The following is a 131,933-nucleotide window of genomic DNA, read 5'->3' as shown; positions in this document are numbered from 1 at the left end:
TTCAATTAAATATATTGTTACTTATTCCCACCATTATTTCTAAATATACAGAACGGCAAGCAAAAAGCCATAGAAAAATAAATATTACTATCACTTGTATATTTGAAAACGATCTCTTTATATAGAGATCGAAAAATCAGTAAATTAAACCTATAAATAAATATTATGTGGCTTATTCCATACAGTCTCCTAAAAATACAGAATGACACAAACAAAAACTATAAAAAACAAGTAATTTTTCAGAAAGCTTACTGATGCCACCAGGCTGTCGCGGAAGTTACGCTAAAACGTCTTTTGACGTGACCCGTCCTTAAAGAGTTACACAATGAATTTTTTTTAAAACAAATTTTAAGACAGTTTCCCCACCACCCGAGAGGTATGTCTTGTGGCGCGTCACTTTTTAAATGGGTGTTCGCCAAGAGCCATACTGTCCCATTAAATAAAATAAACAAAACACTTAAACAGTATAAAACAAAACAAAATAAAATCCTATAAAATAAAATAAAATTCTATAAAAACAAAATAAAAATAATTTTGGATGTAACAAAACATTGTACTATTCTATTTAAACACAAACACTATACACACTTACTATGTTCTTCTCGTTTTTTTTTTGTTTTTGGTTTTTTATGCTGATGCTTACTAAACTATTAGAAAATATTATTCGCTGTCTAAATCTGAAGATGCAGTGCTGCTATCGCTGTCATTATCTTCACCTGGTGTAATTATAATTGGCTCTAGTAAAACTTTGACATGAGTGTCAAGTTCCCACATACGATATTCTTCTTTAATTATGTGGCCTATACATTTAGCCCATTTCTCTGGAGTTACATGGAGGACTGCTTGAATAAAAAGTTCCTTAACTTCGTTTAACTTGAGCGTTTTGTTATTGCGTGCTACTTTTCTTTCACTTGCGCCCAGATAAGTTCAATGGGATTAAGTTCGCAATTATAAGGTGGTAGACGTAGAACTTTGACACCATAATCTTTTGCAGTTTCATCCACAACATATTTAAGATATTCACTTTTCCTTAACCGTACAATGTCAAGTAGTTGAATTTTGAGCATTGATTCTTCGTATGCAATCCCCTTTTCTGTAAGCCATTCTTGAATTCTCCCTTTCCGCCATGCCGTCGTCGGTAATTGTTCTAGTCTGCGGCTATGATATGGCGCATTGTCCATAACAACCACAGACCCAGATTCCAATTTTGGTAAGATTCTCTTAAACTAGCGCTCAAATACTTCGGAAGTCATTTGTTTATGATAATCACCTGTTTTTTTTTGACTTAAATTGAAGCAAACCATTATCAAAGAACCCTGTATCACTTCCTATATGGGTGATAATTAAACGCCGTCCCTTTCCTGATGGAGCTTTTAATCCTGTAGACCAGCCTTCTATAAATGCTTCGCGTTTACTTTTGACATTTAAATGTTGCCAAACTTTTCCAACTGTATGACCTTCGTTAATCCAGGTTTCATCCAAATAATATATTTTGCATCCAGTGCTGCGAATTTTTCGTATTTCTTCTAAATATTTTCTTCTCCACAGAATAATTTCATTTTTTTGTAATAGCATACTTTTTCTGTTGCGTTTTACATATCGAAAGTTCATTTCGCGCATGGTTCTGATTAAGACCCTATGAGATATCTTGGGTAAAGAGTCATCGTTTTTGAGCTCTTGAGAAATTTTTTTCAGTGTTGGAATTTCACTTAGAAAATAAAATGAATGAATTTTTCGACGTATAATATTCCTTGTCTCGTCATCGAAAACAATGCTTTTCCTACCTCTAGTTTCACCTTTTTCTTGCTTTTTATTTTCCGATGTATTTTTAAGTACACGATAAATACAGCTAACGGATACTTTTGTTAAACTGCTACAAATGTCGATCGCTTGGCTAACATTTAATTCCATTTTTCTGCCGACAATTCCTTCATAAACGTTTCGTATCATTACCTTCCCTCGGACGTTAACATTTTCCGTCTCTTTTGCGGCTTTTCATTTTTGGAATCAACATCAGAATTTTGCTGTCTTCTCTTGGAACAACTCGGTTTTTCGTCCATTGTATTTCAATAATCTGTGTATATACTATATATACAATAATTTCAATAATTCTGTATAAGAATATAACTAAAAATTTACTATAAAACGACAAAATATAACACTCTTATTATCAATAACACGTTTTATCAATACTACAATACATTATTGTTAAAACAGTATTGACAACAATAAGTTTACCAACTTATCACATAAAATATACTCACAAAATACATTACCCATAGAAACGCCCATGTAAAAGAACCATTCCTCCGGCGAAAAAATAATAAAAACTAGTTTTTATGGCATGTCTGCGTCCGAATTGTAAACGGAATTTCCTCGCTAATTCCAACATTGCCAAACGATTGAAAAATAATGTTTTAAAATATCGATTTTTATTTTATAAATTTAAATATGTAACGAAACGGAACATATAAATAAAATTTATTTCATTACAATTTTGTGCTTAATTTTTACTATTGAAAAAATCATGTTTTTTTTTTGTATTTTTATGACGGTAATAATCGCTGCGTGGAAGAATACAGGTTTTGTATGACCATAATTACTACTTGTGAACAAGATTTGGCTACACTGTACGACAACTCCTGGGCCCTGATTCTATTTCATTTCGATGTCGAAATTTAAAAGCGACTACGCCATGACAGTCGCAATTGCTAGCGATTCTCATTCATTTCGATTGTAGTTAAAACTAGGGATATTTACTTTATCATTTTGACACTGCTGAAAATTTGGGTTGGCCCTGTTGTTTATTGGCTGCACTACGCTTGTTGAATGTTTGTTTTGTTTACGTTACGTGAACATCTTTTTTTCTTGTTTGAGTTGTTAAATCATAAATATTGGCCATTCTCAATTATATTTTGAATTGAAAGAAAAGATGGCAAGAAAAAAAAAGGCGATGTGGGAGATCCTTAAGTTATAACCACTAAGATTTGACTTAGTGGTTATATTCTAATATACTTATTTTTAAATTTACTGCAGCTTAGTAATACTAACCCTAAACATTTTGGGTATCCTAGAGGCATAAACACCTTCTTCCAAATGTGGTTCTAATACCCTTATTAAATAATTTGCAGCTTGTTTATTAAGCCGGAATTGCTGCCTAAATTGAGCATCACTTAGTGAAAAAGAATTTTGAGTATCCCGTAACATTCTTCTTATCCTCCGTTATGAGCGTCGGATATCTAACCTCTCTAATTCCTCCAAAACTAGCAAATCTCCGTAAAACACAGCCATATTGATACTTTTTGCCTCAGTTTTTCTTGCAAGGATCAAAACACCGCCTACCTAAACTGAACCTAAGTTCACTTCTCCCAGTCCAGTCAGTCATGTCAGATTAATTTCGACTCGAAATGAAATTTCAACCACTTTCTTGAAGTTGAAATTAATTTCGATAAGTCGAAAATTAGTGACGTCGTTTGGTTAGTTCAGCTGAAATCCACAAGGTTCGCAAAGTCGCATTTCGACGTCGCCATATTAATTTCGACATGTTTTGAGTCGAAATCTCAATTAGAATCAGGGCCCTGGTCAGTTTTTCTATAGAGAAGCACAAATAAATATACTACTTTATATATTCTGTAATTTCTTATGAGGAAACGCAAATTGCAATCGAGAAAACAGGCAGTTTTCGAGGGCCGCTGTGTACATTTAAATTTGAGGATATTCCGCGTTTAAACTATGATATCACTCTTCTGAATTGAATTTCTACTATAGATACTTTTCAACGAATAGTCATAGAAGACAGTTTACTGCCTCTACTCTACAGCCTTACTGTTTCAGTTATTTCTATAGTGTTGTCCAAGAAATAAAACTATATTAACCATACATAATATGTTTTCGATCTTTTTATAAAAATTCTCAAGGGAGTTTACTTTCGTTAGTTTAATTTCTTTGACCATCGCTGCATTTTTGTTTGCCACGCCTTCCTTATGAACAAATAAAAGTCTTCCACAAAGAAAACTACTACATTTTCGAATTTCTTAAGCGGGTTATGCGAATGGATTCGTCAATCTCGCAATTTCAGGCGCTCGATTGTCTGGCTGTGCAGCTATTGACTCAATCTCAACAATTTTCTCACGGTTAAAAAAATAAATAATCGTCATGAAAAGTAATACCTGCGGAATCTCTAAATTATTGATGCGAATGTAGGTTGGGCTGGCCCGGCCGATAGCAGTAACAAGCAGGTGGAAAGTGAAAATGCAGCAACGGATTTAGTAGAATTTGTAGCTATTTAGAGTTAATCTTTTTTAAGTTTATATTTAAAGGATGTCTCAAAATGTCTTCAACACGAATAAAAAAACGGATTTTTTTATATTAAAATTGCAGTATAAATCCAAGACAAAGAAAACAAGATAAAAAACCAACGGTCTTAACCGTTTCAGTGAAACATGTATCCCGAGGCGGTATAACCAGAGTTTTAAAGCCTCGATTCTTTTTAAATTACATTTTTTATTGTTCAAGTCTCAGCTCCATATAATAATATTGAAAATATATAACAGCGAATGGTACGTAGTTTGATCTCCAAATTTAGATTTTTGCACGTTAGGAGTGGCTTCATTCGTATAAATTCTGATCTGGCAATCTCTGTTTGCCTGTTTATTTCTGCAGTATGAGCAGAGCACTCTTTTGCTGCTTATTTTTTAGGGATAGTTATAAATGCTGACTTTAGCCACTCTTGTGGTATTATTCCCGTATCGTACACCGTGTTGAATAAATCTGCCAATACTTCCAAGTTATCCCCTTCCACTAGTTTTAACAGTTCTACTGGTATTTCATCTAATCCAGCCGCCTTATTGTCTTTAGAGTTTTTGATAGCATATTTGATTTCATCTATTGTGATCTTCTGTCTATCTAAAGGATTTAATTCTTGTATTTTCTGCATTTCACCTCTTTCATCTTGGAAAAGTTCTCTAACGTACTCCTCCCATCGTCTTAATTTCTCTGGTAAGTCTATTAGTAGTACTCCTTTTTTGTCTTTTATGCGTCCTTGCTGTCTATTTCGACCCATTCCAGTCACTTCTCTTATTTTTTGTGCATAATTCTCATATCATATTTTGTTTCTAGTTCTTCTATCTCTTTACATTGTTTCATCAAATAGATTTCCTTAGCTGTTTTGATTTTTTCCTTAATTATTCGTTGTATTTCTTTATACTTCTGTAGATCTTTTTCTTTATATTTCCTTATTTCTTCCATCTGTAATAGTATTTCTTCTGTCATCCACTGTTTTTTAGCCTCTGATCTATGTTGTATCAAACTTTCTTGAGCTGGTTTCAGTAATGTTTTTTTTATATTATACCACTTTTTATTTACATCCATAATTTGTTTGTTGTCAGTTAGTGTTTCTTGCATATTAACATTCACATTTTGTTTTAATTCGTTTTTTATTTCTCCGTTTTTTTAGCATTTTTACATTAATTTTTGGTTGTTGTTTTCTGAGTTCAATTCTTTTTAATTTTATTTTCACGTCATCAACTAACGCATTGTGGTCGGAGTTAACATCTGCTTCAGGATAAGTTTTAACTGAGGTTATAGAGTTTTTATATCTACTATTTACGAGTATAAAGTCCATCTGGTTTCTGACAATGTGGTTTTCTGTATGTGAAGGAGACGTCCACGTATATAGTCTTCTCTTAGGAAGCTGAAACCAAGTATTGGCAATTACCATATTCTTTTCTTAGCAGAATTCTATGAGCCTTTCTCCTTTCTCGTTTCTGGTTCCTAATCTGAATTGTCCAACTACATTTTCAACTGTATCTACTCCAATTTTTGCATTAAAGTCTCCTAAAATGTAAGTAATATCTCTAGATTCTGTTAACTTGATTGTATTGTGCAATTCTGAATAAAACTTTCCGATCAGTTTTTGGTATCGTAATGTAATACTTAACTAATAAAATATTAGCGTTATAAAGGTTACAAAATCTGCTAGTTTATACCTCTAGGTAAAAATTTTTATTTTGACGGTAAATTTTAGAAATTACTTTTGTTGTAAAATTGAAATCGTGAATAAGTGTCTTTGTAAGTGAATAGATCGGTGCAAAAAAGAGGCAATTACTGTTTTAATAGGAATAAGCCACAACTAAAGTTTAAAATAAGTTTATTGACGTTTCAATTTCCACTTCGGAAATCGTTTTCAATATACAAACATTAATACATTAAACAAATTTTGTTTTTTTTTAATTCGTGAAAAATTCTTTTAATAATTTAATTTTATCCGACTCATTTATATTGACAATTAATACTATAAAAAGTCTCAATTGGAGAAAATAAGCACATATATACTTGTCGCACACTTATATTATAGCATTTCTAAATCCTTTGGATATGTATTGAAATCCCCTCGTATTTGTTAAATATCAAAGAATAATCTTAGTGTATTTCATTTCCCATTCGTACGTTTAAAACACCGAATTCTTCCAATTCATCTTAGCGGTGCCGAGTAAAATAAACCATTTTTAGAGTTGTTTATAATTGCTGGGTATTATTTTCTTTGATCGAAACCGCTAAATATTCTGCGTTTCAAATAAATATTCCAGTTTATATGTTTTGTTTATGCTAAGTTAAACGAATGAATTTAAAAGATTATTAGATCACTCTCGCTAAAGCAGCTGTCGGCTGGAGTCGCTTATAGTGTTAGTCAAAAATGTTTCTTCTAATTTGTATTGTTTCCTGTTTTGTTCCTTGTCATGAAAATGTAGTATGCAGTATCAGTTAAATGTTTGCTATTGAGCAATTTTATAACAGTTTTTAAAGATGGCCTCTTGTTGCCATTGTGCTGGGCCTGTTCCAGTCTTTGAAGGAGACGAGTTTTCATATCTTCTTATCCCTAGTCGTCATCCTCCAGTATAATTCCAGTTCCCGACCCTAGACATGCTGTGTGAAATTTAGTGAACTTTAAGGTAACTTTTTGTGTTAAATTTTACCGTAAAAGTAAAGATAGACTTTTTTTTAAATAATAATTGCTTTCATTATTTAAAAGATAATTTTTTATTTGCCACAGTTTATAGCCCAGTAACATTTGTAAGTTTTGTTGCAATTCCCACTTGTAAATGAATAAAACACATATAAGTTTTTCTTTGTTATTTTTATATTTACTTTTGTGACTGTCTTTATGTATTATCTGTATTTTTGAAACTGTTTGTAGTGAGACACAATAAATGTTTAATTTTTTGTAAACCATTTTGTTTGTTTATCTTGACTAACTCTGTAACCCTTTTTTTAGTTTTATTTGAAAAGATATATTTTTTATGTTTAATAATTATTTCAATAGTTACAACTAGCTGTTGTAATTGTTATGATTAGGTACCTCGAAGTGGCGTCCTTTTTAAATAACTAGAGGTGTTTCCCGTTTGCTTTCTGTGTTTCGTTTTGTTTGTCCCAAGAGATTCATTTAGTACCCCTTTGTTCCATTTTTTGTAGTTGCCCCAATCCAAACCCCTTGTCATTTACTTATCCACGACCCCAGTTCTCCTAACAAACCCTAAATGCCATTCGCACAAGTTTCGATTATGTTGCTTGCCCTATCTCCGCCCCAATAATTTCTGTCCCCAATTTTCAACCCCATAATCTTACCCTATTATAACGAAAAGATTACTTTATCGTTACTGAGAGATTTAAAATAACTTAATTCTGCCTGTAAATTATGCAACCAACTATACATCAATTGGTCAAACTGCTTACCTGCCGTTTCCGCTTAGCTTGGAACTGACGGAAGCCAACGATTTTAAAAGTGCAAAGAGAGACTTTATGTCCAACCTTTGAACGAGGCAGAGGATTAATCCTTCAGCGACCAACGCCACGTGGTTTTCAAGATAGCAGGAAAAATTTTAAGTTTATTCCGAGGCCAATTTTAATTTATAGAAGGCGTGTTGTTTTTATGGGTATTAGAAGCTTTTGGAAAAATTAGTTTAATTTGTGGAATATTGTTGCGTTGGGTGAGTTTCATTATAATTAAAGTAAATTATTTTTTTAATACCATTGTAAGTTTCATATCAATATAATTTATTCAATAATTTTACCCTAATTATATCAATCGAATCACCTTCAGAATTCTTTCTATTAGAAATTCTCCTAAGTACACTTTCTCATTTTAATATCCATTCAATTCGGTAATGTAAGGAGATCCTTCATTACTATTTGCATATAATATATTCGTCAAGATAAGTTAAATTTTATTTCTTCATTGAAATATTCATAGTACAATCCCAATATTCTTTTTATAAATACATAATTTTCGATTAATTTTCCAAGGTCACAAAAAGTGTACGAAACCTTTCGCTAATTATCATCATTCGGGCTAGTTTTTCTTGTCCTAACCGCCTTTTTGTTTATCAAATCAGAATAAAGCTAATGAGAGCTTTCATTGATTTTATTTTTAGTCGCTGGAGGATAAAAGGAATATAAAAGTCAATACAATTAAGATTATTTTGGATTTGGGGTAATGGATTTCAGTTTAGTTTAGTTGGAGTTTTTTTTGGTTTTTCCCAGATATTGGAGTAGCTGTTCAGTTTGGTGCTAGAAAAGTGGGCTTACAGCTTTCACCCGGACGAGTCCCAGCGGCGTAAGGCGTACGAAAGAAGAACCTTCTCGGTTTGAGAGTAGTCAGGTTCTTTTTTATTGATTTCGTACTATTTTAAAAGTAAGTTACCTAAATTTTGTTTAAACTTTTAGTGAGTGAACGAACCAAAACTTAATAATAATTTTAGTCAATTTTCTTAATTCGTACCTATTTGCGTATCATTATCTATATAACATTCAATTTTTTCTTAACATCATTTGCTTATTTTTGTCATTAAATATTTTATATATATATATATATATATATATATATATATATATATATATATATATATATATATATATATATGTATTGGATATAACAGGGTAGGGGTGGATTTTAATACAATTTTTGTAAGCTCATTTATGCACAAAGGTCCATTTTGTATTCTTACAGCCCTACTGGTATCGTCACTGATTCATCTTGGATCTGTTCCTTTCTGAACAGACCAATTTAAATACATCTACAGGTTATCTGCTTGGAATCAACTTAGAAATTGTCAAACTGATACATTGTGTTAAATATAGAGAGGGGTTATAGTTGTTTGGATATATAAATATGTTGGTTGTCAGTAAATTTTGTTTTAATTAATGAATAAAACTTCATAATAAAAGTTCATATTTTTCTAGTACATAAGGGAATGTAAATATATTGTATAAAAAAAAGGGGTCAATAGGATTTTATATTATAAGGGTGTTTAAGTTAGAATATATATAACATTGTTAAGGGAATTTTCATGTAGGGTATTTAAGTTAAATTGTACATTACGGGGTTTACAGTGTTTCTATTTTATTATTATTAAATTGGGTTATAAGTAATAATCTGTTTTATTAAACCACCTTCTTTTATATATAAGGTTATATCTAGTTACAGAAAACATAGTTAGCAGCAGCAATAAAGTCACTGGATGAAGTGTTTGTTAGACTAAGAGTCCAGTAAACATCTTCCCTGGCGCCCTAATCGTTCTTTTTCCCTACATTCCTGTTGTCAGTATATATTCTTAATTCGTTTTATTTATTCTTATATTTTCTTAGTTAATCCATATTTACTATTCGTTACTGTTTTCTCAGGGCATGCAAATAGGCCTAACCCTACCTTTAGTATCAACCGGCCAGTCTCATGCATACCCAGCTAGCTGAACTGCATTCAGTTTCAACTTCTACTTTCAACTTAGTTTTGAAATTTATATTCGCTATTACTCTACAGATCCTATCACATCGGGGACCTTGTTCTAAGTGATCTGGTTAATATTTGTTATAGTAGCGCCCAAAGTGGAGCAACATAAATTTTTGTTACACTATGGTAGGCAAAATAATTTCGTTATAATATAATACAGACATTTTAATTCTTAGTGTTTTATTTTGATGTCAGTATAGTTAACTGATATTATGTTACGCTTTGTGCATAATTTCTGGTTGATATAAGGATCTCAATAAGCTTTTGATGGATCTCCATAAAAACACATTTTTGTAATACACTTAAAAAATAATGTTTTCCTTTACCTGTCTAAAGTGTTGTATTTTCTACGTTTCGTTTATATGACTTTCTATTATTAAATTTGTTATAAAACTTAATAAACATTTACATAAGGCAATTTCGTTATTTCGTTAGTTGTGACCGTGCGATAAGAAAGTCGAAAGCTCTTTTTTATTCGCCAGTACCACCTCGATGCGGACCTGGAACCGGAGGTGAAATTCACGGCTATCACAGCTGTTTGGATTTTCATTCAGTGAACCACCAGCGATCCGTGGACCAGACTAGTACTACCGCAGTCTTTAGTAGTACTAATAATCGGTGGTATAGTACCGGCGAACCACAAATTTTAAACCGCGTGACATTCGTCAATCAGTGATTGATATTTTCGTTTCGAGTGACCTTTTAGTGTTGTTTAACATTTTGTAGTACCTTGATCTGTCTTCAACTTCGAGATGAAGTTGATAGGGGTAAGTAATTGACGTTTATATTTTTATTTCTAAATTTAAAGATGTTTATTATTTATTTCTATGAAAAACAAAGAAAAGCTGATCGGTTTGTGTGTCATTCGAAATTGTTTGCAGAGAAAATCAGTGAAAGCTTGTCAGAGAGACGAAAGAACACAACAAACGTAACCATTTTCATCAGAATTAAGATTTAATTAAAGTATATACCTAATGAAAATAGAACTTTTAATTTAAACTGTTATTGAAAAACATTTTTACTGAAAAATGAAAACTGAACATAAACCATTAATAATTCTGAAGTACAAACAATTTTCATTTTTTTACTAATAAAAGTGTGGTCAGTTGTATGTAGATCAGGTTGGATAGTTTGTTAGCTTAACCCTGCGGTGGTAGCACCTCTTTTGAATACAAATTTGATAGCGCCGGGTTCACCAGACCCGATATATAAATATAATGTAAATATATATTTTTAAATATTTTCTTTGCCTTTAATAATTAACTATCGTCTTATAAATACGTATATGTGAATATAATATTGAATAACGTATTATTTTAATATTTTTTGACATTTCTTTACAACCCTACATTTTGATACAAGAAAAAACGTTATTAATAAAGAAAATTTTATTTTTTCCATAGCTAATGTTAAAGTGTTGCTATAACAACTGTTTTGAGTAGATAAAGTACCTATCACTTTAACCGCAAGGGTAGATAAAGTGACACTTTAACACAGTGGCGCACCCAGGGGGGGGTGTTTTGGGGGTTAAACCCCCCCCCAGGACCCTATTCCGACACTGTTACTCACACATTTTAAGGACTCAAAATGGACGTAACATCATAAAAAAATTTCGGTGACCAACCAAAACCCCCTCCAGAGGTCAATTCTGGGTGCGCTGCTGCTTTAACAGCAAGAGTAGATAAAATGTTTTAACTTTTTTTTATTCAATAAAATTTACAAATTCAAACACATTAAGGATTAAAAACAACTGAAATTTTACAATTAACATTATTAGAAATATCTATTTTTGGAGAATCATAATTTGTACTCGTTTGCTTAAACACTTGATTCGAGGTACTGGATTGATTTTCTGGTCCGCCAAGTATACACTTGGATACAGCAATCTTATTGCTTATTGACTCTTCAATGTAATATTCTGCAACAGATGACGATTTCCATCCACCTAAACGTTTAACTTTTACTAGATCAGCTCCAGAATTTGCGAACATAGTAGCTGAAGAACGACGGAAACAATGTCCCGTGTACATTTCTGAATTTGCAAGTTTCAAAAAATCTGCAATCTTCTTGGGGATATTATATATAGTGTTAATTACCACCGGTTGAGTAGTGCACTTTTGCTGTCGGTAATTAACAAAAAACTTAGTGTGAGGTACGTTTTTGGGGCGCAAGGCAATATACTTTCTCACAATTTCCAAGAAACTCAGTCCACTTTTCTTGTCAGTAATACAAAACGACCTTTCCTGCTTGGTTTTAGTATTAGATAATGAAACGATTATCATCGATTTTCTGTCGTCCACGTTAAACACTTTTAACTTGTACAATTCATCGGACCTAGTCGCTCTATGCACACCAAAAATAGCAATAACCTTCATCAACAAATAGACGTCATCAGGAGCTTCTGTCAGAAATTTAATAATGTCATCTGACTCCAGGATTTTTGACTTTTTAGCTTTGTATCCTCCACTCAGGTTTTTTAGTAAGGTGGTTAACTTGCTGAATTTAGAAATGTTACAATTTTCATTCACCAACAACGTACGCTTCAGAGTAATGACGATGGCATCGCTTTCTTTGAGTTTTCAGAAAAATACGCCAGAAGTATTTTTTCACTCACGCCATTGATATTCTTAATGCTTTTCCACTTTTTAAAAGACTGATATTCTTTCTCATACATCATCCTAGATTTTTGTGGCAACAATAAACTTTCTGCTTCCAACGCTGCGTTCTCTACATCTGATGGCAGGTTTTCCTTTTCTTGTGTCATTTCTTTTCCGTCCATTTCGTATTTATTTACTTTGTACACAAAACGCAACAATATTCTCCGCAAAAACCAAAACGTAACATTTGTTTGACATTTGTTGACAGAGTAATTCATATCCCTATTATAGCAACGGAGCAACACAATTGCGATTTTTGTGCTAAAAACTACAATTTTCTTTGAAATTCTATTTTTCACTCGAACTTGAAGTCTTGCTATAGAAAAAAATGTTGTATTGCACACGACGATAAAATCGCATTATCTTCTCGACTGACGTCGCAACGCTAAAAAACGCTCTCGAAGATAAAGTACAATTTTATCGTCTTGTACAATAAACACCTATTAACCACTAATAAAACATGAGATATTTATTTTAAAGAAACTTAAAAAGTAATGCTGAAACAAACTAAAAATGAAAAATTAAACGATTAATTTGAATATTCATCACAATAAATATTGACATGTTTGAGTCATAACAATGCATGGCACTTTTTACAATAGTATTTTGACTTATTGTCATTTTTACACCTAACGCTTCTTTTCTTTGAACCATTAGGCATATCTCGCAAATTTTCTCGAATTCTGGTATTTGCAACTTCTTGACGTCTATATCTTACTTACGGTGGTCCATTTTGAGCTGATGATCTTTTTCTTAAGTGCTCGTCAAATAATGACAGCAATAGTTTTTAAAAAGTGTCGTGGTTTCATACTAGTATCAGTTATAATGTATACAATTTGTACAATATAATTTGTGCATTTACACCTGCTATGTTCATAGTTGAATAAAATATTACCATGGGCTACCTATTCGTATTACGTGCCACATTGTACAATAAACAAAGTTGGTCCAGTGTATCAACTCCTTCTTTTGTCTTATTATAAAATGTGACAATTTCTGGTTTATATTGATTTCTGAAACCTTCATCAATTATGTCGTTGACGATGATGTAGACTAGAGAGTAACAAAACCTTTTTCTTTTGTTTTGGGGTATAAGACGCAAGGGTAATATCTTTTTAAAAGACAAACATATTTGATAGAAGAGGTCTAGACTTTATATTCTTAAACCCCAAAGGAATACGACGTCTATTTTTCCTGATTGTGCCTACATTAGTTAATGTATGTGTGTTCAAAAGATCATTTATAAGTGGTAACGTTGTAAACCAGTTGTCACAAGTAATATTTCGCGACATTCCGGAAATTGGTGTTATCAGACGCTCCACAATACTTTTTGAATTATTTTTTACTCTAAATGGTCCACTTGACTGCTCACCGACGTAAACCTATAGGTTTTTAGCGTAACACATCTCGAGTCTACTAGCGCAAAACATCCCAAGGCCGTATTTATTAAGCTTTTTTGGTAAATATTGGCGGAAACTACTCAAATATCAACTGCACAGTGGTCTTTGCAATTCTTAACAAATTCATCAAAAAAATTATTAAAGGAGCAAGTTTATCTAGGGCTTTTCGTATTCCTCGTGTTTCCCAACATCAAAACGTAACATAAGCAGCAAAAAATGAAACTTTCCTAGGGACCTTGTCAACCAGATCATTTCTTCTCCACACCCTTTTCTATCCCACAGTTCTTCAAGATTTAGTCTACTACCTTTTAAAGATCCTGCCAAACATAAAAGGCCCAATAAAGCCTTTATTTCAGTTTTATCTGTGGGTCGTGCCGATCTTTCTCGAGTGTATGTAACATCTTCAATAAATTTGTTTGTAAAGTCAACTATTGTATCTAGCATACCGCCGGAAATAAATAAACTGTAGCATTCTGCAAGAGTTTTTGCCTGTTTCGCCACTCCTCTAACTCCAGGTAAATAAGTAATTATATCCTTTCTACATGTTTTTTCTCTGTTCGAAGCCAAACTTTCTTTTCACCACACTGTCCCATCTTTAGCGGTAAAACACACAGGTATTCGTGTTTTTCGGTTTACAACTTTTATCATCAGAATTGGAAGAAGCATCGTGTTGGATATTCGATGTTTGGTAGTCAGTCTCCGAACAATCTCCTCTGAATCAATCTCTATTTCACTGTCAGATGGTACTTCCTCCAATAGACGAAGTCTAACTTGCTGGGCCTCGAAATCCATTATCTGTAACTAATTATTGTCATAAGTGATAAAATACAATGTAAAGAAATTATTCAAGTATTTAGCATAATATTTAATCAAGTTGTAATAGTAAATAAACACATAAAAGTTAAAATACTCACCAAAAAATGACTAACTGATTTGGTAGCGCTGGGTCTCCTGAACCCGACGTATCCACTTTACAAAAAAGAAAAGATCGTAGTACTCTGTTCTGAACGTCTGAGTTGTACTGCCGGAGAAGACAGAAACATAGCTGGATGGTTTTGTTCACAGGTTCGGGATTCACAGACCCGGCGCTACCACCGAAGTTTTAAAGATGCATATGGCTCTTGGGATTTTTCCTCTGTTTTACATTAGGTTCTATATGTGAGATCAGGCTGAATAGACCACGTCCTGTGATATATCAACCTAAATGAGTCGTTTTTCCAACCACCATGTTGGAAGTATCTAAACACTTTTATAGCATAAGATCTGCAACTCAATTCCCCGTGCCGGTCTGAAACCGTGAGTTTGAGTTTTTCGATTCTCCGCGCAGGATACACTGGAAGAGGAAGGTCTCATCCCCGATGCAACGCGTCCCAATGTATAATAGGAAACATCCTATGGATGTGTAGCAACGGCGTGAATAAAATATAACCAAATAAATATCCGCGGAACAAATAAGAACATGCATAGGGGTTGCAGCTATATAATTATCATGTGTAACATTATCATGCCCAGGGCATGCATGGTATAAAGGGAAAAATTGCCTAAGCGATGTCCCAGAGAGCTGAAGAACTCTGGAGGATTATAGCCTTCTCACAGTATGGGCGAACTGCGATGATTGGGAGCATTTTGTCCCAACTAGTGGGAATAAAATAGACACGGAGACAAAAATAGATCGTCCAGAAAAGGACTCAGAAATGGATGACTCTTCTGATAGGTAAGGGGTATACTAAGCCAAAAGACTGTAACACCATCGGTCTAGAAAAGACGGTTCTCACAGAAATCAGTAATTCAAATCCGGCAGTGTTTGTTGATCATTTTTTCTAGGTGTCGTAATGAATTTCTTTTTTGATATTTCTTATTTGTTAGGTTAATTGATATTTTATTTGTTAGTATAGGAAAAAATATATTTAAATATGAAGGAGGCATAGACTATTTAAATATTTATAAATTATCTAAACATACTTATATTTTCTTTTGGTCTTTTTCCCTCTGAAAAGGGGTTTAGGACTGATGAATATTTTTTACTGATGAAAATATTAATAGAAGAGGTTAAGGCATATCGTATAGGATTTTTTATAGCATTCGTTGATTTCGAAAATCTATTCGACTGTGGAAAACACACTAAACCGTAATAAATGGGTTACAAAATTGTCAGGTTTATTATAGATTTTGGAGAACTGAATACAAATAGAATAAAAATATATGAGAAACGGAACTAGTTAAATTAAGTACTTTAATTTATTTAAAATTAGTATTTAAAAATTAATGGACAGATAATGGACAGATAATGAAAGTAAATTAAGTGGCTCAGAGGCAAAGGTGACTAAGCCACAAAGTCGAGTTTTTGTGATAAATCATGTCAAAGTCAACTTTAAATAAAAAATACAATTTTTATAATAAAAAAATGTAACACTTTATTTTTTTAAGGATAAGCTAATGTCTTAAAACAACATTTAAGGGAAAATCTCACTCAAGTTTTATTATTCTAATTCTGTGTCCAAAAAGTATAGGCGCATTTGCCGTTCCAAAAAAATATATTCCTAGAGAAACTTGTGTGTTAAGCTGCGTTTAGGCACATTTGCCATACACGTAAATTATACCAAACAAAAATTAAGATAAACAAATCTCCAACTTATTAGCTAAAAACTTATTCTTATTCTAGTGCGTATTTTTAATTTTCGTGTATAATTGCATCTTCTAAGTCCTCATCTTATGCATCGGAACTATCTTTCAATCCAGAATAAAAGCTGTGGAACTCAGGTGGAATAAACTTAAGTGAGTCCATTAAATCCTTTTCCTTTTCTTTTGTTATTGCTCTCCCATTTGGATAGAGAACATCTAGGTTGTGCATTACAGTAGATGATGATGGGCGGCCTTTGGTTTTCTTGCTGAAATCAACCTCATGAAACAAACCAATATTCTGTGCTGTATATTTTACATACATTTTTTTTGGTTTGTTTTTAAGATACCCTATCTGTTGAATTTTAAACCATTTAAATTTTTCGCCAGTTATAGTAACTTCTATTTGTTATCTTATTCTCAAGGGACTTGCTATTAAAAAACTCTAGTGAGTTCATTCTTTTGACTTGGAATTTTGGATTTTTTTTTGACCGATTGAATTATGGAAACCCAATATCGGGATCAAAAATTCGATCATGGTGTTTTCTCTCCTTTTCAATCAACCCAAAATCTTGATCGCCTGTATTAAAACTATGTCCAGATATAAAAAATCTTTGTTCTATAACTTTGAGTGACGATTTATACTTTTGAAGATAATTGCTTATCATTAAAGTCATCTTTATATTCTGATTCTGGCCCCCACAAGCATCGCTATACAAAATCAGATATTCGGTTGGGTCAGATAAGTACGCCTCAACATAGTTTATTAAGCATGAAGCTATCTCTTGATCTCCTAGGGATGCAACATTTTCAGGCCAGACATACATGTGTCCTGTCTCTATGACTTCATCACGGATGCCCAAATTATATGTCCACAGTTGTCTCTTATAATAAATTACACCTGTAGGTACTTAACTCAGAAGTAGGAAGCGTTTTCTGAAAATCAAAGACTAAAACTGATATTTTTTGCTGGGATTCTTTTGCTTTAATTATATTTTGCTTTTTGCTTTCTTTAACTGCTTCTGCTTTTCTTTGGTGTAATTCCAATTCAACTTTTGTATCCTGTTTACGCTGTTCATCACATGATTTTTTTTCAGTATGAAGACTTTCACACTTTTTACAAGTATCTTTATGTGGTGCATGAAAATGCAAATTAAACTTGGTGTTAAAAATTTTGCGAAACATAAACAGCGAGAGGGGCTTTCTTAAGTCTTCTGTGCATTTTATTTCATACTCTCGATACATGATCGACATGTTCAAAGTTGGTGAAAACCTTTTTATGTTATCTCGTCGGGAGTAATGGGATTCGTATGCTGGGAACAGTTCAATGAAGCCACATAATTACTGCTCGTCTTCAATATTGGATTTATTATGGGGTGGATGTTTGCCCTTTGCATCTTGAAGAGGTGTCCCATGTTCTTTTTTTTGTGCTACAGCTAATGCAATTTTTCCATCTGTAATGGAAAAAGTGTCTTTAAAAAAGTTCTTACATACCACTTGGTTACAAACATTTTCATCCGGTAAAGTATATACACGATTTTTAGACCTACGTTAATTTTGATTTTGGGTATGAGTTCTCTTTTTGTCTTCTACTTTTATTTGACCTTGAATAAAAGCATTTTTCATTGACCAGTTAGCGAATAGTAATTTTTAAAGATGCTTTGCTTTCGTTCGTTAGAAATTTTCAAATGGCACTTTATTTTGCACGAACATAATCCATAATGGTCCAACTACGAGTTTTTTAGCAATTTTACGTTTTTCTTCTTCCGTGACATATTCTTCTCCTTTCTCCTTGGCTATCTTCCTTTCATACCTTGCATGATTTTCAAGATTTCTTACTCTCTTTCTGGAATTTTGGTGTTATTTGCTTTCTGGTTCATCATTGTCTTGATTCTTATTTTTCGACAACCCATTTATTGAGTTTTTTCACTTAAATCAACATTATCCTCGTCTAGAACAATAAAAAATATAATACAAATAAGTTTGCGGCAAAACAGCCTAAGCCACATTTGTTTATAAATGGGTATTTAAGGATTATCTTGCTTGTTTTATATTTAAATATTAATAATGCCGCATAATTTTGCCGCAAGCTTCCTATGACATTTTGTTAGTGCGAAAACCAGTTTATAGATGGGGACAATATACCAACAAAAATTAAGTTTAGGCTGATTCTGCACACGATTTTTACAGAAATTATAAGCACACAAAGAAATTTTCGGGGTTAGGCACCTTTGCCTCTGAGCCACTCAATTTTAACCACCGAAAAAAATTTCAAATCATCCATTCAACAAAGTTATCAGATTGAATGCAAGAGAAGAAAAGTAAAACCTCACACGACGTGGAGCGCAGCAACGGTTTTAGATAAAGACGTATGAAAAAAACAGTAGATTATGTTTAAAAATTGTTAAAATAATGTAATATTTTTATATGTTTTTATTTAATTTTTATTTAAATATTTCATCTGTTTTCAATTTTTTATTTGTCTTTTTATTGATCTTTGCAGGTCATTTTTAATATTTACTAATATTCTGTTCTAATATTCTAATACTAGTTTTTCAAAAATCCTATTAAGATTGACCCAATATATTTTCTGTCCATGAAATATTGAACTTTTGCATTTTATACGTTACCACATAATCGCTATATTTTAATCGAGATCAGTGAGTCAATGGAATAATCTAAATTTATAAATTATTAGATTTAAGGTCGCCAAACAGGTGTTATGAGTTCAGTACATACTTTGGCTCAGTATACCCATTTCCTTTAAATAGAAACTTACCCATAGTTACAACATCAATATCTAAGCATCGAACTAACAAAGAAAATAAATAGATGCTACGATTGGCGGGCGGGTATCATTGCGGTGATTGGCAAATTGCAGCGTTCGAGAGGAAGATTCTTGGTGAAAAGAGAAAGTTTTGACAATGAATAGTTTCGGTTATGTAACGAGAATATTTGGTTTTATTTGAAGAACACAAAATGACAATTAGTGTATTTTGTTGAGCGGATAATAAAGAATAATATCAACATTTGTTGTTTGCGTAAATCAAAATATATAAAAAGGCATGGAAAAGATTTCTTAGCATTAAAAAGGACGGAATATATTTAGTGTGGTTGAAAAAATAGTTATAAATTAGAAGGACCAGTTTTTCTATGCGTTAATAGTACAAAATGCTATGATCAAAAAACATGTTTTTCGTTTCTTTTTTTTGTTGGTTTAATATCATAATAGGCATAAAGTGTAAAACCTCCATTGACTTATTATTTAATAAGGAAATTTGGCCATCTGGTGCTAACATTAAATGGTCTATAGAATCTTCATATTCCGAACCAACGCCTTCATCTGAGTAAAATATGAGTCCGAAGGATATCAGAAGCCCCGTTAGCTTGGAAAATCCAATTAGCATTTTAAGCAACAACAAAAGTGAAGTGGAAAACAGAAAAATAGTCACAGACAAGCAGACCATCGAAATCTAAGAATGCTTTTCATTCTCGTATTAACTTCATTAAGAAGGATACTTTGGAACCATCGATAAATTTGTATCCTTTGGCCCCACCAAAAGTTGGATTAACCAATAACTCGAACAGTCGACTGTCGAAAAGTAAAATGAAGTTTTAAATATTATATTTTAATCTCAACTAATTAATAATGTTACCTAAAGTCAAATTTAAATTTTGTGAATCTCATGATCTTTCTAGTTCTTTACACATCAATTTTAATGTTTTTTTACTTAAGTTTTTTATAACAAATTTTTTATATACATGTATTATTATCACATGTTCTTTTGCTGTGCTAAGTTTGTTAATTTGTAAACTGTACCTAGTTTCAATTAATTGTTTATACAACTTTATCTCTGAATGTTCCATTATCGGAAGCTTTTTTACAAATTTAATATCATTGACTGCTACATGTCTTTTTGAGGTAACACACATGTTTTAACTTCTCTTTGGATGTTTGGTTTTTTCACATTGTTCTTTTTAGATGAACTGATGATGCTTCCTAAACAGAAAGGGAAACGTCTTCAATAAATAGATGAAGTAGCCACCTTCTTTGTCTTTTATTTCTCCACTTTGACCGAAAAACCCACCACTCTTCGAGTATACCTTAGTTTATTTTGGATTGACGGTCATACTCCTTTTCTCTCTCTCTCTCTCTCTATATCATCATCATCATGTGCAGCTTTATCAACCGTTTCCAATTACGGTGCAGCCTCCCTTATTTCAATGTTATTTTATGTTCTTATTATTATTCGACGATGTCTTAGTTATACGTTGTTCAAATAATTTGCGCTCATTTGCGCCCATATTTTTCTATCTTGTGCTATTCGAGACCACGTTGTTCCTGTTAATTTTCTAATATCACAATCCCATCTGAGATTTGGGCGCCCCTTTGGTCTCTTAGCGTTCCTGGGGTACCACATAGTTGTTCTAGTGGTCCATCTGTTATCTGTTCTTCTTGCCATATGTCCTGCCCATTGCCATTTCAGGGATTTTATTCTTTGGATTACATCAGTCACCTGGGTTTGCCTCCGTATCCATTCAATTCTTTTACGATCCCTCTTTGTTATCCCTAGCATACATCTTTCCATTGCTCTTTGAGTTACTTGGAGTTTCGACGTTATTTCTCTCTTTAATATCCAAGTTTCACATCCATATGTCAAGACGGGTAATATGCATTGATCAAATACTCTCTTCTTGAGGTATAGTGGCATTTTGGACTTGAAGACTATGGAATTTCGTCCGAATGCTGACCACGCTTGTTTTATTCGTCTGTTGATTTCCGGAAGTAGTGATCCCGATTTATGTATGAGCTGTCCCAGGTATATGTATTCATCTACTACTTCTATTTATACTATATAAATGTGTATATATATATATATATATATATATACACATACATATTAAATATGTATGTGTATATATATATATATATATATACACATACATATTTAATATAAAATTAGTATTTTTTGGGTTTAGGTTCAATAAGTAATATTAAATTTGGAGCAAATATATCGGGCAAACCAGTCAACTGCGCTTCAATCCAGAATTCGTTCTCACAAATATGACAAGACAACATCACTGCGCTCACAAAAATGAAAATGAGAAGGATAAATTTGACTTCGAAAATATCTATATATAGAATATATTCTTTTGGATACATATCCAAATCTTATGTTATATTCTTGAACTACATCTTATTTGTTGCAGAGGTTAAATAATGTATTAAATTGTGATGTATCTTGTTCATTGGTTACTTATATACACACGGAATATCTACAGGTATCCAGTACTTTATCACAACTAAGGATTATTATGTATGACTTATAAAATGCGATTATCTCGAAAACGGTTACTAACAAGTATACCTTTTCTTTGTAAAAATAATATATCTTTAATATCTTTTAACACAAATAGAGCTAACTTAAAGAGCAAAAAAGTTAAGTTCAAATTTATGCCACACATGTGGCGAATGTGGCGCCCTCTATCAGTTACATTAAAGTATGTATAAAATTTTAATTTATCCTACCCAAAAGCATTTAATTGTAAATTTTTCGAGATCCTCTCTGATGTCTTCTTCAGGGCTTCCGAGCTCTTCTCATCATCAGTTTTAACCTCTTGTATAATATACCTTTTATATAACCCCATATAACTTTTGCAAAGAAGGGTAAGACAAGCTTAAATCCAGATTTTCAGCTAAATCCATGCAGTTCAACAGAATTGGGAGGTAAGGTCATATTTCCCGCCTGAGTTACTGGACTATTATAGAAGTATAATAAAAATGTCCTGGATTTACAAAATATTAAATTTAAAAATACCCAGAAAAGTGTAAAGGAAGGGAATCTTATTGAATGAAAAAGATGTTGGTCTAATTCCTTAATAATTGCTTTCGCAAGAAGTATTGGATCTGTCAAAATACAATAAGAATAGGGCTTATTTCAAATATTATTTGAAAAGTATATTGAAAGAGCAGAAGATTGTATTGTAATCTTTTTGTCTAAAAAATTGCGTTTTCTTTGTTAAAATACACAGTTACCGAACAATTATAGTACCTATTCAAAAAATGTTTGTTCACTGACTTCTCTTTACATAGAGAGTGAAACGCTTTCTTTTAAATACAATAATTGACAGAGCTATAATGCATTTCAGCTCGAAATATTCTTCAAAGGAAGTTAACATGTGGCAAATAATGTGTAAAGATGACAAATAAATTCAGTAGGAGTCATAACTTGTTTATTTATGTTCACACAGTTAATTGGAATCTCATTCAAATATTCGTTTAAAAAAAATTAGCGAAACTCTCAACCGCCTCATCAATTCTCTCGATAGTATGCGATCATGACCAACATTCCGTTACCGATGTCCCGAAGATTTCAGAAATCGAATTCCACGGCAGTGTTACTTTCTGCTGCTAATAATTGCATAATACGTCGGCTAAATTCAAGTCCATTTTTGACCAGCTAATAGAGAAAGTGCGTTCGTTTAAATTCTAAACTCATTATTGATGGGTGAATCATTTATACTTAATGCAGAAAGAAATTTAATTATATTCAATGGAAAATGTGGTCTGTCGTTTCTGTGAGCCGGTTTTTGTGTTTTTACCCCTTCAGTATATTTAACCGGAAATTGTATAAATCATATGTTCAAAAAATGAATATGAATATGTCTAAGTTTTATCAAATGTATGTCATTAGAAAAACTATAAAATATAAACCGCCCATTAGAAAACAAAGTACATTTTTTAAGTATGTAAAACAGTTATCAACAACTGTTAATGCTCCATATTAAATTATATAAAATTTAAATAATATCATGAGATCAGATGACAGGAGATTATATCATGATTAGCATGAGCCGCACTACATTGAAAGTAGCTCCCATGTCGTTTCAGCAAGTTTCATGCTTATATTATTTCAGTTTCTTCGTTTCGGCAGCTATATTCATAGACATTGAAATGTTCACCATTCTGGCTTTACAAACTTGCGTGGGTTCTAGCCTTCTCAAGAATTTCTCTCCAGTCGTCCCTATCCATCGCCTTTCTCCATCAAGCACGTTTTCCCATATTTCTCATGTCTTCATCGACGTTATCAGGGAACCTTGTTCTGGGTATTTCTCTTCTTCTCTGACCAATGGGTCTATAAGGAGTGTTTTTATAGCTGGTATCAAGGCCACCTTCTTTATATAGTTCAGCTGGGAGATTATCTATTCCGGGTGATTTGTTTCTGGCTAGTTTTTTAACTACATCTTTAACTTCAACAATCGTTGGTGGTTCCTCTTCTCTCTCGTCTGCTCTCCTTACCTCATCTCTTTCGTCTTACAGGTTTTCTTCTTCTTCCTTCAAATTAAGTGCCTGGTTAAAGTATTTCACTTATCTACTCAATACATCTTTTCTTGTTGTTAATAAGTCTTGAATTATTTTCTGTGGATGTTAACTTTCTTATAGAATGCTCTGAATTCTTTCTCTCTGTTAAGGTTTTCTATATATTTAAGTTCCGTATTTAGATGGTTTCGTTTTTTTCTTTTGTGTATCCTCTTATCGTCTCTTCTCTTTGTCTGGTAATTCTCTACAGTTGTTCTAGGTTGTCGGGTAAGCATCTTTCTGTAGGCTTCATTTTTTTCATTTGTTTCATTCTTGCATTCATCGTCAAACCAATGATTTTTACGGGCACAAATTTCTGTTCCTATTTCCTCTTTTGCTGCTGCTTCAATGTCTTCCTTTATTCTGGTCCAGTTAGAGTCTATATCTGTCTGGCCTTCTTCATTTACATTTTGATTCCTTAGCCTGTTGGTGATATTTTCGACTACCGTTCTTCAATTGTCGCATCTCTCAGCTTTTGCGCATTCTATGTTTTTGTATCCATTTTATTTTCTTGACTGGTATTCTAGCCCTCAATGTTATCACTAGGCAATGATCTAAGTCTATGTTTGCGCCTCTATAACTTCTGCAGTTTATTACGTCTGTTCCATGCCTTGAATCTATTAAGATGTGATCAATCTGACTCGTTGTTCTTCCATCAGAAGAGGTCCAGGTTACCTTGTATATGTTCTCATTTAAATGTTAGTATTGTGTTAAGTGTTACACTCAAGTACTTAGGGTTATGCTTGATATAATTAGTCTGATGTCAATAAAAGTTACGAGTCCTAACAACTATATAATGGGACAAAGTAAAATATATAAAAAATTCACGTGGTTGACTGTTAATTTATTGTTTTATTTAATAGTTACGATAATAATGCTAAATAAGTAATATTTTAAATAATATATAATCACAAAATGTAATTATTATTGATTTATAGGACCCACATAACCTATTAATGTCATAATGATAATCAAAATAATATAAAAATTAGTGACAACTAAATAATGGGACAGTATGAAGAAACTTCTAAAATCCGTACACGATAAGACAATTAAGCTGCGGCAGCAATGCAGCCGGATACTCTAACAAACATCAAATTATATTCTACAATTAATTTCTTTAAATTTAGTATTATTTCTATAAAATGATGCCTGGTATCTCTAAAAATTTCTACAAAACAATCTTTAAAGTGGCGGATGAAATTAATATTCCCAAAACAACAGTGTGGAATATAATTAAGCATTATGAGGAAACATGAAGTAGCTTAGATAAAAAAGGTAAAAGCCCAGCTGGTTCAAAACAAGTTTCTAATAGGACTAGGAGAATATTAGTAAAAAAAGGTCGAAGAAATACTCTAAGCTGAATGGAATCATAAAACTGGATTAAATCAGTCAATAGAATGCTGTCGCAAGGGGAAACATAAATCTGGATTAAAGTGTTATACGGTTGAACTACAGGTAACCAATTAAAAGTGTACTCATAGTTTAATATATTTTAGCATATCTTCTTCTAGGCAAAGGAAAAGCCACTGATAATATCAAAAAAGCAAGCCAGGCTCATTTGAATCTTAAGTGAAGAATCAAAATTTGAGGTATGTGTTGATGCTTACCGCAAACGAGTTATTCGTACTAAGCCTGCGTCTTATTGCAAAGACTGTTTGAAACGGACCTTAAAATTTCCTAAATTAGTGATTTCCAGCATATATTTCCAGGCTATAACTATAAAAAGTAACTGCATCACACATAGCATAAATTTTTACTCCGTATTTGGATGGCTTTGAAGGGATATATTGTTTGAACCTGCAACGTCTCCTAAAAGCCTATAGTTTTTCGTCAATAGTCACACACTGTTGTAGTGAATAGCTATGTTTACAATTATGAACAAAATCGTCGAAGAGTTCACGAATCTGCGGAATGATGTCAACAGCTTTCTTTTTAGGTCTTGTGATGCGGTCATCGAAACGTAGGCATCTCATAAAAAACATGAACCTTTTGAGACTCATAACCAGTCAAAATATTTCCACGCCGTATTTATCTGTATCTCAGACATCCTCCTCCTGCTAGATATAAAAGACCTATGAAGGCCTTGAGTTCTGTCATGTCCGTGTCAGTTGCATAATGTTGTGGTCAAAGCAATCCCTTACTTCAAGATGAATGTACTGGTTTGTGAACTTGACTATTGTTTGTAGCATTTTATCAGAAAATATCTGACTCCAACATTCTATATGTAACTTAGCTAGTCGTGCTTTATGTATTACTCCTGGGAGACGTGTAACCAGATTATGTGGCTCAGTGTGTCGCTTCTTTGCTCGCGGTGTTTTCATCCATCTAGTGGTTTCATCTTTTCCAAAGTAAAATAAATTGTCGTGTAAATCTGGTCCTTTCTCTGTTACACTCTCTTCAGTATCAGAGTCACCAGCTCTTTCATCCATTAGCTGTTAGCTGATCTTCCGCATTTGTGTCCGGTTCATCCTTGAAATCTTCCACTTGATTAGGGGCATCTTCATTTGCGTTCTCTTCTAACATAAATTTTCTATACGAATGAGAAGTAGAGTAAACCGGTCTAGGAAGGTACTATGAAGGTGGGTTCTTCTTACTTTAGGGTTCAATAATAGCATTGAACATTGGCGAGCTTGTATCATTTTGATACACATGCGACCGATGAAGGGTTAATAAACGTCAAAGTAATCGTGAAGATTTTAGTTTTTGAAATGTTAGGAAAAAACAAACTTGAGAAATTTCCGTGTATCAGGCAGTGTAAATTAAAAAGAATAAGATCGATATGAGCGCAAAATAAAAGCGAACTAAAATATGCACAGTTCTCGTCGATGAGTGTATGTGAGTCAATGCAAGGGAAAGTTAACACCATCAGATCCGGATTTGGCTCGATCGGTTCTTAATAGCAGAGTTAGTGACCCGCCAACATCGCTATTACTTTCATTAATACTCGTGAGATTGTTTAAAGACAAATACGTAATAGAAACGGTCAAACAGTTGGGCGACTATTGTTCGATCTGGAGAGGTGATCAATAAATTTACCGGTTAGGATGGACTCTTTTGTCACTGCTAACGATAATGGTTGATTTATTAAAGACATGGTGACAACTGAATTATAATTTAAGTGTGCATAATGAGGTAGAAATAAATAGGAAGGAGAACAGAGATTGAGAGGAATAAAAAATATAGAAAATATAAAGAATTTTAACCTTTAGAGAACTAGTTAACAGTGGGTAAAAAATCAATTAAACGTTCCACGTTTTATCCATTTTTGAACTCTCTTTGTCTATCTTTGTTTCTTCCAATAATCTCAATTTATTACTCTTACTGCCATTCCAATATTTGAGATCTTCTACTTGCTCCATGGTATTCCAATGTGGCCAATAGAGTATCATGTTAATGTCTCAGCATTGGCTCAAATTCTACAACCTTGAAATTTCCATTTAAATTTTAAGAGTTGCTAAATTTTAGAGGTGGATTTCAAAGGGTCTTAGGTCAAAAAAGTAAATTTAAGGAACGAATTTTTCTATGTTAAAGAATGTAATTAAATGTTACTTTGGAATAGAATCAGTCATGTAATTTGCAGATTCAAATTTTTGTTTCAAGACAATTGAAAGGAAGAATTGAACACAAAATCATAGCTTTTAAGAAGTTAAACATTTGGTTTTTTTTGTTTCAAAATGACCTTGTCTTACCTGACTTAAGCACTTTTGGAAAATTCATGTCAGAGACAACTTCATATTATTATTTATTTGTAAGTTTATTGATAATCAGAGCTTGTCTTTAAGATGCCAGCAAAGGTTTAATAATTATCTAAGTACATAATTAAAAATTAATTTTTATTCATCAAAATCAATTATTCTCATTTTTGTCAAAATTTTAAAAGTAAAGTTGGAAAATCTTTTAAATAAAAGGCTCTAGTTCATCATACACTACAGTATTATTATTGTTGGAACCATTTTTCACATTGGTAAGTGCAGTATTATAAAAGTCTTATGAACTTTTAGATAATGAAATAAATTTGAGAAGGTTTTCCACATCTTTTTTCTTCTTTTCACTTACATGATTCACTAATGGCAAGAACTTCACTACTGTACACTTCCAGTAAATTGCATCCTTTTTTTAAACTTTAAAAGTACTAGAATCATCACAGTAGGTATTTTTAGCTTCAATGTCTTTATTACTTTTATTTGAAAATGAAAAAACTCGTTGTTCACGCATTAAAAAGGGAGCTTCTTCAATAAAACTTGTTTTGCATCATTTATGAAATCAAAAAGTTCCCAGTCTTTTCCTAAAACTTTAACTGTAGCTGAAGATGCAAACACTTTGTAGGACTCCTCTGGTTCAACTATTGTTTCTTTTTGCTGAATATTTTTTTCTATACTATATCAGGAGGCATATAGCTAAGTCCCCTGATTGGAAAGCCATGCTGAATATCACTAAACCCTCTGGAAGTCTGCACATAACTAAACATTTTGATTTTTATTTTGTCCATTGCAAGCATCAGAAAACAGTTGAAGTGTCATGATTTCGCTGGAACATTTTTAAACTTGTCTTCCAAAATCTCCAAAAAGTTATACAAAGCTGAAAGTACTTCATTTGAGCCTCGCCCACTCTGGTTTTCACGTTTTCAGTCCATGTGTACACAAAACTATTAGTAGAATCTTGTGTATTTTCCATCAATATAAACGTACCCAAATTTGTCGAGAATAAAATACCTCATTAACTCTTATTTTTTTAAGAGGCTGGTTTTGTTCCATGTCAAAAGATACCTTAACTAGATTAGCTTCTGTTCTTTTAAGCAGTTCATAAAATTTCTTAGCTCGTAACTTGTGCAATCTGTACTTGGTAATAAGGGAAGCTTTTTCTTGACGGTCTTTGCATAAATTTATTTCACTTTTTGTTAGATCACAAAATGAACAAACGTCTGTCTTTGGACTGCCAAAACTTCGATTGAATTTGGTCTGGAAGATTTTGAAGAACTTTGAGTAAGATGCAAGTGACTCCTTATGTTCTTTTTGAGTCTATTTCCAAATACGCCACAATTTTTTAATAGATAACTCAGGGCTAAGGTAACCGCAGACGCTCTTACCCCGACCATAATAACTTTCACAGCACTTTAATGATTTTATGAAATCAATCATTGATTGGACTGTACTTGAATATTTAGGTATTATCCTAGCTCCACCTCGCTTTTCACGAGGACATTCTCCTGACTCTTTTAAAGCTTTAGCTAACCAATTCAATCTTTTTGATGAAAATTGTGTGATGGACAAGGAGAGATGGAATGTGGAATTACACACACTTAAAACACCATTTGTCTGTCGTATGAAGTATTTTGTAACTGTCCGACTCTTGATTGAGAAGGTTTTTGAAAACGAAGTTGTTCTGATCAGCAGCAGTCTTATGTGAGTAGATTTTATCATAAAAGGTACTTACATCATTAAGAGTCAATAGATATGCCCTACAAACATCACCCTTATGAGCACAAACAATGCGAGGATCTGAAAGAGCTTTTTAACTATTTCTTGCGAATTTCTTGAGATTTTTGTCCCATAGGTCTTCATTTTTCTCTTGCTTCATCTTCTTGGCACTATTGATGTCGTTTACAGATACTGAAAAATCACTTGTTATAAAATCTAAACTTAGTTTATACTTATTAAACACGCTTTCGATTACTCACTTGTTTCACCTCAAACAGTCAACATAACCAAAAAGTCTAAAACTCACAGTAAATAGATGCTGACAGCTGGAATCGCGCATAGGCAAACACTCAACAGCTGACTTAAGCCTGTTTGGATAAGAATAAGGCATGACTAAAGCACTTTTGGAAAACATTACTGATTTGTAATTTGTATAGTATACTTGACTTAAGCTGTTACGGCATGAATTGTTTTTTCTAATGTTAGAAATGATGCTTTAGAATCAGATTCAACTAAAACCTCAAAATGTGAAAAAAAAAATGACTTGAGCCCTTTTGGAATCCACCTCTTCAATTACTGTTATAATTTTATGTTACCTAATATGTTGAATTTCTGCAAGATTTGCTTTTGGTCAATATTGATTTTTGCAATATTATCAATATTTATTTTTTAAGTGATCAAATTATTTTGAAAAATTAAATTGCATAAACTAGAGTCTGCGACCAAATAAAGATAGCAAACAAGTAGTGAGTAATATTTTAGAACTAAGAACTATCTTCATAAAGAATAAAATTTTTTAGACATTGAAGATCCAGCTATATTTTTTAATCAGACAAGTACATATTGATATCGGTAATGCGATATTGCCCATAATTAATTAATTAATGAAAGGAAATACTCTAAGGAACATAGAAGCATTTATTTTTGTCTAGGTTAACACCAAGACATTTTTAGCAGATCAAAAATACTGAACCACGTATTAAATATTGGCATATTTAGAATAAACACAGAAAGCAAATCTAAAATTTCACACGAACATTAGGTATTTCTGAAACCCCCTACACACGTCCCGACTAAACCACTCAACTGTCGTGAACGACAACGTTGGGCCTGACGGTACCACAACACGAATCAGTTAACTCCTGGTAGCCATTCAGAGTATTCAGTACATAAAAATGTCTCAAATAATGACAAATGAGAAAATTATGATTGAGGAAATACTGGAATGTAACAAAGCTTTCAGCTGTTTGTGGGATGCTTAGTGTGATTTATATTCAAACCGAGATCGAAGGAATGAAGCATACAATTATCTTCTGGAAATATTCAAAACAGTTTACCCAGTTTACAACTTCACTCCACGAGATCACATTGGCTAAGAATGCCAGTAGAGTATTATATAAGTGCCTATAGGAAACTGCACCTGATGGTATCCCCATACCTTCTCATTTTCTTTTCAATATATATAATAACGGATTTATTACGGCTGTCGCCGCTTCTCCGCCCCCAATTTCCATCTTTTTCTGTCATATGCAGTTGCCTCTTCTAAGTCTCTTGCCGCCATTGCTTCATCAATATCGTTGCGCCAACTTCTCCGTGGTCGTCCTCTCTTTCTTCTTTCAGGAGGGATCCATTCCAATACTCTCCTAGGCCATCTGTACTCTGGCATTCTTTTAACATGTCCGAACCAGATTAATTGTTTTCTTTCTATGTCATCATTGATATTTCTCTCCATTTTCATTTCGTTTCTTATTTGTTCGTTTCTAACTCTCTCCAGTTTCGATCTACCGCAGCTTCGTCTCAGGTAATCCATTTCTGTCGTCAAAAGTTTGTTTCTATTAGCTTTGGTGACGTCCCATACTTCCGAACCGTAAAGTGTAATACTTTGGACTATACTACCGTAAATGTGTTTTTTGGTTTCTCGTCGAATTGTTTTTTGCCAGAGAAGAGAGTTTAAGGCACGGGTCGCTGCTCTGCCCTTGTTTATTCTTTCCCTGATTTCATCTGCGCTATTTCCCTTCTTGTTGAAAATGACCCCCAAATATTTGCAGGATTGCACGCCTTTGATTTTGTCGTCTTCCAAGACTAGGTCACATATTTCATCTGTTCCCACTGTTCTTTTCAATGATTTTAATATTTATTCCAGGAATATTTTAAATAACGCAAATTTCATGAAAATTTGGATTTCGGTTCTACTTACCCTATACTTCACTTTTGGACTTGCGTTTGTTGGTTGCGTTTTATTTTTTAGGGGTGAAAACGACCCCTATTATAAAAAAATCGATTAATTGTAAATTAAAGCGAGCAATTGATTCAAATATTTTTTTAATGAAGTGGAGTATTTTTTGCTTAGCTTTTGCTACTGTTCTCTGTCTCTTTCTATAATAGTTTTCCCAATCTTTTTGTGACATATATTGATTGATGTGATAATGATATTTTTCTTTGTCCTTTTGTATTCTTCGGGGCTTGGGTGTTCATACTTTTTATGTAGAAGAATTTCTTTTCTTTGATACATCTTTTTTTAAATGCTTAATTAACCATGTATGTCCAAAGCGTAGTCACTTTAAGGTTGTTATACATTTATGTGGAGCATTAAAACACTTAAAAAAAATAGTCTGTGAAATAACTGATTGTTAATTGATATAAAAAGTGTATGGTTTGTAAAGCAGTAAATTACTAACTAAGCAAAACAATACATTTAACACTGTAAAATTGATTTGAAAAATTATTAGATACTTAATGTAGAAATATTTAATTTATTTTAAGGATAATATAGTTAATGGTTCTACTGAGAATTCTGCTACTTGAATTTTACACCTTAGGTGGTAAGACGTGTAGCCCAGTTTGGTTATGCAAAAATCATCGATTTCACGGCAATATTTTTCGCAGATATCTGAAGCTTTTAAGACATAGATGGGGCTTACTAGATGACGAATAGATGAAAAAGTACTAGTATTTTTACCTTGCGTTATTTTTAAACAATAGGTTATGGTCACAATTTGATTTTTTGTCTATAAGTTTTTTCCCTTATATTTTACATAAACAATATTTATATCATTTTTTTTTTCAAGAATATCTTTATTTTCCTGTTTTGTAAATTAAAATTGATAAATTATTTACGGAGATATTAAGACTTAACAGTCATCAACATATCGGAACCAATGTAAAATTTCAGGATTTTTCATGATGTAAGTGACCCATAAAGACATCAGCAAGGAGTGGAGATAAGCAACGGCCCATTGCTAGACGATGAGACTGTTTGTAAAATTTATTGTTAAACATAAAGAAATCTTGTGATAGACATATTTGGAGAATATCTAATTTCGGTGAAATGGTATGGGGCTGAATGGAATAACTAAGAGTGATTTTACCAGACCAATTGTTTCCTGTTTGAGCAATGAAGTAAATACGTTTCTGATATCAAAAAAAGCATAGAGATATCTTGATATAGATGAATGAGATTAAGAGTTTAATACTAAGAATTGTGGAGTGAAGTTAAGAATGATTTTTTTTTAATGCTATGTACAAATTGATTAAGATTGGCAGTAAAACTGATTCCTTTGGTATACCTTAGTAGCTATTTCGAGATCCTATTAGTTTGTTATTCTTCTTCTTTAAGTTCCTCTCCTATCGGAGATTGGAAATCATTCTGGCAATTATAATTTTGTTGGTTACTCGCCTAAATAGTTCAACTGAACTGCATCCAAACCATTCACGGAGATTGCGTAGCCACGAGATTTTACGTCTTCCTACGCTCCTACTGCCTTTGATTTTACCCTGCATTATATTCCTTAGTAGTTCGTATTTTTCACCTCTCATGATGTGCTGCAAGTATTCCAATTTCCTGATTTTTATGGAATTTAAAACTTCGCATTGTTTTCCTAGTTGTTCGAGAACTTGTTCGTTTGTTCTGCGATCCATCCATGATATTTTCAAAATACGTCGGTAACACCACATTTCGAATGCTTCCAAGTTTTTAATGTTGCATTGAAGCATTATTATTCGGAGCGATATATTGATATCGCGATTACAAAAAAGTTTTCTCATTCTATTAAAAGTTGACCATGCAATTTCAATGCGGCATCTTATTTCTTTTGTGTTCAATCACAAATTAACCCCTTAATTTGTAATCTCACATTATTTTTAACTTCTTAATCTATTATAGTTTCACCGTGTATAAGTGACATTGTGAAAATGATATCGAGTAATATTTTAATAATTAAAGTCCATTCACCTGTTAATGAATTGTCGAATAATATATTTTTTCTAATTGAACTTCCTATGTATTGCAATGATGGCCTAGATTAAATTGTAATGTAAGCATATAGTTCAAAGTTGGTTAGTATCATATAAGCAATAACCTCTGTGCTGAGGTATGAATTATTTGTGAGATTATAAATTGGGGATTTGAGCTCATGTGAGCACAGTCTACTACAATCATAAGTAGTTACCTAACGAACATCATATTGTGTAATTACCAGTAGCTGTCAATAAATCAACACTTTTACTCCACAACTTCAACCTTTTATTATACCTATCATCGTCGATCGACAAGAAGCGGACAAAGGGGCATTTACAAACCGATTTGAACCTCAAAACTACGTCCGAAACTTTCCATTTGTCTGATCAGTATCTTCTGTGATCCATGCTTCAAGGTATTTGTACAAAGATATTTGTCAATTTCTGTATTATCTAGTACTAGCTTAACTTTGATGTTTTGTGCTTTTGTTAATACCATAAACTTGGTTTTCTTGAAATTTATTTTTAGTCCATAATCGTTGCACTATATATTTAGTTGTTCCGCAAGGTGTTGCAGTTCTTCTAGTGTTCCTGCCAGAAGGACGGTTTCGTCAGCATATCTTATGTTATTAAGTGGCTCACCGTTTATTATAAGGCCCTCACTGACCTCGGCAAGCGCTAATTCTGAGATGGCTTCACTGTATAAATTGTATAACAAGGGTGATAAAATACACCCTTGGCGGACCCCACGGCGAATCTGGATATCCTCGGTCAGTTCATTTTGAACTTTCACTTTTGCTGTTTGATTCCAATAGAGGTTACATATGATTCTAATATCTCTACTGTCTATGTTTTTATTTAATAAAATTTCTTTAAGCCGATTATGCTGCACTCTGTCAAATGCCTTCTCAAAATCAATGAAACATGCATATGCTTCCTGATTTATATCTAAGCATCTCTGGGAAAGAACACTTACTGCAAACAGTGCATCTCGTGTTCCCAGTCCTTTCCTAAATCCCATTTGTGTATTACTTATGCCTTTATCTAATTTCTTATGTATTCTATTGTCAATTACTTTTAAAAACAATTTCAAGGCATGACTCATTAAGGCTATGGTGCAATGTTCATTGCACTCCTTTACATTGGCTTTTTTGGGTAGCAGTATGAATGTTGATTGGAGTCATTCTTTAGGTATTATACCTGTTCTATATATGGTATTGAATAGATAGAAAAGAAGATCAATAGATTCAGTATTCACAATTTTGAGTAATTCGATAGGAACTTCATCAGGCCCGGGAGATTTACCACCTTTAGCTTGTTTCATTGCATATTCAATTTCTTCTCGTCTAATGTCAGGCCCAGTATTATCCTTAAATTTTTCATTGCATTAATTAATGCATTAAGTGCACCACTTTCATCTTTTAGTTGCCTAGTTTGAAGTATTTTTCTTATTCCTGTTAATTCTCTAATTCTTTTATGCATGTTAAAAAGTCATATTTTTTCTCAATTTCTTCTAGTTCTTGGCACTGCTCATGTAACATTCTCTCCTTAGCTTCTTTTATTCTCTTTTTAATTAATCGATCAGTTTCATTATATTTAATTGTATTTTTTGTTTTGAATGATTTTCTTTCATTCATTAATAGTAGTATTTCTTCAGTCATCCAGTCTTTATGTTTTCTTTTCTTTGGTTTTAGGTTTTCATTTGCTGTTTTAATTATTGCTACTTTTATATTTTCCCATTTCTGATCAATGTTATAACTACTTTTATTCAGTTCGTGGGCATTACGTAGATTTTCAGTAAGAGTTTTTACAGTTTGTTCCTTTGTTTGTGGTTCCCTTAATCTCTTAATATCAATTCTACTTTGTGTGGGTTTTTTAACCAGTTTCAATTTTGTTCGTAATGTGACTACTATGGGGTTATGGTCTGAACCGATGTCTGCTCCAGGGTAAATTTTGGCAGACAGTATAAAATTACGAAATCTTTGTCTACTTGTTATTTGTCATTCATGACTTTACTAGGGGTACTCTATGAGTCTTTAATGCAGTGGTTCCCCGTTGCCTTCTGCATTCTTACGCCGTTGACCTACTTTTCGAATTATCCGCCTTTAGGACAAGTTTCCCAACTCTTGGACAAAAGAGTACCCTTTCACTTATTAACTCATCCGCCCGCAGCCGTTGGTCATAAGTGGAGGATTGCTTATACCGGCAATCATTCGGTGAATTACCTGTTGGTCCACGGGAGGTATTTTATTTCCCTCCTACCCACCGGTAAACCGGGACGCGCTCTTTAGAGGTTACAGGTTCCCCCGAGAGTTTGTTATTATGATATCTCAAATAAATTATCCTCTCTGTACAAATACCGATAATTGTATTGAAGAATGCGATTGGCATTCTAAAGAAATTAAACTTTTGTGTTTTAACATTGACAAACAAACTAATTAAGTTATTTGTTAAAAATTTTTCAACAACAGTTTGAATATAAAATAAAGAAATAGGAAAAAATTAGAAATATCAATAACATGTAAGCCCCTATTTGACTTAATATCATCTGGTGGGTCAATAGGCTGTTCCTCTCGCGATGTTATCAAAGAAAATGAAAGCCACTGCTTAGAGATGATGAATGATGGATCAAAAATACGAATTGAAAACAACGAAAATAAAGATGTTTCGTTAGAGAAAATTAGAAAGTTTTGCAATTTTAAATTTATTATTTTTTAAACTAAACAAAAGAAATAAAAACTTAAGAAAAATCAAACATAAACCAAAACAAAGAAGAAAATAAACTGATTTTGAGGAAGCTGATATTTCGTGAATATTTCAGAGCTGAAGTATATTATACTACTAAAGTGTTTTATGCTATTTGCAAATCTTCTGTAGGCGAAATAACATAATTCTCGCAATGCAATCATCGCCCAATTGTAACGGTTGAACAATCAAACGAAAGTAACAATCCGGTGAGGTAACATTGACATTCGTCGTTTTGTATTTTGGAGGATAGACCATTAAATAATTCTAAAAGAAAGCGGCCAGAGGTCAAATATCTTCCTTATCTTCGATCGGTGTAGTATTTTAGATTTTTGTGGGTGCATTTACATAAATACAAACGCCGTAGGTAGTGGCACCATTAACATACATCGCTAGGAATTTAGAATTATGCGTTTCTCAATAATTCTTCCTTGACCCCCTAGACGTCAGCGGCGCACCTTCAATCCTACTATCAATACGCTGGAAATCAAATTATTCCATTTTACAGCGTGGGTTGAGCTTAATTATCAGACTATTTTGAAAGATCTTTTTCTTCAGTGGTTTTTGTTTACAACTACAATCTTCTCTTTAGTACTAGACTATTTTAAATTTAAATTTACAATTTTTAGTTCTCTTCACTGATGGCCTAAGTAGTCCGTATATTATACTTCTACTATACTTCTACTAATAATGACAGAAGATGACCGAACTAATTATAAATTTTTAATATCATCGTGGCGTGCCAGTCACTTGTTTTAAGCTTACTCCGTTTTTAAAAAAGTTTAGAGATTGAATGTTTTATCTTTATTTTAAATTTTTTATGAATAACACGATAACCAAAGACAAAACGCAACATTTTTGTTCTTAGGGTTTAATTTGATTTTATCATATTCGACAAGGACAATTTTGGATCAAGGATCAATTTTGAGACATCCTGTATATGTCTGATGTTGGCTTGGAAACAGGGTAACACTGTCATTAAAAGATCAGAAATGTAGGTTACCCATACTTCATTTATCTTTTGTGTATACAGAAGTTTCTTGTGTCCAGAAACTCGCCTGACAAACGAAGAGCTGAGATTCCTCAGATAATTTTAAGACAATTTAACCCAATTGACCTAGTCTTAAAATGCTGCCTAAGGGAGTTAGAGCTCTTTGAAGATGGCGCCTTATAGATGGTGCGATATTATTTATTCTCCACAATTGAAGCGATTTCATCAATTGCGAATTTCTAGTACCCATCATAGGCGTCTGTTTTGGATCGGTCGACGGTTATTTTAACGCATAACTTTTTTGTCCTTACCTTTTAAGCATTTGTGATACTAGATTATTAAATTTTTAGGTGTTATAGTACTAAAAGGTACTCGTTTTTTCGTCATGAAAGTTAAATTAATATTTTTTGCACTAGTAGCCGTGGACATGTCAACAGAAGAATAACCTACGTTTTTCATTGTCAAAGTTTGGTCAGTTCGCGAAGTTTACCTTTTAGTTTTCTACTTTGTGGCTTTCAAATAATTTCAATACCACAAAAATGGTTTTTACCAATGAGGAATACGCTAATATGCTTTAGTTTATAGCGAAATAAGGTGTAATGCTCGTGCAGCACAACGTAGATACCCTGAAACATTTCACTCAACATTTACAGCTCTTCATCAACGATTACGAGAAAAACGTTGAGTGATTCCAAAAAATAATGAAAAAAGCATGGTCTTATCAAAGCAGTCCAAAGTGTGTATAATGAAACGACTGCAAAAATTAAAACTGGATGAAGGATATCTGAGGGATTTAAGGCACGAAAAGTACCCTTTTCAAAATTTATCTGGAACAAGCACTTAAGCTGTGGAAAAGAAAATGTAATGGCATGGAAATCCCTCTCAATGACGAGACTACACTCTACACCTTATGTTTCGCTAATGACCAAATACTGATTGCTCAGGATCATGACGACTTGAGTTACATGACTCGGAAGCTAATAGAAGAATATAACAAATGGGGTCTCGAAGTCAACATTAAGAAAACTGAAACCATGTGTATTGGAGGGACAAAGCAGTCCATTATATTAGACGATGGGGTAGAAATTAGACACTGTGATGAATACAAGTACCTGGGTATGAAGATAACTCAAGATGGAACACTCGATGCTGCTCTAAAAGACAGAAACATACAGGGTAGAAAAGCCATATCCATGATGAACGACATTCTATGGGACCAAACAATATCTAAAGCGAACAAACAACTCATGTACAACACCATACTTAAAAGTGTAATCACATATGGCAGTGAAGTTTGACCAATGAAACAAAGACCAAAGAAACTGTTAATAGCAACAGAAATGGACTTCTAGAGAAGAGCAGCAGGCAAATCAAGAAGAGATCAGATATCAAATGAAAGAATACGAGAAATTATGGAAGTCAAGCATACAATAGTTGATGACATAAAAACAAAACAGTTAATATGGTACGGCCATGTACAGAGAATGCCAGACGACAAGATTCCGAAACAGATTTTGACGTGGACACCACAAGGGAGAAGAAAAAGAGGAAGGCCGAGAAGAAGCTGGAGAGAGGGAATTGCAAAAGAACTAAAGGAAAGAGAAATCCCTCCAGGCCTATGGTTAAATAAAGAAGAATGGCGGTTAGGAGTCGGAAGGCGTCGGAGAACGCTGTAAACCGATAGTAGTAGTAGTAGTAGTAGTAGAGGAAAATCCAGAAATAAGTGTTCGAAGAATTCGCTAGATGGTCTCAAAATCATAAAAATCAAAATGAAGATACATTTTCTTTTGCGTCAAACCTACATTCACAAGAGATAAAATTTTCAATGTGCATAATGCACAACATTATTCGTACGTTGGTCACGAATTATAATAAATATCTACTTGAAGTCGGCTGAGGGTAAAAATTGCCTACTCCTACCTATTTAAATGGTACTGATTAGTTACATTTCCTGCAAAATGTTTTACCTGATTCGTTAGATGATGTACCTTTAAATACTCTGCAAAACTTATGGCTTCTACATGACAGCTGTCTGGCCGCTTTAGCAGGAATGTACGAGACTTTCTTGATAAAAACTTCGAAGACCACTGGAATGGAAGAAGAGATTCAGTTGCTTGGCCAGCAAGGTCGCCGGATTTTAATCCTTGTGATTATTATATTTAGGGATACATAAAGGAATTTGTGTATTCCGTCCCGATACAAAATCGTGCACAACTCTGACTAAGGATATAAGATTTTTACAACGAATTTAGAAATAACAGTAATTTTTGTAAGGATTCGGCGTTATCTAAGCAAAAGGATAAATTTACGCATAGAGACTAATGGTCATCAACATCGAGCATCTTTTGTAATTATTTACTTTTGATACTTGTTCTATTGTGTTAGTTTCCTCTTTTCCGCTGTCTGGCTATCTTGTTTCACTTTCACTGGTAGACTCAAGATATTTATTTCCAGACTGAACAGTTCCTGACTTATATTGAATATTTTTCTCGGCATGTACATAATTTTATTATTTTTCCTGCCAATTTTCATTAGCTTTTCATATTCGGTTTTTGTTACTTTTGTTTTGGTTCGCGTGTGTATTCCCAGAACCCCCGCCCCCGACCGTTTCAGGTGTGCCATATTTTTTTTAGAAATGCTTTCCGCAAATGCTTTCCGCACCTTTGTACAATGCCTTTCTGTGGATTCCACTTCACCGCTTGCTATGTGATTTACGACCATAAAAGTTTATAACTAAAACATCAATAAACAAATTAATTTATATTAATAAAATTAAGAAAAAAGGAGAAATTAGTGCTCTAAATCACTGTTGAGGATAAAACTGAAAAGGTAGAAATATCTTTAAAATCCCAAATATATTACATTTATGAATATTTGCACAATAAAATGGAACTACCCTAGCTATTTGGCAATAATAAATACGAATTGCTATTTTTGGGAGATGCATATGTTCATCCAGCAGAGACAACCATTGTAATGGTCGCTGTAAATAGCTAGTTTGATAATTTAGATCCTTCGAGCTGCAATAAAAGTATTGCTTATTTGAAATGTCGTTGGAATATCACTGGAAGGTTCGCCGATCAAGAAATTGTATTAAAAATAAAATAAATTTGGTCTACAAAATTTGCCTTTTATTTGTTAGGTCTCGTTAGTTATCGTATAAAACTCGAACATACTTTATAATGATTAACGACATGCTTAGATACGTTATAATCATCAATCGAATACACTTTTCTTGTTGTTTATCACAATGAATACAAAACAATCCATCAAGATGACTCACTGAATCATTTTCTCACAAGATTGTTGAGACGTAGCTGTCGTTATTAAAACACCATAACAAATCCAATAAAAGAATGTCTGCCTACTTTCTCATTATTCATAAAATAGAAACCGTTGAAAAGAATTTCTTCGTTAATAAAGTCGATAAAAGAGATTTTTTTGTTTTTAACCACATTTTGATTAGTGAACATATGTCGAGTAGATATGAAATTGGTTGAGACGTATTACATTTGTTAGAAAGTGTAATAAGGAAAGCGAAATTAAAAGGAATATTATAGAAATGAATGTTTTGCTCATTCCGGGACGGAGGCAAATAAGCAATCAAAAAATTCTAAAATATGCACATACATATGAACTGGTATATAATGACACATTGTTTTATGGGTTTATAGGATATTATCTGAAATGGTTTCTATCTGACGTCTCGTCTGCAACTGAGGCAGATATTATCTAAGGTGATGCGACAGCGCAAGTACACGCTGAATAGTGTTTATGAGAATATTCTCTTCTTATTTGCTTAGCAACTATGATTTTTGCATACTTTAAATAAGTAATGTGTACTTTATATAAAAATTTTAGGGCAGGTTCACATGACAAATGCTTAAGAGCGTAGGCACAAAATTTCGGGCCAATGCTTTTTAAATGCAATAAATATTTTTGAAAAATTTAAACGCAGAATGAAAGACTACATTATTATCGAGGGTCAAAAGTTCCTAAGAATAAACAAAAAGTTTTTTTGAATGAGATATTTGAAATTAAAAGTTATACTAAATTTTCTCTTCTTTTTCTCCCCTGTAACTTTTTAAAATAAACATTATAGAAGTTTCAGGGACTTTCGGCCTTCAGTAATAATGTATTCTTTCATTCTAAGTTTAAATTTTTTAAAAATACTTATTAGTTTTCTCAGGATTCGAAAAAAATGAATGCACTTAAAAAGCATTGGCCCGAAATTTTGCGCCTACGCTCTTAACGCGCGTTTGGATAACGCATGTTTGCAGCTACACACATTTTATTTCTGGCAGTATTCGCGTTCTCAAACGACTATAGGTGGCAGCACTTGTTTTGAAAGATAGCGGACGAAATAGGAATATCGTTTATTGACATTGTAAATTTGATAAGGTATTTTAAGATCCCTAGTTGAAGGGCAAACAAGTTCATTATTTTTGAAATTGGATGAAATTTATACCAGTTTTAAACTCTGTTTTATTCAAATTTTCGACATTTATCCTTATTTTATTAGTTATATTTTTTGACAGCAGTTGGCAGTACGGTCGTTTGAGAACGCGAATACAGCGCTGGCGCTCGACTATTGACGTTAACGCGCACTTTGAGATTTTTTTTTCTGTGTTACCGTTTCATTTGTCCGCGTGCTTTTGACGAGGATATACTTATTTAGGGTTTGTTCAATTCGTCCAGATATCGTTCGAAATAGAAACGGAATCTTTTAATACCGAATTATTTATGTATGAAATTTAAAAACATCCTGCGATATTGTGTTGATTAATAAAAAAACATACCTTATGTATGAATTTTATTATACAAGTTAGGTTATGTAATCCTTATTTAAATTTATTATAAATTTCTGTTTTGAGCCAACTAACCATCCATAAAAGTAAGGCTTATTTCAATGCCTGTTTTAATTACATTTTATTTCAATAGTTCGTAATTTTTGTAATTGTATTAATTTTAAATAAGTTGCCTTAGCAATATAGTAAACATTTATCTTTTCAGGTGTTTCTACTGCTTTCGTTGATCTTCATACGATGCCACAGCGTCCAGATGCCCAAATCTACAATGACTCGAACAGAACTCAAAGTATCCCGAAGCTTAGATCCGAAAAATACCGAAACTTTAAACGTGGTAACCAAAGATGGAGGCGTCGCTCAGCTTATCATCAAGCGAAGAGATTCTAAAGCCAAGGCGACCAGTAGCTATCCAAATCAAGCTGAAAGTTATAAAATTAACTTTTATAACGATTTTAGCGACGAAAAACCAGTGTATGATGAGCTGAGGAATCCTAAGGTGATCGAAAATAAGGGTGTAGTTGCCAACTGGATACCAATTTCATCTGTGTATTATCAGCCTGAAGTAGTTGCTATGGATACAGCAAAAATTTGGAAGAATTTGACTAGCAGTAAGCTTATATCCATGGGATCCCTAAAAAATATGTTCGTTAGTGACAGGTATATACTAAATTTCAATTTTATTAAATATTTGTATTAATTTTTTTGGTTTTTTTTTTAGAATACCCAATGTTCCAAGTCCAGTAGACATCAGATCTGAAGAAATATATGTCAAACCAAACAAAGATAGTAAACGAGGCAGGTCCATAACCACAGTAGATCAAGATGGAATTCCAGTGATACAAGGTGTACGAGTACCAGACGATCCTACCGACAAAAAGACCTGGAGGAATGCTAGAGTTATCAATAATAAATTAGTACCATATGAAGAAGGTTACAAACCACCAAGGGCTGTTGCTGTTGGCGAACTTATCTATCCAAATGCGGAAGAGAACGACAGGTCGGCAGATAAGTCTATTGGACCATTCACCAAAGAAGACAATTTCAAGCCTCCAGGTAGCACCACAAAGAACTCTTTTGGACCTTTTACTGTAAAAGATAATGACGATTTAGATGAGTTGGATAAAGAAAAGGCTAAATCTTTTATCAAGTTTAGTTCGAGTGAGCAAGTAACAACGCCAAAAATAAGTAATGTAAGGGCAGTAGACAGTGATCTTGTAGAGTATATTAAACAGATTAATTCGAGAGAATCTTTGAAAAATTACTATAGTGGACAGTACAGAGCTAAGGATAATGGTGCAACACAGCAATTCCAACGAAGAATGTTACAATATCCTGGTAAATATAATAATCTTTATATCTTTGGTTCAGTACAAAAACTAATTAATCCTAAATGTGCATTTTTTTTTCATTTTAGTAGATATAACTTATCCAAACTCAGCTCTGTACTCTCCGCAACCGACCAAACTAAGTCCGGTTAATTTCAACGATGGAGTTAGAACTCCAGTACTTCAGTATGCTCATCCAGAACTAGGAGTACAGCCAGCCAAACCAACCACCGAAGATGACTACAAGGAAATGTACAGTGAAAGGAATACTCAAACGAACCAGCCTTCCTATGATACGGGAAGACATTCCCAATATTATAGCAATCCCAATAGTTTGGAGTATCATAGCCATAGGTAAGAAATATAGCTATTAGCTTTAAAAAAAATTTATTTCAAAAAGTTCCTTTATAAAAGGTATATTAATAAAAACCCTATCGGGCTACATCACAGAACGTTTTCGGAATAACTCTTCCATCATCAGTGCTATTTGGATGTACATGTTTGAACTTGACACTAAATATGTGGGTAAACACCCTTTAACCTTCTGTCGGTCGTAATTTACTCTTGTATAAAAGCCGTCGCAATATATAAAAATTATACATCTAACTTTGACTTAAAATTACAGTAACAGCAATAGTTTTTGGATCAAGCGTAGTTGTAGATGAGGTACATCAAATAATTCATTATGTTCCTCCTTGTTTGTTTGTGTAAATACATTGTAATAACCAAAAAACTATTTGTGTATGTAAATCCGAAGACGTGACTTACGGGTAAAAAGCTATTGACAGCAACGGTCGCAATGTATCTGTTTGATACGTGATTATAAAATTTACTAACACGCAGTCAGCTATATGTGGTGTTTTAGTTGTGTTTTTATTATTATTATAATTTATTATTTTGGTAGGATTTAAAACATTTATATATTATCAAAAAACGGTAACTTACATAGAAATATAACCTAAGTACTCGTATAAAATGATTTTGATTTCTTACATTATAAATTGGTAAAAATAAAATGTTGCCTTCCTATATGACGCAAACATAAAATATATTATTTTCTTATAAACATTTCAAACCAAATAAAATCCTTATTCCAGTTAATTGCGGTGGCGATCTGTCACATATGTGCCACTTGAGTCTTCTTGTAACCTTGAGTGACATGATGTGCACACTGGGGTTGTATGCTCGCTACAAATATATCGCTTACAATTCTTGCAAATGGTTTTGGTCAACCTGGTCCTTCGTGATGTGTAACATAAAGCACAGTGACGACGCTTTGTTTGAGCTACATCTTCTGCAGCCACTAGTCCAGCTTCTTCATCGGGCTCTTCCGTTGGTCTAAATCTGCTGAGTACTTCAGAAAGAGAACGTGGTACACCTTGTGTCATAAGACTTCTTTTTTGTAATTGTGCTAAGGCTAACTCATGGCCTAGTTTTCGAAGAAAAAGACAACACCGTATATTCTCCTGTCCATTTCCGATTGAAATCACTTGGGCATTAATGCCTGCAACGTTCAGCATGGAACAAAGACGACCATGGGCCAACGACGTGTGTTTCTAGCAACATTGTAGGAAGCGCAAACCTTATCGACAAAGTCGACACCTTCATTATAATATGTGATCATGTCTGCTTTCGTAGCTTGTCCTAACGTCTGATCTATAGAATCATCGTAATGCTGAGAAGATATAACAAGAACATTTCGATTTTTTTTTGGTACGTAGAAAACAATAGTGGAGTGTTCTCCAAGATTGAAAATAGTTGACTGTGGTGGTCGCCCTCTTACATTTAGCAGATCTACTGGCCTAAGTTTTCTTTTATTTTTTTTATTGTGCCAACATACGACAGTCTATTACTTTTTAATTCGGTAACAAGTTGCACATCTGTAAACCAATTATCTGCCGTTATATTGCGCCCCGTTCCAATCCAATCTTCTAACGACATCAGATGATTTATTACTTTGTTCATAGGGTCCCTGGGTTTGCTTTCCAGCATATATTTCTAGACTATAACTATAAAAAGTAACTGCATCACACATAGCATAAATTTTTACTCCGTATTTTGATGGCTTTGAAGGGATATATTGTTTAAACCTGCAACGTCCCCTAAAAGCCTCCAGTTTCTCGTCAATAGTCACACACTGTCCTAGTGAATAGCTATGTTTATAATTATGAACAAAATATCGTCGAAGAGTTCACGAATCTGCGCAGGGTTGTCAACAGCTTTCCTTTCAGGTCTTGTGATGCGGTCATCGAAACGCAAGCATCTCATGAGAAACTGGAACCTTCTGAGACTCATAACCAGTCGAAATATTTCCACGCCGTGTCCATCTGTACCCCCCTCTAACATCATTTTGTTGGCGTGCAAAGTTCCTGCTAGATATAAAAGACCTATGAAGGCCTTGAGTTCTGTCATATTCGTGTCAGATGCATCACGTTGTCGGTCAAAGCGTTCCGTACTTCAAGATGAATGTACTGGTTTGTGAACTTGACTATTGTTTGTAGCATTTTATCAGAAAATATCTGACTCCAACATTCTATATGTAACTTAGCTAGTCGTGCTTAATGTATTACTTCTGGGAGACGTGTAACCAGGTTATGTGGCTCAGTGCGTCGCTTCTTCGCGTGCGGTGTTTTCATCCACCTAGTGGTTTTATCTTTTCCAAAGTAAAATAAATTGTGATTTAAATCTGGTTCTTCCTCTGTCCCACTCTCTTCAGTATCAGAGTCACCAACTCTTTCATCCGTTGTCTGATCTTCCGCATCTGTGTCCGGTTCATCCTCGAAATGTTCCACTTGGTTAGGGGCATCTTCATTTTTATTCCCAAAAACCTCCTAGCGAACATCAAACAGCTGGGTCTAAATGAACATCTTTATAAGGCCATGCAGAAAGCTGTACTCCTCACGACGTCCAGATGTGTACGAAAATTTTTGGGAGATACTTTAGCAAACGGAAAGAGTCCCACCAGAGCTCAATCCTTTTGATACCGTAGGTATCTGGGATGAGTGAATTTTATGGCTATGATGAGTGAATCGTATGGCTAAATCTGGATGTAAATGTAATAATAAAAATATAATAATAATAATGTAATAATAATAATAAAAAAAACGAAAAGATCGCCAAGTACAGGGATCTGGAAATTCAAATACGAAGACAGTGGAGAATGGAAAGTACCCAGACAATACCTATTATTCTCTCTACTACTGGAGTCATTCTGAAGAACCTCCTAGAAAACATAAAAAAGCTAGGTCTGAATGAACATCTCTACAAGATCATGCAGAAAGCTGTACTGCTCTCTACGTCCAGATGTGTACAAACATTTTTGGGATATACTCCAGCAAATAAAGTCACCTAGGGCTCGATAACACGGAAGGAGTCCCACCAGAGCTCAATCCTTTTGATACCTCAGGTATCTGGGATGAGTGAATTTTCCCCTTAAAGGGAGTGTGAGCCGTATGGCTAAATCTGGGGTGTAAATGTAAATAATAATAATAATGTAAAAAATGTATTTCTTTATTGATTGTAATGTTACTGCATATTCTTGTAATGTAATGTAATAAAATTGTACCCGTGTCAGTGACCTATGCTGTCGAGACACGTAAAGCTAAATAAAAAAACATTATTTACCAATTCTCCGCCATAGTACATTCTCATTGCAACTGTTGCAATAATATACGCATTACCTAAGGAAAATTACGAATTCGCCCTTTTCCACGTAAAATTATTTTTTTAAGTATTATTGTTAAGTTTTGTGATCAAGATAATAATAGCGATGATACTATTATTAATAAACTGTAAGAACAACAAAGGAACACTGCTGGCAACGCCTCAAATCTTTAAGTAAAAAATTGTAGGTTATTAAAATATGAAAATATGACTAACATCAATTGTCTTCATTAGAAAAAAAATCATTGACGTCGTGATGGTAGCATTTCTCCATTGTCTTATTCTCGTTCTTGTAGTACCATCAATCCTATAATTTAATGTAATGCAGCAAAAGTGAGATTTCTTTTGCATTTTTGAACAATTAGAATAATTATTTTACCGTTTTATATCTAATAAAAAAGAGAATTGTTAATTCTTCTGGTCGCACTTGCGTAAAGAGGTCGGTCGTAATTGCTATTTGAAAGTAACTTGCGTTTTCAACTAACAAGGCAAACATGGACGGATTTACATATTTGCTTGTAAAAAAAATGAAAGAAACGTTTTCTAATACTCGGTGTTTGATCGTTAAATGTTGCATTTTAATAGCATTGTAAATATCTTGATGAAATTATTATTGAGACTGAGATTTTCAAGTTAAAAACTTTATTTTATAAATATCTATTTTTATTATGCTTTTACCGTAGTTGAATGAATAAAAATTCCGAAGTAATACTGAATATAAAAAAGGGAAAATGGAACATTTGAGCTATTTAATAGAAGACAAATAAAATAAAAGTTGTATTAAAAAAACTTATATAAAATGTATACAGTGTTTCCGTAAAATATGGAATATATTCGATATTTCCTAAATAAAAAGCATTTTTAAAAAAATCTAAAACGCGTCGATTTTTCAATTTAATGTTCTACATTTTACAATAAAATTTCATTATAAAAGGTGATACACATTACAGTGATGACGTCATCGGCTTTTTTTTAAATGTAACACCCTGTATTTTAGGACATTTTTAGATCGATAAAAATGAGGTTATTTCAAAAAAGTATAATACTCGGATCTAATGGAGTTAATTTGAAAGATATGCGTTTAGAAAATAAATTATTTATTATCAATTGCAAAAAAGTAGCCTACTTCTAGTTTTCGGAAAACTGTAATTATTGTTAGTAACGTTCAATAACAATGAAGTAGTATAATAATTGTATTAATTCGTGAGTGTTCTGTATTATTGCTTAGAATTAATTTTTAAGTAGAAATGAATTTGAGTGTAAGTAAAGCAAAGAATTGAAATACTGATGATGATTGGATATGGAGACAAATCGCGAACTCAGAAGGAAGTGTGTAATTTATTTAATGATAAATATCCAGAAATACCCATCACGCAGTCAACAGTGAGTAAGATTGAAAAGAAATTTTGAGAAACTGGTACGGTTGAAAATACACGCAAATCAGGCCGTACCTCTGTAAATTATGTTACAACATTAGATGTTCTGCTTGCTTTTGAATAAGATGCGCACACTTCTGTTCGTAAGGTTAGTAGTGATCTCGATGTTTGCAAAACAACGGTACACAAAGTACGTAAAAGTAAGTAAAATGCACAGTTGTACAGGAATTAAACGAGGATGATCCAGATAAAAGCCACCGAAACCCTTTCTAGGTTCAAAATATTATTTTTTCTGATGAAGCTACATTCAAATTAAATGGCGAGGTCAACCGTCAGAATTGTAGATACTGGGAAAAAGAAAACTCCAACTGGATGCGGGAACATCATACACAATACCCGCAAACGGTAAACGTATGGGCTGGCATTGTAAGAAATAAAATCCTTGAACCCTACTATTTCGAAGGTAATTTAAACGAGCCAGCATACCTTCAGTTTTAAGTGGGCATCTCGTACCTACTTTAGTTAATTTATTCCCCAGTATAATTAATCTTGGAGGTTTTGATAAAAGTTTATGGTTTCAACAGGATGGGGCGCCTCCACATTATGCTTTAGATGTTCGAAGGTACCTAAACGAATTTTTTCCGAACAGGTGGATTGGAAGACGTGGACATATTGAATGGCCAGCGAGGTCACCAGTCCTCAATCCTTTGGATTATTTTATGTGGGGTCATTTAAAGAATGTTGTTTACGAAACGAAACCTGCAAATATTGGAGACTTAAAAACTGGAATTCGTAAAGAAATAAACAATATTTCTCATAAACAAGGTGCTACAAGAATTTGTACAACGTTTGGGTTACTGTCAAATACAACAAGGGCTACAATTCGAACATTTAAGATTAAGTCATGTATTAATTACTGGATTACTTTCAAGGTATTTATTATAATTTATTTATAATTTATTAATATAATAAATCAATAAAAATTAATTTTCTAAGCGCATATCTTTCAAATTATATCCGTGAGACCCCCAGTATTATACTTTTTTAGAATCAGCTAATTTTTATCGATCTAAAAATGTCCTAAAATAAAGGGTGTAACATTTAAAAAAAAAAGAGCCGATGGCGTCATCACTGTAATGTGTATCACCTTGTATAATGAAATTTTAATATAAAATGTAGAACATTAAATTTAAAAATCGACGTGTTTTAGATTTTTTTTAAAAAGGCTTTTCATTTAGGAAATATCGTATTTTGAATTTTGAATTCCTGAATTTTATAAAGAGTATATAAATGATAGTTTTTGCATAAAATAGGGTTTTTGTTATTATTTTTATTATTATTAAGGAATAAAACAAACGACTTAACTCAACAATATATTAAAGCAAGAATTGTAACCAAATTAAAAGATAACTGGGCACTATCAGAGGTAGCAAAACATTTTAACATAAGGAGAACCACAGTTTTTCTATTGATTAAAAATGGAGCGAACAAGAAACTCTCAAAAGAAAGTGAGGGTATGGAAGACCAAAACTATATTAAATTTAAGTATGTAAAAATAAAATTAATATTTTGTAATATCTCCATCAGCTTGTAGTCTTCGGTTCATCTGCGTGAAAGGAACTATGCAATTGTATTCTCCAGACAACTCTTCCCAAAACCGTTCTATAACGTGCCACAGCTCTTCAGAATTTTAAGGTATAAAATTACGCCGCTACAACCGTTTTATAATAACCCCCACACATTTCGATTGGGTTTAAATCTGGACTGTAGCTGGGCCATGATAAGGTTTTGATGTTGTTATTCTGGAGCCACTGGTTTATTATATTTGCAGTGTGAACAGGACAATTATCTTGTTGGAGGATACAATTATTTTCTGGATACAACTGTCTACACTGGGAAACACGATGTTTTCTAGAATATTCAGATAAGTCTGTCCAACAATTTTGCCATCAATACGGAATTCCATTCCCATACCTCTAGATGAAATCCATCCCCATACATTGGCGCCAAAATGACCAGCTGCTCGATATCTATTAACATATAGAGGATTAAATCTAATATTATGTGATTTATACCCCCTATATAAGTCTTGATTGCTTTTGTTGTGGTGTAAGAGCTTGTTTTTTGCTGCAGTTCGGTACCTAAGACGCGATGTTTTAATTCTGCGCCAAATTGTTGTCTTTCTTCCCGGAAACTCTAACATAATTCTTGCAGTTTTTGCATCTTCAAAAGGATTCTTTTCTAATCTCTCTAAAAGCATACGATCCTCATGACCGGTAGATATTTTTATTCTTCCAGAACCTTGCTTTCTTTTAAGAGTTTCTTGTTCTCTCCATCTATTATTAATATTAAAAACTGTTGTTCTGCTTACGTTAAAATGGTTCGCTACAGCAGATAGTGACCAACCATCTTTCGTTACTATTTTGTTAAAATTCTTGCTTTTAGTTAACTTACCTTTAACTCGAAAAATATCGACCGCACGAAACAATTTTCGAAAAAGAAATTGTTGGATTCAGTCACGATTTTAAATTTACACTACTATTGATCACCCTTAAAGCTTAGAATAATAAAACTGAAAATTGAAAATGACATTCCGACTGCTATAAAGTTGTGGTATTTTTTTCATTGGTTTTATAGAAAAGATGTCCTGAACTACCCCTACAATACATACTACATCGAAACCAAAACCGAGCAACCCTTTTGGTTAAAGATCACCGAAAGTATCAGAGATAAAGTCCATAATGGGTTCCAACAAATGCAACAGCTGACCAAACCGGTTTTCGATCCTCTTGTTGAAGCCACGCATAAAATCTCACAAAACTTGGGCCTCTCCAACCAAAATAGGTACGCGCAGGATAAGGTTGGTGTGCTAGCTCCTGCTGGGGTTTCTGTCTTTCTACCAGCGTTGGGATTAGTCGCCGGAGGTGCCGCTCTTGGTAAGTATATAAAAAGTATGAATAATTTGATTTTTTGTGTAAAAATCTTTGGAAATCTAAATAAATGATATGTTGATATTCCTTCTGCTATATTTGAACGAAATGTGCAATGTTTTTTGTTTAATGATAACTCCGGATACATTCATAAAGAAATAAATAATTGTTTAATAAATAATAAGAATGAAGGCTATTCAGTAAAAAAAGAAAGAATCTCATGCAATCTAGAAAATATAAATTAAAGGGGAAGAGAAGAATAACAGAGAAAACAAGAATAAAATGATTCTATGACACAAAGATGGAAGTTAAAAGATTAAAAATCATAAAAGAAGATTAACCAAATAACTTATATTTTCTGTATCTTATATTTTTATTATATTTCACTTACTACAGTATTATTCTCGTTTACACGCTTGAAGACAATGGATTCACGGTACGGGTTAGCTTGTAATAAAGCTATTAGTTGGTAATCAATATCAATATTTAACTCCCGTTACACAAAATGGGATTAGCCACGTTATTGCATTGAGATGTGCAGAAATTACTGGATGTTCATCTGTTTTCTAGCAAATAATTGCAGTGTTAGTCGAAGTCAACGTTGATCAAATACAAAATCATATATTTATTGCCTGCCATTTATCTTATACAGTACGTTAAGTTTTGGATTAGATATTACACACTACATACAGCGCTAAAATCGGCAACATTGCCTCTCCGATTTACTTAATTGTAATTCTCCGATCCCGTCCGACACCTAGGCAGAAAACGAGAAAACGAAAACCATTTAGTAACATATAACAATGTATGGGATGTACACCTCGGTCCGTCGATTTTTGTTTTCATACGTATGCCCGGTTTATTTCTTATAACATAAACTCGATAAAAATACACTGACCTTTATAAGGCGGTGCATTTGTATCGGTTTATAATAATGTGGTTTTTTTGTTGTTGAATTAAAAATAAAAGCGCATTTCTTTTAAAAGATAAAACAAAAAATATACTCTTATTGAAAATAAAAAATAATTCCTAATAAAATAAGCAATAATTCTTTATGCCCTACAGAAATGATTCAAATATTTGACCTTCTACGACTGAATAGTATCCCAATATATCATAAAAACTTCTGCGGACAGATGAAAAAGTTTCTGATGTAACAGAATTGGAGACTTCTCTTATTCGGTTTTTTAATTCTGTAACGAAAGTATTTTGCCTACCACATGGGGTATTATCATAACGGGTAGAAGATTGGGGATAAAAATTACTGGGGGCAAAGATAGGGCAAGCAAAATAAACGCTACTTGTGCGAACGGCACTCAGGGTTTGTTAGGAGAGCTGGGGTCGTGGATAAGTATATGACAAGGGGTTTGGATTGGAGCAACTATAGAAATATAAAACAAAAGGTCATGAATCTCTTGGGAAAAATAAAACAACAAGAAACAGGAAACACCTCTAGTAATTTATAAAGAACGCCACTTCAAGGTGCCTAATTATAACCATTAGCTAGTTGTAACTAGGGAAATAATTATCAGAAATGCAAAAGATATCTTTTTCAAATTAATCTCAAAAAAAGGTTAGTTAGAAAAATAAACAAAATGTTAAGAAAAAAAATTTAACATTTATTGTGTCTTACCACAAACAGTTACAAAATAGACAACGCAAAAATATTACAACAAATAGTCGCAAAATACAAAAATACAAAAAAGACTTACATGTGTCATCTGTTTACAAATTCCAGGAGTTACAAAACTGTTAACTTACAAAATGTTACCGCACAGAGATTAACTTTTTTTTTAAACAAACAAAACAAATAAATATCGAAAAAAATAAAGCTAGCTGTCATAAACATTAAATTTTAAAAACTGAAAACAAATAAAATAACAGCTAAAGTCAAAACTCAAAATTTATAATATTAAATATTACTATTTTTTAAATTTTAATGAAAGCAATTATTGTTAAAAAAAATATTTATCTTTACTTTAAAATTTGATCAAAAGGTTACCTTAATTCACCAAATCACACTTTGAATGTTCTGGAACCATAACTACAACTAACTGGGAGTAGACCTGGGCTCCACTCTCTGCGTAACGAACACACGAACAAATCCATCTCCAAACTGCCAAAAAGCCTTCGATGACAACCAGGGAGAATCAAAACGAGGATGGAAACGACGATTCTTCCAATCCTCACTCAAAACATTAACTGAACCATTAACTGCTACAAAACTACTTTTTACTGCTACATATTTCCATAAAAAGGGGGGCAAAAACAGAAAACCACAAATTCGACGGATGAATTTGGACATGACGCTGGAGATCACCGCTCTTCACCGCGGCTCTAACGAAAGTGACGAAATTATCTTAAAAAATTGATCGCATAAGTTGGAATAAACAAAGCACTTTGGGTTTAAGACACATAAACAAGACACAACGGAAATTAAGACGTAAATTCTTAATTTGAAAACGCAATATCAGGCGGTTTGAACAAAGAAATATCGAAGAATTTGCGCTTGTGACATAAACATACAATAAAATGATTTATTATCGACTGGGCGACGTGAAAAGAACGAAATATTATTTGGGTCTTAAATTGGAAGATACGAACTAAGAAACATTGAAAAAATTCTTCGTTATTGTAATGCATACATAAGGGGATTTCAATTTAACACATATACGAGGGGATTTCAAATGCTACAATTCATCCAAATTTTGGGCTTTAGTGTCAGGATGATCGTAGATGATGCTTTTTAAATCTCCCCAAAAAAAGAAGCGCATAGGTGTAAGATCTGGGGATCGCACAGGTCACTTAATATCGCCTGTTCCACTGATAACTCGATTCGGGAAAGTATTGTTTAAGTACTTCCTAATTATTCTAGCGTTGTGAACTGAACAGCAGTCTTGATAAAACCAAACATTCTCCAGATTTAGGAGAAGGAGAAGGAGATTTAATGTCTTGATAAAACCAAACATTCTCCAGATTTAGGAGAAGGAGAAGGTTGGCTATAACCATTGCAAATTCGTCTCTATCTTCTGCTTTTCTTAAGAGCGTCTTTGTGTTTAACCCGGTCTAGTTGCGAATGTTTTTCAGCCAGGATATTTGTCGTCTACCAGGACCCCTTTTTCCTTCGATTTTACCCTTCATAATCAGCTACAACAACTCGTACTTATCATTTCTAAGTATGTGCCCCAAATATGATGTCTTTCTCCTTTTAATGGTGGTCAAATTTTAATTTACTAATGTTTGTATTTTGAGAACGATTTCCGAAGTGGAAGTTAAGACGTCAATAAACGTAGTTTAACCTTTAATTGTGGCTTATTCCAATTTAAATAGTAATTACTTTAACATGCCACAAGAAAATAGCTTCAGAACAATATTTATGTTTATTGTTAAACCAAACTGTTCCCCAGTATCACAAATTGTGTTTAGTAACGTCTGCAGGTCTGTCTCACTTTCAGCGATAATGACTGTATCGTCAGCATAACGGATGTTATTTATATTTTCACCATTTATCTTGATCCCTTCTGTACAGTTTTCAAGTGCTTGCGTAAATAACTCTTCGGCATACAGATTAAATATTAATGGTGAAAGTACACAGCCCTGTCTCACTCCTATATTTAATTGTTGCGCATCCGTGCTATCTCCATCTAATGTTACCACAGCCTGTTGGTTTCAATAGAGGTTTCTCACTATGTTAATGTCATTTTTGTCAAATCTTTTTCTCTTTAGACATTCCATGAGAATGTTATGTTTAACTTTGTAGGAAGCTTTCTCATAGTCTATAAACGCAACGAAAACATCTTTTTGTTGGATTTACATAGGGAAGAACATGATTCTGTAACAAACCGAGGTATACTCTACTATTCAAGTTGCCCTCAATAAAAAATGGACTTATTATGTGGTCTCCTAAAATGCCAGTCCAGGCGTTAACTTTTTGAGGACGTTGAGTTTGGTAAACACTTCTGTACTGGTTTTCCCGTGCCCAATACCTCGTAATGGAAGGATTGTGTCTCCCTACTAACGAAACAGAAGATTCATTAGTAAATAAAATGTTTTTAATAAAATTTGGTTCATCATTAGCTTTCGGTATTAGAGTTCACAAAACTCCAGTCTTCAAATGTAGTCGTCTGGATAAAGCTGCTGAGCTTTCAAATATTTAAAATTCTTGTAACCGTGATGTTTCCATACATGTTACAGTATAATTGCTAACATCTAACTCTCTAGCAACTCTTCTACTTGAACATGTTGAATCTACCTCGATTGTTGCACAATAGTGTCCAGAATTCCCACCATAAAACTATTTTATTATTTGTTGTTTAAAAAAATCAAATAAAAATCTACGCTGTTATTGCTTTAATCAATCACGGTATAATGACAACAGAGCGAACAATTAACGTACTGTATGTATTAATACATATTTATTGTAAGATTTCAAATATATTTCTAACCATGTTTTTCATATCTGTCCTTTATGTAACGCTATAGGTCTGGGAGCTGCTGCAGTAGGCCGATATTTCACTCCAATAGAACTACAGAGATCTCAGTCCGACGATGTCTACTATTATCTCATGGATGATCCCCAAAATGCCTCTGAAGATCACAAGCGAATCAAACGAGGTTTCCAAGATGATCTATATCTTCAAGAACTAACAGCGAGACTAGAAAAGCAAGAACATTTGCAAAGATTAAGCTCTACCAACATTTGGTCGGATACTCCTTGTTCGAAGAAGGTATTCTGCGAGGTGATGCTGCAGCAGAATCCTGACGAGGTAATCGTAATGGAGAAGAAGATGGAGCAGCTTATTACGTCGTAAGTTATTGAAAATATTAATTTTTTATATAAAAGAAAAGAAATAGTTAAAAATATTATGTAAATTATTATTAGATTCGTATTGGTTTTAAACTCATCATCGTGCTATTTGTTACAATGTCATCGTTGTAGGCAATCAAATTCGGAAAAATGTCTTTTTTCATCACAAGTGTAAGTATAGACATATTTCAAATAATCTTATAAGCAAATTAATAAATTTCGCAAAAACTATTCAACCGATCTGGACCGATCAGGGCCCTGATTCTATTTCATTTCGATGTCAAAATTTAAAAGCGACTACGCCATGACAGTCGCAATCGCTAGCGATTCTCATTCATTTCGATTGTAGTTAAAACTGGGGATATTTACTTTATCATTTTGACACTGCTGAAAATTTTGGTTGACCCTGTTGTTTATTGGCTGCACTACGCTTGTTGAATGTTTGTTTTGTTTACGTTACGTGAACGTCTTTTTTTTCTTGTTTGAGTTGTTAAATCATAAATATTGGCCATTCTCAATTATATTTTGAATTGAAAGAAAAGATGGCAAGAAAAAAAAGGGCGATGTGGGAGATTCTTAAGTTATAACCACTAAGATTTGACTTAGTGGTTATATTCTAATATATTTTTAAATTTACTGCAGCTTAGTAATACTAACCCTAAACATTTTGGGTATCCTAGAGGCATAAACACCTTCTTCCAAATATGGTTCTAATACCCTTATTAAATAATTTGCAGCTTGTTTATTAAGCCGGAATTGCTGCCTAAATTGAGCATCACTTAGTGAAAAAGAATTTTGAGTATCCCGTAACATTCTTCTTATCTTCCGTTATGAGCGTCGGATATCTATCCTCTCTAATTCCTCCAAAACTAGCAAATGTCCGTAAAACACAGCCATATTAATACTTTTTGCCTCAGTTTTCCTTGCAAGGATCAAAACACCGCCTACCTAAACTGAACCTAAGTTCACTTCTCCCAGTCCAGTCAGTCATGTCAGATTAATTTCGACTCGAAATGAAATTTCAACCACTTTCTTGAAGTTGAAATTAATTTCGATAAGTCGAAAATTAGTGACGTCGTTTGGTTAGTTCAGCTGAAATCCACAAGGTTCGCAAAGTCGCATTTCGACGTCGCCATATTAATTTCGACATGTTTTGAGTCGAAATCTCAATTAGAATCAAGGCCGTGGACCAAATTATAACAAATAGTAAACAGGTTATTAACAATATTAAAAAACAGAGATTTTATTGTTTATTCTGCAATACCTTTTTTGTGTATTATACGATTTTAATTTAGTATGTCTCATTTTGTGTATCCTGTTTTTCTGAAAAAGTTGCCTGTTAACGTCAAATCTCTAAATAGGCAAATTTTAAGTTAGGTGCAAAATAATGAGATTACCGTTTTGATTGTTTATTTAAAAATGGTTTCACTAAAAATTAATGAAAACCCTTAATAAAACGATAGACGACATTAAAGACAATTTTATGAAGAACGAAGAAGGTAAGAATAAAACATGGATGGCGACAGAGATTCTGCAGCTGATGGATAAAAGAAGGAAAAACAAATAGAAAGAACTGGGAGAACTACAAAATAAATACGACGACTTCAACGTGCATAAAAAGCTAAGAGAAATTACAGGCAAATGTGAAAACAGAAGAGTAAGTAAACTTGTTAATGACAACGGAGAAGTAATCGTGGACAAAAACAGTATTGATAATACCTGGAAAGACTACATACGAAATTAATTTTTTGAGGAGAGGGAGAACCAGTCCCCAATACCCACGGAAACAGGCCCCTATACTAGTGGCAGAAATAAGATCAGCCGTAATATCACTAAAAAAAGGAAGAGCTGCAGGATAGTACGGAGTACAGTCTAAATTTCTTAAACTTCTTGATGATGAATGTTTAATAATACAATAAAATACTATATAATCTCTTTAAAAATACACACCCAATATACCAAAAGATTGGCTAGTTTCAGAATGTACTACGTTACCAAAGAAACAGGGAGCGAAACATAGTTATTATTTATTTATTTATTTATTTTAGCATTTTTACCCTATTTGGGTAAAATTTAATTTTGAAGCTAATAAGTTAATATTTAAAAAGTCCGGAAACATTTGTCTTGTTAAAAAATGGTGGGTGCGCCACGAGCCATTCTAAATTTTGGCGGACGATCCTGCGTTTTTTGGTAATAAAACCATCTTAATTGGATAGTTTTTTCACGGTCGATCGAATAGTAATACGTCAGACCGTGTAAACACAGACTGAAGAGTACCCAGTAACTTTCTCTGAGCTACTAATGGTTCGAAGACTTTACAATACTTTCTCCCGCACAAGTTCGAGGCCGATCACCTTGGATATTAGTACCGTAGAATTAGTCGTACCGTGTGAAGAATATTAAATGTTTCTCCTGATTGTTTTTATTGAACAATACAAAATAAAAAATTACAAAACAACATAAACAATAGAAAAAAGTAATGAATGACACATGAAATAACAGAAGTGAGTAATGTGAATCTTGAAAGTTCGTTTAAAAATAATATCAAAAAAAACTACTGCCTTCAGAAACAAATAAATAGAATTTATGAACATAAATCTTAATTTGAAAATGCATAAAAGAAAAGTCTCAATCATCATTATAAGTGGCTCGACAATCCGTTGTGGATCTTGGCCTGCTCACAAAGAAGTCGCCACTCCCATCGATTCCTGGCAACTTCCCTCCATCTCTGACCATTAGATTCTGTAGGTCTCCTTCCATGTCATCAATCCATCTCCTTCGTGGTCGTCCTCTGCTTCTTGTGCCCTCTGGTATTAAAAATGTTAATCACTTCGTGTATTCGTGATCTGACATCCTAGCAATGTGTCCAGATCATCTAAGTCTCTGAACTTTAACGAATTTCACAATATCTGGATCGGTGTATAGCTGATATAGTTCAAAGTTGCTTCTTCGACGCCATAGCCCATTTTCATTTACGGCTCCAAAAATCTTTCCAAGAATTTTTCTCTTAAAAATACCAAGAACTCTTTCATCATTTTTAAATAAGGTGCACGTTTCAGCCCCATATATCAAAACCGGTCTTATTAAGGTCTTGTATATATTGACCTTTACTGCACGTTTTATATTTTTATTTTTTAAATGTTTCTGGAGACCGTGAACAGTTCTGTATGCTATTGCTATGCGTCTTTTTATTTCGTCGCTTGTCGTGTTTGTTACGTTTACTAGCGATCCAATATATGTGAATTCTTTGACTTGCTCAAAGGTATGGTTGTTAATTTGAATTCTCTGTTGGATATTTCGGGGGTTATCAGAAACCAACATATATTTGGGTTTTTCCTCGTTTACCACAAGTCCTAATTCACTTGTCGTGTCCGCAAGCCTTGTAAAACACTGCTCCATGTCACTTATACTTCTGCTCACTATAACTTTATCGTCAGAGAATGCGAAGGCAATATTAAAAAGGAGACACGCCAGCGCGTCCCCCTGTCTTAGACCGTTATTAATGTCAAAGAACGTAGAGTTTTCTCCTTCAATTCTAACCCATGAGCTTACGTTGTTAGTAAGGTCAACTTAACTAAGTTAGTTGGGATCCCAAAGTCTATCATTGCATAACAGTTTATTAGTTTTTATAGTTAGTGAGAGTCCTTCCATATTTTGACCATCTTTCTTACGGCAACTTTTGCTATTTCCTGTACTTTTCCTGTAGTGACCTTGTGTTTGTGATCAATGATCCCAGATACAAGTATGAGTTCAAAATTTCAAACCGATTAATCGTGGTTATGTGTGTATAATATCAATTTAAAATGTGTGGTTTAGTATAAAATAGAAATGTCTTAAAAATATTGACGAAAAAATAATTTTTTAATCTAGTTTGCTTAAAAATATACTAATATTGACGCAATCGAATGCCATTTTTAAGTCACACAAAATAGCATATTTTCCTACTTGATTTTTCATTCCTTTGACAATATTCTCGAGTATAGAGATGAACACATAAATTGAAAATTTTTCGTTATAAAAACCAATTTATGTTTCAAAAAATTTTCAAAATATTTTAGAAGTAATTAGTCCTACAGCTATTAGGTTTTAACTGTTAACGTTATTCTTATCTACTTTCTTAAGTATTGGCACTATTTTACAAATGTTTAGACATTTTCGCCAAATACCATCAGTTATGCAAATGTTGAAGATATATATCAATGGTTGGTGAAACGAGTCGCATGAAGCTTTGCATGTATCAGATTTAAATCTCGAATATTCTAGTCCAGATTTATTTTTATCCGAATAAAACCACATGTAGTACATGCTAACAAAAACCAGAATATATCACACAATAAAAGTCGAAAGCTTACAGGATGACTCCTCAAGATACCTATTTCAAAAAAGAATACCAGAAAGAAGTAGAAACATACCTATCACAGAGAGCGATAAAGTCGAGGAAAGCTGGGCAAAAATGAAGTCTAATATCTTAGCCTCAACCAAGGAAGTTCTTGGCGAAAGAAATATAAATAAAAATAAATCATTCCCAAAGCAAATAACTCCATGGTTTTTTACAGGAGTGAAGGAAACATGGAAAGAAAAGAAAGAAGCTTACATAAAATACATGTAAATCAAAATAAAAGAGGCATACCATAATTACAAGAAACGAAACACACGCACTTTCTAAGAAAAATAATAAATGATCATTGAGAACGTTTTTCGAAAAAAATGGAAAATGATTATTATGGTCTGAAAAAGGAAATATGGCGCTTTATAAGAGGTCAAAGAACGAAAATGAATAAACTAATAAAACCAAAACACATAACAATGGATCTAATGAATTACCGTTCAAAATTTCCACAATTTTATTGGAAGCTGAAACAAAGAATTTTGTTTGGTGTAATCGTTGATTCCATAATGGTTTTATAACGCCTTCCATTTATGCTTTGCTATGATTATCATGTTTTTAATAGGAGTTTTTCTTAGCTTCTTTTAATATATTTTTCTTTGATCGTAATAATTTTGCAAGTCAGATGGAGATCAGCTTGAAATATTTCAAGAATCCGATAGACATCTTTGCGTAAAATTTTCAGCTCTTTTGTGAACCATTTTATACCAGATATTTTATGGAAAACTGTCTTCACTGGAAAACATAAGTCGAAAGTTATAGACAATACTTCCACAAACTAGCTTACAAAATTGTCGTTGTCAGAATAATTAGGCCACGTAGGTTTATTCACTTGCTGCAAAAATTTAATATATTCGTGTTAACAAGTTTCTCTCTTTTTAACTAGTCGCCGTATGAAGGTAATTATTGCTGCAAACAAAATTGAACCTTTTTTACTAAATACCAAACAGCCGTGAAGTAGAATATTTCCAAAAATGGAAAAAGTGCATCCTCTAATAAGTTAAAATTAACACAAGGGCAAAAATTAAGTGCATAACCTTGCTAGCAAATTAGAGGTCTCCTAGAATGAGATAATGGGGACGACTAAACTTAAAATTATATCTAATATAGCTGATAAAGTTTGAAAGACTGATACGTATGAGTGATATTTACTGCAGGAATTATTCTCAAGCAATAAACCAACAAAACATGATGAGAAATCGATCTAAGGGACAACCAAATAAATATAAAATATATTTAAAATCTAGCAAAGAAAGTACATGAAGATCTGAAAACATTCGAAACTAAATACTGAAGAGCTATAGCGAGAAATAAGAACAAATAGGGAGGACTAATTGAACAGGTCAAGGCTCTAACACGTCAATGTTGATAGTGATGCCTACACCAAGATGAGCTTTTCCACACCAAAAAAAAAATATATTGTTAATCAGCCTGTTTTCAATTCAAAAATAAAAATGTTCCATAGTCACGTCGTTGGATTTCCTGGTGTAGACGACGATACATATAAACCGTTTATAAACGCTATAGAAAAGAATAAGCCGATAATAGTAAATAGAATGAACGAAATATTAAGTAACGATATTTTAATTTGAGCATAAAACAATAATACAAAGAAAATTAATAAAATTGTCTGACCCCTGAAAGAGAAGACCACTTTATAAAAAATATAGAAGAAGAAACTGTATGTTGATTTATTCATGTTTTCTTTTTATTGAGTGATTCTCTTCAAAAATTCTTTAAAATATTTGAGAAAAAATTATCTTTTCAGTTCGAATTTTTTCAACAAAAGATAGTCTTTCCATAAAATGTATCGTACTAATAGAAAAACCAACAACACCACCTGGTCGTTATATGTATATTGTATAACATCGATGCACAAGTACAGATAGTAGTACTATATTGACTCTTTTGTAGTAGATTTCTATGTCAGTGGGGTCACGCCGTGTCAGTTTAGACCAAACACAGTTGACCTCTTCCATCGACTCAGGTAATAACTATAAATCAAATTATGGTAATAACGTGGGTTTTATAAAAGTAAAATCGATGGATGCGATAAAAGAACTTGAAATATGGATAGTAGATCGTTTAAAATTAGGCTCGAACTTTAGAAAAAAAATCTCACGCTTTATACTACGCATTTGATTGATTAATTTGAACAATCAGGTTTTCTTCCTTACATATATTCTCAAAACGCCGTAAAGTAAATAAAAGTTTGAAATATATGTATTTGGATATTTTTCTTAAATTACACCCAGTGAAATTTATTTGATGACGTTAGTGGAATCACGTTCATATCAATAATTGAAATTATACACCAGATTTTAATCTCTTTTTAAACACATTTTTTCTTCTACTATTTTATCTGTTACATTATCTACTAATGTCCACGCTGATGTATCAATTCTCTCAAAAATACCTTAATAACTTTATACACAACACTAACAACATGGATGCACAAAGACACAAACATTATAAAGTGCATCTGTTGAATAATGAAAGCATTGTTCCACAGTAAATTTTTTCTCCTGCATATGTGAAAAAAATGTGATATTAAGAGCACGTATTTTTTTAGCTTAGTACCTGGCATCTTTGTTTTATGCTTGTAGTACACTTCCCGTCATATAAAGCTGGTACACTTTTTTTCCCCAATGTAAACCTGTGTTCAGACTGGAAACAATGGTTCATGAATCAATTCGTTGTTGCCATCACAGATAACGGAACTGCACTAAATCTAAATATGTAAACAAAATAACGTTCAAAAATGTATAAAGTTTTTAGATAGGTATTATTTTTATCATTAACAACAAAAAACCGTATCCAATAAATTTAATGATCAGAAAAAGGGTTGAGTTAATGTCCAAAATGTTTGAAGGATCTTTAAACGTAAGGTATTTGCAGAGGGAACATTGGAATGATTCTACTGTCATTTTATACTTCAATTACCTACCGAACACTAACTGTTACTTATTACGTTAAACTGTTACTTATTACGTTAAACTGTTATTTATTATGTTAAGTTTAGAGTTTAGTAACAGGCAAACTACCAGGATTAATTTATTATTTATTATATGAACGATAAATGTGAAAAACTAACATTATACTTTATTCTACGTGCGTTCTTTGCAAAAACCCCATTTGGCATTATTTCCAACATTGAAGATATTTAAAAAAAAAGTTATTTAATTGAACCGTATTAAGTTTACGGAAATTCTCAAATTAGTGATTTATTATTTTGATGATTACATACAGTTTACAATATAAATAACATTATTTTTTCCTTTGGTTTTTTTATGAAGGACATTTATTCATTTGACATATAGGGTCTTTACAGGAAATTTTCATTAATTTATAGGAAAAATGATATTTATAGTAATACACCAAAATAAAAATAAACGAAAACTTTTATTTGAAATGTGAAAAAATTGAAATATAAAATTGTTGAAGTTTGAAACAAAATATTTAGTCTTCATATCTTACACCACTGCTGTTATCGTCTTCGTCTAAATCGGTAATCTTTTCACACTGATGACCAGATTCTGTGATAAAAGTTCGTTATAAAAGTTTTGAGCCTCTGTTTTTTCAAATATTGGGTTAAACCTCTAAGGTTTTCTTTTTTCCCTGAGGAATATTCAAACACGTACTATATAACGGTTTAAATTCAAACTCTCTCGGTATACCACTTTGTTTTTTATAAGGGATTCTTCCCAGCTACCTGTATAAGTCTGTCTTACTAAAACAACCCCAGGTTCATCAACTGAATATCTCAACATTTGCGCAGTTTTGATTTTCACTGGAGGACGAGCTGATTCTGAAGAAAAAATGGAGTTACTCCTTCTGAAATGTTAAATATCATAGACTGATTAACATCAGTTACGGTAGACGGTGATGATTTGCTCCTAGCATTCTTGATTACGTTTTCTTATTCTTTAGGTATTTCGACGGTTTTAGATTTTTTATGCTTTTCAATCAATGAAAAATCTTGGTCGCAACTTAAAAATGAATGGCCTCGAATGGGAAATACATGTGTGATAGTTCCAAACATGTGTAAACCATGGACAAGCAAGTACAAAAATTTCATAAGAACATAGTTTTTATTTTGTCCGACACATCCGTCGCTTATTAGGATAAGATTCTTTGTCGTCACCTCATTATATCGTAAATATTGGAACAATAATGAAGCTACTTCATTTTGTCCTTTTCTTCCAATGGTTTCATCGTAAGAGAACATAGTTGCAGTATTATTTCCATCATGGTGCACACCAAATACCTATAACCATAGCTGCCTAGCATAGAATACTACATTGGTACGTATATGTGCCATTGGAAGGTTTTGCATATAGTCAAAAGACAAGCAACTGTAGTTCTCTTAATCATCACGTGCTTTTAATTTATATTTTCTTTTTAGTTTATAAAACTTCTCAGCCTTCCGTAAGTAGAGTTCTTTCTCAATATTTAATTTCCGCACGTCTTCTGGATCGTCACAACTATATAGCTAATAGTTTACTTTGATATCGATCGCAAGTACCACATCTAGGTAAACCAAATTTAAGGTTAAATTCGGTATGGAATATTTTACAATATATTTTATAAGAAGACTTTATACCGAGATGTTCTGCTATAAATATTTTATACATATTTTTCACAGATAGCGTCTCAGGAAGGTAGTAGGTACTCGGATTTTTTCTTCTTGAATAATGAGACTGTCGGTTTTTAAGATTTGATATGGCTCTTAATCAAAGCCAATGTATTTTCTGCCGTTTTATTTAGTCGGTTTGAATGCTTGCCTCGTTTATCCTTTGATGCTGATCCACCATTAAAGACATGTTTTTGTAGCCTTCGAACCCTTTCATATGTTATTCCATGAAGACCGCTGGTTCTTCTCTTTTTTCGAACCTTATTTTATAATTATAGACAGCAGAATGTTGGTCTTTGAGCGTTTGCGGAACATTACCTTGGCTTGGCGCATCATTTTCTACTTCTGTTAGTAAAACATCTCTAATTTCAGCGTTTTTTCGGCTTCTTCTTTGCTTTGGAATGTGATAAGATATTACCCCTACGATAAAATATACTTGTTAATATTTTAATTGTTTAAATAAAGTGATTAATTGACCTGCCAAATAACTATCTTGGTTGTTTTTAGTTTCCAAAGCATAAAAGTGATCGAAAACTCGAGATTTCTCTTCATCAATAATTTTGAACATTGAAACCGTGAACACCTAAAAGGAATATAAAAATGTTTCACTCTTCATTTTACAATTAATATATGTAACGTACCTGCAATTGGGATCCATTTGTACTTGTGCTTTTTCTATGCCTTTATAATTATCATGTTTTTGTCCCTTCACTCTTGTCTGTGTTATCTCTGTACGTCTCAGCACCTTCCTTTTCTTTTGTAATGGCAGATTTTCACTTGAACTTGTAGTTCGAGTTCATTATTACTTGTATTTATTATAAAACTTATTTTACTAAATTAGTTTATGGTGTTTACTTATAAAATCACACAACACAACTATTCGAAGGAACGTTAACTATAAAAATCTACTGACAGCCAAGCGATAAAGTTTCCTGCAAAAGCACCAATAGAACTACTGTGGTTTTTACCGAAAATTACGCTTGACATATTATGGGGTTTATGCGGAATCGCCTATATTTTTGTCGCTTATATCACAGAATACATCACCCAACAATACAAACCCATACAAGTTGGATGATGTATTCTGTGCTTATATCTTGGACTACTGTGGTTTTAATGTAATAGGCGAGCGGTTTACCCCTCAAAAGACGCTTAGAAACAGAATATACCTACTAAATTTCTTTTTGCATTTCTAATGCACCAAACGTTTTTTATTCAATTCTATATATTTTTCCAATATGAAATGTATTTTTTTTTAATTTTTACAAGTGGGCCGGCAATTGTTATTAACAAATAACTTATACAAAAAAGCAATTTCACCGAATTGCTTCGGAATCAATTTTTTTAAGTGTGTCTCATCAAAATAAACACTTTTTTACTCTTGATAATTTTTCGAAAAATGCTTTCTTTTCGAGTTATTTGTATTTTTTTGTTGAAAAAATGCCTTAATTAGTTATTTTTGGGATTTTTTTTCTAAAAAACTACTAAATGAATTGCTATTCTACAAATAGCTTTATAATCTTTAAACCGTCGAGTATAAGTTAGAATATTTTGACAAGGATAATTTTTTTTTATCTTGCTAAAAACGTGGACCCAAATATTTCGAATATGCCTTTCGAGCAGTCTACCGCTAAGTGTGTACAGCGGTTGCGGCGATACAGGCGTGCGGCGCGTAGAAATATTTGTTTAAATTTAAAAAATTAATTCAATACAAATATTACGTACAATTTATTAAAAAAAAAGATATTTCTAATAATTTTTATATAGACATATTATAATTAAAACAATTAAAATTAATTTTTTACAATGCTATAATAATGTAATTTTTCTTTTAATATACGTGGTGACTATATTATTGAATGTTTTATTACAGTGAAATACATTAAGCAATATATAATTAATTTTCATTGAAAAATATAATAAAATTAAAATATAATATTAATTATACATCGTTTTCATTCGTCAATAATTTGAAAATTTTCGTCAACAGCAACAGGATTTCCATCTAATAAGCTGATTTCATTGTCTTCAATAGAGTCGTGTTTAACATTTTTACAATTCTCTGGTGTACATGCACATACTGCGCAGCATTCTAAATTATAGGAAATACAATTACAATTTTTCGTAGAACATTTTCCGGTACATGAGCAGAAATACTTTTGTAACATATCTAAACTAATTTCGCCTTCAAAATAATTAAAATCGAAACAATTATTTTCCATTGTCCAACCATGGGTTAATGGATCAAGAGATGAAATAATATTGTTTTTTGCTTGAATCCATTCATTTATTTTCCACTTTGCTCTTAAGTAATGTTGTAATAATGCTGGTTTCGAAGGTGGTAATTTTTCATTAGATGCATTTTTTTTAATGCAATATTATATCTTAATTCATTTATGGATTCATGATATTTTTTAAACTTATTTTGAGGGTCATACAGTTTAGATAAAAATAGAGTCAAAACTGTAAGTCCTTCATCTAAAGGTAAAGTAGGCAAATTTCTTAATTTTTCCAATTGACTATCAGTTAATTTCTGCAAAGCTTTATAAGCCTTCTTTTTTCTCATATCATAAAATGAACTTGTGGTATCACAACCTGTTATAGAATGCATTATTAGCATACTGTTGCACATTATTTTTCCAATTTCTTTTGCAATTTGATGTACAGGTATATATCGAGAACGATCCACATTTTTTACAATATTTCCTGTGTGAAACCATAAAAGTGGTTCACTTGTGAAATCATGATAATGAGATAAAAGTAAAATAAATATATCTGTGTCTGGAGATTTAACAATAATTTTTTTATCCAAATGCTGCTCAAATCATATATATATATATATATATATATATATATATATATATATATATATATATATATATATATATATATATATTACATTATTAAAAAAGTCGAAAAGATTCGAGCGCCTACAGCACCTCAACAGCTGTACACGCTTAGCGGGATAATCTCGAAAGGCATATTCGAAATATTTGGGCCACGTTTTTAGCGAAATAGAAACTATTTATCCTTGTCAAAATATTCTAACTTGTACTCGACGGTTTAAAGATTATAAAGCTATTTGTAAAATTGCAATTCATTTAGTAGTTTTTTAGAAAAAAAATCCCAAAAATCACTAATTAAGCCATTTTTTCAACAACAAAATGTAAATAACTCAAAAAGGAAGCATTTTTCGAAAAATTATCAAGAGAGAAAAAGTGTTTATTTTGATGGGATACACCTAAAAAAATTAATTCCGAAACAATTCGGTGAAATTGCTTTTTTGTATAAGTTATTTGTTAATAACAATTGCCGGCCCACTTGTAAAAATTAAAAAAACATACATTTCATCTTGGAAAAATATATAGAATCGAATAAAAAAGGTTTGGTGCATTAGAAATGCAAAAAGAATTTTAGTCGGTTGATGCTCTGCTTATAGGGGTAAACCGCTCGCCTATAATTTTCTTATGCACGGAACGTAGTAATTAGTTCTTTAATTCATAGATGGCGTAAGTACATTTTCGAAAAAAACTGACATAGGTATGGGGTTTTTGCAAAGAATGCCTCAATTGTAATCCGCTTTTATCTATAAATATACTATTACTTTTTGCATTATTATCTATAAAATGTAAACTAAAAACCTTTACCAACCCGTTGAGACACTAATTTTTTTTAATTAAATGATTTACGGTGTATAAATGATAATGAAAATAAAATTAAGCGAAGTAAGATACCGTCTATCGTCTGTCTTAAAAAATCCTCTTATAGCTGAAAATGTTCGTTTAGTAGATATCTACAGATGTTATCGGTGCGCAGAAACTTCCAAAACGTATACGAACGATTAAACATAAAATACATGTCATATAAAAAGGACTAGGTACAGTCACAGTTTGTGGGTCCAGTCCTCGACGACCTATTTAATTACTTGCAATCAGTCAGATTTGACAAGTTGGTCAAAGTGAATTTTTAACGATGCCACGTCAGTTAAGTAAGTTTGATAAAACGAGAATAATTTCTAAAATAGAAAATGTCTGTTGGACAACTGGCTCAAGAGTTAAATAGGGGCAAAACCGCAATCCAAAACATTAAAAAAAGATGGGAAAACGAGCAGATTTTGGATAGAAGGAGCGGAAGTGGGAGACCAGTTATTGCTATTACTACAGCCCAACAATATGAAACAATAAATAATTATTTAAGAGCGTATTCCTTCCATACGGCAAGGCAAGCAAAAGTTAATACGAACTTTAATGCTTCTATAACTACAGCATTAAGGAAAATTAGAACAACAACAATTTCAACAACAAGAAGTCCGGATGGTTCTCTATAAATGTTTGTCCTTGGATGTATAGAGAAAGAAATGTGTAGGAGAATTAAAGAACGATTCAATACTGGAAGCTATTTACATATTTTAGATAATGAAATGTTGCCGTCGGGTAGAGAAATTTTCCAATAATATTTTCCAGCATGACAACTGTTCAATCCATACAGCTCACCGTGTACAGGATTGCCTTAGGGAAAATAACATTAAAGCTCTTCCATGGCCCTCTAAAAGTCCAGATATTAATCCAATAGAGAACGTCTGAGGACATAATTATGATCAACAAAATCCAAAAATTAAATGTAACTCCCCAAAACGGAGATCATTTATGATTATTATGATTAATGTAATCAGAGGCTATGCTTAAACTCCTGGAAACCTTTGATTTGTAAGTATACCGATGACTACTAACAATAATTTGGGTCGACAGAGTTAAAAATGAGGAAGTCCTTAGACGCCTGAACCAAACAACACAACTGGTCAATATAATAAAGAGGCGCAAGCTGGAACACCTCAGTCACCTTATGAGACACCCTGAAAATTATGCACGTTAACATCTTATCATTCAGGGAAAGATCCAATGTACACGTGGCCCTAGTAGAAGAAGAACATCATGGCTAAAAAATTAAATGTAAGACAATGCTTAGTAAAATAGACTATATCATTATTTAGAGCTGCTGTCAATAAAGTTACTATAGCGAATATGGTAGCCAACATAATATCCAACGGTTGATAATGGTCATGGAACTAGAAGAGTGTTGTAATATAAGATTAAAACTACACCTATGAATGGTTAAGAGCTACGGTGCTTCTACTTTTCTTTATGGCATGGAACTGTGAAACTTTTGATGTTAAAGAAAATGATTAAAATTTCGAAGAGAAACCTAAATTTAACATTTTGGAAGACATGAGATGAAGACTGTATATATGGAAATAACTGGACCAAAATCGTATTATAGACAAATGATATATCAGAAATAATAAGTAATATTGATATATTCGGTTTTTATATTGGATTTTTGTACAAAGTAACCTAACCAGATATTCACAAAGAATTGTGCGACTCGCTTTTGTACTTTTGTCAAAAAGAATTGTTTTATTATGTATTGTGATGTGTTTATTTCTTATCAAATTCAAGTTAAGCACTATTATAAAATATTAAGTCCTCTATTAATTCATATGTATCTTTCCAGGTTACACCCTGAAATTGCTTCCCAAGCGTCTCATCACCTCCAAGAAGTCATGGAAGCCGTTAAACAAAGAAGTTGTAGCCAATACGTCTGCAGATTTCCAATTCTAATAGCACCAAAAGCTGCTTGAATATACACCTCATACTAGGATATTATTTATTATACATTTAAGTGAAGTTCTGCCATCGCTTTGAGGCGATGTTGGAAAAATTAAAGTAGTTTCATATGAAACTTTTTAATTTTTGGAATTTCAGATAAAAATTGGTGTTTTAACCATGTGGGCTATCTAGAGTAGTTTAAAACTAGTTGGGTTAGATGGTACGAATTTGTGAAACCTACATGGTTAAATTCTCACGTTGTTTAGCTAACTATTTTCTGCGATTTTTAGAAAGAGACCGTGGGTGAAGAAATTATTAACGCCACCTGGTAATTGGAACTTTAATTGGAAAATTCACAGTCTTATTATGATTGCTACTTCGGTAACGACTACCCTCCATTCTGTAGCCATCTACATTCATCATCATCAGTGGCATTACAGCTCGTTATGAGCGAAAGCCTTCTTCAGAACAATCCTCAATTCGCCCCTGTCTCTGGCAACTCTTCTCCATGCTTTAACTCCGATGGATTTTAGATCATGCTCTATGTTATCTTGATACCTAAGTTTTGGTCTTCCTCTGGCTCGTCTTCTCACTGGTCCTCTTCGGTCGAAAATTTTTCTGATCGTTGCATCTTCATCTCGCCTAATTACAGGTCCTATCCATCGAAGGCGTGCTAATTTAATACATTTTACAACGTCAGGTTCCACAAAACTTCTGTATAACTCAAGTTGTAGCGTCATTTACATTCAGTGCATCTAATTTATGAATATATGTTACATATTTAGTATCCTCTTCTAGAGGCAGTCAATCTGACTAAAGCGATGATGAGAAAAGTGGAAGTTTTTCAGATGTGGCTTTGCAAAACAATCCTGAGAATATCTTACATTGATATAGTCACGAATGGAGAAGTCTTGCGAAAACTGCAATACCTTAATCACATAATAAGAGAAACTAAATAACAGTTTCTGCAGAGTATCATACAAGGAATGATTTTAGGAAAGCATAGCGTTGAAAAGAAAGTGTCATGGTTGCGCAATGTCAGAGAGTGGCCAAGCTTTTTAAAGCAACAATGAACAAAGTTTTAATAATCATGATGATCGCAAACCTTCGAAAGAAGACAGAATCAATCTTCAATTTCATTGGCAGAATATATGGCAGTCAAAAAACGTAACAAAATGCCTTTATATACCTTGTCGGCTGATGACGCAATGCGCACCATTAGACGATCTTCCACTTTAACACACAACACAAAATTGGATAAAAATAAGAAAGAATCAGGCAAAACTATTTATACCAGTATTTAAAGGGGCAAATAAACAACGTTTATATGTACTTTTTAAACTATATTTCTATCAAGAAAAAAACTAACCGCTTTCTTTCTCAGACACACGCGAAAACATGTAAAGGATATCTGCCAACCGGTAAAGTATCTGCGGATGTTTGTTTGTGTGTGATATATCTGGCAGTTGCTAATAGATATCGCGACAATATAGTTTTTTTCCATTTTATTAAATAGGTGATTATAAACGTGGTTGCGCACCATTAGCCGACTCACCCCTGCTTATTTTTAAGTCGTTGGAGTAAGTGTTTGTTTTTTTTTACAGAGAATTCTTTTGATTCTAAACTTAAAGGTTCTGTGTATTGCTGCAATTTTCCTTTTCTAAAATCCGTTAATCAATGATATAAAAGTTAACGTCTTACTTTAATTTCAAACTTTGTCAGATGGTTTTAATTATTTCATCAACATTGTAACTTAAGTTTGTTAAAACGTTGTTACCCATAGAATTTGCCATACTATAACTTTGGGCACTAAACTCATAAAGAAAATAGATCTTTAACACATAATTGAATTGATGTTGGCATACCTAAATTAGATGTCATACGAAATGAAATTAAGTAATGACATAATTGACAGATGTCAAATGCCATACAATAAAATTATAATTTTTCTCAACAAATCTGTGCCCACACAGTAAACTCTGCTTTGTTTTCGTGGATTTATGTGTTATCCCATAAAATGTTTATGTTCTTTATCATATTTTATCGATTTATTTGTTTTTAAGTATACAAGGACAGTTGGTATTATATATATTATAAGTAGGAGGAAACTGTTTTTGTGTATAGAAAAACAAAAAGGATGCAATAATTATATTTGTGTTGTTTCTGTGTATATTGAATTAATTGTAAATGTTTTATATATATTTATATTTTTCTACGTTTATTTTTGTAAAAATATAGTGTTTTCTACCGTGATTTTATATATTTTTATAAGGATAATAAAACATTAACTACCAAAAACGAAGTTTTACTGTTAACTAATTAAATATTTTATTTGAAAAATCCTTTATAAAAGGTATAATAATTATACCTTAAATACCTTTTATTAACGATTTTTTAAATAAAATTTTTGATATATATGCCATTCAGCCAACTATAGTTGATAAAAAAACTTGTAGGCAGTAGCACAGTATAGATAGACAACAGTTGTTATCTATACTGTGGCAGTAGATTCTTAAATTATACAACCAAAACAAACTTCAGGTAGGTTAGACCATGGTACAATGAATACACAAGGTATGATATTGCGCATGACATTTGACAGCTGGCCCAGGAGTGTGACGTAGTTAAGATCGCCTGAACCACCTCGAACCCATTATTACAGCCTAACGTACACGTTAATTTTGAAATTATGGTTAAAAAGTGATCTAATTTTTTTTTAAATGTTTTGTTTTGGTTATAATTGAATAAAAAATATATTTTCAGTAGCGTAAAACCTTTACTTTTCCTAGAGATTCAGGCAAAATATTTATTTTTGTTTTCATACATATACTAATAAGTACTCTTTTTGTATGCAAATCCCTTGAAATTTAAAAATTTTCTGCAGATTAAATACTGTGAATAGGTAAATAGTAGTAGATTTGCTTATTCTGATTCACTGTCACTCACTTCCAAGCAGTTTTACTGAAATAAAAACAAAATAGAGGTCAATAGAGAAAAAACTGTTTTACAATTCAATATGGTATTTTAGATGAGTTATAATGAAATTTAGTAAAATAAAAAATATACACATTACTATAACCTACCGATTATTATATGCAAAATTTACTTATCAAACAATATAATAATATGAAAATAAGACACGAATTAGTTCAAACGCAAAACACAATAAATATCGACTTCAGACGACTTTACACCGGCAAGACAAAAAGCTTGTATAAAAACAAAAGTTCAACAATAATATCGGTTATCAAATTGCAAGTTATGAGATAATAAATATATTTTAAAGTATCTCAATACTGACTGAGTCATCTATTTTATAATAGAAAAATAATTTAGATATATTCTTATATATGTGTCTTTATACAAATGGTGTTTAGTTACTATTAATTTATACTGTATAGTATTTTTTTGTAAAACTGAAAGTTTTTATTTGCCATTGTATATCTGGTTTTGTACCTTTTTCAAAGTACGCTGTGCAATTGCTTGTTGCAATAGTGACAATGAAGATAAAATCTTTAGGTTTCATACATTTCCTAAAGATAGCGTGACCAGAAAACTGTGGATTATATCTTGTTGTAGATAGGATAATTTTAATTGTAATACTGCAAGAATTTGTTATACACATTTAAAAACTGAAGATTACCAAAGAAATCTACAACAGGAACTTTTAAATTACGTTTCTAAAAACAGTCTAAAACTCAAACCTGAGGCAGTACCTAGTCTTTATTTGCCTAAATCAACATCGGCTACCCTTTTAACCAACCAAAAGAAACGCGTACAAGGAGGCGAACACAGAGAGTCCAAAAAGTATGTTGAGCAGCTCCTTACTACTTCTAGGTCAACGACGTAAGTCTAAATCTTTATTTTTATTAATTATTAGTCATGAAACCTTAAATGGTTTTTTCATATCGATTTGTTAAGTAAGAAATTAGCCTCAGCCTGCTATGCAATTTGCAATAAGAACTGTTTCGGAGGAAATCAATTTAGCATCTTCCAAAATAACATATTTTTCTTTGTTAAATCATGTTATCATTATTAAAATATACAATGTTATCATTATTATAAACAATACCAAGATAATTTTATGTGTGAATATTACAAAAATGTCATTTTAAATGTTGTGCAATATTGTGTGCCCTCACTACACTCATATTCGATGGCCAGCTAGCTCATTCGATATAAATAAAGTTGACTTTGTCATTATTTATTTTGATTTTGTGTTTAGTTCAGTAGGTATATATACGTACAAATTTTGTGTACCTCCATTACCATTTTTCTGTATCTTTTTAAACATCTGAAATATCGAACTCTGGAGTATAAGTTAATTAACCTGTACCTACGTGTAATAAAAGATAATTAAAACTTGTCTTATAAAGGATATCTATGTTTTATAAAGGATAAATATTATAATAACATAATTTTATCATCTCTTTATAATTACTATAATTAAATTAGCCAAATTATATAAAAAAACTTAAAATTAAAAGTCTTTCCTATACAACTACATTCAAATGTTGCGGGAATAAGCGATCTTGACTACGTCATGCGCGAAAGCGAACCGATTTTGGAACATTATGTATCATACCTTGTGTATTCATTGTACCATGGGTTAGACTGTCAATACAAAATTGGTAGAGCGCATGCTTACAGGCTAATTAAAATTAAGATAGTTGCAAACACAAACATACATTTTTCATACTAAATCGACTCGAGCAACTAACTAATATTTTTAGTGCTAAATTCAGTACTGAAATTAGCATAATGGCAAGCGGACCTTAGACATGTGATTGATTTAAAGCGACGACATTGTTGCCAGTTTGTGATGATAGATATCCTGGCAATGTATATTTTAATCATTTACATTCAAAATTATCATAGATTAATGATCGTTTTGTACTCGTTAAGGTATCTAATAAACTGTATTTAATAACTCATATAAATTGACAAAAATATAACATAAAATAATTTATGTATAATATTATATTTATATTCAATATTTATATACAGAAAACATCTAAAAGTACGATAATATTCTGCGTAAAAGTCATATACGAAAACGTCGTGTTCTAAGGACCAGTAGAAAGGAATAATAGATTAATGTAGTCTCAAGATAGAGAGAGAGATAAATTGTTCATCTCCAGGTCGATTATCATCAAAGTTATTGGGGCGCGGATTTTGGGTTAAAAATTTTTGAACGCTGCTTTTTAAATCGTTAGCCCTTTTGGGGACACCTTTTGAAGCGGTTTCTTGTATCCATCTGGAATATTGAATGTAAAATCTAATAATGCTATGGATTAAGATAAATTTAATGAACGTACTTAACCAGACTATTCTCCTCCTCGCAAGTTAAAATAGGAGACGGTCCAAGTGTATCTTTATGTTCCGGATGTTTTAATTTAGATTCTAGAGTGGACTTCGGAATTCCATATTTTTTTAGCTGTTCTATACGATTCAGTGCCATTTTGGACATCCTTAACAACCTGCAAAAGTTTAATCTTATCGTATTTTCTAAGTTTAGGCATTTTACTACAATCCTAAAAAATCAATTTAGTGATTGGACGGTCAAGTTTAGTTATTGGACAGCTGTCCAATAACTGTCAAATCGATTACTAAATTAATTTTACTGCTATCTCCAGTTATTTATACGTAAGCCCGATGAAAATTGTAGAAATATGTGATAAGTATAGTTATCTAGTGATTGGACAGGTTTCCCATAATAGAATTCAGCAAGTTTTCTAGTTTGGTTATTGCACAGGCGTAATTAAATCCGAATTAAAATCCCTATTATTGTACGCGATCTACCTTAGGGACTATAAGTGCCTTCACTTCTTCTTCTTTAAGTGCCGTCTCCCGATCGGAGGTTGGATATCATCATCACTATCTTTACTATATCTACTGTTGCTCTGAAGAGTTCTATAGAACTGCGGTTAAACCAGTCCCTTAAATTCTTCAACCATGACACTCTCCTTCTTCCTATACTCCTTCCTCTTCTTATCTTTCCCTGTATTATCAGACTTAGCAGTTCATATCGCTGTCCCCTCATTACGTGTCCCAGATATTGTAACTTTCTTATTTTTATTGTGTTTATTATTTCTCGCAATACTTCTGTGTTAGTTTTCTTCTGTGTCCATGCTATTCTAAGCATCCTCCTGTAACACCACATTTCAAAGGACTGTAACTTATTTATGTGTTTTTGCTTTAATGTCCAGCTTTCAAGTCCATATTGCAGTATCAAAAACACGTAGCATCTCAGTGCTCTTACTCTCAGTTCTAATCTAAGGTCTTTGTTGTAGAGAATTGTTTTCATTTTTACAAACGCATTTCTTTCTATTTCTATCCTGGCTCTTATTTCGGTTATTTGATCATTATTGTCTGAAATCCAGGTTCCTAGGTATGTGCATTTATCAACTCTTTCTATCGGTACATTTCCCAAATGTATGTTTGTTGGTACATTTGCTTTCTTTATTATTATCATATATTTAATCTTTTTTATATTCATCTTTAGTCCATATTTTTCACAGAAACTGTTTGTTTTGTTAAGCAGTAAGTGGAGTTGTTCAGCAGAGCTTGCCATAATCACGGTGTCATCTGTATACCTTATGTTGTTAATATATCTTCCGTAAATTAATATTCCTTCACTTTGAGATAGTAATGCTTCTTCAAAAATGGCTTCACTATATACATTAAATAGTAATGGGGACATAATACATCCCTGCCTAACATTCATATCCATGCATCTTTGAGCTAACACATTAAAAGCAAATAACCCTTCTCTGGTTCCTAGTCCGTTTCTGAACCCAAACTGACTATCATCTATTCCTTGCCTATGCCTTTACTACACCCTTTTAAATAAAAATACAATCTTACCTTAAAAATAACACGTAGCTTTGAAAAAAAAAAGTCAGAGCAGATGCTTAGCACAATTCTTAAATGTCACTTCAATCAGATAACCTAAAAATATTTACCGCCAAAATTACAGAACCCGTTAAAGGCAGAACATAGACATAGGAATGTACGTAATGTAGAAACGAGTAGTGCCACCTAGCGAAAGACACTCTTGTTAGCACTTGCAGAAATCTTAAGTTAACACTGTAATGTCCAATAACGGTCTCGTGTCCAATAATTGGCGTTTTACCCTATATACGATATGAGACTTTTTAAAAAGAGCAAAGTATATTGGAGTCAGAGAAACCGTATTTTAATTTGAAAAATATGTGAACAAGATAAACTTACTTATATACGAAAGTAATCTTGATAAAGTAGTTCGACATCCACAGGAAGTCAACATATTAATCATCGTATGAAGACAACTCGTCGGATGATGAAGAGATATCGCGATCACTACTATTTATGAGTACATTGACAATGGTTTTACCCAAATATCCACTCTTGTTTTTAAATTCCATATTCTATCTTCTTCTTTTATAATGTGTCTTATACAATTTTTCCAAGACTCACTGTGACATTTTTTTGGGAGTAGCTAACAAGCATTTCACCTCCTCCATTTTAAAACTCAAGTTTTCTCTTGCCACTTTTTTTGCCCCTAATAAGCTCGATTAGGTTAAGCTCACAATGATAAGGAGGTACACGATGTATACTGTATCCAGAAATTTAGTGTCTCATTATAAAAGTTATTTTAATAACAGCTGTAAAACTGAATAATCCCTTGTAAGTACTCTATTGTTGTATAATTATCACAGCTATCCAAGCTGACAGGACCGGCATATAGCCAAGTCAACTGTAGGTTAGTACATATAATCAGATCAAATATTATCATTCAAGCGTAATGTCAAAATACTCTTTTTATAAACATACAAATTTTCCATAATTATTGTATTTTTTTATTAATCATTATGTTAAGTCTCAAAGAAATAAAAGCGCCCAAAATTATGAAGATTGTATGAAACAATGTGGCGTCCCTGGAGTCCAGAGGATAATAGGGCAATTCTGCCAGTTAATGAACTGGAAGCAAATCAACAAGGAGGTGATCTCATTCAAGTATTAGAACCTGAACAGCGCCAACGAATACATTTATCTACTGATGCAAAACAAATTATTGCTAATGTTTTTCAAACTCTTGTCGAAAAAAATATGGACAGTAACGAAGCCTTACATGAAACGGCAACTTTGACTAAAAAACCATTATCCACAGTCAGAAAAATTGTAACTAATCCTATTATACCAAGATTAATAAGACGGGATAAGAGTATTTCTCGGAAGCTCGATCGTGCAGATGAAGATCTTATTCGTCGCAAAGTGTATTCCTTGTATGAAGAACAAATTGTACCCACACTAGATATATTAGTTGACAGGCTTCACGTCGACAACACTGAAATTAAGTGCGGTAGACCAACTGTTTGGAAGTGTTTGCAACGTATAGAGTTTAAATACAAAAAAGTAGATAAAAGACAGGTACTTATGGAATCCAATCGTTTACGGATATGGCGAATGGAATATTTAAACAAAATTAAACAGTGTCGTCGAGAGAATCGACCTATTATTTATTTAGATGAAACTTGGTTTGATACACACGATACGCCATCTAAAGGTTGGGTAGATAATAGTCAATCTTGTTCAACAAAAGCGCATTCTAATAGAGGAAAAAGAATAACAATATTCCATGCTGGATCAGTCGATGGATGGGTTCCAAATGCCTTATCTCTATCAGCTAAAAACATCAGTGATTCATGTCTCGATTACCATAACAACACAACTTCAGATATATTTGAAGACTGGTTCAAAAATAAGTTAATACCCAACATACCCCCTAATAGTGTTGTTGTTATAGACAATGCAACATATCATAGCAGGCAATTAAATAAAATTCCCAGTTCAAGCGATACGAAAATAACAATACAGAATTACTTGTATGACAAAGATATTTATTTTCACATAGATAATACTTTTTATTGGATTAAGGATTAAGGATTTATTGGACATTTTAAAAAGTTTCGCATTGAAAAAAGAATACTTTTGTGATAATTATGCCGAAAACTTCCACCATATTACTGTGCATTTAACCCAATCGAACATAAATATGTGGCATCAACTTAAGTCAAGAGTTCGAAGAAATAATACTTCGCCACATTTAAATGCATCTGTCCTGCATTTAATTGAAAAGGAAGTAGGTACTCAAAATTGATGCGAATAATTGGAAAAATGCAGTCTCATATGTTATGAAAGCTGAGAATTCATATTTTCCTACATATAATATACAAAATATTATCATCAATTTAAAAGACGACAGTGATAGTGACACAGATTTAACATAATATCTATGTGATGTAATATTTATACTCGTTTTGTGTGTGTGTGTGTGTGTGTGTGTGTGTGTGTGTGTGTGTGTGTGTGTGTGTGTGTGTGTGTTTTGTATTTTATTGGCACTGGTTTTCACAACCAACTGGCCAGTCAATTTCATAATGATTTTTTTAGACTTTAACTTATCACTAACTCAGGGGAGTAATGTGTAGTCTCTGTGTTAAGTAAATGTCTTGTTACTTTGTAAAGTCGACGTCATTGTCTTTACAAAGGGACGCTAATTGTATCCGAACGTTTGCGGTCCCTCAGGTGAGTACCGATTTATTCGTTTTAAAAGGTTCATATTTATTCATGTTGACATGTTATGTCTAACTTTTCCGTTTCATGTCTGAAAAAGTTGGCAAAAAATGATAAATTTCTTTATTAATAATTTCACGAAAAAAAAGTATCCTTCACTAAAGGTTGTGCATCACATAAAATTATTAATCAATAATCTTATAAAATATTAAGTGGTAGATAGGGAAAATCATAATTATTAATTAATACTGAAGTGATTTTAAATTTAGATATACAAGAAAATGTTATTTTCAAATGTTTGTAGGTATTAAAAATTATGTCCAAGTTTAGATTCATGGCCTTCTAATAATTAAATAATACATTTAAAGTAAAAAGTAAATAAAAAAATACTTTTGCATTTGCTGATTTTGTATATTGAATAAGTTATCAGTTTATGTATTTTTCCCTTAATTATCTAGATATTTATTTAAATTAAATATGTAATGTAAATGCCAAATAAAATATAAAATTCGTTAAGCCGGCCCTTTTTACTATTTACCTGAAGAGGCAAATCTCTTTATGGCGTCGACTTTATCAGCGGGATACTTTTAAATTCTGCATAAGTCAGTTCTTATAATTGTGAATCAAGTATACAATTATGTTGTTTTCACGAGCCATTTCGTCGACAGCGTATTTCTTAAATTCGAGTATATGTATCCTCGCGAGATTTAATAATTGTACTTTTAACATGTTGTCATCGAATGGTATATTTTTTTGAGAGAGCCAGTTGATAATGTCACCTTTTCGCGAGGTAGTTGTTGGTGTTGACTCCAACCGTCTACTGTGGTATACCGTATATTTTAATTTCAAAATATTGCCGCACTTTTGAGACAGTATGAACTTGATTTAGTCAGGTTACATCTAAATAATACACTTTTCGCGCTTCATGAAGATACTCTCGTATTTTTTGTAAGTAGTGTCTCTGCCGCAACATAATTTAATCTTTGTCTATAAGAACACATTTCCTGCTTCCTTTCATATATTTGATGTTCATTTGTTTTGCAATAAAACACGTCGTGATGTTGTGGGTATTGAATTAAATAATATAGAGAGAAAGAGACGCATATAGAAGGATCTTTCACTGTCATTTTTAGCGTCGGCAAAGGTTATACAAATGTTATAAAAAAGAACCAGAGGTTGATCAAGATTTTAGATTCTTATTTGTACCACTAAGGAGCGGTCATGTCAGCGCTATTACTGCTTCTAAAATATGAAAGAGTGGGGCAATAAATGCAACTTAAGATATTTTTATATGTCGATGCTGCGTGGTCGTAGAATAGCATTAAATTTTTGTGTTTTATCAAATTTTTTGAAGAAAATTAAATATTATTTTAACTTTTAATGAATGAATTTTTGTAGAAAAAATATTATGATTCAAATTTTTAATATAAATATGTACAAATCTACAAATAATATAATTAAAACTCTCTTCTTATAAACATAAATAAAATTAATTAAAACTCAATCACCGGGAGACAAAGCCAAAAAATTGTAAAGTGTTTCGATCAAAAAACAATTGCTGATCTTAATAGTACACTAGAATTGCTTTTAAGCACACACACCAAACAATTATTTTTTTACAATTTGAAAATTCGAAATTGTGAAGTATAATTTCGGATTTTTAAATTTAAAAAATAAATCTCAAATAATGCCTATTTAGAGTTCAACAAAGGAAGATGAGAAAAAAGGTAATAATGGCTGCTGGGACATGGACCGTATCAAATATCAAGAAAACCAAATCAGCAACACCCGAGGATAAAAGAGACTTCGGAAGAATACCATCACCCCCTAACAGAGTTGCTAAGAAACCGTCATAAAGCACCGTGACAAAAGTATTGAGAATGGTGATAGCACACAGACACTATCCTGATACTCAACTAGATCGGGCTTAAGCAAATTTGATCATTAGAGCAAGCACTTGATGAAGCTCTTATCGGTGATCAAAATGAACTCCTGCAGTTCCATAATATATCGTTTAGCGAAGGGACCCTGTGGGTGAACTGTGTTAATCAGTATACAAAAAATGGTCGACTGAAGTGGTGAAGACTATTGAGGGCCTGTGGGAGGGAGCAAACTTAAATATAATTGATCCAAATAATATATAATAGATCCAACAGACTGAGACAAACAAGAAACTGTATAAGACAACTAAACTCAACTGAGACAAACAAGAAACTGTATAAGACAACTAAACTCAGTGTTGTGGGATAAGAACATTACGATAAAGATAAAAAAGAGAATATATAATACCCTGACAAGAAGGGTCCGAAATATGGGACATGTGGGTCCGAAAACTGGACAATAAACAAGAGAAATAGAGATAGAATAAGAGCAGTAGAAATGGAGTTCCTGAGGAGAAGCTGTAAACTTACAAAAAGAGACAGAATTGAAAACGCAGAGATTAAGCGGAGAATGGGAGTGCAATCAGACATAATCGACTATATAGAGGAGAAGAGACTATCCTGGTACGGCCACGTCAGAAGAGCGGACAGAGGACGCTGGATAAACAAAATCACAGAATGGAGCCCGATTGGAAGAAGAAAGAGAGGAAGACCCCGAAGGTCATTCAGAGATGAAATCGATGAGGCTATGGAGAAAAGAACCCTGCGAGATGGAGACTGGAATGACAGGGAAAATTGGAGAAAACGGTTGAGTGAAGGAAGACAGTGAAAACTGTGGAAATCCTTAGTAGTAGTAGTATAATATGCCAAAGCGCCCCATGGTCCTCAGCCGCGTGTTCGAGAAAGAGTTTGATGAAGAAACCATCACGACCCGTCTAAAAAGGCAAAATCAAGACCTTAACACAGAAAACTGGTTGTGATCTCTGTTCCACAGACTGAACGACAATAAAGATAAAGGTAATAGAGGGAGGAGTTATGAAGGAAATAGTTTTCAGGTTCAGAGTACCTCCCATATGATGATTCCGAACAACCATCAATTGAGTTGGAACAGCTAGTAAGAGGTTGCATGAAAAATGAACTGCAATAATTAATCATTGGCTATGATACGAATGCCTAACATTTGACCTGGAGCAGTACAAATACCAAACTGTTAAAAAATGAAATGCCGTAGATGAGGTCCTGAGAAAATGAAATTTTTGGTTGAATGTATTTTGAAAATTTTTTAAAATGTTTCGTCAATTTTTGGGCAGGAAAACAGGTGAATGGCATCGAACATCGGAATTTATTTCGACTTCAACTTTCTTTAAGGTTGAGATTTCGTGTCGTTGGGTTTGGGATTTGGTGTCATCTACAAGCTAGATGCGTTTTCTACCTCTGGTTTCAATGTTTTCAAGAGATACATTATCCGATTTGCCTATACTTTATTTAAATTTTTGTAGAATTCATAGAACATTAATTTCGCCGTTAGTTTGGTGGACAAAATTTTAGTGAATAACTTGTACAGAGCATTAAGAGATAGTTTTTCCATAAAAGTTTTTAATTTTTATACAGAAATATAATTATGAATTCATTTCAGTTGTCAAAGATTCCCTTTTCCTCCATTTTGAAAGCGTCATTCAGTTTCTCGTAAAAAAGGAGAAAAATGTAATACAAGACAACCATAAATAAAATACATTTATTAAAATTTCAACGAAATAATTACAGTCTGCACCTCTGATATGATGTTTCAACTTTTATTTAATACTTCTGAAATAACTTAATCTAATTCACTACTTCTAAAAAGTCCTAGTTACACACTCAAAATTACTACACGAACCTCCTGCCAGACCCACGTTAGACGCTTGTTCAAGCTCCTGCACCACCATGTCGTATTCGAGATCCCTGGTCAAAGAAAACATCTTCGAAAACTTCAAGAGGAGGTCTCCAGCAGCTGCATACTTTTTCGCCTTCAATGGCTGCTGACAAGCTATGTTTTGTAGGCAACCAGAGGAACCTGGAATAAATATTTAGTCTTTGAGAAGTGCTTGACAATCAAATAAGGCTGAACTTGCATTCGAGTCTACGGATTTCCAGAATGCGAAGTCATAGTTATAACTAACAATAAAACACTAAAAACTTTTGTTTTCTGTCGTCAAACTTCCACCAAATTTATTTATCTATTATTACTACAGCTGTTTCGACAGAGTGCCTTTCTCAAATGCTTAGAAGAACATTTTTAAAGCTTTTCGGATTTTCTCTTATGGGTGAACATCTTCGAGTCCGATCGACAAAATTTAGACAGAGACATGAAATTACGCATTAAGGTTATATGTAATATTCCAAACACAGACCAAAATCCAACGAACGGAAGAGTACATGGTAGATACTACTTTTGCGACCGTAAAAAGAACCGGAAAACGATTGTTTCCTGTTGCAGATGCGAAGAGTGCCAAACTGAACTTATATCGGATTAACTAAAACTAAAATTTTTTATAGGAGTGGAGACTAGCTTTTTTAATGTTCTATCCAGTGTTCATAACATTAGTTTACTTTGTATATTATTTTGTAACATGTTACTATACATATTAAATAATAATAAAATAGTGTTTTTCTTATTGAACAGATTTCAAATACTTTTATTAACGTAAGCAAAGAAGTAAAAGACTGAGCGGTCATTTTGACCGCGCGCGACTACTAGTTTTCAAAAATTCCTAACGACTACTAAGGGATTAAAAAACTCTCATGATTTTAACGATTTGCAGGCTTGAGTGTAATCTTTACTTAACAATGTTTGAAAATTATTCGTTTTTTCTGGCTTTAACCCTTGTTTGGCAACAGACAAGGCAGTCATCAACTTACTTCGGTAGATTGATTATAGCATAAGAAGTTTTTGCTTTGATCTTATTGAAAATACTCGTTTGTATGATTTTATATACAGAAATGCGCATTTGACGGGACAATGACTTTTTTAACGGCATTTTTCCAATTCATTTTTTTTTCATTTCATTTAATTTGGTGAAATACTATTTTTTTGCCTGTTTATTTCTTTTTTAATGTTGCCAAACACACGATCGAGCAGGACTGTGACAGGAAAACCTATTTCGACCTCGTTACTGTTAGCTGGTGCTGTCGAAAATCAATATCCCACCATACCTATTAAAATTGCAATTTTATTTTGGCCCCATATGCATCAAAGGCAGGTCTAATGATTTGAAATAGGATATTTTAGATCAATTGAATCATCAATTGATCTAAATTTAATTGAACGTTCCCTTCTCTATTTTACAGATAAGCTACTTTTTATGACTAGCTGCCCAAAATCGTTTTTCTCTTAATATCTCAAGCAAGCAATGCTACAGCAGCACCAACTTTAGCATTATAATCATCCTCCGATGAACTGTCAATCAAATCTAACAAGAAATTAACATCACTTGCCGCCATGGTCTGTTTACGAGATACTAATATTGGGTACATATTTTAAAATATATCTGTTAAAAATATAAATATCGTCTGTGAGTGTACCTTCTTACTTTAATATATATGATATTTCACTATTTAGCTATATAGTATATTCTTTATAGTAAAGCTCGCCGTGCCTTAAAAGTTTTAGCAAAGAATATAGATAAGACGCATATAGAAGAATCTTTGACTGTCATTTTTTAGCGTCGACAACAGCGTCGTTATACACAAAACAATGAGAAGTTGATCATGATTTTAGTTCCTTATTTGTACCACTAGGGAGCGGTCATGTCAGCGCTATTACTGCTTCTAAAACAAGAAAGAGTGGGGCAATAAATGCAACTTTGGATATTTTTATATGTAGATGCCGCGTAGTCGTAGAATAACATTAAATACACATCGTCTAGTGAAGGGACCCTGTGGGTGAACTGTGTTAACCAGTATACAAAAAAATGGACGACTGAAGTTTTAAAGACTATCGAGGGCCTGTGGGAGGTAGCAAACTTAAGTATAACTTAAGTATAATTGATCCAAATAATATGCCCAAGCGCCCCATGGTCCTCACTCGTGTCCTCGAGAAGGAGATAGTTCTTATATCAGCATACCTCACATATGATGATCCCGAACAACCATCAAGGGAGTTGGAACAGTTAGTGAGAGATTGCATGAAAAATTAACTGCAATGAATCATTGGCTATGATACGAATGCCTACCATCTGAACTGGGGCAGTACAAACACCAAACTGTTGAAAAATGGCATGCCAATTTATACATAAAATTTATTTTAATTTTAATTAGGCGTGGATGCATAAGTTAAATAAATAGCTCAGTTCGTTCCCCTTTCCCACTTCTCCCTAACTAGATCTTTCATGCTGGCCGACGGCCACGGTTTGAGTTTATGCAGTCGCCCTCTTAAGGACAGTTTTGAAGTATAATAACCGTAACCAAATCACTCATTTGAACTGTTCTTCTTATGCGTCTATATTCTTTGGTTTTAGTCACTCTTGTGTCAATAAATTAATAATAAACAATTTTGCATTATCTACAAAAATCAATAAAACAGAATTCTCTTCTACATGACGTTAGTTTTAAGCGAACAAAGGTTAGATGTCGCTGCTATTCACTTTCATGTTTTAATTACTTTTTTACATGGTATATTTTGTTAGATATTTTTAAAATTTTTAATAGGAATTTCTTATTAATATTTTTACATACTTTCTGTACTTTTTGTATGAGGTATCCTAAATTATGTTTGTATATATTTTCTAGAGGTAATATACCGGATGATGAATCGTCGAATGCACTTCAGGGACAATAAGAAATTATTATATTATAATTAATTAATATTATTATATTATAGAAATTATAAATCAAGAGTCATTATAAACTATTCCTATGAATTATGTATTCAAAACGATTATGAGCAATTCAAAAACTGCAAACATTTTTAACATTTTTATTAAACAGCTGTAAAAATGTTTGCTGTAAAATGTTACAAACGCAAAAGGTATTATACTGTCTAAATATAGTGTGCTATGTAGGGGAAAGTAGGGTAAAGTGGTCCACCTGGGTATAATGATCCCCTAACATATTTCTCATAATTTACATAAAAACGATTTTGAGCTTTTTTGTTATATTCAGTTGTTTTTTGTTATCTTCAGTACTACTAGCGCCACCTATATACAAAGCTGTAAAGATGTACGAAGCATAATAGCAAAGAATATAGTATGCGCCTATATTCTTTGATATTAGGCTAGTTTTAAAATAACATAAAACACATGTAATATTGCTAATTTTTGTCTTTCAGATAGCCAAGCGGGCTGGGCGGCCGGTTCTCACTCTCTTCACTGCGAGTGGTTCAGTGGTTCGATCCCCAGCTCGGTGTACAGAAATCTGCGGCTTAGACTACAATATGCTGGTGTCTGATCGGCCTATGGTGGAGAAGTACGGCAAGAGATAAGGGCTTGCGGCTCAGTGATACTCCTCCATCGATCCCTACCGGAAGGGCGAGGCGCCTAAATACCGGTGTATATACACTCGCGATCATAAAATCCGGGTCACCTTGAAAATCACCGTTATTTCATTTTTAACGAGCTTTATCGTAAATAATAATAACACAAATAAAAACTAATGCATGTTTCTGAGAATTGTTGTCGACTTAGCGGTTTCCTTTGTAACAAAGAATTCCAATAATGCCGATTTCGAGGAAAACTATACACTTCCCAAAATGAACGGTACCTGCAACTGCCGCTTGTTTTAAATGTCTCATTTGTGCTTCGACTTTCTGTTCAAACGCAACAAACAAACGTCTATTATTGCTACCATTAGTGTTTATTAGTGCCTTTATTAGTGTTTATTATTGTTTATTTTTTGCTAAAAATGCCTTTGACTGTTGTTAAAACGGCTCGCATTGTTGCGCTTGTGGAAGACGGTCACACATAACGGCAAGTCGCAAGAACTGTTGGCGTAAGCCTTTCTACGTTTCAACGAGTGCTTGAACGCTCTCAGGAGATGGGTTTGCTAACCAGACGACCTGGATCTGGACAAAGAAGAACGACCACGGCACGAGATGACCGTTTCCTTGTATTTCAGGCTTTACGAAACCGGACCTCAACTGCGGTTATGCATCGAAATCGTCTACAAGAAGTACGAAATTTCAATGTTAGCATTGCAACAGTCAGGAGAAGACTTCGTTCTTCTGGACTATCTTCTCGGGCAATGGCTACAGGACCGCCACTTCGCCGGGCGCATCGAGTTGCACGACTAGCTTTTGCTTGACAATACGCGCATTTCGGAATTAAAGATTGGAGCAAAGTGTTATTCTCAGATGAATCCCGTTTCTGCCTAACTGGATCCGATGGACGTGTAAGAGTTTGGAGGAGAACCGGTGAACGATTTTCACAAGCTTGCATTGCTCCAAGAATGCCATTGGGTGGGGGCTCAGTCATGGCTTGGGGAGGTGTATCTTCAGACTTCGGCACAGAATTATCCTTCATCGAAAATGGGTCCTTAACTGCACGAAGACACATTAGGGAGATTCTGGAAGAACATGTTATGCCCACCATGGCAGGGCTTGGAGAAGATGCCGTTTTTATGCAGGACAACGCGCGACCGTACGTTGCCAGGATCAGTATGCAATATTTGGACGAGGTTGGAATTACGAGTTTACCCTGGCCAGCTAGGTCTCCGGACCTGAATCCCATCGAACATTTCTGAGACGATTGGAAAAAGCGTATTCAAACCCATACACCTTCTCCTAACAACGCACAGGAGCTTAAGGATATGTTAGTAAGAGAGTGGAATAACATACCACAACATGTAATCCGGAGAAAAATTGAGAGTATGTCCCGTATTAGTCATTGAAATTCCACTGATGTTTTACCACGTTCTGTATTTTTCATTTTTGTTTCTTATGTCTGTTTTATCAACAATTTGGTTTGTTTTCTGCTTTTTCAATAAAAACACTAAAAAACCGTTTTTTTTTCTTTCAAAACAAACATTGATGACAAATAAAAAATACATTAGCCTAAAAAAAGGATTGTTACTGCCCCAGATGCAAAAATATTCAAGAAACTTGAAATTTTTAAGGTGACCCGGATTTTATGATCGCGAGTATATATATATATATATATATATATATATATATATATATATATATATATATATATATATATATATATATATATATATATATATTGCTAATTTCGTGTTCGCAAAAGCTTTGTTTTTAGATGTTTTACTTAAAATAAGTAGAATTTTTTGAATGGAGTTTAAAAATTTTGTCTGTTTATTTCATATCTGTTGCAATTTCTCTAATTATCAGAAGTCACTGATGTTATTTAGTTTTTATATTTGATCGGGTTTTGAGGTAGAATGCCTCCATATTGGGACAAAATGACCCCGGGGAGCATTTTACCCTTGCTTAGCCTACCAAATAAAGTTTTGAGTTATACTGAAATATTTTTATAACAATAAATTGTAGGTATATTATATTTACAGAAATAATGATTAGAATTAATGTTCGGAAGACGACAAGTCAGGAATGAGATTCAAATTCAATGAGACTTGCCTTGGAAAATATTTCTAATGGCTATCCTTTTAGAATAGCTGCTAGGCTTTATAATCTGCCCTTGAGTACTAAAAAAAGAGGCCAAAAGTCAAAATGTATTGGTAAGTAAACTAAAAGTAGACTACTTTATTCATATGCACAAGGTTATTAGAAAAGCCTTGTTGGATTCACTACAACATTGCCCAAAGAATTGGAGACTTAATTAAAGGAGTATGTTTTAGAGATGGAATGAAAGACTATTTGCATGACGAAGAAAAACGTTTGTGAAATGGCACACGACTTTGCGGAGACGAATGGTATTAAACACAGGTTTTCTAAAAACAAAAAATCACATGGAATGGCTTTGTTTAGAGACTTTCTAAAGAGATATCAGAGAACTCCTAAAGCGACCTCAGCTGCCAGAACAAGAGGTTTTAATAAAGAGGCGTCGCTAAGTTTTTTCTCTTTTAGATGAAATACAAAATAAAAATATTATTAATCCTATGAAAGACTTGCGGGTCAATTCATCCCTCCAGCAATAATTTTCCCTCGCAAACGAAGAAATTAATTATTATTTCAAGACACCCCATATGGAACACTTTCTCTTTACAACGAGTATGGATACTTTAAATCTGACCTCTTCATTTTGTTCTTAATGCATTTTCAACAACATACACAGTGATCAGTTGAAAATACAGTCCTATTATTGCTTAATGGTGATTAAAGCCACAAGTCTGTCGAATCTATAAAAAACTGTTAAATGGCATTATAATGATGGCGTTTCCTCCAAATTGCACCCACGAGATGCAGCCATAGGATGTAGCAGTATTTTCATATCTAATGACATATTTTAATGAGGAAGTTACTTTATGCCCTAAGAAAACCCTGGAAAAGTCGTAACTCTGTATAACATAGCTAGTATCACAGACCGTGGCTAGTATGTTTGAAAAATCATATCAAAGAGCTGCCACATTTGACAACGGACTCAGTGGATTCGAGAAAACAGGCATCTGTCCTTTTAATGCTAACATATTCCCAGATTGGAAATTTAAATAAAAAAGGAAAAAACCAAAATAGAAGGAAAGCGAGGAATTGGAAGAAAAAAATTGTCCTGGTTACGTAATATCAGAAACTGGACAGGACTTGGATTTGAGGAACTCTTAAGAACAGCTGAAGATAGACAAACGTTTGCCACCATAACCGCTAACCTCCATTGATGGAGACGGCACTTGAAGAAGAAGAGGAAATTTAAACCTTCGTGTATTACTGATTGACCTATAATGGAAAATGAAACTGTTGGTCCCATCCATGAACAAAGAACTCCTTCTCCACAAAGAGATACTTCTTCGCTTTCAAGTACTTTATCTATAAGGAAAAGAAAAATTTGTAATATGTCTTTATCAGACCACTCAGAGGAATGGGAGCAAGTGGACAATCTTCAGATTATATCAGTCTTTTTGGGAAACAGTTTGGGGGAAATATCCAAAAATAAAACTCTATTCACTGCAGCTTCAAATCCGGAAAATGTTGCTTCAAACCATAAAGTCGATATTACAAGGCCTGCAGTTGGTAATTCAATCCCAATTTCCAAAGTTAGCATATTATAACAGAATGGTGTGGTTAAAAGGAATGAAATTCCATCATTACTAAAGAGGATACTTTTGTAACTCTATATAGATCATATCAACTACCTCAGACAAGAAGTTTAAGACCTTCCCAAGGATCAACTATGTTCACGTCTACACCAGATTATATTTTGATTAAAGTAAAACAAAAAACACCCACGTCAACTTCACAAGCAGCTAGAAAAGCTAAAAACAGAAAGGTGTTTGAAAAAACACAAGAAAATAAGGGATTTGATGATTATTTTGCTCGGAATTATTTAATAAATCGCAGGCGAAGGAGGTTTGGAGTAAGTGCAATTTGTGCAAGAAATGGTGTTATGTACTGTGTGCAGGTGTAACTGGAAAGCAGAAATTGTATATTTGCGATTTTTGTAAATAAAATTGTAAAAATTACTTTTTCTGTACAAAAGAGCCATAGAGGTCGTTTTACCTTATGGACGGGGTCATTTTACTCTAACCATGGTATAAAACGGTCCCTTTAGAGCTTTTTAAAAATAATGTTATTTTTCTTTTAACTGTACACTTAATTTAATTGTTCCAAAGAAATATGTTCTGCTATACCCCAGTTATTGTCTCATTAAACATTACTTAATTATTTCAATTTTGGTTATTTCTAACCTAAAAAATGTTAGAGGACCATTTTGCCTAACTCTCCCCTAACGTAAAAAATGTTAATCTCTCAATCAAGACCTAAACCAATTCAAAAAAACTTTAGAATATAATGGGACCTTGATTCCTAATTGTAAATTTAAACTGTAATTAAAAATGTATGATTTGAAAGGGAAAGTTCAACACAATCAAGGAATCAAAAACTAAAGAAGAAAAATGCAGGCAGATGATTATTAATGATAATTTCTGAAAACATTTTCTTTCTAAGATAACACGAATAAAGAAACAAAAGTAAATGGTAAAAAACTAAGATAAAGAGTAGTAGGTATCGGTATATCTCGCAACAAGGAAAAAAACACCAAAAAATGTATATCTAAGGTACAAGGCAACTCTGAATACGTGTTTCTGACACATTGGTCGTCGCCAGTACGGGGCAGCCAAGCCATAGTAACATGAGAAAAGAAACGCTAAAGCTGCATTTAGAATGTTTAAAATAAAAAGAAAAGGGTATCAATAATATTTATATATTTACGAGTATAATATTATTATAAATTAATACTCCAAATGTATTTATTTAAATTAAAATATGATACTACTTATTTTTTAAGAAGTTTTTACACTCAATGAATAAATGGTTTTAAAACAAAATTTTAAACGAATCTCTTTGTACTTTATAAGAAGAATTAATAATAATTATTATATATTTATATAAGTAAATAATAAACCATTTTATGGCACATTGATTTTAAGCTTTTCTGGGATTTCCAGATTTTTCCGGGAGGCGAAAATGGCACTGTTATATAATAAAACTCATAAAATTAAAAGAAAGTAATTTTTGAATTTGTAGCTAAAAAGTTACATTGCCAGATTGAGGACAGTCTTTTATTGCTAAGATGTGGGGTGAGGTAGAAATCAGATTATCAAATATTTTATGTTTATTAAAAATTAGCAATCAAACATGTAAAATGAAAGTATTGTTACGATAAATATCATGGCCTAAAAATAACCGTAAATATATTATGACTAATTCTAATATGTTTTAGATTATACGAGACAATTCGACCAGCTGGCATAAACTCCAAGTAATAAAAAAAACTGGTTCCGTTCGAATCTTCCGGAATTAGGCCTGTTCATTCGAGGCGAAACAAGGTCAATTGAGGTCAACATCCATGGGGTTCTAGAGCAGCTGTTTTCGTATAAATATGAGGGAACTTTAATTTTGAAAACGGTTAGTCAAGATCTGAAGACCGCGCCCGCGAATTTTAATTGTCACGTTCGTTTTTAAATAAATTATGTATTTTTAGTGATAAATAAATTAATATAAGTTATTGTGCTTTTTAATAAATTAAGATAAGAACCTTTTGATAAAGACATTATAAATTAAAGACATAACAATTAATAAATTCACAACAGTATGTAAGAAGAATATATGAAATGCTGCCAAAAATATTAGAACTGAACCCTTAGTAACCAAAACGTTTATGCTTTATTGTGAAAAATATAAAAACAATTTTTACTTATATTCAAACATATCAGTCGTATGTCGCATTTACTGCATGCTATAACAGTAAATCCAGAGGTATAATATTTACACCTACCCTTGGTAATATGTTGAGTAGATTGAATTTTAGTTTTAGGCTGCAGGGAAGGTCTACTTCTTTTACTTTCTGTTCCTGTGCGTGAGAAAGAACTTGCTGGCTGTGGTCTAAATGCTTTTAAAGGTATAGGTTTTTCTCTCAGAGCAGTGCAGTCATTTTTATAGAGAAAAGACAAAGGTCTTTTATTATCTTCATCATCATTCTGGCTGGGTCATTACAACCCTGCGTGGGTCCTTGCCTCCTCAAGAATTTCTCTCCAGTGGACCCTATCCATCGCCTTTCTCCGCCAAGCACGTATTCCCATATTAAATGTCAGATGTTACCAAGGAACCTTGTTCTACGTCTTCTTCTTCTTCTTCTCTGACCAATGGGTCTGTCAAGGAGCGTTTTTCTAGCTGGGTCATTTTGTTTCATCCGCGTTACATACCCTATCCACCTCAGATGTCCTATCTTAATATGTTTTACGATATCAGGTTCCTGGTATATTTTATAAAGTTCGAAATTGTATGGTCTTCTCCACACTCCATTGCCATTCACTGCTCCATAGATTCGCTTTAGTACTTTTCTTTCGAAACATCCTAACATGTTTTCATTCTTTTTTGTTAGAGTCCAGGTCTCTGAACCATATGTTAGTACTGGGCGTATTATTGTTTTGTAGGGTTTTATTTATGTATTTATCGATATAATTGTAGATTTGAGGAGGAGGTTAAGCCCAAAATAGCATCTGTTGACCGTGCAAATTCTGCGGTTTATCTCTGCGGTAGTATTATTTTCAGTGTTAAGGAGCGTTCCCAAGTATATAAATTCGTTCAATGCTTCGATGACGTCGTTGCCTACAACAAGTGGTCGTAGTATTTGTGGTTGCGTGCTTTTTTCATATACTTTGTTTTGTTGGAGTTTATTATTAAACCCATTTTGTAGCCAATTCTTTTAATGCTACATACGCCTCTCGTACAGCGTTTTCCGTTCTTCCAACAATATTGATACCATCAGCATAGGCACTGATTTATTATATACTGAACCAGTGGTTATGATTTGTGACATACGTATTACTTTTTCCAGAGCCAGATTGAACAGTATACAGGAGAGAGGGTCTCCCTGGCGCAGCCCGTTATTTGTTTTAAAAGGTTCAGACAGTTCTCCCTGAATTCGTACTCTACATTCAACTTATTCAAGAGTTAGTTTTGTTAAATTTACCCACTGATTTGCTATTCCTAGCTCTATTATTGCTTTGAACATTTCTCTTCTATTCACAGAGTCGTAGGCTGCTTTGTAGTCTATAAATATCAGTATCAATGAGTATCAATGCCATATTCCAGTGTTTTTTCCAAAATTTGTTTCAGGGTTGCAATCTGATGAATTGTCGATTTACCACCTCTGGAACCAGCCTGGTATTTTCCTACTATCCGTTCTTCACATAGTGCCATTCGATGACATAGTACTGTGAAAAATATTTTATACGCTGCATTTATAAGCGTAATTCCTCTGTGGTTAGAGCATTCAAAGATATCTACTTTTTTGTGTATGATGCAAAGTATTCCAATATTCCAATAATTCTTCTTCTACGGCACTACAGCCCAAAATGAGCCTTGGCCTCCTTTATTTTTTGCCTCCACCCTTGTCTGTCTGTGGCTATTCCAATAATTGGGGAGGAGTAATTTCTGTGTCCATATTTCTTTTATAAGCTGCTTTAATATCATTTTCATATTAGTTTTTAATAGTTAAGTTTTTTTTAAATTTTTCTCTAAATAAAAAAAATCGATACTATAATAATAAACACCAAGGATTATAAAAATGTCTAATCAAATAGTCGATTTCAGATAGTTTCTAATCACTTTACCTTAAAATAATTAAAGAAACTGTCTCGAATTTTCGATTGTGTTTTCTATGCTCAACAATTCATCACCATAAAAAGCATATATCTTACCTGTCAAGAAACTTAAATACATCAATATCTCATCATCAGTCAAAAATTTCTCATCTTCCACAGTCCTGGCGTACTCTCCCCCTTTAAATCCACCAGCACCGAGCGAACCAGCGGCGAAGATAAGCGCTTTTACTAGCAAGAGAACCAGGAGATTGGTGACGTTCAGAGAGACGATTTGGGAAGAACCCGCCGCTGTTCCTGTAGTAATGAAGCCTCTGCTCATAAAGTTAGATGCTAGGGATGTGAGTATACTTCTGGCATTGAGCTCTCTGGAACAAACAGGTGGTCGTCATAAAAACAGACTTAGCCAAAAATTATTAGTTTAAATATGTTTTTAGTTATTTTGTTTATTAAAGTGCCTAATAATAGCACATGTCCTGTTTTGCACTTTTTTACGGATTACTAAAAAAATAGCTCTAATTTGATATAAAACAAATGGTACAGTAGGCGGTACTCTAGACTAGCGGGAAGCTTTATACTACGTTTTCTGTATACTTTCTGTTTTTTTTAAAGTTTAAATAATATTTTTAATATGAATGAAATAATAATGAATAAAGTAATTTTAATATTTTTTTTATTTACATTTTAAACAAATTAGGGTAGTTGGGGGCAAAAACACGCAGTTTCGTTATCACCTGTCGTCTTCGGAAATTATAACAGTTTAGAACTTTACCAATGTTATTACAGGAGAGCTTAGGAGAGAAACGTAAAATACAAAACCTTAATCTAAACGAGAACTGTATTTGGCGAGGTCGTCAGAGAATCCTACTGAATTTGAAAAGCTGAAAGAGCTGGTTTTTATTGCCTTTGAAAGCTTTAAAACAATATCATCCTTTCAAAAAGGCATCTTTCGTTGTCTCACGAAAATGAAATGTTGTGGGCAGTTGCTTAAAAAATACGCCTTCAGAACCATCATCATTTACTTGGCAGACTTTGGAGACAAATAATCTGTATGATTTTTTTCCAATCACCTTCACTACGACAAAGTCATCAGGTAAAATATTTGGTGCAACATCAATGTCTTGCTCTTCATCGCTATCGGCAAAATGAATGTCACGGGAATCAATACTTTCTTGATAGAAGAGTGCTACTGATTTATCAGATGATGATTCGACGAAAACTTTCTTTTTTACAGCACGTAATTTAGCACTTTAAGATTTGATCTTTTGATTCTTCAGTAATGCTTTCCTTTTCTTCTATTTTTTGCTTCATTCTTTTCTTCTTGTTGATCTTTTGATTCTTCAGTAATGCTTTCCTTTTCTTCTATTTTTTGCTTCATTCTTTTCTTCTTTTTCTTCTAAAAGTCGCTCCCTATTAGGTGTCGATGTTAATAGGGTTGACTTCAAAGTTTTCCTGGTTCGTTTTCTTTTTATCTTAATTTTTGGTAAGAAAATATTGTCTGAAGGTGAAATTACTGACTATTCTGATTTTGATGACGGCTAGGGCTCTATCGCATCAATAACAAGTTCTTCTACTTCTTGCTAAATCTGGATAAAAACATGACCTTCATCGTCTAAATCTTTACCTAAATCTTCCTCTGTTTTGCTGTAAAATTTGCAAAATTATCTTTTACAAATATTACTGCTTACAGAATTGTGTGCGATACATGATTATCTGGAATAAGAAGAACGGGGTTCTCCTCTGTTGGATTTGTATGTTTTTTAAAATGCTCCAGGTACTTTATAAACGTGGGAGTGTTCATGTAATCATGTCTTTTATTAGAAAAAGATTCATCCGTTTTCGAGCAAATAAGAAAAATGACATTAGCGGCAAATTTAAATGAGGTGCGTTCTTTTGTACCGTGCGTGTTTTTACCTTCAATCACCCTATATTATAATAAAATAATGTAATAAATTATTACGTTGCTCCTAACGCCACCTGGTAACGTATTAACAAAGCGTGCATTGTTTACTTCTTACAGACTGTCAAATTCAAACAAAATATTAAACTAATAATAAAATATAAATAAATACTATTTGATAGTAAATTTAATTATTATATAAACTAAAGAAGATATTTAAAAATTATAATTGTTTTTATATGAAATTATTTTAAAACAAGAATTATTATAAAAATTTAAACAGATGATTCAATATTGTTATTAATTGCATGACATTTTTGACTTTTGTATTTTGACAATCGTTACGAATCGAATGTTTTATTGACAGATATTCATTTAATTTTTTACTTCTCATTTAATGTCTGTATTTTGTTACTGATTTCTCATGTAGTTAAACCTGCTTAAAATAGATATATGATGACTACAAACGAATTGATCGAGAGCCATGAATCGATGTGAAGAACCGCTATTTCGTGATGCTACCCGTGATGCATTCTCATCGCATTAGTTTCGTGACTAAGAAAAAAAGTAATACAACGCTAGTAGAAAAGCTTTGCTTCAAAAAATGTTGCGATTCATTTTCAAATATGAATGAGCAGCATACGGTAAACAACCAAAACAACAGTGGACCAAACAACAAAATCACTGGAAATGACATAAAAGGAATTAATACAGATAACGGAAAGGGGTACTTTCGTTTACTATGTGTTTATGAAGAGTCCTTTAACATAAATTACCTTATTGAAATAAAGTAGGAAGGTGTAATATCTGAAAAACTTCCCAAATCCAAACGTAGACTGGTGTACGTATTGGGATCTGTAGGAGAGATTAGCCCATCTAGAAAAACATAATAAATATCTTAGAATGTAACCCTAGGCAATAATGAGTATGAAAAATGGTAGTTAAAGGGAGAACTCAGGAAATCGAAGAAAAAACCATGCAACCGAAATAAACTTCACAGAGGTAATAAGTTATATATATACAAGGATTTCCACAGTTTTCACTGTATTCCTTTACTCAACCGTTTTCTCCAATTTTTCCTGTTTAGCCAGTCCCCTTCCTGTAGGTTTCTTCTACTCATTGCTTCGTCCACTTCATCTCTGAAAGATCTTCGGGGCCTGCCTCTCTTTCTTCTTCCTATCGGGCTCCACTCTGTTATTCTATTTATCCACCGATTTTGGTCTGCTCTTCTGACATGTCCGTGCCAGGTTAACCTCTTCTGTTCGATGTAGTCTATTATGTCGGAGTTCATTCCCATTGTCCTCTTAATCTCCATGTTATTTATTCTATCTCTTCTTGTTACTCAGCAGCTTCTCCTTAGGAATTCCATCTCTGTTGCTCTTATTTTGTTTTTGGTTTTCTTATTTATTGTCCAATTTTCACACCCATAAGTGAGGATACTTCTTGTCATGGTATTATATATTTTTTTCTTTGTTTTCATGCTGATGTTCTTATCCCATACTACCGGGTTCAATTTTCGTATGCAGTCTCTTGTTTGTCCTAGTCTATTTTTTATATCTTCCTCCGTTGTTCCTTTGTTTGATATTATGAAGCCTAAATACTTATACTTATCTGTTCCTTTGATTTGTTTACCTTCGTCTATTTCCAGCTGTTTTATTTCTTTATTCTCCGTTGTTAGGTATTCAGTTTTCTTTAGGTTTATTTCCATCCCATTCTTTGTATATTCCTGCTCCAGTTTTCTCATCATAAAACTGAGGTCATCCTCGTCTTGTGCGATCAATATTTGGTCGTCGGAAAAACTTAGCGTATATAGATATTCGTTCCTTACTGGTATACCCATTCCTTCGCACTTTCTTTTCCATGGTTTCAGGTTTTTTCCAGGAATATTTTGAACAGGGTGGGGGATGTGGAGCAACCCTGTAGTAGTCCCTTTGTCGTCTTAAATGGACTGCATATTCTATTGCCCGTTTTGATAGCTACTTCGTTATTCTTGTAGAGTGCTTTTACCGCGTTTATTAATCTTCGTGGAACTTCGATGTCTTCCATTGCTTCCCATAGCTTGGTTCTAGGTATTGAGTCACATGCCTTCTTAAGATCAACAAAAGCCAGATGGACGGATCTATTTTTGGCCATTCTTTTTTCTATTAGTTGTTCGGCCGTGTAAATGTGATCTAAGCATGCTTTCCCCGCTGTGAAACCTGCCTGGTCTTCTCCGATTTTATCTTGTATATATATTTTTAATTTTTCCTTTATGGTCTTTCCATACAGTCTGCCTATAGACGATATAATGCTGATTCTCCGATAGTTTTCGCAGTGTTTTCTATTTCCTTTCTTGTATATTGATGTCATATATGCTTGGGTCCATTCTGCCGGTAAGTCTTCTCCATTCAGTGCTCTCTCAAACATTTTATGTATCATACGGAATAACTTTTCCGATCCGTTTTTTATCAATTCATTTGGTATTCCGCCGGAACCTTCTGCTTTCTTGTTCTTTAGAGTTTTGATCGTTCTTTTTACCTCAGCTAGGCTTAATTCGATTTCGTCATGTGTGTAGATTTCTATTCCGTCTATTTCTGATTGTTTGAATTCGGGGCGGTCTTCGGTTAGCAATTTTTTATAGTATTCTTGCCATTCGTTTTCTTTGATTTGACCGATCTTGATTTTGATTTTCTTGATTTTGATCTTGATCTAGATAATAAGTTAAACACCCTAAAGATGACATGGGACTTAATTTAAAAAAATTGTAGATGAGATTAGACTACGGTCGGGTCGGCGAACTATAGCGCATAAGTCAAAATTTGCCAAATTTGATTGTATGCATAAATGATCCGATTTCGGTACGACTCATTAAATGACCAAAGCACGTAAATCAATATAGTTCTTTTATAACCACACCGAAAATCATACCTTCTCACCATACATTTACGTTACGGTTCTAATACTGACTAAATCACATAACTTGACTTATATTAGAAGGTACCACAACGAGCAAAGGCATCAGTGTATGACTTATGTTGATGAAACTGTAAGATGTGTACTTCACCTAATAAACTCTGGCATATTATACACAAATCGTAGTTTATTCTTTAAGGTCAAACGTTTAAAAATCTTAGATAACATAGTTCTCAGACTTACTTGACATTTTGTGTGTGAATCAAACAAAAAATCTGCCTCGTCAGGTGTTTTGACTAAATGTTGAAGAAAGTGACTTTTTTAGTGATAATTCACTCAAAGATCCTTAGTATCAAGTATAAACCGTCGGCCGATGATTCAACATCTTCATATGAAGAAACTGTACAACAGCCGTACATCTACCACCACCTAGCTCTAAGCCTAAACAATCACATTTATTGAAAAAAGATAAAAAATTACTGATTGAGATTTAATTCGGGTCCATTGGTGTAAGGAATTAAATTTAATGATGATTAAATTTTTATCCGTTTGTGTAGTTGGTTCTCTCCCATGAAAACATTGATAACGACTGTCAACTGTTTTATTTATTTTGTTTTTAATCAGCTGTGAATTTATTTTTATGCAGCGATTTTGCACTTTCACTTCTGGCGCACTTCTCCAAATTTTTAAACTGTTGATGTAAATTATTTGGTGATTTCGAGAACGTTACAAATAGCTGTTGTTAACCGGGCAATGGTTCAGGTGCACTCCAAAAAAAAAAAATTAAACGTAACTTAGGTCTGGAATATAAAACGCTTAAAGGAAAAGTAATACCTGAGAGACGAGCTAAAGAGTTAACAATATGTTGAATGAAACGCAAAGAACGATTATCAACTGAGATATGGAAAGCTATATTTACAGAGTACTGGAAATTGGGATCGTATTTCAAACGTGCAGCGTATAGGGGATCATTAATTGAAATTCAAGATAAAACTACAGCAAGACAGCTCACACTTAATCCAGAAAAGCAAAAGTTTACTTGAAACTTAAAAATATTTTTTGCTTATCTATGGTACTCGTCAACTCGTTTGTCAAAATTATTTGTTAAAGATTTTGGATGAAAGTGAAAACTTCCTAAAGACAGTGGCCTTTAAAAAAAGAGCATCTGTTGGTTGTACACAGACTGATCATATGTGTGGCATTAATCGCACACCCAAACAGAAAATTTTAGATAAAAGACGAGAGGAGATAAAAGCTCATATAAAATCATTTCCATCCTATGAAAGCCATTGCAAAAGAAACACTACTACTAGAATTCCACAAAATGAAACTATTATTTAAAAAGCCTCGAACTAATATGTACTTTTTTAATCAAATAACAGGCAGATATCGAGCACAGTTTTTTATTAAATCTTGTCCAAGTACTTTCGCTCCTAGAGCATCTACAGGGGCACCTGAAATAAGTTTAGAAACGATTTTCAACCGATGAAAAATTAATTAACTGTGCTCGATATCTGCTTTTTATTTGATTAAAATTCATTTATTCGAGCATTCAACCATATATCACTTGATATGTACTTGTTTCACTTGTGATAAATTTCTCGTGCAAATACAACTTTGTAAAGACGAACAAACTAAAACCGAACTTGTTGGTGAACACGATAGACATAAAATATCAGTAGATCAGGCATATCAGGAGAAAATATTTGATACACAACTAAGTAAAGATGACATCACGGTGCAGTTGCTTTTTATAAAAGACAAGTGTGGGCTTACAACCTAACAATACACGACAACAGATCTGAAAAGCCTATGTGTGGTACGAAACCATTGCTAGAGGGCTAACCAAATTGCCAACCTGTTTATACATACATTTGGAAACCTCCTTATTGAAAAACGGAAAACAAAACACGTCATCTTCTACTCTGACACTTGTGTTGTCCAAAATAGAAACTCCCACGTAAGTGCAATGTTCATATGGGCTTAAAATCACTTAATGCAATCGACCATAAGTTTATGTTTTTTAGATATAGTCATGTAGAAGTGGACACCGACCATAGCATAATTGAAAAAAAAAGAAAAAAACCTAAATACCGATTTATTATCCCGATTGCTAGGTGGTTAGGGTACGAACAAGATTTTGGTTTTATCTTATTCAAAGATTCCTAAATTCTTAAATCTATAACGCGGAGCATCTGCTGCGATCCCTTATAAAATATATGTAATTCCTAATTAGCCAATGCCAAGTTCTAATGAGAAACAAAACGACTTGTTGTCACTGCTGTCCTCGATACCAGATACTTTTCACCAATTTTTTAAAGACTTGCCTTCAACAGAAAATTTGCGTAACACAAATCCAGATATTGTGGAAGATGATCAAAAAAGAAAAAAATAAAAATGTGAAATAAAAATTATTACTAACTTACCTCCCTTTAAATTCACTCTCATCGATGGCATTAGCCATAACGCCAACGGGCACACCAATACCGATTGCACAACAAAAAATCACCATGAACAACGACCGTTCCATTTTGTCATCTAATATCGAATATGAACCCATCCTTCGCTTTATATCTTATATAACCACATATGACCACATTGTTTCATGTATGGCGTGTCTTCAAAAAATATAATATTGTTGCATTGTTCTGAAAACCATTGTTTTTTCACGCTTCGGCTATCGACAAATTTTTTAATCGAAAATATGAAAATATCACTTTTTTACTATCACAATAAACATTATGCGTCGGTTGGTGATTTGATCGTTTTTTCTTTCAGACCTAAGCACCAGAACACTTTCTATTACATGCTATTAGTAATTTCGGGAGATTAAATAAGACAATACTTTGATCTAGATAACAATAATTCGTGATCACTTTAATATTTTTATGACAAAAGTACTATAAACGTTAAAAATTAAAGAACTGTATACATTAAATAATTGTCTTCATAACTTCTGTGTCATTGTGTTATGTGAAGGTATTACCAGGGAATAATTTATTTATTACCACCCAAATATTATCGCATATTTGGGTTTCAGATTTCAGATTTCCACGGAAAATGAAGTAAAACCAATAATTCTTCCTTCGAATCTATACGTCTTAACAGATGCCTAGTGATTATGAATGTTGGGTTTCTTCCAAGGATCGTATTGCTCTTTTTACGCAGATATCGATGAGAACATGATTAATCGAAGAACGTATACCATTCTTACAGTATGACCAAACCAACAAACAACCAATGGTGACGTAGGAATGACCCAAACGAGGACCGTGGTGTTACGTATAGAATACAAAGACAATAGAACTACGTAGTACGTATATATTAAGCCTCAGCCAAGCTTTAGTGTAGAAAAGCTAGCCCGAAACTTCACTTGAGATTTTGTGTCTCTTTGGCGATTTAAATTTGTTTCTCTGAGCATAGCCATTTTTATTAGTATTTTCAATTACTTCTCTTACAGTTCTTCTGTAATTTGTAAGTTTATACACTTTCTAAAAAATACAATAAAAAGTAAATAAAATTTGAACAAAAAAGTTGTTGCTGTAAGCTTGAAATTTTTAATCGATTTTGTTCAATATTTGTGAAGTTTACAAAAAATTATTTTCGATATCGATCAAATAAGTATATAGTATTATATTTAGTTTTCTTTTAATATCCGTCTATTCTTCTGTATTTATCTCTTTTTCCTTTTGTGGCAGCAACATTGTCACAAATATTTTATTGTTTCTATCCTTTATTTGATATATTGCATAAAAAACTTTTTGAAGCAAAGTTTCTACACATGCGATGTATTAATTTTCCTCCACAGTAAAATGCTGAGGCGATAGTCATAAAATTCATCATTCAATCTTCGCTTATCCACTGCTGGACATAGATCTCCCTCATAATTTTCCATCTATTTCGATTTTGTGCCTCTTGCATCCAATTCCTATGGCAACGTTTTAGATCGTCAGTCCAACGTGTTGGTGGACGACCTCTGCTTCGGTAGGCATCATCTCTTGGTCTCCATTTCAGTATCCGCTTTGTCCATCTATTATCTGTCATTCGAGCCACGTGACCTGCCCAGTTCCATTTCAGTGTTGCTACTCTCTCTACGGCATCAGCCACTCCTGTTCTTTGTCGTAGCTGGCGATTTGGAATCTTGTCTCGTAGTGAAACGCCCAACATAGCACGCTCCATCGCCCTTTGACACACACGGATCTTTTGAACTGTTCTCCTTGTCATGGTCAACGTTTCCGCACCGTAAGGTAACACTGGCAAAACACACTGATTAAACGTTTTTCTTTTAAGGCATATTGGTATATCCGACGATTTGAAAATATGGTTCAGCTTGCCGAAGGCTGCCCAAGTCAGTCTTATACGACGGAGAAGCTCAACGGTTTGGTTATATTTTCCTATGCGAATCTCATGACCTAGGTATTTATAGGCCATTACCTGGTCTATGGATCTTGTTCCTACGCATATATCTTCGCTGACTACAAGATTTGTCATCATCTGGGTTTTAGATATATTTATTTTCAATCCCCCTTCTAGCGAGAAAAGATAGAGCTGATTTAAAAGTTCTTTGGCATCATCTATCCTATCAGCTATTAGTACAATATCATCTGCAAACCTTAGATGGCTAAGCTTTTCTCCGTTTATGTTTATGCCCTTGTCGGTCAGTTTTGCCATTTTACATATATATTCCAAAAGCGTAGTGAACAGTTTCGGCGATGGCGTACTTCACGTTGTATCGGGAATTTCTGGATTTGACGATCACCCACTCTAAAACTGGCTGTTGCGTTTTGGTATATGTGTTTAATTATATTTATATACCGATAGTCAATTCGGCATTCTGTCAAGGCTTCCAACATTTTTTGTTGATTTACGGTGTCGAATGCCTTTTCATAGTCGACAAATATTAAAGCTAGTGGTTTATTATATTCAGTGCATTTTTCTATAAGATTTTTTATTACCAGTAGGTGATCGTTTGTTCCATAGACTTTTCTAAAACCCGCCTGTTCTATGGGCTGATAAAATTCCAATTTATTTTCTAGTCGTTTCGTAATTATTTTTGTACATAGTTTATAAATATGTGAAAGTAGACTTATGGGCCTGTAATTCCTGAGGTCGGTAGCATCCCCTTTTTTATGAAGTATGATAATTTCTGCGTTATACCTCTGGGTTGGTGTTATTGCTTCCTGCAAACATCTAGTGAATAGTTTGGCAAGGACCTGCCATAATCTTTGTCCAGCCAATTTCAAGGCATCTGCCACTATTTCATCGCCTCCGGGGGACTTATTGTTTTTCATTTCTTGCACTGACCCTCGAACTTCATTGGGTGTTACGTCCGGTAAAATTTCAGATCCCTGATTGATTATCTTTGGTAATGATCCACTCCGGTTACATTGCTGTTCTTTGTATAGTTGTCTATAAAAACTCTCTATCTTGTTCATAATTTGAACTCTATCCTCAATGATTTGCCCCTGTTCATTTCTTAATTTGTGGACGTTTTTTCTTCCAATGGACATGTTATGTCTGAGTACTTTCAAGCTTTTGTTTTCTTCTATTACTCTAGTTATTTCCATCGTATTCGTAGTCATACAATTAGCTACACAAAATAGCTGAAAGAGTCCATTTACTCGACAAGTGAAGTCCGTTATACAACGAGAAAACTTTTTCAATTTTATTAAAATTTATAATAAGCATATTAACTAGCGGCGATATTATGTAATTCGTTTTTTTTTTGTTTATTTGGATCATTTATAGATTACCAAGTGTTTATTAAAATTTCACGTATAATTAAAATAACAAATAAAAAATAAAATTAATTCATTCAATTTTAAAAATAGTATTTAAAACTTAAAAATACAGCAAACATAGTATAAAGTTTCGCTGCGGTCTACAGTACCGCCGACTGTACCACTTTTTTCTCCTTTCTTTGGATATTTTAAGTCCATCATATGTTTCTCATGATTTTATTTTTAACGCCTGCCAATTGCCAAATTTTGTTTTTGTTGATAAGTACTTATACTTTTTTGTTTCTTTAACTTGTCGATGAGCGCTCATACCATATTTTTAATTTCATTGTGGCAAGGTTCTTCTTCTTAACCCCTTTCCTGAGTTAGTATTGACGAAGAATCCCTCGATACATTGACATACAAATACAATGTAATAAAATTTCAATTCTCTTTTTGTACGGCGTGACCCCAGCAGCGTGCGAGTGCCCCAGGGAGAGTCATTAGCGATTTGATAACATCTCTGGTTACAGATAGAGGGCGTGCTGCTCCATATGTGCATCCAGAGTGTCGGCCTCAAGTGTTCGCCACTCTCAAAAAAGGGGACACACTCACTGATGATCGGAAATTGAATGCTCTAATGGGGTGGTAGAATAAGCTATTCATGAGGGGCGATGTAACACCTGTTATGTATAATGAATCCTTTAATCGCGTTTCTGATGGACTTGTTATTTGCACATCTATTCTTTTTAGTCCTGGTGACTTTTTGGAAGATTATATAGATGATCAAGTGAACAACAGACAGGTTGTTACGTAATATAAGGCCAAAAATAATATTTTATAAAAATTATCCAAAATTAATACAGATTAACTGTGTATATGTAAGCAATTGTTCAAAGATAGAATAGTTGCTGAGAAATATTTGTTTAAATTAATAACTCATTACACTAATAGTTATTTGAGAATTAGTGCGTTGATGAGTATTGAAGAAGCATTATGTGAACTAAAAAAATAATTGGAGCAATATTCGAATAAGAAAAATTCTTGTACTAAATATACCATATATTTCTGAAATTTTATCACTACTGACGACACCTAAAAGGGGCTTATGAGTACATATAGGTTATATAATTTAAAAAACTAAGGAACTTACTAAGAAAGAAAATCTTCAAAAGTTGTATTATCATTTTAGATTTCATAAAAAAAATCAAAAGAAAATAACCGAAAGAGTGAAGCATAAATCTTTGTGGTCGCTTCAAAGTAATTATCTGGAAAAATCATAAAATAAAATACACAGTATATGTCATACTTTTTAAATGGGAATAAGCCACAATTAAAGGTTAAAGTACGTTTATTGACGTTTCAATTTCCACTTCGGAAATCGTTCTCAAAATACAAACATTAGTAAATTAAGCAAATTTTGTCATACTTATGCTATAGTATCCTTCTTTATTAATCTGGTGGACAGAATTTGTTGAAATCAAAAATTAAGATTGCTTTGGAATAATTAAAAAGTGGTCAAATCCGGAGAACGAAAATCAAAAGGAGCAGACAAAATTCTACAAGATTGGCTGACCTCTGCATTTGGCTTGTTCTCTACACAGTGGCGGATCCAAGGAGGGGGGGTCACGGGGGTCATGACCACCCCCAAAACAAAATTAAATATCAAATCAAATAATCCTAAAAAAAATAATTTAAAACCCATGAACCCTATAAGCAGGAAGTCAAGAGTTGAAATGATTTAAAATCATTTATTGTAGGGGTGGGTAAGTGTAGAATGATACGGAAGCCTTTTTAAATTGCTCTTTAAAAAAATCAACATTTCTGAATACAGTAATAGCTCATTAACAACCTGACTTTCGCGAATTCAAAGTCACGCGATTTTCAAATTTTGACAATTTGTCATTTGAGTGCCAGAGAATCGTTCGATTATCGATGAGATAGAATTATCGCCCACACATTATTGCTCATTCAATGTAGATGACATGACTTTTCGCACGAAATCAGCATTTTTATTTTTTATTGGGTATTTCTTATCTTCAGTTTTGTCTACGAATTGGTTGTTTGTAATTTGAATATGTATTATAATTGTTGAGACTGTGTGCTACATTTTATAATTTATCTATAATAAATATCAAAGTGAATATTGTTGTTGCATTAGCTCTGTCTGATACGTTAGTAAATACAAATAAAGGAACTAAACAAACTTGTCTGCTATCCAAGATATTTGTGAAACTGTGAAACAGTAGTTTGTCTTAGTGATGTTTTAGGTATAACTGTATCACTTAGTCGTCTTCTTCAGTCACCAAAATTAGATTTTAAGTAGGCTGCTGAGGCCATAGATGACACTAAATGCATTCTTCAAAATAAAAGATCAAATGCTCAATCTGTTTTTAGTAAACTTTACTAGTACTAGTTTTTAGCTGAACAACTAGTCATTGAATTAAAGATGCCTCGTATAGTTTCTCGCCAAACCTGTCGTCAAAAACCAATCTGCTAACTCTTGCGAAGAATATTTCCGAAGATCTATTTATTTACCCCTTTTAAAAAATATCTTAACTTCCACCTTCCAGGATATTATTGGACCAACTACTTACTGCATATTCCACAGTAGAACAAGAGTTTTCACTGTGTATTTAAAAGTGGAAAAGAGTCGTGCAAAATAATGGAAAACTTCCTGATTGTATTTTAGAAGTATTAGAAAACTGCGATATTCATAGGTATGTATCCAAATATCAGAATATTTTTGCAAATATTAATTACACTGCCAATCAGTGGCAACAACAGAGCATTCTACGCTTAAGCGTCCAAAGACTTGGTTTAGAATTAGAACTTATGTTAACTGGTTTAGCACTCATCAATGTGCATCCTGAAATTTCTCTACATGTTGATGCAATCATAGAGCGATTTGCTAAATCGGATAGGCGAAAAGAGTACATTTTTATAAAATTATATAATATTTACTTTTCTTATAGTATTTTTAATCACTGAACTTTTATTTACCACTCGTTGCCGGCTGTTGCTGACCATCCGTGCACTTATAGCTTAATATGCCTAATTATAGAAATAGCTATTCCTTAATTATATTATGTTTTTTGTTGAATAAATTAATTTAAATAAAATGCTGTTTACACTTATTCATAAGGTTTCTTCTTCATTACGGGAGCTATAAGTACAGCAAATTGCTCTCTATCTTGAGCTGTTCTTAGTATCGAATGTGTGCCCATGCCAGTCCAGTCTTTTACATTCTTCAGCCAGGAGCATTTTTTTCTTCCTGGACTACTTTCCCTTCCATTATGAGTCGTAGAATGTTATATTTTTCTTCTCTGTGAATATGTCCTAGATAACTCGTTTTTCTGTTGTTTACAATATTTAGAAGTTCTCTCTCAGTCCTCATTCTTCTCAGCACCTCGTTCTCTGACCAGGAAATCTTCAGCATTCTTCAAAAAACACACATTTCAAAGGTTTCTATACGCCTCATACTTGTAATTCCGAGAGTCCATGTTTCCTCTCCGTAAAGCAATAAGGAATAAATGAATGTTGTTACAAATTGATATTGGATATCCAACGATAAGATAGAGTTTATAAGAAAGTTAAATACATTCATTAATGTTTACACTTACATTGAGTTATTGCATTTAAATTACTTAGCTTTGGTTTATACTTATCCTTTATCCTTGGTTTGTTCTTGATTTTGTAGCTATAGGATAGGTAAGTTTAAATTAATTGTCTTTAAAATGCCTAGTTTAAATTGACAGTCCTTGATTTTTCAGTATTTATATTTTAATAACTTTCCTTTGGTTTAATAATCTTGTACACTTGATTTTACTTACTATGTGGGTTTAAATTATTTGTTTTTGTTTAAGTTTAAGACCCCTTAATGTTGTAACCTTCTTTGCACCCGTAGGGTATTTGAGTTTTAATACCTTCTCATTGGTTTAATATATTGCTTAAAATAATTATTGAGAAAATGGTTCCCTTACATGAGGCACAAATCATATAAATCGTAAAGGTGCCAAAATCTAAATTATCAAAATCACCCCCCCCCCCGACAAAAAATTTCTGGGGATCAACCAGTGAAAGGTGCAAAAATCTAAATCCTGTATCAAAATCACCCTCAAGACCCATGACCCCCCCTGACAAAAGTTTCTAGATCCGCCACTGTCCCTACACCCAACAATACACGAAAATGTATCGACTTTAGAATTGTAGCAGTTTGATTGTCCCGTTCTGAGTATACTTTTAATTTAAGTATTTCAAATTCCCTTCTGTACAAGGTTTTAATTCAGCGTCTTACTCTTATATATTCGGCCGAGAGTTTTTTTTTAACTTTCGAATAAAATATCAAAATCTGTAAGGTTTTAACTACGTACCATTTTGAAATCCACGATTGATTTAGGATCGTGAGGTCAACCTTAGTGTTAAAGTATCTTCTCTTCATCACCACAAAGACAATGATGGAGATCCCTACTCTGGCTAGCTCTTCTCAGAGGTAGTTCGGTTAATCCCTAAGACAACAATGGTATCAAGAACGATCACAAGAAAGATAAAAGCATAACACAAAATTTAACCAAGATAGATAGATTTAGAGAGGTTGCTTTTGACCTATTTCAATGCGACCTTTTCAGATCTCTTGTGATCTTCTAGTTCTAGATAATATTCTCTAGTCTGACCCTTTTTAAAAAGTCTAATAGCTTTGGGACAGTACTTTCCATGTAGCTATTTGTCGGTGGATTTTCTTCTAATGCAAAGAACCGCACATTTGCCAGACTGTCACACTGACATAAAATGTGCTCTGCTGTTTCTTCTTCGAGGTGACAGAATCTGCACAGGTCATCATCTGATAATTCCATCAGCTTTAAGTGCCTATTCAACTTACAGTGCCCTATTAGAAGACCTACTATGGGTTTGACTGTTTTCCTGTTTTTGCTTATTAGGTCTGTCGTAAATTTTGGCGAATGTTCTGTAATGAACTGTTTCGCCTGTGTTTGTCCAGGTGAATTCCTCCACCATTCCAGAGATTTGTGAGCTACCCACTTCCTTGTAGCCGTTCTTGTTACTGTCTTTGCAACGCCGCAGAAGGGTTCCGGTCCAATGAATGGTATTGATGAGCCTTGTTTGGCCATTTCATCTGCTTTTTTATTGCTCTTATGACCCTCGTGCTGCGGTACCCAGGCTACCATAACCTTGACACCTGAACGGAACGTTCTTTCCTGCCTTTCTATTTCTTCCACGCAGTGATGAATTGCCGTTATTTTCATCTGGAAAACTGTTACATCCATAGATAGACTTAGCGGGAAATATATCCCTTGATTTGTCTCTACTACGCCGGCTTCCACACCCTCCGATGTTTTTGCGCCATCCGCGTACCAGGTAGCAGCAGCTTGTATGGGTACACCTTCATTCCAGTCTTCCCTACCTGGTATCTTAATTGTGAACTTATTGTTAAAGCTATGTCTCGTAGTTTTTGCATCGATAGGTTGCCCCATCACAATATCGGCTTTTAGCTCCTCGATTAGCTTTCTGTTGTCAGCACAATGCATCTGGCTTATGGATATTAAGACTGACTATGGATATTAATTACTGTACATGACTAATCTGGCTTCGCCCTGTATAATGGTATGAAGTTGTGGTAGATCCAGCAGGACTTAAAGCATCAGGACTTCAGCAGCAGTTAAAGTATCCTAACATGTGTAAATTGTTTGTCAAGTTTGAACAAAAAGTATTCTTCTTCTTCAGGTACCATCTCCGCTACGGAGGTTGGCAATCATCATAGCTATTTTAATTTTTGAGGCAGTAGCTCTAAAAAGTTGTTTTGAGCTGCATCCAAATTATTCTCTCAGGTTCTTGAGCCATGAAATTCGTCTTCTTCTGATGCTTCTTCTGCCATCTATCTTTCCTTGCATTATGAGTGGCAGGATGCCATACTTCTCGCCCCGCATCACATGTCCGAGATACTGTAGCTTTCTTTCTTTAATTGTTAGTTCAACTTCCTTCTCTTTACCTATTCTTCTCAGTACTTCATTGTTCGTAACTCTATCTACCTAGGAAACCCTCATAATTCTTCTATAGGTCCACATTTCAAAGGCGTTAAGTCGTCTCATTGTGTCTAGATTTAACGTCCATGATTCTACTCCATAGTATAGTACACTGTATACGTAACATTTTGTTAGGCGCACTTTAAGAGCTAATGTTAAATCTTTGCCACATAGGACCTTTTTCATTTTCATAAAATTAGAACGTGCTTTTTCGATTCTGACTTTGATTTCTGCAGTGTAGTCATTATTTTCTGTTATAAGTGTTCCTAGGTAAGTGTACTTTTTTACTCTTTCGATATACTGGCCTACTACTGTCAAGATTTCGTTAGTATTCTGGTAGTTTTTACAAATTTTCATAAACTTCGTCTTTTTGATATTGAGCGAGAGTCCGTACTCCCTACTACACATTACTATTTTACTTATGAGTCTTTCCAGGTCTTGTAAACTATCGGCTATTATTACTGTATCATCTGCATATCTGATGTTGTTAACTAAGACTCCATTTACTCTTATGCCGACTGTTTCATCTTCCAAAGTTTCTCGAATTACCTCTTTAGAATAAGCGTTAAATAATAGAGGCGATAGTATGCAGCCTTGCCTGACTCCTCTGACCGTAAAAATATTAGAAGGTATTAAAACAATGAGCTAAACCCATTTTAGAATATTTGTAATAAAACACTTTGTATCTCGGCAAGGAGGAATATTTTATTTAAGTGTTTTAGGATTAATCTTCGTATTTTGTGCTAAAGTTTCTCCAGTTACTATATGGGCAATTCTTAATAAAGATACATAAACCGTTAAATATTTTTTATATAAAGCTCACAAAATGACACACAAATTACGCTATCACATATCCGCCAAAAGAAATAATTTTCATCATGTATCATTCATCAAACAGCATATCATATGATCCACTGCTGCTGGAAATTCGGCTGCTAATTTGAAAAGCCATTTTTTTCCAGATCACTTGTGGAGTACAAAGTATCGTTTACCAAAAAAACAAATTTTCAGCATTAACTGCCTGAAACATGAAAACATCGATTTGAAACAGAAGCATAGAAATTATTATTGCGCATGAGGTATAATGGGCTAATGTCTGCTATTTCAGCATTGCCACTGGTTTATTTTTTCTGTAGAATATGGAGATTTATGTGTGTTGACATTAAACAAACATTTATGTGTTTAAAAGTAAGATAAGGACTTCTAGATGTGAAATCTATCCTGTTCTAGATATATATATATATATATATATATATATATATATATATATATATATATATATATATATATATATATATATATATATAAAGCTCAAAACGTAAAAATATACCATATATGATTTCTCTTGCATTAAAGTTTATCAAAAGTGTACAATTTCAAATGTTTATAATTTAAAGTTTTTTCAGTGTGCCCTTTTAAATTGTTTTTAAAATTTAATGCGTTAGTATACTGCTTAAAATAAATTTTACATTTCTAAGGCTGATTTCCAATATGCACTTTTGATGCCTTTTTAAACTACTTAATTCCATAGTCTTCCAGTTTTCCATAACTCCACCAAAAAAGATGTAATCCGTATTCTTTTAGCTCTAAACACTGTATGCAATCTCATGGTTTTTTGAACATCTGCCTAAATAAACTGCTTAAAACAAATTTTGATAAAATAAAAGGCAGATATCGACCACATTTTATTAGTTAAATCTTGCCCAAGTACTTCCGATGCTCCTAGAGCATCTTCAGGGGCATTTCATCAATTTTGGCCTATCCAACAATCATAGAATGTCATAAACATAAAATTGTACATTACACTAAACTCCACACACAAGGACAAACAGTTTAAAATTAAAAAAAATAGTTACATTATGGTTGATATCAGGAGAGAGAATGGCTTCATTCTGGTATGGAATTTGCTTGATCTTCTTCGTCTAGCTTTCCAGTTGGCTGAAAAGAATAAAATAGACCATCTATATAACAAAACAAAGAAACTTGCAGGTTTAGATTGGACGTACGGATTTCTAAAACAGCACTTAAGCCTTTCATTACGTAAACCCGAATCAACATCTGCTGCTTTTATTCGTTACAATGTTAAACAATTTTTTTATTTGTATAAGGCTACTTTGGATTCTAAACATATCAATCCAATGCATGTTTTTAACTGTGACGAAACAGGTCTGGGTACAGTCCCCAAATGTAATAGTAAAATCCTAGCCCATAAAGTGATTTTGCTGATAGAAGTGGATTAACAACAGCCGTTGTTTGCATGACATCATCAGGAATCTTCATACTGCCGATTTTAATCTTTGCAAGGACGAGAATGAAAGTCGAACTTCAAACTGTTGCAGCTCCAGGTTTAATATTCGCCTGTTGCGCTATTGACTGGATAAATACTGAACCCTTTTAAATATGGTTTTTATTCAACAAGCTAAACCAAGTGAAGACGATGCGATCTTATTAATTTTGGATGGGCACAGCAGCCATACAGTAATTTATTTGGCTGCAGAGAAACATGTACTTCTCTGTTGTTTGCCTCCACATTCCACCCGTCGAATGTAGCAAGCCGATGTGGGTTTAATGTAGCCTTTGGCACGATACTAAGATATGGCATTAGTAACATTTCTTAATAACCCAGCAGAGTGATAACGGTTTTCCTTCTTCTTTAAGTGCCGGCTCCCGATCAGAGGTTGGATATCATCATCACTATCTTTACTCTATCTACTGCTGCTCTAAAGAGTTCTATAGAACTGCATTTAAACCAGTCCCTTAAATTCTTCAACCATGACACTCTCCTTCTTCCTATTCTCCTTCCTCCTCTTATCTTTCCCTGTATTATCAGCCTTAGCAGTTCATATCGCTGTCTCCTTATTAAGTGTCACAGATATTGTAACTTTCTTATTTTTATTGTGTTTATTATTTCGCATTCTTTGCCCATTTTTCGCAATACTTCCATGTTAGTTTTCTTCTGTGTCCATGCTATTCTAAGTATCCTCCTGCAACACCACATTTCAAAGGACTGTAACTTATTTATGTGTTCTTGCTTTAATGTCCAGCTTTCAAGTCCATATTGCAGTATCGAAAACACGTAGCATCGCAGTGCTCTTACTCTCAGTTCTAATCTAAGGTCTTTGTTCCAGAGAATTGTTTTCATTTCTACAAACACATTTCTTGCTATTTCTATCCTGGCTCTTATTTCGGTTGTTTGATCATTATTGTCTGAAATCCAGGTTCCTAGGTATTTGTATTTATCAACCCTTTCTATCGGTACATTTACCAAATGTATGTTTGTTGGTATATTTGTTTTCTTGGTTTTTATCATGTATTTGGTCGTTTTTATATTCATTTTTAGTCCATATTTTTCACAGAAACTGTTTGCTTTGTTTAGCAGTAATTGAAGTTGTTAAGCAGAGCTTTCTTTAATCACGGTGCCATCTGCATATCTTATGTTGTTAATAGATCTTCCGTTAATTATTATTCCTTCACTTTGAGATAGTAATGCTTCTTTAAAAATGGCTTCACTATATACATTAAATAGTAATGGAGACATAATACATCCCTGCCTAACTCCTTTCCCGATTTCAATTTCTGGACTGGGTTTGTTATCTATTACGATGTGTGCTCTTTGATTCCAGTAGAATTTTGTTATTATTCGTAAGTCCCTATGGTCTATGTTTTTTGTCTTTAGAATTTGGACTAATTTTTCATGTCTTACTTTGTCAAATGCTTTTTCAAAATCAACGTAACAAACATGCACATCAACATTCATATCCATGCATCTTTGAGCTAACACATTAAAAGCAAATAACGCAATAATTTGAGAATGTGACTTATTAGTGATATTGTTCTATATTCACTGCAATATTTAGCGTTTGTATTTTTAGGGATAGCACAAAAGGTGGAGAGTAACCATTGTTTCGGTATGTGTCCTGTTTTGTATACTGAGTTAAATAAGTCTACTATAATGTCTAAGGTTTCATCATTTATGCATTTTAGGGTTTCTATAGAGATTTAGTCTGGACCTACTGCTTTGCCATTTTTGCTGTTTTTTAATGCCATTTAAATTTCCTCTTTTAATATCTTTAAAACCATATCCTCTTCTACTTTTATCTCCATCTGTTCTGTTCTATTGTCTTTGAATAGTTTATTGATGTATTCTGCCCATCTCTTTAATTTGTTGTTAGTATTCAACACAAGTTTCCCATTTGCATCTTTTACTATTCCCGGTTTTCTTGTTCTATTGTTGTAAGTTAATTCTTTAAATTTTTTATGTGTGTTAAAACTATCATGTCTTTTCCGCTATTCTTCTATTTCTGCCCATTGTTCTTTTAATCATTGTTTTTTCGCTTTCTTAATTCTGTATTTTATTTGTTTATCCACTTTTTAGTACATCTGCTTATCTTTGTTTTTATATTGACTTTGTCTTTCTTCCATTAAATCTAAAATTTATTCGGTCATCCATTGCTTCTTTTTATATATGGTTGGGATTAAAATTTTTGACTTTTATCTATTTCTCTCTCTATTAATAACCAGTTTTTATCCGGCTCAGTATTTTGTAGAATTTTTTCTTTAACATTCATTAATCCGTTTTTGATTTCATCTGCCAGGCGTTGCCTTATGTGTGGGTTCCTTAATTTACTTGTATCGATTTTTGCCTTTGTTGTTGTTCGTTTTATTACTTTCATTTTAAGTCTAATTTTGGTCACTACTGGGTTGTGATCTGATTCTATCCTAGGATTGGTTTTTGCGGATATAATTGCTTTCCTGTATCTTTGTCTAACTAATACATAGTCTCTTTGGTTTCTTACAATTCTCTCTTCTTGATCTGCTGGTGACTTCCAGGTATATAGTCTTCTCTTTATCATTTTGAATAATGTATTAGCTATAAAAAAATTATTGTTGTGTCAAAATTCGATAAGCCTGTCACCCCTTTCGTTTCTGTTGCCCAGACCATATCCTGCTGTACATTCCTCTACTTTTTCTTCCCCAACCTTTGCGTTAAAGTCTCCCATTATAATTGTTACATCTTGCGTTTTAATGGATTTTGAAATGTTGTCTAGGTCTTCGTAAAAAGTTTCAATATCGCTCTCTGGTTTGTCCACAGTTGTCATTTATTGCTGGAAATACTTCAGTTTCAATTGCAACATTCCTAATTAATTAAACTAAAAAAACTATTTCTGGTTTAACTATAGGTGCATATCTTCCTTAGATGGTTCACAATGCCTCATCCTCCCCTAGATCCGTTTAACTTGAGTATAAGTAAACTTAAAGCTGATTTATATATGATAGATTAAATCAGATACATCATAAAAGCTATCTAATTGTTATTAGTTTCAAGAATATCTTAAAGACAACGTTTTTTCTTAAAGACACTTATGTTATTTCTAAATAATTTTTTGTTACGATATTATTGGGCGATCCCGTGAATTTAATAAATAAAAAAATAAAATAAAATTTTAATTTATTTTATCTCATCATCTAACATGTTTTTCATTCGGTGTTTACCAAAACTTTCGGTGAAAGATGTGTAACTCTGACAACACCGCCTCCAAGCTATCCCGGTTGAGTGCCTTACATCCCTGATTCGCTCAAAGTGAAACAATCGAGATGAGGAAACGCTGATATGTATCCACCACCACCAGCACCAGCTCTGCAGCCGCCCTCCAATCGTTGTAATTTTCTTTTCGGGCCGAAATGGAATTACACGCCATGGCAATGAAAACTTGGAACAATTAGTTTTTGCGTCTGATCAAGTGAAAGATTGAGAGATATTTGATATCGTCACATCCGCTTTGCTTGTCTTCCGAGTTAATCAATTTTTTCTGCCTTTTTGTTTCTGATATCAATTTATTCCCACTTGAACACAGATAATATATTTTACGTTTTATTCATATTTAACAATAATTTTAACATTCTGTCGTTTTATTAGTTATTTCGTAGTACAAAGAACAAGATATTGAAGCACTATGATTGGTGTTTAACCTACGCTCACGTTGTTTATTGTTTTTGTGTGAAAATTACTTTTGGTTACATTTGTTGTTTATATTTAAAAAACAAAAAATCAGGGGAAACACTAATCAAGCCCTGATATTTAAAGTGTTCGTTTTTAGTTTAAGTTTCATAAAGTTTGGTAATTATTGTAAAATAATGGGTCAAAAGAGTTAATATAAAAAGCTTAATTTTTTTGAAGTTAGAGATTTTTTATTAAAGAAAAAGTAGGGAGGACGGGGTAATGCCGTCATACGGGGCAATTCCGTCACCGAGTATTTTTCACAAAATATTAGTCCTGCACGCATAAGGGGTCGGCCACAACGGCGCACCGCACATCGCATAGTACAACGCACAGCACAATACCCCGCACCTAGCTTAGCCTTTGCTTTGCACATTAGTGGCCGGATTGACGCACTGTGCACCGCACATTTATTCTGTTTCTTTAATCATGTCGTCGTCGTCCTCTTTATCGGACGAAGAAAGCATTGTTTTAAATTCTAATTTTAAGACATGGTGTTTATGCAGAGAACAAACAAAAATAGCGGTGCATCATCTAAATAAGAAGCGAATTTACTATGGCGAATTTCACCACCTTTATAAAGACCTTAGAAAAGATTCTCAACGCTTTTTTGAATACATGAGAATGAGTACGAATACGTTTGATTATATTTTAAACAAAATTGAAGGAAAAATAAATATCACTTGGAAGAACTGCCACGTCCAACCCATATCAGCTGAAGAAAGACTTATGATAACATTACGGTAAGTTAAAAAAAGTTTTAAATTAATATTTTATTGAAAAAAATGTAATACAAATTAGTGTGAAAGATGCATGTCATCAAAAACATTTGGCATACTTGAGCGCTGAAATTGCAGGTTTTCTGACGGAGCTTGATGATAAGTTCGCGTATCGCCTTCAGAAACCCTCATGAATTGACCAGATTCTGTACTGATGTTTAATTCAAGACTTTTGGAATTTTAATGACGGATGGGCTGTAAAATATTCTGAGGCTTTATGGAGACGTATTGTGTATTTTGAGGGATGCTGCTTAATCTACGAGAGTTGTCATGATAAATGGGCCTTGCAAGTGAACCAATCGGTGACATTACAGATGGCGATTGACTGTCGTGATAAACATTTGCCTGAGCAGTATTTTGTGGGCCAGTAGGTTGTGTAGTTGACGGAATTTCGTTATGTAATAATTGCAATACTGTAATATGAAACTTCATCTTTTGTTTTGGAGTCAATGCTTTTACATGTGTTAAACTGCTTTTAAAAAATGCTTCATCTTTTGATGAAAACACACAACTAATTAATTTGTCTTTATACATCCCTAGAATAATCACAATCACTGTGCGATGTGCGAAGATCAGAAAATACTAAGCTTAATTTACGTAGGCGAGGCGTTGGTACCCAGCGATGTGCGAAGGAAGGAGCGGTGCGTCGTTGTGGCCACGCGCATTCACGGCAATGCTTGTATTTACTTTGCTTCAGCGAGGTTTTGGTTAAGGCTAGGTGCGGTGCGATGTGCTGTGCGTCGTTGTGGCCGCCACTTAACGCTGAGACATAGCTTCCGATTGAGCGTGCTTTGATCAGTACAGCTATTGCCGCTTTCAAGGTTAGTTCCTGCGAATATCAGTAAAACCGTTATAGTTTCATATTTTTACTTACTTCTGCCGTATTTATAACTCGAGGTAAGTGTGATAATAAGGTTCTTAACTGGTTTGTTGAATATGTCCTTTGATAATATGATACCTTAGATACTTTTCGGTGAGATTGCTTTTAAATATTTGGTTATTGTTTGTAGTATGTAGTGATATATCCACCATGTTGTTCTCGAGGGGTAATTCCGTCACTTTACTTCGGGGTAATGCCGCCATGACGGTATTGCCCCGTATTTTCTTATTGAAATGAAAGGTTAACAACTCTTTTTTTTTGTGATTTTCAGATGGTACGATCACGTAAAAGAACAACAGAAAAGGCTATGTGGAAGGAGGAAAACCTCAAAAATGCTATTGAAGCTAAAAAAGCAGCTACAATGTTTGGCATACCCCGAACAACATTAAGGGATAGGCTAAAGGCAAACGATGGTAGTAAGCCGGGGTTGGGTCGGAAATGCTTTTTTTCTGTAGAGCAAGAACAAAACTTAGCAGAGCATGTGGTTAGCCTATCAAAACTATTTTATGGCATCACTACAAATGAACTAAGGCGACTGGCTTTCGAATTGGCTGAAAAACATCGAATCAAACACAACTTTAGCAAAGAGACCAAGTTGGCCGGGATAGATTGGTTAAATGAGTTTATTAGCAGGCATAAAATTAGTTTAAGAAAACCGAAAGCCACTAGCTTAAACAGGGTCAAAGCATTTAATAAGAACGAAGTTGAGTTAGAGATAAGATACAAAAATTTAGACACTGTAATGACTAAGTATAACTTTCCACCGAACCGTATCCATAATATGGACGAAACTGGAATTTCCACAGTACAAAAACCGGCAAAAATTCTTGCACCAAGAGGTATCACTGTAGTGTGTAGTGTGTACCATGAGCGCTTTAGGAATATATACGCCCCCAATATCTAAGGAAACGGATGTCACCTTTGTTACAGCAAGGAGGACCTCCTGGAGCCATTTATAGATGTTTACATAATGGGTGGTCCAACGAAGATTTATTTTTAGATTGGCTGAAACATTTCCAGAGAACCAATAAGTCAAGTGAAGAGGACCCTGTCCTTCTGTTAATGGATAATCATGGAACCCATATTTCTTTGCCATCATATGACTTTTGCCGTTCAAACCATATTCACGTTGTGTCGCTTCCACCCCATTCCTCGCACAGACTTCAGCCCTTAGATGTATCTTTCTACGGGCCTCTTAAGAATGCGTTCAATAAGGAGTGTGATAATTTTATGAAAACAAATTTTCATCAAAAAATCACTCCATACGATATTGCTAGGATATTCAGCAAAGCTAACTTGAGGATTGCTACCCTTGAAAAGGCAGTGGCAGGATTCAGAGCATGTGAAATTTTTCCGTTTCAACCAGATAAATTCAGTGAAGAAGATTTTGCTCCTGCTCATTCAGTCATAGAGCAAATAATTGTTGAGGACAAGGAGGAAAATTCTGAAAAACTCAATGATACCTCTAATAATGAGACACATATTCTTGAAAATCCTCCTGAAAGTCCTGCTACTGCTACTGCTATCGAGATTATTAATCGTAGTCAACCGGGGACATCGTCAGGAAAAGTAGATTTTTCAAAAAGCATTCTCGACATTTCACCAATGCCAACTAACATGACCGATCCTAAACAAAAAAGTCAGGATAGAAATCAACATTTGATTATCCTGACTTCAACACCAATGAAAGATATCCTGCAAGATGCTAGAGAAAAAAGAGAGTTGAAGCAAAAAGCGAAAGCAGTGAAACGAAATTTTAAAGATTGCGAAAATAACAAAAATATTGGAAAAAAATCAAAAAAATTTAAATAAAACAGAAGGACGTTTATATCTGAAGACGAGCTTTCTAAGAATAAAAAAAAAACAAAGAAAATGAAAAAAAACTATCAGACCATAATTCGATTTTGATGAAACATCATCAAAAGATTTTCATGATGATGACAGAAATATTCAATTTGTGGAGAATTTGGAGACACTGAACTTTGGTATCGCTGTACACTTTGCTCGAAATGGGCTCATTCTTAATGCAGTGGAAAAGACAGTGCCAAAATTATGTTTGTGACTTCTGTGAATAGAATAGTAGGTTGTTTTTAGGTTATGTTTTTATTTATCATTCATTATACTGTTATTTTTTTATGTTGCCAAATAAAATTTCAATAAAGATATTTGCTTAGAACATGTTTTATACAGAAGTCTTACCTATCCATCATTTCAGTTCAGTATGTGGCGCCATTACGACTAGGCCTGGGGCAATGCCGGCGCGTTACACAAAAAAAAGTTTTGCGTTTATTGTCGCTTAATCAAGGCGAATGAAAACTAATTCAAGTTAAAAACTTAATTTAGTTTTCTAAGTTCTTAGATCGCTAGCATAGTTACATATTTCTTTCATCTCAAAATTAAGTCACAAAAAATGAAGATCTCTTAAGGTGACGCCATTACCCCGTCCTCCCCTACCCCAAGACAGTAGGCAAAGATTTATGTTGTGACAGATAATGAGTTGTATCATAACAAATAAATATTTAATGAAGGTGTTGTTAGCTATTTTTAATAGTGTTTATAGTCAGGGATCCGAGGCCCATTTTTTGTGAGAAGCTTCATTTTGACGAGACGCCCAACTTTTGTCCTTAAAACAATTTGCGTTTGTGATAACTAACAGAGGCAGCAGGGACGAAATATGTTGATTTGACGATTCTCAAAAATTTACTCCTAAAAAGACGCTTGGAAACGGAATATACAGACTAATTTTTTTTGGATTTCTAGCGAACAAAAAAACAATTGTTTGAATTGCTTCGTGTTCGAAGTAAAAACTTTTTCTCTCTTAGCAATTTTTCCAAAACGCTTTTCGAGTTATTTGCAATTTTTGTTGAAAAAAAGGTTTTCTAAAAAACTTACAAATGAAATACAATTCTACAAAAAGCTTTAAAATCTTTAAACCTTCACGTGTAAGTAAGAATATTTTTATAAGGGTAAACTGTTTATATCTTGCATAGCATAACATAGTTTTAAATTTCAACAAAGATTTCTAAGTGTCGCGCGCCTGTATCGCCGCAACCGTACACGCTTTTGGGTTGTGAAGGTTGTGAAAAAGTTCTGAAACCATTTTCTTGTGGCATGTCTAAGTTAAGTATTGTGTTTATGGGGGATTAAGACACACTTTTTTTGTCTATTGGCTTTGGATTGTCACTGTTTGCTACAATATTAAATATAAGTATATTATATAGTATTTTTCATATAATAATGCGTGCACGTCATTCAAGATTTACGACGTCAGAACCCCACAGCGTTGACAAAACATCAGAATAGTTAGTAAGAGAGGAATTTTTAAAATGTCAACTTTTTGTCAAACTACTATATTATTAACAGTAAATACACTTAGTTTTAAGATTACTGCAACACACTAAAATACATAAGAAAACATTTTAATACAAAAATTATATGTTCTAAATTTTAAACTTACCTCTTTTAGGGCTTTAATATAATAAAATAATAATAGTAAAAACGTCCCGCCATTATTCTTTGTTCAAAATAATCTTGAAATATCTATCTATAATCTATCTTGAAATAATCTATGAAAGCTTATCAGCTTTCTACATACTATTTATTTGTTTTGGCGTAGCACAATCACAATACACAACAATAATTAGTTTTTAAAGCTATTAATCTAAATTTAATATGTATTTATAAATACAATTTATTATTATATAATATATTATGATCAAATTGTGTAAGAAATCAAAATAAACAAAATTCTTACTCTAAAAGAGCGGCAACAATTTAAACAATTATGCCACACGCTGAACTGTCAAAAAATTTTCGCATATCAGTTGCGTACAATTGTCTAATATATTTAATTAAAATTATTATTTTGTGGAATATTAGACTTAAAGAGTTATTTCAGAAAATTTATATTATTAATAATAACAAATGTTTTTGGTTATTTAATCAATATAATTCTAAAATTTCCAATATAATGATGATTACATTTTTCTGATTATTACACCATGTTGACCCCTATGAAAGATCGAGCAGTTCCGTATGGGTTTCGTATTATTAGCTGTGTTAGGAAAATTTGAACTCCAAGGTTGACGTTCTGGAAATTTTAAATATAAGTGACGTCACTTTATATAAATTGTGACGTGCACGCATTTTTAAATGAAAAATACTATAAACATAATATGTGAACACATACACATTTATGCACGCATATACATACATACATAGGTATTAATAAATAAAAAACAAAAAAAAATGCAAAAAGGAACTAAAAACATTAAGGCCAGTAGGGTTAATCTTCGCAGTTTATTATAATGATTATATTTTTAACTACAAAAATTTGATTGATTTTTCAATTTCATCATTTTTGAGATATGAATATGACTATTCTTTTACTAAAAGAAAGTTTACTTACTTTAGTAAGTATTTTTTTAAATTGTGTCTTCACAGGTAGTGAAGTTTTATTTATATTACTAATCTACCCTAACGTGCGCACAAAATAAATTGTGATGAAAAGGCCTAGGCGTCTATATTCGTTGCTAATACACAGCGCAATTTGTAGGACAATGTGGTTTTATTGTAATCATATGTGGTAATTATATAAATATTATACGTGCTGAAAGGGGGGACTCTGATAAAACCTTGCATTTTGTAAGACAAATATTTTTTCGGTCAATTTGGATAATTATCCCGAGAATTATCAAAAAAACCGTTAGTAATAAATTTCTGAGTCGTCAAATCGGATGAAATATATTTCATCCCTGGTATCTCTGTTAGTTACCAGAAACGCAAGTTGTTGTAAGGGCAAAAGTTAGGCGTCTTGTCAAAATAAAAGTACTTGAAAAGTACAATAAAAAATTTGCTTGTAAGCAATAAAGCGGGTAATTTGATAGTCAAAGGTATCGGCATAGTTCGCAACAAAGGAAAAAAATATAATAAAATATATGTATAAGATGGAAGGCAATCGTATATACGTATTTCTGACTATTGTATTGTATTGCACCGTACTGAAGACGACCAATAGTCAGAAATACTATATACGGCTGCCTTCCATCTTATATTTTTTTCCTTTGTTGCGAGCTATGCCGATACTTTTTACCTTTATTATATATACATATATACATATATATATATATATATATATATATATATATATATATATATATATATATATATATAGGTATATATTGTAACGAAATATTTTGTCTATCACATGGGGTATTATTATAAGGGGTAGAAAATTGGGGACAGAAATAATTGGGGCGGAGATACGGCAAGCAAAATAATCGATACTTGTGCGAACGGCACTCAGGGTTTGTTAGGAGAGCTGGGGTCGTGGATAAGTAAATTGCAAGGGGTCGGATTGGGGCAACTACAAAAAAATGAAACAAAGGGGTACTAACGTGAATCTCTTGGGACAAAAAAAAGGAAATAGGAAATACCTCTAGCAATTTAAAAAGAACGGCGCTTCGAGGTGCCAAATTATAACCATTACAACAGCTGGTTGTAACCATTGAAATAATTATTAAACATAAAAAATATGTCTTTATACATGAAACTAAAAAAGGGGGTTAGTTAAAAAAATAAACAAAATAGTTAGAAAAAAAATTAAACACTTATTTTTACTTAACTTACATGTGTCCTAGACGTTTACAAACTCTAGGAGTTGGAGATACTACAAAAACTTAGAAAGAAATTGTTACTGCAATGAAAGTTAATCTTTTTTAAAAACAAAAAAAAATGAATTATTGTCAAATATGATTAGATAGTACAATATTAATTATTACAAATTCTTTTTGTTATGAAAGCAAATTATTATTATTAAAAAAATGTCTGACTTTACTTTAAATTTTAACACAGAAAAGTTACCTGGATTCTGGATTGCACTGGGGTTTTACACAAAAATTCTGGGGGTAGAAACCGAACTTCGTTGGAACTCAAACTCTGTACCACTCGAACAAATTCAACTCCACTGTGATAGGACAAGACAAAATTGAGATTGGAATGTGGGCATAGAACACAAACTTTGCATCTCTGCTTCTTAAAAAGACTGAAAAATTGTACTGTAACTATTAAATAAACAATTAACTGCCACTAAACTTATTTTCCATGAAAAGGCGCAAAAACAGAAACCTTACAAAACACTTCGACGAATAAATTTGGATCCACACCTAAGCCGACTGTCTCTTACAGCGACCGAAGTGGGAATGACCAAATTATCTTTAAATTTCATTCACATAATTTGGAATAACAAAACACTTGACGGAAATATTTATTTAAAACGCAGAATATGAAACGCAAAAGAATGCCGAGGACGTGCACATCTGTGAAATATAAACAAATTATAAAATGGTTTATTGTACTCGGCGACGCTAAGATGAATTGGAAGAATTCGGTGTTTTAACTTGTATGAAAGGAAACAGAAATACAGTAAGATTATTCTTTGATTTCTTTAGCAAATACTAGGGGATTTCAATACATTTCAATATATATTTTAAAGAATTTTCAAATGCTACAATATATATATATATATATATATATATATATATATATATATATATATATATATATATAATTTTATGAAATTTTATGTGTATTAGGTAGGTCTGATAATAGGTTGTTATCTATTTTTCATACCGCTAAGGGTTAAGGTTGGTTCACACTAAACATTTTTTTTTTTTATTTTTTAAACAAATTGTTTTATTTTTATGTTTTTATGATATGGCATTAAACACACAGCCCTTAATTTTCAACCTCTATTACCAACCCTTTTTTTTTAATAGCCATATTAGTGCCAAAGAGTTAGTTGCCGTACTCCTCCCAAATAGCTGAACTGATATTTATAAATTTTTACACATATATTCGGTATGTCTAAGAATAGGCTGTAATGTATTTTTCATAGCCCTAAGGTTCAAGGATAGTTCACCATAAATTTTTTATTTTATTTTTTTGGACAAAATCGTTCATTTTTATTTTTTATAATGGCATTAAAAAATAAACGCATTCCTTATTTTTCTCCACTCTACTACTAACCAATATTTTTTCTAATAGCCATAATAGTGTCACAGAGTGAGTTACCATATTACACCAAAATGGGGTGACCGAGTTTTATGAAATTTTATAGGTGTATTTGGTAGATCAGAGAATAGGTCGTTATCTTTTTTTTATATCCCCAGGGGATAAGGGTATATCTTAAACATTTTTTTTTATTCTTTGGACAAAATTTTTTATTTTGTTTTTTTTTATAATGTGGCCTTAAAAAATATATACAGCCCTTAATTTTCACCCTTTTTTGGTGAAAGTAAAGTTTGGGCTAAAGCCTCCTTACCCCTTAGTGGTATGAAAAAATCATTACAACCTATTGAATACATTTGTAAAATTTCATAAAAATCGGTTCAGCCATTTGGGAGGAGTCTAGCAACACTCTGTGACACTGATATGGCTATTAAAAAAAGAAGTTAGTAATAGGGGGTGAAAAAAAACTTCAAAAATGTTCAAAAAATACTAACCTCTACATATTCTTGTATACATAACTGGTTGCATACCATTAAGACAGGTTTAATAATTAAAAAAAAAACTACCCAATATGGGCCTCTTGTTTCTTGAAAATAAATACAATATTAAGAACAACTAATTACATTTTAATCACATTGTTCTTTCTTTTTGTTCTCTATGTATCATAGTTAAAACACAGTATCAAAAGATGTCATGAAATAAACTAAGTTTTACTATCCTGACCAAATTTTTAGAATGTACTGTCCATTCTTAATTTTATATTTGTGTTGTTAATGTTGAGTGTCAAAGTTTATTTTAAATAATCTCAACGACTAGTAAGTTGCACTGGCAAATTGTGATATTTTGTAAACATTTACACATTTTTTTCAGTGTCTCATCTATATTACAGTGTCTTAAAAAAGGAATAAAACTATTCCGAAAGCTTGACAAAAAGTCAAAAGAGTGTTTCTCTAACATCTCGGCTAATCTTCTGACTGCAGCTCTAATGAACTGGTGGTTTTGTTTATATCGTATCGATATCGACAGTCACGAATATCCTGTATATATATATATATATATATATATATATATATATATATATATATATATATATATCGTCGAACCGAACGTGTTTTTCGGTTCTAGAGCACATGCACGTCCAGTTCTAGCTGTATCATCGGCACACCACCGTTTATTTATTGCCAAACATAATACCGCAACATATTCCCGTAAATAACAAACTATTTGTAATTTGTCGTAGGCAAAATGTGTGTATGTATGTGTGTGTATGTATATCGTAACTGTGGTAGAATTCCGTAACCATGGCAACCTCACATCGCCGGCGGGCTGTGATGTATTGATCATCGTCATCCGTTATATTATACCGATGCCGATGCCATGTCGCTGCCACCAGCCGTTCTCTGCCTGTTTATTGTTTCTTCCAACTTCCAAACGGCTTACACTGCCAGATAAACTTTTCCGATGAGCTTTTTGCTCCGAGATCGCGTTTCCACGAAAAACGTACTTGACGTCGCTTATAAATGGACTAGCATCCCAAGAAAAACATTTTTCTTGGAATATGTAGAAGATTTTACTAGAAAACAATGTGACAAACAATAAAAACTGATATCTGTACAAAGTTAAAATATTTAATATGATTTTAAGTAGTCAATAATGTCACAGATTATATACAAGAGATGTTTAGATAATTCTAGTTTTAAGTAAATTTTAAGATTTAATGATAAAAATTAATAGCTTAGTGATGACCATGACTTCTTCAGAATTATATATTTCCCTGCTTTTTACTTAAACTTTCACTTATATGTAACACCTCTAAATATCATAAAGGGATATAGATATTGTAAAAATATTAAATATAATATATCCGTAACTTTGTCAAGTATACTCAGACAATACGAAAAAATTGTATGGAAAAGATGTGCTGTTATGATCTTTAAAGATGTCTTTTTCTTGAGATGCTGTATCTGTATTTAGACGTTCGCCATCTCCATGTTCACAATTTCTGGAAATCTTTCTTTATTGGCTGCTAGGCAAAATAATTATTTTACCAAGAGACGACAGCACATATTTTTCCTTACACTATGACTATTCTTAGTGTATTGTAAGATGAAATAGATGGTGATTATCTCCTCTAAATATGTGGCCGACGTGTTCTGTTTTCCTTCTTTTCCGTGATATTTTAATTCTGGTTGTTATGTCTTCATTCAGAGTCACCATTCACATTCAACCAGTTATCAAGGTATTTAAAATTTTCCTTTATCCAATGAACTACATTCAGGTTCCCAAGTATTGTACACTTTACATTTGAAATTTTAATTTTAAACCTTCTTTATCAACTTGCTTCATTGATTATGTCTGCTAATGTTTGGATGTCTTCTAAGTTGTCTGTGAGAATGATTGTCTTGTTAGCGTATCTAATATGGTTCTATTCTTAATCCTTTCTGTCTATCTCCCAACAATCTCTCTACAGATTTCCTCGATTTAATCGACCGAATGGCAAACCGTAACATTGTCCTACTCCTTGTCCTACTAAAAAATTGATTTCGCATGCATAACACATTTAAAATCGCCGGCCGCATCAAGCATTGTTTCTGAGAGAACGGTTCATTCTACAGAAAAATTGCTAAAAAATATTTTTGTTTAACAATAACAGCTAAATTTCTTGTTTGAAACATTTTTTTGTGCGGCGAACAAATTCTCAAATTCCGGTCTACCATCTCTAGATACCCTGATTTCAAACTAATTTTTACTGATGCCTCTAAAAGCAGTAATGATATAGCTGCTGCAGCTATTTTTGAAGACAACACCTCTGTCACCCGTCTAGCCAAGGAGTGTAGCATATATACTGGAGAACTGCAGGCAATCTTCATCGCACTGAACCAATGTACCAGCAATGATATAAATTTTCTTATTATATCAGATTCTCTAAGTGCCTTAAATGGTGTCAAGCAGATGTATCCTACTCATGCCAATTTAGCATTAATAAAAGACATGCTATACAATGCCCAAACATGTGGTAAAAACATAACATTTTTATGGGTACCATCCCATGTTGAGATAAAGGGTAATGAAGCAGCTGATAAAGCAGCAACAGAAACTATCAATAACATCACAATTCCTTTTATGCAAATCATACCAATTTCAGACCAAAAAAACATTAATAAAAACTTCTTCTTCTTCTTAGCCTTCTGTCGTCCATGTTTGGACATAGGCCTCTCCCAACTCCTTCCATCGGTCTCTATCCTGAGCAACATATTTCCAATTTCTTCCGGCTATTCTTTTAATGCCATCAACCCATCTCATCTGTGGTCTTCCTCTTGGTCATTTACTTTCGTAAGGTCTCCAATGTTGTATTGTAGTATTCCAACGTTGGTCTTTTTGTCTAGCAGTGTGGCCCGCGAAGCTCCATTTAAGTTTGGCAATTTTTATTGCTGTGTCCTCGAGTTTTGTTTTGGATCTTACCCAGTCGTTCCTCTTTTTATCTGACAGTCGTATACCTAACATTGCTCTTTCCATTGTTCTTTCTGTTGTGGCTAGTTTATTCATATTTGCCTTGGTTAGGGTCAAGGCACAGTATATTGCTTATAAAGAATCAGTAAGTTCACTCTCGCATTTTCACGGTTCCAATTTCGAATCCACTCCTGGAAGATATGCGCAATAGATTTGGCGAAAAATGCCGCTGTTGCAAGATTTAAAATATTCCATCAGTTTCAAAGAATATTTCAAATTTATAATAAAATAATTATTATAGAAGTTCTTCAAAAAGAGGAAAATAAATTTCATAAATGGTAAAATTCTTTACATAGCCACTATACACACTTCTAAAGTTTGAAAAATCATATTGCCTAATTGACTTAATATATTCTCAAATAATTAATCATAAGTATCTATCCATTGATTGATTACATTTGGCAACATTGATTTTACCCAAACACGTGTTTGTGTTTATGCTGTGAAACTAGAAATTACAGTTATTTCAGTAATTTATATATAAATTTCATTTATTTGTTGTTATTTAGTTGGTTTTATAAGTTTATTTCGTTTTTAATACATATTACTGTGATATTTCTCCAGTTTTCTAAGTGGTTTTATTATTTTAAACGACGGATTATGATGAATTCAGCTAAAACAAGTGTTTATTATTGCTGTGTATGTAGAAAAAATTCCAGGGACCATAACAACTTGAACTTGAGTTTCTTCAGGTTTCCCAAGGATGAAAATCGGTAAGAACTAAATTCTCTATTTAATATAATTGACCTCATCGGTGTTGTATTTTTAGGTTTGCAGAATGGAAGAAAATTGTTCAATGTGAAAAACTTGCCATGTACAGTGCTCAATATTGTTATGATCACTTTAGAATATGCAGTTTACATTTTGAGGAACCTGCCTTTGCAGGAATGCTTAAAAGCAGGTTGAAAAAAAACGCAAAACCATCTATTCATCTTGTGAGATTAAACATTCCAGTTCAAGGTATGTTCTTTCTTTCAGGTGAATAATGAGAGAACTCATTTTTGTAATTTTGTAGGCACACCTGTGGAGAAGTTACAAACATTTGCGAGTACTCCGGAATCATTGACATATAGAATTGAAGGTATGCATATATTTTTAAAACTAATTGTTGGATATTTGTGGGAAATTGTAAGTTTTGGCCATGAATTTGGTAGATAACTGTCTAAATCTAAACTCTAGAAATAATTCATCTATTTTGGCTAATAGAGCATTTGTCTGGGTAGATTTCATACAGCCTCTTCCTAAGCTTAATGCTTGAAATTGGAGTCTAACGTTTTAATTGTTTATGTGCTGGTTTTATGAAGTTACTTCAAAAATCTAGATGGGTCTTACTAAGCTGTAATGGCAAATTTGTCATATGGTAAATCTATTTTTATTCATAGTACCCTATCATATCTCGTATGTCGTTATACGTTCATTAATATTGAATTTACTGTGTAGTGCCCTTTTAATAGTCGCCTTGTTTATTTTTTCTATCTGAATATATTCGTTATATCCTCCCCTTTCATTTGCCATGTCGCATGTTAGGATTCAATCAGTTGTTTATTTTGTACCTAACCTGAGGCCTTCTTTAAGTCAAAAAATCAAAATTTGTCATATGGTAAATCTATTTTTATTCATAGTACCCTATCATATCTCGTATGTCGTTATACGTTCATTAATATTGAATTTACTGTGTAGTGCCCTTTTAATAGTCGCCTTGTTTATTTTTTCTATCTGAATATATTCGTTATATCCTCCCCTTTCATTTGCCATGTCGCATGTTAGGATTCAATCAGTTGTTTATTTTGTACCTAACCTGAGGCCTTCTTTAAGTCAAAAAA

The 131,933-nt window shown here is 33.1% G+C and overlaps 3 protein-coding genes across 3 annotated transcripts in view; 2 read left to right on the top strand and 1 right to left on the bottom strand.

Moving 5' to 3' along the window:
• Nucleotides 1-10,315: 10,315 nt before the first annotated feature.
• On the top strand, nucleotides 10,316-72,136 carry LOC140445974 (uncharacterized). Its single transcript, XM_072538447.1, has 7 exons — nucleotides 10,316-10,551; nucleotides 42,226-42,677; nucleotides 42,739-43,355; nucleotides 43,435-43,699; nucleotides 51,022-51,320; nucleotides 55,797-56,121; nucleotides 70,653-72,136. The coding sequence occupies exons 1-7, from the start codon at nucleotides 10,537-10,539 to the stop codon at nucleotides 70,777-70,779; spliced, it is 2,100 nt and encodes a 699-aa protein (XP_072394548.1). The 5' UTR covers nucleotides 10,316-10,536; the 3' UTR covers nucleotides 70,780-72,136.
• An 11,717-nt stretch (nucleotides 72,137-83,853) lies between these two features.
• On the bottom strand, nucleotides 83,854-102,763 carry LOC140437993 (uncharacterized). The gene is made up of 3 exons (XM_072527723.1): nucleotides 102,607-102,763; nucleotides 95,488-95,756; nucleotides 83,854-84,235 (listed from the first exon to the last, which is right to left on the bottom strand). The coding sequence occupies exons 1-3, from the start codon at nucleotides 102,738-102,740 to the stop codon at nucleotides 84,018-84,020; spliced, it is 621 nt and encodes a 206-aa protein (XP_072383824.1). The 5' UTR covers nucleotides 102,741-102,763; the 3' UTR covers nucleotides 83,854-84,017.
• A 27,424-nt stretch (nucleotides 102,764-130,187) lies between these two features.
• Nucleotides 130,188-131,933, top strand: part of LOC140437977 (uncharacterized) — a 1,805-nt gene continuing 59 nt past the window's right edge. Inside the window, exons 1-3 of the mRNA XM_072527722.1 lie at nucleotides 130,188-130,823; nucleotides 130,880-131,070; nucleotides 131,126-131,933. The exon at nucleotides 131,126-131,933 is cut by the window's right edge and continues 59 nt beyond it. Coding sequence (XP_072383823.1) covers nucleotides 130,711-130,823; nucleotides 130,880-131,070; nucleotides 131,126-131,268 — 447 coding nt within the window. The 5' untranslated portion in view covers nucleotides 130,188-130,710 and the 3' untranslated portion in view covers nucleotides 131,269-131,933. The remainder of the gene's footprint in view (nucleotides 130,824-130,879; nucleotides 131,071-131,125) is intronic.

Source organism: Diabrotica undecimpunctata, chromosome 1, assembly GCF_040954645.1.
Source record: "Diabrotica undecimpunctata isolate CICGRU chromosome 1, icDiaUnde3, whole genome shotgun sequence".
Lineage (NCBI taxonomy): Eukaryota > Metazoa > Arthropoda > Insecta > Coleoptera > Chrysomelidae > Diabrotica > Diabrotica undecimpunctata.
Note: the sequence above shows the minus strand (reverse complement) of the source record. Positions and strands in the feature narration are given on the sequence as shown.

Coding starts and splice junctions, on each gene's coding strand:
- LOC140445974 (XM_072538447.1), top strand. Junction 43,700..51,021: donor TTGGAGTATCATAGCCATAG/GTAAGAAATATA, acceptor TTGGTTTTATAG/AAAAGATGTCCTGAACTACC. Junction 51,321..55,796: donor CGCCGGAGGTGCCGCTCTTG/GTAAGTATATAA, acceptor GTAACGCTATAG/GTCTGGGAGCTGCTGCAGTA.
- LOC140437993 (XM_072527723.1), bottom strand. CDS start 102,740: ATGGGTTCATATTCGATATTAGATGACAAAATGGAACGGTCGTTGTTC. Junction 95,757..102,606: donor GAGAGTGAATTTAAAGGGAG/GTAAGTTAGTAA, acceptor TGTTTGTTCCAG/AGAGCTCAATGCCAGAAGTA. Junction 84,236..95,487: donor GTATTTAAGTTTCTTGACAG/GTAAGATATATG, acceptor TATTTATTCCAG/GTTCCTCTGGTTGCCTACAA.